The sequence below is a fragment of the Phyllostomus hastatus genome, unplaced genomic scaffold (genome assembly GCF_019186645.2).
Source record: "Phyllostomus hastatus isolate PE091 unplaced genomic scaffold, TTU_PhHast_1.1 phas_contig_36, whole genome shotgun sequence".
In the NCBI taxonomy this organism is placed as follows: domain Eukaryota; kingdom Metazoa; phylum Chordata; class Mammalia; order Chiroptera; family Phyllostomidae; genus Phyllostomus; species Phyllostomus hastatus.
Window position 1 is genome coordinate 2,139,944 of NW_025333862.1, and position 122,507 is coordinate 2,262,450.

The window sequence follows — 122,507 nt, forward strand, 5'->3', positions numbered from 1 at the left end:
GAGACAAATTCATTTTGCTATCCCATACAACTTTCATTTTATTGTTTATGTGTATTATTATTTTTTCATTATTTTTACTTTTTATTTTCTTAGTTTTTTTATTTCTCTTTCTGTTTAGTTTTCTTCATCTTATTTTTCTGTTTAATTGCATTTTTATTGGTTTTCCTTATACTCTATCTTTTTAAAAGATTTTATTATTTATTTTAAGTATATTTATTGATTATGCTATTACAGTTTTTCCAATTTTTCCCCTTTATCCCCCCTTCACCCTGCCCTCCAACCCTCCAGCATTCCCCACCCCTTACTTCATGTCCATGGGTTGTATATATAAGTTCTTTGAGTCCTCTGTTTCCTATACCATTTTTTATCTCTGTCTATTTTATGCCTAACAATTATGCTTCTTCCCTGTATCTTTTCCCTCCTATTCCTCCCTTCCCTCTCCCCACTGAAATCCCTTAATGTGATGTCCATTTCTCTGATTCTGTTCCTGTTCTGGTTGTTTGCTTAGTTTTTGTTTTTCATGTTTTTCCTTTTCTTTTAGGTTCATTTGTTGATAGTTGTGAGTTTGTTGTCATTTTACTATACATGTTTTTTATCTTCTTTTTCTTAGATAAATCCCTTTAACGTTTCATATAATAATGGCTTCATGACGATGAGCTCCTTTAACTTGACCTCATCTGGGAAGCACTTTATCTGCCCTTCCATTCTAAATGACAGTTTTGCTGGAAAGAGTAATCTTGGGTGTAGGTCCTTGCCTTTCATGATTTCAAATACTTGCCAGCCCCTTCTTGCCTAAAAGGTTTCTTTTGAGAAATCAGCTGATAGTCTAATGGGTACCCCTTTGTAGGTAGCTGTCTCCTTTCCTCTTGCTGCTTTTAGGATACTCTCTTTGTCTTTAATCTTGGGTAACTTAATTATGATGTGCCTTGGTGTGTTCCTCTTTGGGACCAACTTCTTTGGGACTCTCTGGGCTTCCTGGACTTCCTGGAAGTCTATTTCCTTTGCAAGATTGGGGAAGTTTTCCTTCATTATTTCTTCAAATAAGTTTTCAATTTTTTGCTGTTGTTCTTCTCCTTCTGGGACCCCTATAATTCAGATACTGGAATGTTTTAAGTTGTCACAGGGGTTCCTAAGTCTCTCTTCATTTTGGGGGAGATTCTTGTTTCTTCCTCTTCTTCTGGATAGATGTTTCTTTCTTTTGCTCCAAAATCATTGCTTTGAGTCCTGGTTTCCTTCCTCTCACCATTGGTTTCCTGAATATTTTGCTTTATTTCACTTTGGGTATCCTTCATTTGTTTTTTTCATTTTTTGACCCAGCTCAATCAGGTCTGTAAGCAGTTTGATTACCAGGGCTTTAAAGTCTCCATCAGATAAGCTGGCAATCTCCTCATCACTTAGTTCTGAGGTTATGCTCTGTTCTGTCATTTGAGACATATTGCTTTGTCTTGTCACAGCTGATAGGTTGTAAGGGGGTGGGGCCTTAGGTGTTCACTGGGCAGGGCAACCCTCCTTGCTGTGCTTTGGCATTACTGGTCTGGTTGTTCTCGTTGATTTTTTCTTTAATTGCTTGGTTGTTGGAGTTTCGTGCAGTTTCATTTTCTGGCAGCCTTGGTTGTTTATTGATTATAGATTTGTTGTTATCCTCCTTTTGGTTGTGTGAGGAAGTAAAGGGTTTCTACCTATGCCTCCATCTTAACCAGAACTCCCCTCTCTTTCATACTGTATTTTAATTTTCCTTCTTTCACTTCCCTTATATCCCAATAACATGACTCTTGATCAGGTACTTTCTATTCTGGTTATCCAAATCATGTATTTCTTGTTTTATTATTGTTGTTCCAATATTATTGTAAATAATTGTTGTTCCATACAATTGTACATACTACACAGCAACTCTCTCTGATCTGAGTCAACTTCACTTTATTCCTGAGCATTATTATTGTTTTGGTTAACTCTATTGTCTCACACACTAAGCCTACTTTCTATCCCTTATTCTCACTATATCTCATCATCTAACCTTGCACAAGCACTCTGTTTTCTGGGTTTAGCTCACAATCTTCCTCCCCTCTAACAATAGTGTATCTCTTTTTTACCTTTTATAAAAAGTAGCTAGTTGGATGAAATATCACAGTTAATGCTATACTTATCTAAAGAATCTCCTATCTCTTCTCTACTTGTTGATATTTTAAATCCTATAGGATGCTCTCCCACTGTCTTAATCCATTTTGCCTACCCCTGGCCACCAATCACACTTAAGAACAGATGGCAGCTGTAAACATCAGTATACCTGCTGGAGGAGAGAACCCACCAACAAAGGAACCACCAAAAGGTAAAAATCCAAACACAACAAGAGAGCCTTCACAAACAGAAGAAAGGGCAAACCTAGAACATCCAAACAAGGGGACCAAAGAGACCACACCACTGAATCCCATAAAATTCCTACCATAGAAGTTCACTCTACAAAGACAGCTGGCAAAGCAAAACATCAGGAAGTACATAAACAAACAAAAACAGTCACTTAAAATGAGGAAACAAAAAAGAGCATGCAATAAAAAATAATGGAAGACTCCCCACTAAAAGAGTTAAATGAAATGGAGGTAAGCAAACTATCAGATATATGATTCAAACTAATGTTTATAAAGATGCTCAAGGAAAACACACACAACTATAAGGAACTGAATAAGAACTACAACGGTATGAAAAAGGAAATACAAACTATAAACAAAAACCTGGAAGAAATAAACAATAAAATTTTGGAAATAAAAAACACACTAGAAGGAATTAAAGGCAGGCTGTATGAAGCAAAGACCAAATTAGTGATCTGGACAACAAGGTGGAAAGAAACACCCAAGTAGAAAAGCTACACAAACGAAGACTAAAAAAATATGAAGATAGCTTAAGGGAAATCCAAGTTAACATGAAATGCAACACCTTTCAAATCACAGGGATTCCAGAAGGAGATAAAATGAATAAGGAATAGAAACCCTGTTTCAAAAAATAATGACAGAAAAACTTTCTGAACCTGGAGAAGGAAAAATCCATGCAAGTTCAGGAAGCAGAGAGAGTCCCAATCAAGATTAACCCAAAAAAGCCAACTCCAAGACATATCAAAATTAAAATGCCAAGTAATAAAGACAAAGAGAGAATCTTAAAAGCACCAAGGGAGAAACAAGAAGTAACATACAAAGGAGCTCCAATAAGGCTAGCAGCTGATTTCTCAACATAAACACTCCAATCCAGGAGAAAATGGAAAGAGATATACCAAGTAATGAAAAAGGCCTGCAACCAAGATTACTCTATCCAGTGAGGCTCTCAATTAAAATGGAAGGTAAAATAAGGATTTTCCCAGATGAAAGAAGTTTTAAAGAATACATTTCCACCAAACCAACCCTACAAGATTTTCTACAAAAAGAGAAAGGAAACGAGTGAAAGAAAAAGGAACACTGGTACAAAGGGGGGGAAATGAATAAATACCTATCAATAATAACCATAAATGTTAATGAATTAAATATTCCAATCAAAAGATATAGAGTAGCTGATTGGATAAGAAAACATGACCCACACATATGCTGCCTACAGGAGACCCACCTCAGAGCAAAAGACTTATACAGACTGACAGTGAAGCACTAGAAAAAAATATTCCAAGAAAATGGACAAGAAAAAAACCCAGGGTAGCAATACTCATATCAGACAAAATAGACTTCAAAACAAGGGTCATAAAAAGAGACCCAGAAGGACACTTCATTATACTCAAGGGAAAATTACATCAAGAAGACGTAAACATTATAAACATATATGTACCCAACATAGGAGCACCTGAATACATGAAGAAAACCTTGGAAGACTTCAAGAAAGATATTGACAGCAACACAACTATAGTAGGGGATTTTAACACCCCATTGTCTAAAATGGATAGATCTTCCAAACAAAATAGCAACAAAGATACTGTGGCATTGAACAATGCCCTAGAAAAAATAGCCTTAGAGCCAGGGAGACTTCCATCCAAGATGGAGGCATAGGTAGACACACTGTGCCTCCTTGCACAACCAAGATAGGGACAACAACAATTTAGAAACAGAATAATAACCAGAACTGACAGAAAATTGAACTGTATGGAAGTCGGACAACTAAGAAGTTAAAATAGACACATTCATCCAGACTGGTAGGACGGACGGAGTCAGGCAGCCAGACAGAGAGCAGTCGTGAGGCACAAAGAGCATGGGGACTAGGCATGTAAGACCACAGCGGGTGGACCCTGGGTGCACAAGTGGTGGCTGGCAAACCCCGGCCAAGGGGTGGCAACTGGCAGACCCAGGGAGGTGGCAATTGTGAAGCAAGGCACTGCTCTCAACCCAGGATCCCAGAGCTGGGAAATAGAGCCTTGGAGCACTGATTGAAAACACCTGTGAAGGGTTGAGGCACAGGGAGAGACTTCCAGCCTCACAGGAGAGGTCATTGGAAAGACCCACAGGGTGCACAAGCCCACCCACACAGGAATCAGCACCAGAAAGGTCCAGTTTGCTCGGGGGAAGCGACAGAAGGGACTGAAGTCCACAGAGAGCAGAGCAAGCACCATTGTTCCCTCTCAGACCCCGCCTCCACATACAGTATCACAACCCAGCCACTGGGGGTTGCCCTGCCATTGTGAACACCTAAGACTCTGCCCCTCATACATAACAGGTATGATCAGATTTTTTAAAAAGGGGGGGCTCAAAAAGAAGAACTGAAAGACCCAGAACCAATCCTTTTAAGCGACTGAGAGATAGCCAACCTATCAGATACACAGTTCAAAACACTGGTGATCAGGATGCTCACAGAATTGGGTGATTTTGGTCACAAATTAGATGAAAAAATGAAGGCTACAATAAGTGAAGCAAAGAAAAACACACAGGGAACCAACAGTGATGGAAAGAAAGCTGAGTCTCACATCAATGGAGTGGACCAGAAGGAAGAAAAAAACATACAATCAGAAAAGAATGAAGAGCAACTAGAAGAGGAACAAGAATTCAAAAAAAAAATGAGGAGAGGCTTAGGAACATCTCCAGGACATCTTTAAACATCCCAACATCTGAATTATAGGGGACCAGAAGGAGAAGAGGAAGAGCAACAAACTGAAAACTTATTTGAACAAATACTAAAGGAGAACTTCCCCAGTCTGGCAAAGGACATAGACTTTCAGGAAGTCCAGGAAGCTCAGAGAGTCCCAAAGAAGTTGGACCCAAGGAGGAACACACCAAGGCACATCATAATTACATTAGCCAAGGGAAAAATGAAGGAGAGAATCCTAAAAGCAGCAAGAGAAAAGAAGACAGTTACCTACAAAGGAGTTCCCAACAGACTGTCAGCTGATTTCTCAAAAGAGACCTTACAGGCAAGAAGGGGATGGAAAGAAATATTCCAAATAAATGAAAGTCAAGGACTTACATCCAAGATTGCTCTATCTGAGAAAGCTTTCATTTGGAATGGAAGGGCAAATAAAGTGCTTCTCAGATAAGGTCAAGTTAAAGGAGTTCATCATCACCAAGCCCTTATTTTATGAAATGTTAAAGGACTTATCTAAGAAAAAGAAGATAAAAAAACATGCATAGTAAAATGACAGCAAACTCACAATTATTAACAACCACACCTAAAACAAAACAAAAAGAAACTAAGCAAGCAACTAGAAGAGGAACAGAACCACAGAAATGGAGATCCCATGGAGGGTTAGCAACAGGGAAGTGGGAGGAGGAAAGAAGGGGAAAAGGTACAGAGAATAAGTAGCATAGATGGTAGGTAGAAAATAGATGGGGAAGGAAGAGTAGTATGGGAAATGTACAAGCTAAAGAACTTATGACACATGTACATGAACTAAAGTGGGGGAATGTGGGTGGGAGAGGGTGTGCAGGGCAGAGGGAAATAAAGTGGGGGAAATGGGACAACTGTAATAGCATAATCAATAAAATATATTTTTTAAAAAGTAGACTTAACATATATATACAGAGCTTTCCATCACAAAGAAGCAAAACACACATTCTTTTCAAATGTACATGGAACATTTTCAAAGATCGACCACATGATAGGACACAAAACAAGCCTCAACAAATTCAAGAACATTGAAATCATAGAAAGCATTTTCTCTGACTACATGGAACTGAAATTAGAAACCAACCTCAAGGAAAAAACTCAAAAGCACTCAAATTCATGGAAATTGAATAGCATGCTATTAAACAATGAATGGATTAATAATGAGATCAAGGAGGAAATAAAAAGTTTCTGGAACAAATTGAAAATGAACTCACAACAGTCCAAAACTTATAGGACACAATGAACACAGTCGTGAGAGGGAAGTGCATAGTGATACAGGCCTACCTAAAAGGATAGAAACATTTCAAATAAACAACCTTACCGTACACCCATAAGAAATGAAGGAAAGACAACAAAGACAGCCCAGAGCAAGGAGAAGGAAGGAAATAACCAAGAACAGAGCAGAATTAAATGGCATAGAGGCTAAAATCACAATTCTAAGGATCAGTGAATCCAGGAGCTGGTTCCTTGAAAAGATAAACAAAATTGACAAGTCTTTAAGCAGACTCATCAAAAAATAAAGAGAGAGGACCCACATAAACACACTCAGGAATGAAAGAGAAGAGATTACAATGGACACCAAAGAAATACAAAAGATTGTAAGAAATTACTGAGAAGAACTATATGGCAAGAAATTTGAAAACCTAGGTAAAATGGAAAAAAAATCTAGAATAATATAATCTTCCAAAACTGAAAGAAGCAGAATGGCTGAAGAGGCCAATAGCAGGTGATGGAACTGAAGCAGTAATCAAAAACTCCTGACACACAAAAGTCCTGGACCAGATGATTTCACAGGAGAATTTTACAAAGTATTTAAGAAGAGATAACTCCTATCCTTCACAGATTATGCCAAAAAGTCCAAGAAGATTGAAGACTACCAAAGTCTTTTTATGGAGCCAGCATCATCCTAATTCCAAAACCAGATAAAGACACAACAAAGAAAGAAAACTTCAGGCCAATATCACTGATGGACATAGACACTAAAATCTTCAACAAAATATTGGCAAATCACATCTGGCAATACATTAAAAAGATCACAGATTATTCTTGACTTCCAGCCAAGATAGAGGCATAAATAGACCCACTGGGCCTCCTGGCACAACCAAAAGGAAAACAACAACAAATTTAAAAATATAAAAACAACCAGAACTGACAGAAAATTGAACTGTATGGAAGTCCAACAACCAAGGAGTTAAAGAATGCTTCATTCATTCAGACCAGTAGGAGGGGCAGAAACAGGCAGCCAGGTGGAGAGGACTCACAGCAAGGTGGCAGCTGGAGCACCAGGGGAGGCAGCAGCTTGCGGACCGGGTGGTCTCACAATTGCATGCAGTTAAACTAGGAGGAATAACTGGGGAGTGAGGCAGACTACACAACCCAGGTTCCAGTGCAGGGAAATAAAGCCTCAAAGCCTCTGACTTAAAACACCTGTGGAGGCTGAGGTGGCAGTGGAAGAAACTGCCAGCTTCACAGGAGAGTTTGTTAGAGAGACCCACAGGGTCCGGCAATGTACACAGACCCACACACCTGGGAATTGGCACAAAAGGGCCCAATTTGATTGTGGATAGTCAGAAAAGTGACTAAAAACTGGCAGAGAGTGGAGCAAGTCACACTGTTCCCTCTTGGACCCCTCCCCCACATACACCATCACAAGGCAGCCACATGGATTGCCCCACCCTGCTGAACACCTAAGGCCCTACCCCTTACTACATACCAGGCACACCAAGACAGGAAAATAATGGCCCAAATGAAAGAACAGTTCAAAGGTCCAGAAAAAATACAACTTAGCAACAAAGAGTTAGCCAACCTATCAAATACACAGTTCAAAACACTGGTTATCAAGATGCTCTGGGAACTCACTGGGTACTTCAACAGCATAAAAAAGACCCAGGCAGCAATGAAGGTTGCATTATGTGAAGTAAAGAAAAAGATACAGGGAACCATCAGTGATGGGAAGGAAACAAGAACCCAAATCCACAGTTCGGAGCAGAAGAAAGAAAGAAACATTGAACCAGAACAGAATAAAGAAACAAGAATTCAAACATATGAGGAGGGGCTTAGGAACCTCCAGGACATCTTTAAACATTCCAACATCCGAAGCATAGGGGTGCCAGGAGAAGAGGAAGAGCAAGAAATTAAAAACTTATTTGAACAAATAATAAAAGAGAACTTCCCCAATCTGGCAAAGGAAATAGACTTTCAGGAAGTCCAGGAATCTCAGAGAGTCCCAAAGAAGTTGGACCCAAGGAGAAAAACACCAAGACACATCATAATCGCATTAGCCAAGATTAAAAATAAGGAATCTTAGAAGCAGCAAGAAATACAGTTGATGGTAGGGAACCTTCCCAACAATTGATGGTAGGGAACCTTGGGAGGCCTGCCAACCAGGCAGGGATTACTGGAAAGAACTGGAGGCTACCTGAGCCATGGGCTTCTATTTCTTTTCCTGAGATATGGTACCCCAGACTGGGCAAAGCGGGGAAGGACTGTGTGTGTTTGTGGGTGTTTTAAGGGACTTTGGGATTTTGTTGAAGACATTAACTGGAATGGGAGTAAAAGAGAGAAAACTGTACTTGAACAATGATTAAAATAAATAAATAAATAAATAAATAATAAATAAATAACATAAATTTAAAAATTTTTTAAAAGACATTAAGTCATTACTCTTAACTCTGTATAACTTTTGAATAAATAATTCCTTTCCTTTTCACCAATCTCTGACACTGAGAGCTATAATTCCCTGGTGGAGGGCAAGGTGAACTTAGTACAGGGGGACCCCTGGGAGAAGGGGGGCCATTCAGCAATAGTATATTGTCCCTCCACAGGTCTGTTCTGTAACAATATGACAAAAGCCACTTTCTCAGGCCCTCTGGACCCCATAAAGCATGACTGACCCTAGTTATTTTATGAGTTTCTATCCTCAGGACTAGAAATTACTGGAAGTGCCCTGAAAGCTCAGAGGCTCCAGGAACTTGCAGAACAGGACATACCAGACCACAACCACCACCGGACCCTGAACCCAAAGATAACATGAAAACAAGATGCAGCCCAGCTGAAACATCCTGCTCTACAACCACCCCATTTCCTGACAAAAACTCAAAGCTTTAATCCCTCAGTGCTGGTACTGATGCATATCTCTGCACTTAACCTTTTCCCTCCCTTAGGCGAGTAAAAATAGAAACCCTTTACTCTCTACACTTTCTTCTCTTTGTGAATGCTATCATAGCCCACATCACTGACCACCCTAATATGTAATGGCATAATCAATAAAATATAGTTTAAAAAAATAAAACAAAATAATCTATTTTCCTTCCTACCCTAAAACTACTATGTAAAAATTTAAGTCATGCGTACTAGTTCTGATGGAATAGGAAACAATAACTTCTATGCTAGGTAACCACTTTTTGTTTGGAAATTTCAACCACACCCTTCTCAGTCTTACTCTTTATAGCCCAGAGAGTCTTGGGTAAACAAATCATTTACCTGGATACTTGTCCTTCCAGAGACTCCCTCTCCTGTTCCATCATGCTAAAGCCTGGGGAAAGGGCTTCTCCCAAAATAAAAAGGAGGAACTGAAACCAGAGCAAGAGTTTCATCATAGCAGCCATTCCCCAAAGTCTGACAGCAGCTGAGATGGTACAGGTGGGAATAAGCCAGAGCCACTGCTTTTCACCTCTTTAGTGTGTGTGTGTGGGGGGAGGGCATTCACATCATACTTTAGTATCAAGCAATACTGTTAAATGCCCATTTTTCCACTTCCTGCTTTTCAGTTGCAGTCTTCCCACCTGAGTTTTTTTTTTCTTCTGGCATTTTTAGGGGGAAAGATGGAAAGCAAGACAAAGAAATTAATGTGGTTTGGAGTGTTCTTTTTTTCCAAAACAGCCTTTTGGGAAGTATAATGTGTGTTTCCTCTAAATTATGAATGAACCACTCTTATCTGTGGCTTCTGTTCTCAAAGTCATCATTTATGAAATGTGACAATCATATCCATTTTGAAAACAGTGGGGAAAGATACAAAGACTAAGGGGAAAAAATTACAACCCAGCATTTTTCCCTTTTAAGGCACCTTTCCAGAAATCCCACCCAACAACTTTTGTTTAAATCTCATTGGCCAGACTTAATTACATAATTAAATGTAACTGCAATAATGAGGGCTGGGACATGTAGTCTCTTATGGGCACATAGCACCACCTTGAATAAGACCAGGGTTTATTTCTTAAAATAATGGGAAAACTGATATTGAGTTGCCAATAACCAAATGCTTTCACAGCAATACATAATCTATGTGAAGTCAGTAAACTGAGTTGTATGACTTCAACTGAGATCAGTGCAAAGTGGATGTGAAGTCCTTGAGATGGTGAAGGGTATGTTCCACCAGTGTGAGTTTAGTAGGGCAGTGAGAAATGTACAGAGTCATTGTGAGATTAACAATGTAGTGAGTGGTATATTATCCGTGTGGGTTCAGTGAGATGGTGATTGCATGAACAGTTCTTGTGGGTTCAGTTAGTGTCTTTCTGGCCTATGCTGATGAACATTCACTAAAGCCTTTATACCCATATTGCAGCTTTTTTAGAGCATCTATCTGTAATAATTACTCAGCAAGATCAGGGAAAGGTGGGAAATACCCTACTGTCCTATATGGAGGCCATTGCTACCCCTTTCTCTATATAGGTGGTCTGTAATCAGGGTCTGCCTTCACTGGGAAAGATGTTAAATTTACAGGTATAGTTTGCCTCTCTTGTCAGTTCCAAGCAGGCTCCAATTTGCTATTATCTTCTATGGCCAAGTTTCCTCAGGTTATGAGGAGTCTTCATACATCACAGCAGGCAGGTTTCTATACCTGAACCCAAAGGCAGAACTGCTAACAAATTACCTTCACATGTTGATTACTTGCCTTATCTCTTATATGAAAGCCTCCAGAGTCCTTCATATGGCCAGAAACACCTTCAGTTACTGCAGTGGTTTATCAGGGACTGTTTTCTTGGTGTTCCTATTCTGCTCTCCATAACCTTGGTTTTCTGAGTGATAGATCCTCCAAGTTGTTGTAGCATCTGTCTCATATTTTCCCTGCTTACCTCTGCCTCTATTTTTATAGGATGGGTTTTATTGTCACAAAGAGTTGGTTTGTGGCCTCTATTGCATCATAAAGAACTGCCACTCAAGCAACTCTAGAACACTTAGAGGTGGCCTCTGTAAGAGAGATTTCCAGAAACAGAATGCCAAACACAACACTTTATCAGGTTTACTGAGTTACACAATGGGCGGAAATCTTTAGTTAGGATTTCAAGGGACAACAGAGAATTTCAGCATAAACCAGGAATATTGCTCTATTGTCAATGCCAAATTTATGATTGAGAAGAACAATGGATGTGTCCTGAGGTCAGCATTTCTAACCCCACCAAATCCTGCAGCTCGAAAAGCAGCTACAAGTGCAGTATAAAATGTGACATTGTGGAAATCAACTACTTTAAGAGCCAGACCTAAAATTCCTTGATTTTGTTTAGAAATGTGGTCAACAACATGTCCTTAAAATATCATAAGCCCTAAGAGATGACATTGACTCATCAACTTATGTCATAATCAGTTATAATTTTAGAAATAAACTCCATATGAATTTTTCAGAACAATAGCCTGAAAGAACTGCTATTTGAGAGCATACCCTATCTTAATCTGCAGATGCTTCAACATATTCCAAAAAAAAATGTGAGAAATTAATCTTGGATTTATGTCCCAAAAAATTACCCATGATTATAAATTCTCAACAAACCTGCAGAACTAAGTGCCAGAGCTTTGCTGGGATCATATATTGAGTTTTGTTTTCCCAACCAAAGATCTTAATTTAAGTTAGTTATCATGGATAGGAAATTCTCCTTCCTTTAATAATATCCTATTGAAATAAGTTGGGATTTCAAACAAGTAAAGTTACTTCAAAAATCTAGGCCCTGTGGGAAACTGACTTTTGTTTCCTTTCAGAAGAAGGGAGAAGCAGTAAAAATCATCACCCATGAACCCTGTCAAATAACCAACATCACAAGAACTTATCTACCTCTGGAGAGGTAGACGGATTCCACTTTCAGGACTGTAGGAATTCAATACAAATTTGGAACACTATGTTACAATTTATAGAGGCAGAGGTAACTCAACAACTTGAAAGGATAACAATTGTTGTCCCTCAATTACAAAATATTTCTTCTGTTAAAGCATTCTTTGAATTTTTTTAGAGAGTAAAGTTTTTATCCACTCTCCAAGAAAGGAGGGGCATGGTATAGAGAGATATACCAGCATCGAGAGGTGGGGGCTTTGAGCTTTTATTAAACTATAATTGGATTTAAAAAGAATGGGGGTTGCTGTTGTGAGTCTCCTGGCCTCTTCAGCTGCAGTTTGTTCCAATGATATCTTTTGCCTGTGGCTGTATGGAACAATTAGTCATGTTCTATTCTTGCTTTCCAGTAATTTCCAGTCTCATTAAGAGTTGCCAAATTCTGGTGGAATTTGGTAGGAAGAGAAATAAAAATGTCTCAATATTAATTATTAGGGTATAATTTATAAATTGTTCTAGGGAAAAAAACAAGGTTTCTTATATTAATCACTGTCTGTGAAGATGGGTGAGGATAAGGCTGTCTGCAGAGTCCAGAAAGATGGAGAAGGATTAGATCCCCCTCTCTGAACTCCACAGAGACAGGGTTAGGGGGTTATCCTGAATCAAGCTTCCACTGCCCAACTGCTCCCCTAGCTGCAAGTCTCAGGGGCCAGAGGAAAGGGAGAAATAGAGAATGTCCTCCTATGGGCCACCAAAATATTAGCGTGGTTGGTGATGCAAACTGTGAGAGAATTCACAAAGAGAATGTGAGAGTAAATTTTTTATTTACTCTCAAAGAAAGAAGTGGGGCATGGTGTAGTGAGATACACCAGCCTCAAGAATTCTTTGGATTTCTATTACACACAAAAGCAACTCCAGTAGGCTTTTTATTGTAGTATTTGACAAGTTCATTGCAATTTTTTTTGATGTGTCAACTTTGCTAGCCTTTAGTCTCCAGCTATATAATAAAACACTAATATGAGTGTTGTTAAGAAGAAAAAAAAAGCAATTCCATGATCAAAAACACCATGAGAATTGTGCCAGATTCTAGATGATGATGTGAGATTGTAAACTCCTTCCACAGTCCTCTTGTTTAATCTGCAGACCACAGTCCTGGTTACTCAATGATATTGAATATTTCTATTGGGTCAGGACCAGTGTTGATAAGACACTCCAGAACCATGCCCTTGCTTGTGTGTCTAAGTGGGTTGAATGTCAGCCTGCAAAATGAAAGGTCGCTGGTTCAATTCCCATCCAGGGCACATGCCTGAGTTGCAGGCCAGGTCCCCAGTTGGAGGCAAGAGATAGGTGTTTCTCTTGCACATTGGTATTTCTCTCCCTCTTTCTCCTATCTCTAAAAAAATATGATAAAATCTTCTTTTAAAAGACATTCTAGAACCAAGATAGGAAGCCAGACAGAAAAATAAATCTAAGAATTACAGGAAGGAACTGGAAATTGGAAAAACCAATATGGCTCAGAAGCTAAATGAGAAGTCAGGAGTCAGATTCATATAAGGAGCCAAGATTAAGTGTGTGAGTTAAAAACCAAGTCAGCCATTAGGGACCAGGAAATCTACAGGCACCAGAGTCAGGTAATGCAAGTCAAAGGGCCAGAAAACAAGTATAAAGTTGTGATAGCAATTAACAGGCATCATTGTAATGGTCTTGATTATGAGGTACTTGCTATTTTAGGGAAGAAGACTCTTACCCCAGTTCTGTGGGAAAAATCCAGGAGGTAACCATTCTGGGTTGTGTAGGTAGAAGCAAAGGATTTCTGTAACATATGATTAAATCAAAAGACAGAGGTATATACTGTTTGGAATTATATTGAAAGGTACATCATGATGCCTTTATGCAGTGCCTCATGATCAGAACTTTAAGCCAGTAATTAGCCATCTATATTGTATAAGGATTTGGGGACACAGTGGCCAACATTATGTATTAGGGGGAAATGGAAATTAAAAAAATTCACTTTGACACTTTCCCAACACATTGTCAGTTCTATTTTTCTACCTTCTGATTCCCTTTCCTGCCAGTTCTCAAAAAACAAGCAATTCCATGTTGCCCATTTGGGGTTCAAATACTTCCTTAGAGGCATGGATCTCAGACTTCTTTATTCCTCAACATTTTCCAAGTTTTTTAAAAGGTGTTTTTTTATTTGAAAGGCATATCACAGATGCTACAAGAAAAGAAAATGTATCAACATAACTCTGAGGTATAAATGAGGAATATGCTTAGTGCTCCAAAGGTATCAGAATTTGAAGGAAAGAACTAGGAATAGAAAAGACCCTCTAGAGCTCTGCCCAACTACTCTAGATTAATAGGACTTAAAAATACTTTCCCACTTCTAAAAACATAACTAAGTGTATATGATTTACAGTTTTTTAAAAAATTGTTGGTTTTCCTTCACAATAAGAAAGTACTTATTAACCAAGACTTCTAATGATTCTGTTTATTTGATAACAGCTTCATCATCCTTATTAATCAGATATATCAATAGTTGTAGGATTAAACACAATTTGAATTTTTATGATTTCTAAAAATGATACTTAACCATATAAAAATTCAGACATTTCTGTTTGGAGGGACAAGAGATAAATTATTGCAGAGGTCAAACTGCACAGTAGAAAGAACATGACTTCAGTACTGTCTTGGCATATCCCTCCCCATCCCTGTCTCACTCTTCTCATAGAGAGAATATATAATTTTTAGAGTTCTTGCATATTGCAGATGTTTGGTGAATAGTAGAAATTGTTAATATTAGCTCACTTATCTAAGCAACACCCAAGCATCTTTCATTGTAAACATGTCTGCCAGTCAAAAGCAGAGAGAGTGTAGTGGAAAGCACATCTAGTATAGCAGTAGAAATTCCTATGTAGGATCCAGAAGACAAGGTAACAATCCCAGCTTTATCACCAGTTTAGCTGTTTAAGTCTTTCAAAGACATTTAACATCTCTGGGCCTCAGATCTCTCATCTGAAAAATGAGGGATTTGAACTTCATAATAATTTTCAGTCACTTCCAAATATGGGACTATCTGCCACTGACTGATTACCCTCCCAGAGAGAAGACTGGTAAAAATTTGTCCCTATCTGGGGACATTATATCCCTAAATGATCAGATGTTGGCCCAATATTTCTCTGCACTAACCTCTACCTACAGTCCCAGCAACATCTTACCTTCAGGCCTTACTCCAGGTAACAGAATTACACTCCTAAGGCCACATGTAAACCATACTGATCCACATTCACCCTGAGGTCTACAATAATTTGTTTAAAGTATCTGGACCTTAGTTTTCTTCTCTGCAAAGGCTGAAGAGTAATATTCACCTCACTGAGTTTTTATGGGGATTAGATGAGATACTGAATATGAAAATGATTTGTATGCTATATGACATTGTGTAAAGTTAACATAGCAACCATGATGACTGGTAGTTTAACACCATGAAAACAGTATAGAAAGCACACCAAAGAGTTGGATTCTGAGTCAGGACACTTATGGGTCATCTATGTGGACTGCTGCCCTTTTGGGGTTTTGTATGCCCAAAATGCTTAGTGCTCCAAATAATTCAACAGAGTGGCATTAAATTTTGCTGTAATCATATATTGACTTTGGTCAAGAAAGGAGGTTTGTTTAAATTTTTACTTATAAGCAAGTGGCATGATCTTGTTTTAATGGTCTGGAAAAGTTTTTACACATGTAGCTATTTCCTACCCATGAGACAATTGTGGAATTTTAGGAGAGCTGTCTATTACTATTTGTAATAAATCAATAAAGCACTGAAAAAAACTGCTGATCTGTCCCTACAGAAACCCATACTTAAGCATTGCCAGGCTTACTGCCACAGAACACCAGGCTCCTATGGTCACAACAGGGCTGCAAGAAATGTTAAGTCTAAGAAGAAGCTGAGTACACCACTGGTTTCCTCAGACATGTCCTGAAACACCACTTTTTCAGGGCTCAATGCTGTAGAATCTTTCAGTATTTTGTTCCCCATACCAAAGTCTAAAAGCTATTTTTTAAATGAAAGGTTTCCAGCAGTTACCTCAGAACATAGTCCCAAGTATTGGATTTTCTTAACAGCTATGTGGAAGCAGAAATCAGTATTTATCTCTGTCTCTGAGTTAATTTCATTCATATGTGCAGGTTGCATGCCCTTGGGCAGTCCTGGTGTCATAAACAGAAGAGCAAACAAGTACTTACATAGTATAATTTGAGATATGTCACAATCTCCAGTGCCCAAAATGTCTTCCCCACCCAATGCCACAGTGCCTAGAATTGCCAGCATTAAACTCACTGTTGCTAATCTAATCCTTCTTCCCATTGTCTCTCCCAGTGTCTACACAGATGAATCATATCCACACTTCCAGGCCTAGCTCAGTATCACTCTTCTGTGAAACCTTCCATAATCCTCCACTTGGCAGTGATCCCTCTTCTTCTGAATGTTCCTCTAAATGCTTAATCTGTACCTCTTTTATAAAATATATCACTTATGTTTAAGCACATGTACTATTCTCCAGCAAGCATAATCTTAAGAATCAATCCCTGAGTAACATCTCATTTATTTTTTTTTACCACTGCTCCATCCCTAGACCTGGCCCTTAGTAAAGAAACAATATCTAACCAATGGAGTCATATGGGTGAATGGATGGTATGACACAGCTTCACCTGGGCTATGTTGCCATTCACTAGCTCTGTGTCCCTCAGCAGTTATTGATACTTTACTTCTCAGGGCCTTACTTTCTTTCTATAAAGTAAGGTCAATTGAAGGTTATAAAATGCCAGAGTTCTTTCAGCCATCATTACTTATCCACTGGATGATCTTCCAGCTCAGATTGGTTCAACAGAGGCACAACCTTCATTTTACATTTTTTAAAGTTGATAATGAATATACTGCAGAAAGGTTTTTTTAAAAGATTTTATTTATTTATTTTTAGAGAGGGAAGGTAGAGAGAAAGAGAGAAACATCAATGTGTGGTTGCTGGGGGCCATGGCCTGCAACCCAGGTGTGTGCCCTGACTGGGAATCAAAACTGCAATGCTTGGTTCACAGCCCGAGCTCAATCCACTGAGCTGCGCCAGCCAGGGCTGCAGAAAGGTTTTGAAAAAGAAAAAAGGTAAGAGGAATAGTAAGATAAGGACAAAGTAAACACACTGAAATAAGTTTTACACAGTCCTATTTGGTTTTAAAGGTGGAGCATGAATTAAGCCTGAGCTTCCTGGCAACAAAAGCTAAAAGGTTTAAGCTTCCAGATAACAAAAGCTAAAAGTTCCAAAGGTTGGGCATGAATTAAGCTCTGAGCTTCCTGGAAACAAAAACTTAAAGTAAAACTATTATTTGGTCAGCCAAAAGCTCTGTTTAATTTTTTCTGTAAAATAAAGACAGATTTTTCACCAATAAGATTATTGATTTGGATATTTTGAGTATATTGGTTATCTCCCACATGATATAACATTGATTGTTCTCAACTAATGTCTCAATTTGATCACTATCAACTTCAATTCATCTACCCAAACATGGAGAATTGTCCAGTGAGAAATCTCCAGGCTGAAACTTTGCAAACCACTTTTGACACCTTCAATTAGTCACAGCAACTTCTCCATACACTGCAAATCATTTCTTGTGTTTCAGTTACATTTTTACCTTTCTTAAAATAATAAAGCAGAGGTAGGAAGACAGAGGTGATGTAGGTGGGAGCTGAGCTCACTTGCTCATGCACCCAACAGGGACACCTAGCCGATCTTCCAAAGAACAAAGTAAACAGCCAACAGAATCCCAGCTGATATGACATTTGGAAGCCAAAGTGTGCAGAGGATGCTTAAAAATGGGTGGTAAGGAGATGTGGTAGGCTGATGGGAAGGTCTCTGGGCCATGTGCCAGGAGACCATGGCTACTGTGGGAGCACTGGAGAGGATCCGGGTCAGTGAAGGCAACCTATTGGCTCCCTCCCCTCCCAGAGCAGGGAAATTCCAGACCCACGCCAGGAAAGACCTGGACTCATAAAGTCACTGGGATGATTAAAAAAAAGCAGCAAGTGACACATAGCTAGTGACATACCTGGCTGGAGCAGCAATGGCCAGCTTGGAGAGTAAGAGAAAAATTGGGAAGCCGGGTGACACCTGGAGCTGGAAGAAGAGATGGACCCAGATAGACTCTGGACTGGTCAGAGAGTTGGACTGTGTGGAAAGCTGGGTGTTTGTTAGGAGCAGCAGGGGGCACCCAAAGTGACTTTTCTCAAATGGGGAACAGATCCACCATTCAGGGACCTCATACATGCAGCAGCCAGGTCACCAAAGAGGGAAGACTGTGGGCACAATTTGCTCCCACTCAGGGTGCTTCATGGATTGATCAAAGTGGGGCAATGGGGGTTCAAAGAGACAACAGCTTTGAGAGAGACATTTTTCAATAGGGGAACTGAGTCACCATGTAGGGACCTTGGGCACACCTGCAACAGCCAGGCCAACAAAGAGGGATCAGGGTGGGCGTGATTTGCTCCCACTCAGTGCACTCAAGGACTGATCAAAGGATCACAAAACAAAGTGAATTATTGGTGGCAGCCTGGCGCAAATGTTCAGAGTGGACAGTGCGGGTCACACAGTGCTCTGAGGGCATGGACTAGAAACTGGGGACCTGTCGTTATTGTAGCTCAGACCAAGCACTCATCCTTGTGGAACCACAAGAAAGGAAAAAAAATTGAGCCCAGCACCCCTCTGCCTACAGGATCTGGGAAGACATGCAAAACCATCATGGCAGGTTTAAAATCAACTGGAGAACTTTTTTAAAGTTTTTCTTTCAAGAGTAAGACAATAAGACCCAGAGCTATGAGAAAACTGGAGACAGATCCAGAAGAAGTCAGAGTGAGAACACCAATAGCTGAGATAAATTTCTCTTTGCTATCCTTTGGAACCTGCATATTTTTTTTACTTCTTTTCTTTCCATTTATTTAGGTTTTTTTTTTTCATTTTTATTGTTTGATTTGGCTTTTTATTCCACTTTTCATATTGCATTTTAATTTTTCTCCTTTCCTTTCACTTGTATTCCAATAACACACTACTTTTGGACTTTTTATTCTTTTTATTCAGATTACACATATCTTATACTATTGTTATTCCAGCTCCCACACATCACCCTTATTTGTTCTTAATCCATTTTGCCATCTTTCTGAGCTTTATTATTGTTGTGGTTAACTTTATTTTCCCTCACACTAAACCAACTTTCTATCTCTTATTCTCACTATTTTTGCTCCTTCTAACCTCTCATTAAGTGCTCTTCTTTCTTAAGTCAGCTCACATTCCTTTTACTTCCTAATAAGAGCCTCATTTCTTTTTTACTTTTTATAAACAGTGGCTAGTTGGATGAAATACCATTGTTATTGCTGTACTTCTCCAAAGGAACTCCTATTTGTTCACTGCTTGTTTGTATTTTAAATCCCATAGAATACTCTCCTGCTGGTTTACTCTATTTCACCTTCACCCTGCCAAATATCAGTTGAATGAGGAATTACATTTCATTGTTTTCTCTCTCTCCTTTTTTTTTCCCTCCTCTCTCAACCTGGTCTTTACTACTTACTCTTATTAGTTTGCTTCCCAAATCCTCTCAAAATCATTTTTCTTTACTGTAGACATCTCATTCACTTTTTACTTTTCTACAATATTCTTATTCCTGTTCCAACTTTATTAAACATCATTCAACTGTTGTTGCTATTGAACCTGTGGTGGTTTTTCTGCAATTTTGCTCCCATTACTCCAGTGCCTTTTCAATATTACTTCAAACCTCATAGTATACTCTGCCCTCTTCTTACACCATTGTTCCCATCACCCTTTTTTGTTTTACTTACATTGTAAATTTTGCTCTTTCCTTTTTCTTCACCTCGGCTCTTATTAAATATCCTTACCCTTACCATACAACATTTTCCCCTCATATTCCCTTTGTCATATCTTATAATATCCACAATCTCTCTTCATTTTTATTAATCTTAGTTAAGTTGACACTGCTGATGTGGTAGGGGAATTCTTTTCACTGGCATAGGTTTGGTGGTCTGGTTATACTGCTTTGTTAACTAGAACCAGTACAACAGCATACAAGACAAGGTGGGACTAGTGAATACCAGTAAACCCTCTAGAGGGGAACAAAGGAGCCACCAACAGGTAAAGCCCAACTACAACAAGAGAGCTCACACAATGGAAAGAAAGGTCAACCCTAGAGCATCCAGATAAGAAGATCAAAGAGACTATACCAATGAGTCCCACAGAACCCCAGCACAGAAGTTCACCCTACAAAAACATCTGTCAAAGCAGAGCATCTAAAATTTCAGGAAAAAAAAGAGTCACCTGAATTGAGGAGACAAAGAAAGAACATGCAGTTGAAAGGAATAGAAGACTCCCCATTAAAAGAACTAAATAAAATGGAGGCAAGCAAACAAAACAATCAGATATAGAATTCAAAAGAATGGTTACATGGATGCTCAAGGAACTCACTGACAACTACAAGGAACAGAGTGGGAACTACAACAGTATGAAAAAGGAAATAGAAACTATAAACAAGAACCAGAAAGAAATGAAGACTACAATAAATGAAATAAAATATACACTAGAAGGAATTACAAGCAAGCTGGATGAAGCAGAGGACCGAATTAGTAAGCTGAGAGACAAGGTAGAAAGAAATACCCAAGTAGAGAAGCTACATGAAAAAAAGACTAAAAAAATATGAAGATAGCTTCAGGGAACTGCAGGACAAGAAGAAACATGAAAACATTTGAATCATAGGAATACCAGAAGGAAAAGGAAAGGAGCAACGGATAGAAAATCTGTTTGAAAAAATAATGACAAAAAACTTCCTGAACCTGGAGAGGGGAAAAGCCACACAAGTTCAGAAAGCACTGAGGGTCTTAATAAAGAGGAACTCAAAGAGGACTACTTGAAGACACATCATAATTACAATGCCAAGTTTTAAAGACAAAGAGAGGATCTTAAAGGCAGCAAGGGAAAAACAGGAAGTAACATACAAAGGAGCTCCCATAAGGCTAGCAGTGGATTCATCAACAGAAACAATGCAAGCCATTAGAGAATGGGAAGAAATATGCCAAGTAATAAAAAGTGAAGGCCTGCAACCAAGCATACTCTACCCAGTAAGGTCCTCAATTAAAATGGAAAGCTAAATGAGGAGTTTCCCAGACATAAAAAGGCTAAAAGAATACATCTCCATCAAATCAAAACTGCAAGATATGCTAAAGGGACTGCTATAAGAAGAGGAAGGAAAAGAATGAGATAGGAACACAGGTATAAGGGGGGCAATGAATAAGTACCTACTAATAATAACCTCAAATGTAAATGGATTAAATGCTCCAATCAAAAGACAAAGCGGGCTTGGCAAGATGGCAGAGGAGTGAGTAGAAGCCACACTAACCTCCTCCCAGGACTAATCTGGGATTACAACTAAATTGTGGAGAAATTACCCAGAACAAACAACTGGACAATAATGATAAACAAACCATATAATCTCAGACAAACAGAAGAAGTAGCTTCAGCACAACCTGTGTGGTAAGGATTGCAGTGGAGACTCAAGAGGACTGGCTGGGTTCCTAGAGACAGCAATGCCAGAGGGATAATTAAGCCAAAGGTTGGATCCTCATGAGAAAAATGGGGTTTAATCCCTAAACTGAAATCCCCAGCCTAGAACACCAGAGCCCACAAAGTACACAGATAACTGTCAAAAAAAGTGGCAGGGTTGCTCTTTGCCCAAGATGGATGGCTGGAGACACAAAGAGCCATTTAAAGGGTCAATGCACAAATTTTCATTTGCTGTCACTTACGTGTGGTTCCAGCAAAGTGGTCCAGGTGGGAGCAAAGTGGGCTAGAGACACCTAAGGAGATACTGGGGACAGAAGATTTGGGGAGAGTGCAGAGAGAGTAGCCGCAGGGAAGCCAGTGCTGAGTCATCCATAAATGGCAGTAGCTCTTGTGCTCCAGCACACTACTTTCTTCTGTACAGCAGTAGCCTGAGGGGAAAGGACAGCCCTACCCCCAAGAGAGACTCTGCTTGGCTCTGTGGTGCTTAAGCCTGACTGCTGAGTGCAGAGTGACCAGATTAATAACTGAAGGAGACAGCCACAGGGGTATATCCCTGGCAAAGGTGGGGCAAAGTAGAATAGAGATGATTGAGGAGAGACTGGGGACAAAGGCTTGGGGGAGAGAACTGGGAGAGCAGCAGCCAGGATCCTGGTGCTGAATCATCACCCATACTGTAATAGCCCTCTTGCTCACGCAGACCACTCCCCTCTGAGTAGCAGTAGCCTGAGGGGAAGCAATAGTTCCAACCCCAGGAGGAATTCTGCCCCACCTTATGGGGCTTAAGCTTGCCTGTGAGTGCAGAGTGACCAGATTAACAACTGAAGGAGACAACTATAGACAGCAGATCTCTGGCAGTTTCAGAGCAGGCTGCGTAAGGTCAGATGGAGTCAACATCTGACACCACCACAGGTGGAACCACAAAGAAAAAAACAGTGGCAAGTAATAAACTCAAGAGAGACAAAATCCACTGCAGTCTTCTCCATGATTAGTGATATTTTCCTTCCTGCATAGCTTTTTAACATTCGTTTCTAGTTCAGCAAGTTTGTGCATATTAAGTCACTAAAATTTATACTATAGTTTATATCTCTCCTTTCTTATAATAGCCTTAATCTCTTTACACCCTTTGTAATACTGGTTCATTTGCGATTCATACTGAGATTGTGCAGGAGGGGAGATATTTTTATGGATGTGGGTTGATTCCCTGGACTCTGTGGTTTTCTTCTGGCAGCACCTGCACAACATCATACAAAATATGGTGGGCAGAGTGACCCTCAGTCAACCAGCTAGAGGGAAGGACCCAGCAAAGAATGACCAAACAATCAAAACCATAATATATCCAGAGAGCCAACACAAACAGCATCCCAGAGGAACAAGTTCAGGAATTCAATGAGACTGCACCACTGAATCTCACAGGTCTCCTACCATAGAAGTTCACACCACAAACACAGGGAGTCAGAACAGATCAATTTAAGAAGCAGAGGCTAACAAGAAGAGTATCACAAACAATGGGACGACAAAAAACTAAACCCCAAATGACAGGAAAGGAGAAAGCCTCGGAAACAATGCTAAATGAAATAGAAGCAAGTAAACTACCAGATATTGAGTTTAAAGCAATGGCTTAAAGGAAGCTCAATGAGCTCAAAGAGAATTACCAAAAACTACAGGAAAACTACAATGAACTCAATGAAAACAACATCAAAATGAAAAAGGAAATAGAAACTGTTAACAAGAGCCAAGAGGAAATGAAAAATACAATTTCTGAATTGAAGAACACAGTATAAGTAATCAAAAGCAGGCTAGATGAAGCAGAGGATCAAATCAGTGAGCTGGAGGACAAGGTAAAAAAATACTTCCAAAAGAGCAAGTAAAGGAAAACTAATTGAAGAGGTGTTAAGGTAATTACAGGACAACAGGAAATGTAATAATATCCATATAATAGGGATACCAGAAGAAGAAGAACAACAACAGATAGAAAACCTGTTTGAAAAGTAATGATGGAAAACTTCCCTAATTGGTTGAGAGAAAAAGTCACACAAATACAGGAAACACAGACAGTCCCAATCAAGGTGAATGCAAAGAGGCCCACTTCAAGGCACATCATACTTAAAATGGCAAAGTTCCTAGACAAAGAGAGAATCTTAAAAGCAGCAAGGGATAAACAGGAAGTAACATACAAAGGAGCCCTAATAAGGCTAGCAGCTAACTTCTCAATGGAAACACTCTGAGCCAGAAGGGATTAGCAAGAAATATTCCAAGTAATGAAAAACAAAGGTTTGCAACCAATTCTACTCTACCCATCAAGGCTCTCAATTAAAATGGAAGGCAAAATAAGGAGTTTCACAGACAAAAGAAGGCTCAAAGAAGAATACACTTCCACCAAACCAGCTCTGCAAGAGATGCTAAAGGGTCTGCTTTAAAAAAAGGAAGGAAAAGGGTGAGAGAGAGGAACACAGATACAAAGGAAGTAAAATAGCAGTGAATAAGTACCTATCAGCAATAATCCTAAATGTAAATAAATTAAATGCTCCAATCAAAAGACATAGAATAGCTGAATGGTTAAGAAATCATGACTCACACACATGCTGCGTACAAGAGACCCACTTCAGAACAAAAGACCCACACAGACTGAAAGTGAAGGGTTGGAAAAAAATATTCCAAGAAAATGGACAGGAAAAAAGTTAGGGTAGCAATACTCACATCAGACAAAATAGACTTAAAAACAAGAGTCATAAAAAGAGACCTAGAAGGTCACTTTGTACTACACAAGGGAAGAATGCATCAAGAACACATAAACATTGTATATATACATGCACCCAACATAGGATCACCCAATAATATAATGACAAGATTGGAGAACTTCAAGAAAGATATTGAGAGCAACAAAATTATAGTAGGAGATTTTAACACCCCACTGTCAAAAATGGACAAATCTTCCAAATAAAATATCAACAAAGATATTGTTGCATTGAACAATGCCCTAGAAAAAGTAGACTTAACATATATATACAGAGCTTTCCATCACAAAGAAGCAAAATACAAATTCTTTTCAAATGTACATGGAACATTTTCAAAGATCGACCACATGATAGGACACAAAACAAGCCTCAACAAATTCAAGAACACTGAAATCATAGAAAGCATTTTTTCTGACCACAAGGGACTGAAACTGAAAACCAACCTCAAGGAAAAAACTCAAAAACACTAAAGCTCATGGAGATTGAATAGCATACTATTAAACAATGAATGGATTAATAATGAGGTCAAGGAGAAAATCAAAAAGTTTCTGGAAAGAATTGAAAATGAACTCATAACAGTCCAAAACTTGCAGGACACAAAGAACACAGTCCTGAGAAGGAAATTCATAGTAACATAGACCTACCTAAAAAGATAGAAACATTTCAAATAAACAACCTAACCCTACACCTACAAGAACTGGAAGAACAACAACAAAGACAGCCCAGAACAAGTAGAAGGAAGGAAATAACCAGAATCAGAGAAGAATTAAATGACATAGAGACTAAAAGCACAATGCTAAGGATCAATGAATCCAAGAGCTGGTTCCTTAAAAAAAAAATTGATAAGCCTTTAAGCAAACTCATTGAGAAATAAAGAGACAGAACCCAAATAAACACAATCAGAAATCAAAGAGGAGAGATTACAACTGATACCACAAGAATATAAAGGATTGTAAGTAATTACTACATAGAACTATATGCCAAGAAATTTGAAAATCTAGATGAAATGGAAAAATTTCTAGAAAAACATAATCATCCAAAACTCAATGAAGAAGAAGCAGAAAGCCAGAACAGACCAATAACAGCAGATGAAATTGAAGCAGTAATCAAAAAACTCCCGACACACAAATGTCCGGGTCCAGATGGTTTCACAGAAGAATTCCACAAAGCATTTAAGGAAGAGCTAATCCCTATCCTTCACAGAATGCTCCAAAAAATCCAGAATGATGGAAGACTCCCAAACTCTATTTATGAAGCCACCATCATCTTAATCCCAAAACCAGATAAAGACACAACAAAGAAAGAAAACTTTAGGCCAATATCTCTGATGAATATAGATGCTAACATCCTCAACAAAATATGGGCAAACCGCATCCAACAATACATTAAAAAGGTCATACACCATTAGCAAGTGGGATTCATCCCAGGGATGCAAGGATGGTTCAATATTCGCAAATCAGTAAATGTAATACATCACATAAACAAAAGCAAGGACAAAAATCGCATGATCATATCAATAGATGCAGAAAAAGCATTTGATAAAGTACAGCACCCATTTATGATAAAAACACTCTGCAAAGTGGGAATAGAGGGAGCATTCCTCAACATAATAAAGGCCATATATGAGAGACCTGCAGCCAACATCATACTCAATGGGCAAAAACTAAAATCTTTTCCACTAAGATCAGGAACAAGACAAGATTGTCCACTTTCACCACTTTTATTCAATATAGTATTGGAAGTTTTAGCCACAGCGATCAGACAAGAAAAGGAAATAAAAGGCATCCAAATCAGAAAGGAGGAAAAAAACTGTCATTGTTTGCAGATGACATGATAGTGTATGTAGAAAATCCTATAGACTCTACCAAAAAACTGCTTGACCTAATAAATGAATTTGGCAAAACAGCGGGATACAAAGTCAATATCCAGAAATCAAAGGCATTTTTGTATACCAACAATAACACAACAGAAGCAGAAATCAAGAAAAAAAATCCCATTTGATACAGCAAAAAGAAAAATAAAATACCTAAGAATAAATCTAACCAAGGAAGTAAAGACCTGTATACAGAAAACTACACAACACTAAAGAAAGAAATTAAGGGAGACACAAACAAATGGAAACATATACCATGCTCAGGCATTGGAAGAATTAACATTATCAAAATATCCTTACTACCCAAAGTAATTTACAGATTCAGTGCAATACCTATTAAAGTACCAATGGCATATTTCACAGACATAGAACAAACATTTCAAAAATTTATATGGAACCATAAATGACCCCAAATAGCTGCTGCAATTTTGAGAAAGAAAAGCAAAGTAGGAGGGATCATAATACCTGATATCAAATTGTATTACAAGGTCACTATAATCAAAACAGCCTGGTACTGTCATAAGAACAGACATATGGACCAATGGAACAGAACAGAGAGCCCAGAAATAAGCCTAAGTCTCTACAGCCAATTAATATTTGACAAAGGGGGAAGCAACATAAAATGGAGTAAAAACAGTCTCTTCAACAAATGGTGTTGGGAGAACTGGACAGCTACATGCAAAAAAAATGAAACTCGAGCACCAACTTACATGATACACAAAAATAAATTCAAGATGGATAAAAGACTTAAATATAAGCCATGCCACCATTAAAGTCCTAGAGGAGAACATAGGCAAGAAAATCTCAGATATTTCATACAGAAACTTTTTTACTGATACAACCCCCAGAGCAAGGGACATAAAGGAAAGAATAAACAAATGGGATCTCATCAAAATAAAAAGCTTCTGCACAGCTGAAGAAAACAGTATCAAAATAAAAAGAGAACCAACTGTATGGGAAAACATATTTGTCAATGATACCTCAGACAAGGGTTTAATCTCCAAAATATATAAAGAACTTATAAAACTCCACTCTAAGAAAACAAGCAACCCAATAAAAAAATGGTCAAAGGACTTGAACACACACTTCTCCAAGGAGGACATACAGAGGATCCAGACGCACATGAAAAGATGCTCAATATCGCTAGCTATCAGAGAGATGCAAATTAAAACCACAATGAGATACCACTTCACACCAGTCAGAATGGCCATCATAAACAAAGTAACAAAGAACAAGTGTTGGAGAGGTTGTGGAGAAAAGGGGACCCTAGTGCACTGTTGTTGGGAATGCAGACTGCTACAACCACTATGGGAAACTATGGAATTTTCTCAGAAAACTAAAAATGGATCTTCCTTTTGACCCAGCAATCCCACTGCTAGGATTATATGCTAAGAACCCTGAGACACCAATCCAAAATAACCTATGCACCCCAATGTTCATAGCAGCACAATTTACAATAGCCAAGTGTTGGAAGCAACCTAGGTGTCCATCAGTAAATGAATGGATCAAAAAACTATGGTACATTTACGAAATGGAATTCTATGCAGCAGAAAGAAAGAAGGAATTCCTACCCTTTGCAATAGCATGGATGGAACTGGAAAGCATTATGCTAAGCGAAATAAGCCTGGTGGTAAAAGACAAATACCAAACGATCTCACCTTTGACAGGAACCTAATCAGCAAAACAAACAAACAAGCAAAATATAATCAAAGACACTGAAATAGACAACAGTCTGACAGTGTTCAGAGGGAAGAGGAGAGGGAATTTCAGGGGAATTTCAGGGGAAAAGGGGAAGGGTTTACAGGAAGAAGTATAAACGGCACATGGATAAAAACTAGGGGTGGGTTGAAATGGGAGGGAGAAGGGGAGAGATGGGTGGGTGGGTTGGGATGGGAGTAAAAGATAGAAAATTGTACTACAACAATTAAAATAAAAAATATTTTTTAAAAAATATTGGCAAACTGCATCCAACAATACATTAACAAGATCATACACCATGACCAAGTGGGATTCATCCCAGGGGTGCAAGGATGGCTCAACATTCACAAATCAATAAATGTAATACACCATATAAACAAAAGCAAAGACAAAAAAACACATGATCATATCAATAGATGCATAAAAAGCATTTGATAAAATACAGCACCCATTTATGATAAAAACACTCAGCAACATGGGAATAGAGGGATTATTCCTCAACATAAGAAAAGCCATACATGAGAGACCTACCACCAACATTATACTCAATGGGCAAAAACTAAAACTTTCCCACTAAGATCAGGAACAAGACAAGGTTGTTCACTGTCACCACTTCTATTCAACATAGTATGGGAAGTCCTAGCCACAGCAATCATACAAGAAAAAGAAATAAAAGGCATCCAAATTGTAAAAGAGGAAACAAAACTGTAATTGTTTGCAGATGACATGATAGTGTACATAGAAAACCCTATATACTCCACCAAAAAACTACTTGACCTAATAAGCGAATTTGGCAAAACAGCAGTATACAAATTCAATATTGAGAAATCAAAAGCATTTTTGTACATCAACAATGAAATATCAGAAATAGAAATCAGGAAAAAATCTCCTTTGATATGGTAACAAGAAAAATAAAGTACCTAGGAATACATCTAACCAAGGAGATAAAAGACCTATCTTCCTAAAACTACACAACACTGAAGGAAGAAGTTAAGGAAGACACAAACAAATGGAAACATATACCGTGCTCATGCATTGGAAGAATTAGCATCATCAAAATGTGCATACTACCCAAAGAAATTTATAGATTCAATGCAATCCCTATTAAAGTACCAATGGCATATTTCACAGATATAGAACAAACACTTCACAAAATTTTTGGAACCATAAACGACCCCAAATAGCTGCAGCAATTTTGAGAAAGAAGAACAAAGTAGGAGGGTCCACAATACCTGATATTAAACTATACTATAAGGCCCTTGTAATGAAAACATCCTGTTATGGGCATAGAAACAGGCATATATAGATCAATGAAACTGAACAGAGAGCCCAGGAATAAACCTATGCCTTTATGATTAATTAATATCTGGCCAAGGAGGCAAGTACATATAATGGAGTAAAGACATTCTTTTTAATAAATGGTGTTGGGAAAATTAAACAGGTACATGTAAAAAAAATAATCTAAACCATTAACTTACACCATACACAAGAATAAACTAAAAATGCATAAAGGACTTAAATGTAAGTTGCAAAATCATAAAATTCCTAGAAGAAAACTTAGGCAGTTAATAGCAGAAATCTCTTGTAGCAATATTTTTGCCCATATATCAACTAGGGCAAGGGAAACAAAAGAAAAAGTAAACAAACTGGACTACATCAAACTAAAAAGCTTTGCACAGCAAAAGAAACCATCAACAAAATGAAAAGGGAGCCCACTGTATGGGAGAAAATATTTGCTGATGATACATCTGATAAAGCATTAATTTCCAAAATATATAAAGAATTTATACAACTAAACACTAAGAAGACAAGCAATCCAATTCAAAAATGGGCAAACAATCTGAATAGATACTTCTTCAAAGGGGACATACAGATGGCCAATAGGCACATGAAAAAATGTTCAATGTCATTAATCATCAAAGGGATACAAATTAAAACCATCGTGAGGTATCACCTTACACCTGCCAGAATGGTTATTGCCAATAAATCAACAAACCACAAGGGCTGGCAAGGGTTTGGGGGAAAAAAAGGGTGGGGGAGAACACTTGCCCACTATTGATGGGAATGTAGACTAGTGCAGCTCCCTTGGAAAACTGTATGGAGTTTCCTCAAATAATTAAAAATGGAACTTCCTTTTGACCCAGCAATCCCGCTTCCAGTAATATATCTTAACACTGAAACACTAATTTGAAAGAATATATGCACCCCTATGTTCATGGCAGCATTATTTACAGTAGTCAAGGTCTGAATACAGCCCAAGCACCCATCAGTAGAGGAGTAGATTAAAAAATAAAAAATGTGGTACATACATACAATAGAATACTCCAAGGCCATAAAATAGAAGAAAAGCTTACCTTTGAGACAGGATGGGTGGACCTGGTGATTATTATGCTAAGTGAAACAAGCCAGTCAGAGAAAGACAAACACCCTGTGATCTCAGTTATATGTGGAATCCAATGATGAACAAAATAAACTGATTAACAAAACAGGAACAGAGGCATGGTTACATGGAACAGACTGACAGCTATTTTAGGGGAAAATAGAAGTAGACCTGGATGAAAGAAGGTGAATGGATTAGCAAAAAAAAAAAATATATATATATATATATATATATATATATATATATATATATATAGCATATATATATATATATATATATAGCACATAGCACATAATACATAGACACAGACAACAGTGTGGTAATAACCAGAGGGTATGAGGGTGAGGACTAGGTGGAGGTGGGCAAAGAGGAGGAAAATAGGATCAGAAAGGTACTTTGCTTGGGGTGATGAGCATACAAAGCATTGTGCAGATGATGTTTGATTGAGTTGTACATTTTAAACCTGTATGGTTTTGTGAACTAATATCACTCTAATAAATTCAGTAATACATACATACATATATACATACATAAATTTTAATAGATATAAGATAAATTGATACGGTAGACTTTGTCCTCAAAACAACCCAAAAATGTATACACCAGGGAGTTTAATAGAACTGTTTTCTGCTGCATCTTTTTGTACAAGAATGTTCATTATGTATTGCTGTGCAGTAACCCCAAAATGTTGGCCTAAAACCAAGATATCAATTATTGTTATCTCACTAGGGAGTGACTGGGCTCAGCTCAGTAGTTCTCACTCAGGGTTTCTTGAAAAGCTAGAGTCAGTAGGTGGCAGGGTCTGGAATTATGTGGAGTCTATGCTGGGGCTAGAACAGCTGGTCTTCTTCAGATATCTATAAGTGGTCTCTCCACAAGACTCTTAAACATGCTAGTTTTAAAGCACCCATGGAAGCTGGGGCTGAGAGGAAGTACGACAGGCAGGCTTTATCACCTTTCATGAACTAGCCTCAAGTCACCTAGCATCACTTCTTCCACATTCTATTTGCCAAAAGCAAATCACTAAAGCTAACCCACAATTAAGGGAAGGTTAATTAGTTTCCATATTTTGATGGAGGAGTGTCCAAGAATACGGGAACGTGTTTTAACACTACTATAAATAACAAAAACAGAAATTTGCAATTTAATAAATGCTACTCTTTTGAAAGCCAAAGAAGGGAAACACTGACTTGATCCAGAAATAAAATATAAGATATCTACAGCTGTTTTGCCAAATATAGTAGCCACTGGTCTAAGTGGCTACTTAAATTTAAAATAATTAAAATTAAATTAAAAAATTTAAATGCCATTCTTCAGCCTAAATAGCCTATATAATAAGCTATATGATAGCATATTTTAAGTGCTCAATAGTCTCACATGACTATTATATTGTGCAGCACAATTATAAAACATTTTCATTATTGCAGAAAATTCTAGTAGACGGTGTTGATCTGGAACAGCAATTTTCAACTGGTGTGCCACAAAAATTTTTAAAACATTCAGTACCTGACTATTTAGTCAGGGGCAATGACTTCTTTCCCCTTAGACTATCAAATTAAAAAATGACAACAGCCAATACAACAATAGCTGTCTGGTGTGAATTAATCAAAATTATACCTATTTTTTGACAGATCAGCAAAAAAATGCATTTTTTGGTGTGCCACAGAATTTTAGTAATTAGTTTATGTGTGCCATGAGGTCAAAAGTGTTGAAAATCTCTGATCTAGAATGATGAAAAACCTATATTTTTTGGCTGTTGATCTGAATTGCTTGCCCTTCTAGTTAAGCTCTTAGTAAACACTGGGAAGCAGAACTGTCCAAATTGTGACATTGACAAGAGTATAAACTACATGAAATCTATATTGCTAATGAAGAAGAGTCCCACATTCCTTAAACATAAACAAAGCAGGAGATAGTTTCGTTTCCTTTAAAGTAAATCAAGTTTCCTGACCAAGACCAAATTAGCTGACCATCTCCATGTGGAAGTTTCAGTGCAGGACCTGCCAACAAAACCAAAGTTTTACTCAAGAGGTTTTCTAAAAACTGCTTCCTAAAAATGATTGGGGGAAAGAAAGATAAAATCAAAACTACAAAGTCAATTTCCTCCCTCATTCATTCAAACATTTACTGAGCAGGCATGGACATTATGCTTTACACCTGAACACATTTTCAAAATAGATTTTACCAATTTTCAAGGCCCCAAATGTAAACAAAAAAGAGTCCATAATGCACCCTAAAATATCTATTTTTAAGTAGCATGATTTTCTAGTAAAACCACCAGGAAAAAATGGTTGGAAAATGTACCCCTAAGTGGCTGAAAGGGTCACCTGGTGATATCTAATAGTTATTCGTTATGCTAATTGAATTGAAAAAACTCTCTGCCAAAAATAGTGACTAGGGATTTAGAAAAGTTGAATCCTAGCCACTGTTTGTTTTCCAGTAAGATAGGAAGACAATTCTGACTAGTGACAATAATTTAAATCACCAGCATAGAGAATAGTTATTTTTATACTTTTTATAATTGGGGTACACACAGCTAGATCATGCATAAATTGTTTCAAATCATTAAGAAACAAATTAAAATGAAGTGTTGGGGGAAGCAGAGGCAGAACGTAATCTTTTTTCCCAAAATAAAGGTTATTCAACTTAATTTTTTTATTCGTTTATTATTTTATTGATGTTCTATTACTGTTGTACCGACTTTTCTCCCATTGCTCTCCCCTGACCCACTCACTCCCTGCTCCCACAGTCAGTCCCCACCCTGTTGTCAACGTCCATGGGTCATTTAAACATGTCCCTGACTAGACCCTTCCCTTTCTTTCCCCCCTTATCCCCTAACTCCCACCCCCCCCACCTCTGGTCACCATCAATCTGTTCCTTGTTTCCATGCCTCTGGTTCTATTTTGTGCATTTGTTTTGTTCATTAGGTTCCTCTTATAGTGAAATTATATAGTATTTCTTTCACTGCCTGGCTTATTTCACTTAGCACAATGCTCTCCAGTTCCATCCATGCTGTTGAGAAAGGTAGGAGTACCTTCTTTTTATAGCAGCATTATTTACAATAGCCAATTGCTGGAAACAGCCTAAGTGCCAGTCAGTAAATGAGGAAATCAAAAAACTGTGGTACATTTACACAATGGAAAACTACACAATAGAATACGGCAACATAGTCTCTTTTTAAGGACTGAATTTATTGTCTGATCTGTTAGAAAGCCATTCCCATCAATTCTTGCCACAGTCTTAAACTCATATTAAACATAAGCCTCAGTTACCAGATCTTGCACCCCAGTTTTGCTAAATGCCTTCCATTTAGCCTTCATCATCCCCTCACCACATTTCTCCCCACTGCTCCATATGCCAGGAGGCTACCTGCAGAGGCTGGATTGTCTTCTGGCCTGTGGAGGAGTTTAGCCAATGGGAGCTACTAGCAGTAGCTTAGAGGATGGGAACATAAAAAGATTAAACTCAGTGTCACTACCACCCCCACCTCCTCTGCAAGCTCACTCCCTGTCAGACCACTGTAGCCTGGCTGCAATCCCTAAACAAAGGCCCGTGTCAGACAGCCATCTTCAGAGTGCTACACTCTTCAAATTCCAGTAACTTCTCATTTCCTTTGATTGTCCAGGCCTGTGAATGACAATGGCTCCCAAGGTACTATACTGATGACACTTGGGTTTTCCTCAACTTTGCCTCTACCTTTGTAATAGTTCCTTTTTTTAACTTCCCTTCAGTTATTCTGTTTGTACAGGCTGTTTCCTGACAAGCCCTGGCTAACACACTAGGTCATTACTAGTTTTTATGTACAAAGCCCAAGGCAAAACTAATTACATTTATGAGCAATTGTTTTTTAAAATATATTTTATTGATTATGCTATCACAGCTGTCCTATTTTACCCCCTTTATTCTACTCTGCCCTGCACACACCCTCCCACTCACATTCCCCACCTTTAATTCATGCCCATGTGTCATATATATAAGTTCTTTGGCTTCTGCATTTCCTATACTATTCTTAACCTCCTCCTATCTATTTTCTACCTACCATCTATGCTACTATTCTCTGTACCTTTTCCCCCTCTTTCCCCCTCCCACTTCCCTGTTGTTAACCCTCCCTGTGATCTCCATTTTTGTGGTTCTGTTCCTGTTCTAGTTGTTTGCTTAGTTTGTTTTTGTTTTTGTTTTAGGTGTGGTAGTTAATAACTGTGAGTTTGCTATTATTTTACCGTTCATATTTTTTATCTTCTTTTTCTTAGACAAACCCCTCTAACACTTCCTACAATAAGGGCTTGGTGATGATGAACTCCTTTAACTTGACCTTATCTGAGAAGCACTTTATCTGCCCTTTCATTCCAAATGAAATCTTTGCTGGATAGAGCAATCTTGGATGAAGGTCCTTGACTTTCATGACTTGGAGTACTTCTTTCTAGCCCCTTCTTGCCTGCAAGGTCTCTTTTGAAAAATCAGCTGACAGTCTGATGGGAACTCCTTTGTAAGTAACTGTCTCCTTATCTCTTGCTGCTTCTAAGATTCCTTATTTTTAATCTTGGCTAATGTAAATATGATGTGCCTTGATGTGTTCCTCCTTGGGTCCAACTTCTTTGGGACTCTGAGCTTCCTGGACTTCTTGGAAGTTTATTTCCTTTGCCAAATTGGGGAAGTTCTCCTTTAGTATTTGTTCAAATAAGTTTTCAGTTTGTTGCTCTTCCTCTTCTCCTTCTGGTTCCCCTATAATTCAGATGTTGGAATGTTTAAAGATGTCCTAGAGGTTCCTAAGCCTCTCCTCATTTTTTTGAATTCTTATTTCTTTATTCTTTTCTGGTTGGATGTTTCTTTCTTCCTTCTGGTCTACATTGTTGTTGTGAGTTCCAGTTTCCATCATTATTGGTTCTCTGTCCATTTTCCTTTATTTCACTTAGCATAGCCTTCTTTTTTTCATCTAATTTGCAACCAAATTCAATCAGTTCTGTGAGCATCCTGATTACCAGTGTTTTGAACTGTGCATAGGTTGGCTATCTCTTCGTTGCTTAGTTGTATTTTTTCTGGATCTTTGATCTGTTCTTTCATTTGGACCATTTTTTTTTCTCAGCATACCTAGTAGTTACATAGTAGTTACGTAGTAAGGAGCAGAGCCTTAGGTGTTCACCAGGGTGGGGTAACACATGTTGCTGCGTTGTGATGCTGTATGTGGGGGAGGGGTCTGAGAGGGAACAATGGTACTTGCTCCGTTCCGTGCCAGATTTCAGTCACTTCCCCCACTATCCACAAGCAAAGTGGGCCCTTCTAGTGCTGATTCCCAGGTGGATGGGCTTGTGTATGTTCTAAGACCCTGTGGGCCTCTCCAACGAACTCTCCTGTGAGGCTGGGAGTTTCTCCTGCTGCTGCCTCAACCCCCACAGGTGTTTTCAATCAGAGATTTGAGGCTTTATTTCCCTGTGCTGGAAACTTAGGTTGCATGGTCTGTCTTGCTCCCCAGTTATTCCTCCCGGTTTATCTGCCCACGAATGTGGGACCACCTGCTCCACCAGCTGCTGCCTTGCCAGGTCTTCCAGCTGCCACCTTGCCAGCCAGCTGCAGCCTTGCCCACAATGCTCCACAATCTGCCACATTGCTGGGTCCACCAGCCGCTGCCTTTCCCACCCTTGTTCTCCAGCCGCCACCTTGCCACGAGTCTTCTCCAACTGGTTTCCCATCTCTGCCCTCCTACCAGTCTGGATGAATATGTCTTCTGTAAATCCTTGGTTGTCAGACTTCCATACAGTTCAATTTTCCATCAGTTCTGGTTGTTTTTTATTTTTAAATTGTTGTTGTTCTTCTTTTGGTTGTGTGAGGAGGCACAGTGTGTCTACCTATGTCTCCATTTTGGCCAGAAATCCAGCATCATATCCCACATTTATGAGCAATCTTAAAGCTATTCCCAACAGATTTTTTCATTACATAATAGTGTAACATGATTAGTGATAAAAATTATAACTGTTCCTCATAGTAAATATGAGTCAGAAAAAAACCCAGAACTATAATTTATGAAAGACAAAACCAATATAACACTTAAATGAAAATTTCACCAAAAGAATGGAAATATAATCTGATAGAGCAATATTGTCCCTTAGAAAAAGGGGAAGGAGGGCTTCGGCCATATAAAATTAATAAAAGAAAACAAATTAGCTCCCAAATACAGCAGAATTTAAACATTTTTGGTGCTGGTAATCTTCAGAAGGCACTTTGTAATTAACTGCCCTGCATAAGAAGGTAAAACCTGAATTCAGTCAGTGGGGAGACATTCTCCCAAAAACTGATGTAGTAGTTCTTAAATTAAACTCCACGAAGCTGCCCTACCTGCCATCATCACAGTGCAGTGAATGAACAGAAACCCCAACATCAAACAGACTAGCTTTCAAATCTTTCCAAGTTAAACAATTCATAAAGTGGGAAAAATAAATCTCCAATATAGGATAGTTGTAAGAATAAAATATAAAAATACATGTAAAATACTTACTACAGTGTCTGATGCATTACAGTTATTCAATAAATGGAAATTCAAAATTAAAATGAACAAAAAGCAACCAAAGATTTATATCCCAAGATCAGCCTGAAAATCATAAAGTAAATCAGGAAAAAAGAATGGGTAGGAATATGTGGATAAGGAGCTCCCACTCTAGTTTCCTGTGGGTCATATACATTTTAAGAACCTTCATAATGAATGAATTCTCAAAGGAATTGTAATGAATAGTCACCTAAGGGAATGTTCTCATTCCCTACCCTGCAGAGCTTCAACTTTTTTCTCCTTCTACCATTTTTTAAAAGTAATTAACACTTTTCCAATGCATCATAGTGATTCTTTCTTACTAGCACAAACTATTCTGGACACCAGCAAAGTCAAATCAGTACTATACTGAAGGAGGCAACTCATTCCAGTTAGCCAGAAGCTCTTCTACCACTTAGTTCCAAAATGTCCTGAATGCAGTGACTTCTCAGTCCTCTGCTTGGTATTTTAAGACCATTCAATCTGTGATGAAACTTTTACTTTTCCTGGGTTGGCCACATCCACAGCTTAGAAGTAAAATCATCAGTTTCTCTTGGATTATGTCCAAGACATGTTATTGACTCTACTTCTGGATGGAATTGATATTTTAACAAAATTTAAAAGACAAGCAGGATGCTATGGAAGTGGGACTGAGGACAGAGTTTTTGATGAGTGAGAGAGGAAGAATATGCCAAAGACTGAGACATTGCACAATGTGTTGAGAAGATCAATTAAACCATATAAAAAGTATACTGAAGACAAACCAATTCAGAAATTCTCCCCTATCTCTTGTGTTGGTTTATAGATCCTTTATCCTGTCATCGTGAACCCAGTTTCCCCAATTTTTATGCTCTTGGAGCTGCTGTTTCATAATTCTCAAGGCCAAGGTCCCAGTGGTCTCTTTAATCAAATGTTGCCTGGTGAACAAAGCAAATTCAAATAGAAAGAGATCAACATATGGTGAATATCTCCATGTACAAGGCATTGCACATGGTATTACATGTTGTAATCTGTGCAATTAATTAGCTGATAGTAATCTCACAAAAAAGTTCGAACTCTATTTAACAGGTATGTAAACAAAGACTCTGCCCCAAAGTTAAGTTGCCTAACTAAAATTGGACCAGGTCTTCCTATTCCATAGCTCATTCTCATTCTATTCTGCCACATGTTCATCAAGGACTCCATCTATTATTCAGGATCTTTACATATATGAGACCTTATAAAACATTATCCTCACTCTTTCATAAATACTTTATTTTATACATAAATCCATCAAGAGAGAATAGAACATATAATAGGCACTCCCATTTTAAGGGGCAGAGGAACAGTGAGCTATATAGCAGTCACTCGTCCATATCAATTCTAAAATCCAATCGGGCAATGTGGCAGGGCCTCCTACTCTGGGTATAGGAAATGGTTCTTGCACAGAGCTTGGAAGCAATTGACCCTTCCCTCTGAGATGGTCTTCTTTTTCAATAAGAAACAGCCCAAGTTTTCAGCCAAGTAATTTTCTCAGCTTGTTTCCTGACTCTTTTATTATATTTTGAACTGCTGTTCATCATTTAATCTAAACTGGTCCAATTTCCTCCTAAACTCTGTAGGCTTTCTACATACCATTTTATTACACAAAAGCTATCCTAACAATTTTTTTTGAGACAGACCTCTATTTGAAGGTGCTCTGGAAAAATGGCATTAAAATTCTTAGAAAGTCTTTTGTCTAGCTGAGAGAGTTCAATTAGTCCATGTTAAATTTCTCTGTGGTTGTAACAGTCTTACATCCACACTCTTGATTTTATCTGTGTCCTGAGGCCATTTGGTACTTTGAGAAACTTTTGCCAGTTGGAGAGATTGAAAATGTGAATTGGCTATATTTCCAAGCCAAATATATCCTGGACCTTCCATATTTACTTGAATATCTGCTTGCAAGCAGATCAGTTCTTTTGTTTGTTTGTTTGTTTGTTTGTTTGTTTGTTTATCTATTTCTTCTCAGGCCCTATTACCTATACCTTTTTTCTTTTTTAAATGTATTTTATTGATTACGCTATTACAGTTGTCCCAATTTTTTTCTCTCTTTTATCCCCCCTCCACCCCGCACTTCCCCACCATCCAGCATCCCCCCCACCTTTAGTTCATGTCCATGGGTTGTACATATAAGTTCTTTGGCTTCTCTATTTCCTATACTATTCTTAACCTACCCCTATCTATTTAATGCCTACCAATTATGCTTCTTATCCCCTGTACGTTTTCCTCCCCCTCTCTCTCCTTCCCCTTCCCCACTGATAACCCTCCATGTGATCTTAATTTCTGTGATTCTGTCACTGTTCTAGTTGTTTGCTTAGTTTTTTAGGTCCAGTCGTTGATACTTGTGAGTCTGTTGTCATTTTATTGTTCATAGTTTTAATCATCTTCTTTTTCTTAGTTAAGTCCCTTTAACATTTTCTATAGTAAGGATTTGGTGATGATGAACTCCTTTAACTTGACCTTATCTGAGAAGCACTTTATCTGCCCTTCCACTCTAAATGATAGCGTTGCTGGATAGAGTAATCTTGGGCGTAGGTCCTTGCCTTTCAGGATTTCGAATACTTCTTTCCAGCCCCTTCTTGCCTTCAGGTTTCTTTTGAGAAATCACCTGATAGTCTGATGGGAATTCCTTTGTAGGTAATTGTCTCCTTTTCTCTTGCTACTTTTAAGATCCTCTCCTTCTTTTTCATCTTGGCTAAAGTAATTATGATGTGCTTTAGTGTGCTCCTCCTTGGGTCCAATTTCTTTGGGACTCTTTGGGCTTCCTGGACTTCCTAGAATTCTATTTCCTTCACTAGATTGGGGAAGTTTTCCTTCATTATTCTTTCAAATAACTTTTCAATTTCTTGCTCTTCATCTTCTCCTTTTAGCACCCCTATGATTCAGACATTGAAGTGCTTAAAATTGTCCCAGACATTCCTAAGCTTCTCATTTTTTTTTTGAACTCTTGCTTCTTTATTCTGTTCCAGTTGGATGTTTATTTCTTCCTTTTGTTCCAAATCATTGATTTGAGTCCTGGTTTCCTTCCCTTCACTGTTGGAACTCTGTATATTTGTTTTTGTTTCACTTTGTATAACCTTCATTTCTTCCTTCATTTTGCAACCATACTCAATCAGATAGGTTATCTATCTCCACGTCACTTAGCTCTTTTTCTGGAGTTTTGATCTGTTCTTTCATTTGGGCCGTATTTCTTTGTCTCAGTGCACTGGTCTGGATAAATATTTCTTTAACTCCTTGGTTGTTGGAGTTCCATGCTATTCTGGCAGTTCTGGTTATTTATTGTTTTTAAATTGGTTGTTATCTTTCTTTTGGTTGTGCAAGGAAGCTAAGCGTTTCTACCTACACCTCCATCTTGGCCAGAACTCCTATTATCTATAACTCTTAAAAAGTTAATTGACCCCTTCATCATTCTAAATGTAAATCTTACTCTAAACCCACAAATTTATTGATTACATTTTCTATCTTTCAAGTTATTGGAAGTAACAGTGTTGCCAGTTGTTCCACTACAGCATAACATAGGTTGTCCTTTAACAGCCTCCAGTAACAGATCCCTCTCAGGTCCTCCTGGCTCCACTAGCACTCTGTGTGCTTCCCCTGTGGTCTCTGAAAGCCACCCAGTCCCACAGCCAATGTCCCATAGTTTAGATTTCTGTTACAGCAACATACCACTTCTGAGCATTTTTTTTAATCCTCACCCAAGGACACTTTTTCATTGCTTTTAGAGAAGGGTGAGGGAGAGAAAGAGACAGAGGGAGAGAAACTTTGATGTGAAAGAGAAATATTGATTGCCTCTCATACACACCCTGACTGGGGGGGTCAAACCCACAACCTGGGTATCTGCCCTTACTGGGAATCGAACCTGCAACCTTTTGGTTTATGAGACAACATTCCAACCAACTGAGCCACACCAGCCAGGGCTCAAGTATCAGTTTTTATATCAGTTTTCCATTTCTGTGTAGCAAATCACCCCAAGACTTACTGATCTAACAGTTTATTACTTTTCACAATTCTGTGTATTTGCTGGATTATTTTTCTACTATTAATGTCTTGGAACACTCATGAAGCTTTATTCAGCCAGGGGACTGAACTAAACTGGCTTCTGCTACATGGCATTTAATTCTGGGCTTCTCCATAGTATGATATTCTCAGGGTTCCAGAAAGACAAGCCCCAGTGTGCAAGTGCTTATCAAATCTTTGCTTCCATCACATTTTTTTATGTCCCATTGCCAAAGCAACTCACACAGCTGAGCCCAGTGTCAATGTGGTGAAGGAATATATCAATGTGTGTGTGGATGTGGTAGATGTGATTCACTAGGGTTGTAACTATAGCAATCTACTACAGAACTAAAATATAAATGTGCTTTTCTCTCTATCTTCATTCAAGTACATAGCCTGATATCTTGTTCATATTTGGTATATATTTGCTTAATTGAAGACTTTTGAAAATGCAAGGGCTAGAAAGGCTCAGACTACTGTAGCCTTGGAGATATGAAATACTATAAAATAAAACTAACCATTACAAAACTTTCTCTCACTATCATCTTATAAATCAAATATCTTTTCTGACCAAAAGTAGTATTTAAGGTATCATGAATTTCAAATAAAGCACTCTAACTCATTAACCAACTCATTAGCTAACTCATTTCTATTATGGTCATAATCAATCTTAGATATAAATTCTGTATAAATTTGAAATTTTTCTGATCCTAAAAACTGTTTGAACATCTGAATAACTATGTAATGTATTTCCCCTAGTATTTCACAAGAAAAAAAAAGAATAGAATTATTGGCATCCATAACCAGTATTCGAATTTTGCTAAGATTAGATGTGAGACTACTTTGTCTTTCTCATATGAGGTTATAGGCACATTTATTTTAGTTTTCACTAAAATAAAGAGAATCAAGATGTGTTTTAATGACCTCAAATGTTCCCTTCTCATCAATCATTTTCTCCAGAAAAGGCTTGGTTTTTCATCAATAGTAGTGGGTAACAATGAACACATCTTGAAACTGTCTCTTGATTAATGTAATGTCTTAACCTTCAAGGATTGATAGACCATAAAACTGCTACAAGAAACATTTTTTCCCTTGCTAACAGTTGTGATTCTAAGAATCCAGGTATGTTTGTAGTCTTTTTTCCCCACAAAGCAGAGTATCCCATCAAAGTGTGACAAGGGATTCACTGAAAACTCAATTTACATGTGGTGTTTTTTTGTTTTGTCTGTTTGCTTGCTTATTATACAATTAACCCTCTGCCTGAGTTTTCAGTCCAGCACTGCAAAGGAGTTCCTACTCAAATCTAGAGGACAACAGGAGGAGTTTCTGAACCTAGTCTTTAGGACCAGACAGGCCACCTAAGTACTCTAAGATGAGGCAGAGGGGATACATATCCCTGTTACTTTCTAATTGAAACACTTACCACTGATTAGCCCTAATATGTATATAGAGGCTATGATGATGATGAAGAAGGCTAGAACCAGTGTTTATTTATCCCTCACTGTGCCAAGCATTATTCAAAGCACTTTACATGGATTAACTCATTTAATCTGACAATTCCATGAAGCAAGTATAATGATTTTCTCCAGTTTATAGAGGAGGGCACTGAGGTATAGAGCAATTTTATCAGGGTTATGTCACTTTAAATAGCAGAGGTAGGATTTGAACCCAACACCTGCTCTATTGCTTCAAATACATGGGTCTCATGCAAAATTCAAATTTCCTTCCTGCATCAATGACTTGGGACTATACCCTCAGCAGCAAATCACTGACATTTACACCCTTATATTGTTAATCAACCCATCTAACTTTCTGATGATTTGCACAAATTGTCAACAGAAAGGCAATTACAGGGACCTCAGGCTAATTACATAAGGTCCTTTTCTCTTTGACAGTCTGGGCATCTACATTCTCCTGGAACTTAAATAGGGTTGCTACCTAGACCACTATCTCTGCAGATATCTCAATGGCCTCCAATCCTACAGAGCTAGAATTCTCCTGTGCCATCCATCCTCCTCAGCCACCACCACTATGCTCCACCCTAACACAGTCAATCAAAATGTGTTTCCCATGTACCTCCTATGTGCCAGACCCTGTGGTAGACACAGAAAATAGACCTGCATACTGGGAGCTTTCAGCCTTCACAGTCCTGGCTCCTAATTTGAGCAACATGATTAATTTGGGGAAACACTAACCTGTAAGTAATTAGAGGGAATATTTTAGATCAGGGATGTCAAAGTCATTTTCACCGGGGCCACATCAGCCTCTCTGTTGCCTTCAAAGGGCCGAATGTAATTTTAGGACTGTATAAATGTAAGTACTCCTTAACTAGGGGCAAGGAGCTCAGCACTACTACCTGTAGAAACAAGGTGCTGGGCTGGACAAAACAAGGTGGAGGGCCAGATCCAGCCCAGGGGCCTTGTGTTTGCCACCTGTGTTTTAGACAGAAAGATTCAAACTACACCACTTTATGGTACCTTCCAACCTCACCACCACCCTCTTGATTCTCTCTAAAGCAAGCATTTATTAGTCTGATTTCAGTACACACTTTTACCTGCAATTACTACATACTGTTTGTTTACCTTTTTAAAATGAAAATGAATTTAACTTAATCTTGTTTTGTGAATTTCAAGATATACCCTGAAATAAATGAAGATACTCCAGGGTGTCATCAAACCAGGGGTGGGAATCCTTGTTCTAAAAAGTAGAAAAGTAAGTTCATTATCCCTTCAAGGATCCAGGGGAGAAAAATATACATGGATATACAGATAGAGAGAACACAGTAAAGAGAGAGTTTTTTTGTATGTGTATTTTTCACTTATATACACATACTCACACACACATGAAAGGTGATACACCAAAATGTGGTTATCTTTAGGTGAATCATCTCTTATAAACTTAGCATCAATACCCTTCATTAAGACCTCTGAGCCACAGATGAGATGCTGACAATAAAATTTCCAAAAAAGAGAAAAGGCCATTATTTTCCAGAGATAGGCAAATGCATAGACAGGTGAGAGGTTCAAAACAGAGTCTAGATGAATCTGTTGAGACTCCCCACATTAGTGCTACAGATTGAGATAATTGATGGGAATTTCCCAGAAGCTGTTGAGCTTCATATTGGAGTATCTTCCAAGCAAGGTTTTTGAGAGCTTCTCACTTAGATGTTACAAGGCTAAGATCACCTGGTACTTTTGCTACCACAGCTCATCCAGCAGGTATGTAACCCTCTAATTCCTTATATTGTTTTCTCCACACCTGGAAAACACCATGGTACCTCTTTAAATACCAAATAGTATAAATAAGCAATAATTTCTTTTCATTTTGAGTGTGTGTGTGTGTGTATAATGCTTTTATAGTAAAAAAAATTTAAAAAAGCAATACATATTTTTTAATGTTTTAAATATATAATGTAATAAATGTCTTGCTAGAGATGCTAAAAAAGCTCTGAAGAGGGATACAATATACAAGTTATAAGGGTACAGGGAAGGCTTTCTAGAGAGAGTGGAGTGTTCCAAATGGACCTTGAGGGAGGTGAGGAGTTGCTACAGATCACAAGTAAAAACAAGACAGGTAAAGTGAGCAGATGCAAATGCATGTGAGAGAGTTCTTCTTTGCTGATGACCAATAAGTTGTTTGATGTTACAGGGACTTTGAGAGGCACTTGCCTAAGGGCAGTCAGAGGGACAGGCAGGAGCTTGGGAGGTGACTAGAGGGAATCAGATATTGACAATTTCTGAGTCCTATTTGAAGAGGAATAAGATAAGATGAGGCTGAAGACAGAAACAAGAGTCCTCATCCTGGAGGGATTTCTCTGCCAGTCTATACATGTTGGGACTTTTTTCTAGTAAACAATAAAAAGCTACTAAAGAAATGGAAATATAAGATTTGTGTTCTATGAAATTCACCATAGCCACACAGAGGGGAATATGAAGAGGCTGGAAGACGGGATGCCAGTTCAGAGAGCCATGGAGGTGAGGGGTTCTAAGAAGATTCCACAAGGATGGGATATGTGGGGTCACATAAATTGAAGGATGATAAGGCAATTTCTGCCTTGCCTAGAATGTGCTTTAATGGTGGAAAGTAAGAAGTGATGTTTCAAGATATGCTCCAGAAAGGAAATCTGAGAACCAAGCCCTTCCTTGGAACAAAAACAGGAAAGTCACAACATACATCTAAGTGTATTTTTCTTGGACATATTCCTAATCTGCAGATAAAAGAATAAATTGTTCTAATTAGGAAGTGTTAGCTGTTTCTAATTGACCTGAGGCTTTCACCCAGGCCAATTAGGCCTCTTTAGACCTCACCCTGTACTGATTGAATTATCTGCCCACATCCTAGCTTAGCCAAAGCTTCTCAGCTCCAAAGAGGAGATGCCTAGAGCTGTCCAAGGCATCTTGTAGCCAGACCATGTTTTAGGTGCTGCCAATGCTTGTCAAGCAGAAAAGATAAGAGAGCTCTAGGACAAGCTGATCTTAACAGGGCTTCTCAGGCATGGGTTTGTGTATGAACTACATGGGGATCCCACAGGTCTGGGGCAGGGCCTGAGATGCCAGTGCTGCTCAACTGTGCATCATACTTTGAAAAGCAAAGTATGAAGATGACTGGAGAAACGGCCAGGAGATGGGATGGCGCCTAGAGGGAATCAGATATTGACAATTCCCGAGCTCCATTGATTTATTGTATTTGTTGCATCCTCACTGAAAAATGGACTTATGTGATCTATAGTTTTGGATACTGGAAGACTTAAAACAAAGGGAAAGAGACAAGAAATAAGATAGTTTAGAAACCTCAAAGGTCTAATATTAAAACCAGGGTATTAAAGATAAAAAAATAAATAGGGCATTTACATTAATTTTCTTTATTTTGTTCAATTACAGTTGATGTTCAATATTAGTTTCAGGTGTACAGCATAGTGAATTGACATTTATATAACAAACTGACACAAACTTAGTGGCTAAAAAGAATATCCATTTATTATCTTACACTTCTGTAGTCCAGTTACTAGTTAGTTGGAAGGATCCTCTGCCGAAGTTCTCCTCAGGCTAAAACAAACAAGCAAGCAAAATATAACCAGAGACATTGAAATAAAGAGCAAACTGACAGTAACCAGAGGGGAGGGAGGAGGGCAATAATGGGGTAAAGAAGGGGAAGGACATCAAGGAGCATGTATAAAGGACCCATGGACAAAGCCAAAGCGGGGAAGGAGTGAAGGTGGGGGGTGGTAGTAGGTGGGGCAGGGGAAAGTGGTGGTGGGAAAATGGAGACAACTGTACTTAAATAACAATAAAAAAAAGATGCTAGGCAGGATGCAACTCTCCTCTGAGGCTCAGGTCCTCTTCCAAACTCATTCAGATTGACAGAATTTACTTCCTTCAGTTGTAGGACTGAAGTCCCTGCTTTCTTAGTAGCTGTCAGCTAGGAACCACTCAGATCATAGAGGCCATCTTGCCACATGGCCTCCTTTTGTAACATAATAATCATGAGAGTGATATCCTCTCCTCAAAGGGTGTGGGTCAGGGAAGCACACATCAAGGCACATCATAATTACATTACCCAAGACTAAAGATAAGGAGAGAATCTTAAAAGCAGCAACAGGAAAGGAGAGAGTTACCTACAAAGGAGTTCCCACTAGACTATCAGCTGATTTCGCCAAAGAAACTGTACAGGCAAGAAGGGGCTGGAAAGAAGTATTCCAAGTCATGAAAGGCAAAGATCTACATCCAAAATTACTCTATCAAGCAAAGCTATTATTTAGAATGGAAGGGCAGATAAAGAAGTGCTTCCCAGATAAGGTCAAGTTAAAGGAGTTCATCGTCACCAAGCCCTTATTATATGAAATGTTGAAGAGACTTATCTTAAAAAAAGATAAAAACTCTGAACAGTAAAATGACAATAGACTCACAACTATTAACAACCAAACCTATTAAACACACACACACACACACACACACACACACACACACACCCCTAAACAACTAGAACAGGAATAGAATCACAGAAATGGAGATCACATGGAGGACTATCAGTGAGGGAGTGGGAGAGAACGGGAAAGGTACAGGGAATAAGCAGCATAAATTGTAGGTAGAAAATAGACAGGGAGGTTATGAATAGTATAGGAAATACAGAAGCCAAAGAACCTATATGTACAACCCATGCACATGAACAAAAGCGGTGGAATGCAGGTGGGAGGGGGTGTGCAGGGCAGAAGGGAATATAAAGGGAGGAAAATGGGACAACTGTAATAGCATAAACAATAAAATATTTTTAAAAGAAGGGTGTGGGTCATTTGGGGCCATTTTAGAATTGTGCCAACCACAGCACCCTACAATTGCACACTTTGTATTAAAGATGTTTCAACACGTGTAATTTCTTCATTCATTCTCATCAGTTCTCCTTATAATGATGGTGGTAGTGGCAGAAGACTCCATCTTTTGAGCACCAATTTTGTGCTGGTACTTTTCTAGGTACTTTACATACTCCTAGTTATTTAACTCTATCAATAATCCGTAATAACCTATGTCATTATAGATATCTGTATTTTCTAGATGAGGAAACTGAGACTTAGAAAGTTTAAGTAACTTGGTCTAGGTTACACAGTTTAGTGACCCAGTGACTTTTGATAGAATGGATTAAGTCCTCATCTAGACAAACTCCATTAGTTTCCTTACCTAGAAGTGGAGAAGTAAAACCAGATCTATTGAGTTTCTTCCAATATTGACATTTCTGCTGTGAAAAAAAAACCTGCAATGCCAAGATTTCCAGTAATTTCTTTTAGGTGCAAGGTAAATCAAGGTTTGTAGCAGAATGAAAAGTAGAAGTGAGAGAGTTCTTCACAATGGTTTGCTTTACAAATATGGTTCTTACCTAACTCAGTGCTCCCTCTTCTCTCATTCTTCTCTCACCTGCCTTTGTTGAATAGCTTTGCAAAAACTAAAGCCTAGCCCCCAGTTGCTTCCCCACCTCAAAATCTCCTAATTACAGCTTCTGGTATAAGGCACCACCACCCAACACCACAGCATAAAGTCTCAATATCCTCCTTGAATGGTCTAAAGAAAAACATAATTTTACACACCATGAGGCAATGGAATTGTCAAAAGTTCAAAAAATCAACTAATAAATTATGAGATTTCAGTCATGGTATGTTCTATAACAGTATACAAATTACAAATTTTTCAAAATGACAGAAAGATAAATAAGAAAAAGCTATTGGTGTCATCTTGTGGAGAGACTTTTATTAAGATACCTTAGGGAATCTAGCCACATACCAGATCATGGCAAAGCCTCTACACTCCACACTTATGTGCATCCAATAGACAACAAAATAACTTCCCTAATTGTTTATAGGTAGTAGTGCTAATTGGTAGAGGGTCCATTTTGATTGTTAGCTTCCTGTGCCTAACTAGTTATGAAACAATTTGTATATCATCCCTAACTATATAAATGCCAGATAAAACACCCAATCTCCAACACATTCACACACAAAACCCACACCAAAACTATTCTGCTTGATTCCTCTACACAGCAAGATTCTCTAAACATTGAAAATTTGCACTGACCTGTCACAACATCCCATCCCCAACAAATATACACATCTATAACACAATTTTTTATAGTATATCTTTTTAAAAATAAACTTAATATTTTGGTTGTTTTAATATATTTATTGATTATGCTGTTGCAGTTAACCCATTTTTATCCCCTTTATTTCTCTCTGTCCTGCACCCCTCTTTCCACCAGCATCCCACCCCCTTATTTCATGTCCACGGGTCATACATGTAAGTTCTTTACCTTCTACATTTTCTATACTATTCTTAGCCTCTCCATCTCTTTTGTACCTACCATTTATGCTTCTCATTCCCTGTACCTTTTCCCCCATTTTCCCCCCTCCTCTCTCCCCCTCCCCGCTGCTATCCCTCCACGTGATCTCCATTTTTGTGATTCTGTTCCTGTTCTAGTTGTTTTAGTTAGTTCATTTTTGTTTGTTTTTGTTTTGTTTTAGGTTCAGTTGTTGATAGTTGTGAGTTTGTTGTCATTTCACTATTCATAGTTTTGATCATTTTCTTTTTCTTAGATAAGTCCCTTTAACATTTCATATAAGGGCTGGGTTATGATGAATTCCTTTAACTTGACCTTATCTGGGAAGCACTTTATCTGCCCTTCCATTCTAAATGATAGCTTTGCTTGATAGAGTAATTTTGGATGTTAGTTCTTGCCTTCTGTGACTTTGAACACTTCTTTCCAGCCCTTTTTTGCCTGTCAGATTTCTTTTGAGAAATCAGCTGATAGGCTAGTGGGAACTCCTTTGTAGGTAACTCTCTCCTTTCCTGTTGCTGCTTTTAAGATTCTCTCTTTATCCTTAATTTTGGGCAATGTAATTATAATGCGCCTTTGTGTGTGCTTCCTTGGGTCCAACTTTTTGGGTACTCTCTGAGCCTCCTGGACTTCCTGGAAGTCTATTTCCTATTCCATATTGGGGCAGTTCTCCTTCATTATTTGTTCAAATAAGTCTTCCATTTCTTGCTCTTCCCCCTCTTCTTCTGGCACCCTTATGGTTTGGATGTTGGAACATTTAAAGTTGTCCTGGAGAATCCTAAGCTTCTCATTTTTTTTTTTGAATTCTTGTTTCTTCATTGTGTTCTAGTTGAATGTTTACTTTTTCCTTCTGCTCCAAATTGTTGATTTAAATCCCAGTTTCCTTCCCTTCACTGTCAGTTCCCTGTATATTTTCCTTTACTTCGCAAAATCTTCATTTCTTCCTCTATTTTGCAATTATACTCAATCATCTCTGTGAGCATCCCGATTACCAATGTTTTAAACTCTGCATCAGATAGGCTGGCTATTTCTTCATCGCTTAGTTCTACTTTTGGAGCTTTGATCTGTTCTTTCATTTGGGCCATTTTTTTTTTTTGTCGCAGCAACCCTGTTATGTAGTAAGGGGCAGAGCCTTGGGTATTTGCCAGGGCGGGGTAACTCACATCACTGTCTTGTGGCACTGCATGTTGGGGCGGAGTCTAAAAGGGAACAATGCCACTTGCTCAGCTCTTGGCCAGCTTTCAGTTACTTCCCCCATTTCCCACAAGCAAATTGGGCCCTTCTGATGGTGATTACTGGGTGGGTGGGCTCATGTGTGTTCTAGGACCCTGTGGATCTCTCCAACAAACTCTCCTGTGAGGCTTGGAGTTTCTCCCACTGCTGAAATTCCCACAGGTTTTTACAGCCAGAGGTTTTGAGGCTTTATCTCCCAATGCTGGAACCCTGGGTTGTGCAGTCTGTCTCAATACCCAATTATTCCTCCTGGTTTATCCTTACATGAATGTGGGACTGCCTGGTTCACCAGCTGCTGCCTGGCCCACCCAGTCCTCCAGCCACCACCTTGCCACACATCTTTTCTGCCACAGCTGCCCATCTCCACCCCTCCTACCAGTGCAGATGAATATTTCTTCTTTAATTCCTTGGTTGTCGGACTTCCACACAGTTCAATTTTCTGGAAGTTTTGGCTGTTTTTGTTTTTAAATTTATTGTTGTCCTTCTTTTGGTTGTGCAAAAAGGCAAAGTGTATCCACCTATGCCTCCATCTTGGCCAGAAGTCCTTCAAAAAATAAACTTACTTTTTTTACTTCTTGAGTTTATTAGAATATTTGTCTTCCTTCTATATGAATATTTCCATCTGTATTAGTTACTTGTGGCTGCATTAAAAATTACCCCAAAGTTTGATGGTTCAAAATAATAAAGATTTATTATCTTACAGTTTTTATGGGTAAGAAATTCAAAAGAGGCTTAGCTGGGCGATTGTGGCCAAGGTAATTCATGAGGTTATTGTCAAGATATTGGACAGGTCATCTAAAGTGTTTTTGGGGCTGAGGAATCTACTTCCAAAATAGCCAGCTCCCCTACATAATATAGTATGAAACCTCAGTTCCTCATCACCTTGATCTTTCCATAAGGCTCCTTGAGTGTTCTCACAAGATTACAGCCAGCTTCTTCCAAGACAGAGCAAGGCAAAAACTATACAGTGTCTTTTATAACAACCTAAGAAGTTACATACCATCATTTCTACAATAGCCCACTGGTTATAAAACCCAGTCCTGTCAATGTAGAAAAGGACTATACAAAGCATGAGATAAATCATTGGGGGCCATCTTAGAGGTTGACTACCACACCATCCATTCTTAATTCCAGTTTCCAGAATATCAGGTCCCATATATGCAATGTTTTTATACAAAAAATCAGAACACTGAAAACACTGAGAATGCTGACTATAGTAAAAGGTCACAAGAACCCAAACTCAAGCAATCTTTTGCCTTAGGGGGACACAGGAACGGGCCTACTTGGAGGAAGGAATTCTCTGACTCTGGCTTCACCTCTAACTGCCACCAGCATCAAGCCCTCAGGGAACTGGGGCCTCAATGTGAAAGAGAACTGGGTCAAAACATTCTTATCAGCTTGAGAAAGGGCAGCTAGAATGCCCTAAAACTATTCTGTTGAGCTTTTCAATGAAAGTTATTTCCAATATTTTACAATGTACAGAAAACAAAATGAAAGGAAGACCCCTGTTTTTATAAGACTACTGGCAGTTTTAACCCAGGCTCATCTTTCCCCACTGACTTCTTTTGCACTTGTTAGTTTTACTGCACAATTAACTTTTTAATATATATTATCTGATTGTCTTTGATGAGTAATTTAGTACTTCATTCTGTGTTATGAGAACAATTACATTTGAACCTAAATTACCGCAAGTATGTTGTAAATTTCTTGAAGTCAGAGAAATTAACCTTATCACTCAGCCTACCATCAGTGACAACAGATTGTTCTCCGGGAATATGTCCTCTCAACACACTCACATGCACGTAGCATACATGCAGACAATGGTAGGTTTATTGATCCCTTTTTAATAAAAATAGTAATTAGACTTAGCCAGGATTACGCTGACACTCATTCTTTCCTTAAAAGCACAGACACACAAAAAGTATACCTCAAGAAGGTGCTACATGGTACTCAACATAGTCCTCTAACTCATGCAATGAAAAAGGGACATACAGACCCATAGAAATATAAAATACGCTGATGGTTCCCAAAGGGAAGGAGGTGGGGAATACAAATAAATAAATAGACATACACACACAAGTACAGGTCATCCACATAGTACCTGAAACTCACATACACTCCCAGAAATGTACATTCACTGTCTTGCCTATACATTCTACTTATTAATTCTTTTTTAGTCATTGGTTCATGTAATATTTTTGAGCACTGCATATCAGGTTCCATATTAGATGTATGGAATTCAAAGATAGAATGATGACATCTTGGCTCCCACACAAATAGGCAACCCCAATCCAATAACATAACTACCATACCAGGAGTACCTATTTATATAAGGTGACATAGAAGTACAGAAAGAGCCTAAATCTTTCTGAGGGTCAGGTAACACCATACAGAGAAGAAAAGAAAAGATGGTCAGTATTGCAAAGGGGGACAGAACATGTGCAGAGTGCTAAAATTATTAAGTTGCAGGGTTCCTAGCCAGGAAATCATCAAAGAAGACTTTTCCTTTTACTTTGAGGCTCCCTGGGTCCAAGACAAAAAACTAAATAGCACCTTTGCCAATGGGACAGAGCCCAAGGCAGAGACCCTGGGCCCTTTCACCCTGGAAAGAAGGGGCAGAGCAGTAGAAAATGGGAAGGAATTCCTACAAAAGGAGTCATTGACATTTCCAGAAGGAGCCCAAAGGTGTGAAAGGATGCATTCCTACCCCTACAGAAACCCACCCCTGGGAGACAATCACTGTTGCAGGGCTCAAAGGCAAAGAGAATCTCTATCCCCCCAAGAAATGTCTTCCTTCTAGAGAAGATGGGGTATGAGCTGGTATGAGCTCCTTTGCCAAGGAGGCAAAGAAGGGGCATAGGGTGGTAGGGAAAGACGTGGGAAGCTTTCTCTTAATAAGTGGAGGGAGAAAAGAAAGGACAGCAAGGCAAAGAGACTAAGCAAAAAATTCAACTTGAAAGGAGCAAGTGCTGGGATTCTTGTCTGCAGAGACAGTGCAACCAGAAACCCCGGAGATGGGGGAATGACTGGTGGCTGAGAAACACAGCAGAAAAGGGGGGAAAGGAATGAATTGGGATAGAGAGTTGTATGGGCCCAAGAGTGAAAATGGGGAAGGGTTTAAGCAGGGCTGTGATTGCACAGAAGGGGAGGAAAGGGTAGATTTGGCAGTTCCTGGAACCTGGGGAGAACAGATGGAGGCAATGTTTCAGCATTGTCTGGGTAAATGAAAGCGCCTTTTCCACAGGGTCAGAGCAGGATTTTAACTTGTAGGGAAGAGAAATTCCTTTTCATTTTGCTGGAACTGGAACTATAAAAGGTCAAATGTGTGAGTCTTGCCTGGTAGTCAGTTGGAGTGCCGTCCTATTACTGAAAGGTTGCAAGTTCGATCCCCGGTCCAGACACTTACAGGGGGCAACCACCTCTCTCTATTGCATCAATGTTTCTTTCTCCCTTCCTGTCTTCATTTCTCTCTCTAAAAGCAATGAAGAAATGTTCTTTGGTAAAGAATAAATAAATAGTCAAATGTGTGAGACAGGGTAGGTGGGAACAGAGGAAGGGAAGTACATTTTCATGGCTAAGCTTGGAATGAGACCTTGGCTCAACCAACACTGCTACTTACTAGTTGTGTGTCATTGGCCAAATTAACCAACTTCTTTAAGCCATTGGCCAAATTAACCAACTTCTTTTGTATACTCATATACAAAAGGGATATAGAAACATTTTCCAAGCCCTGGCTGGCATACCTCAGTGGATTGAGCGTGGGCTGTGAACCAAAGTGTCGCAGGTTCGATTCCCAGTCAGGGCACATGCCTGGGTTGCAGGGCCCCCAGCAACCGCACGTTGATGTTTCTCTCTGTCTCTCTCTCTCTCTCTCTCTCTCTCTCTCTCTCTCTCTCTCTCCCTCCCTTTTCTCTCTAAAAATAAATAAATAAAATCTTTAAAAAAAACATTTTCCACATGTGCTTTTTCCAGAAGACACTTGGCACAGGGCCTGGTACACAAGCAAATTCAATAAGGGTTAACTGTTTTCATAAGTATAATTAGTCTGCATCACTAGAAGCACATTGTTCAAATAAAGATATGGACCAGTCAGATCACAGCTGAGACACTGTGTTCAGAGCTAGGTCCACCTTCTATAAATGACACTGATAAACTCTAGCCTTCCCCAGGGAAGGGTGACTCAGAGACCCTGCAAATCATGAAATATAGAAAGAAATTAGCCTAGATATATTTGGGGGAATGATTATGGTTATGTGAAGAGGCATTAACATTCTGTTTAACTTTAGGAAACAATACTGTGTTGTTAGATTGTGGAGCAAGGATGCTTGGTTTCAAATATGCAGGCCATCAGTGATCTTTGGTCAAGTTCCTGACTCTCTGAAGCCTCAGTTGTTTCATCTGTAAAATAGAGTTAATTAGATTATCTATCTCATAAGATTATTGTGCCAATTACTTAACATATGTCAAGTGCTTAGAATAGCATCTGGCAGATAGTAAATTCTCAATTTGTTAATTTGTTTAGTTCAGAGCACTCGATGGCAGCCCATTTAATTCCAACAATGGAAAAATGAGAATAGTTCCCAATAGTTCCCAATAGATTCCTTCTTGCCGGACTCATTCAGCAAATTCACTGATAGTGACTGCTCACAGTCATTGCAGAGTAGATTCATCCTCCAAAGCGTTAAGTGTAATAGATTTGCCATCCCTTAACCTCTTGGGCCTGAAAGGAGGCCAGGCGCTTATGAGCTGCAGGGGCACTTGGCCGGAGATGCAATAACTCCCACCGACCGCCAGAGCACAGCAGAGTCCGCACCCGGTGGCTTCATCCAAAGAAAATTCTTAATTCGTCCCTGGTTTTGCATTTTAGCTGATCGCTCCAATCTCCGTGCTTACAGCTGCTGTAATCCCGCCCATTATTTGACTACCCAATAATCAACGAGGGTCCAGCTGGGACCTGCGCCGTTGGTGTGTCCCTCTAGGTAGTTCTGAGCCCAACAATCTAGCCCCGCCCACCATGTGGTAGAGGAGTCCCCGTGGCGGAACTGTAAGTGATCCGGGGTGGGGTACGTACGACTGCGCGGTGCCTGAAGGGGCCAGGCCTAGGTCGGTGTGGGTTACCCGGCCCGGGCTGGCGAACAGACAAGTGGGCGAAACGGAACGGGCTGCCTTTCCCTGTGACCCACTATCCTGGGCCCTCACTCAGCCATGGGTGTGCAGCCCCCCAACTTCTCGTGGGTGCTTCCAGGCCGGCTGGCAGGGCTGGCGCTGCCTTCATCCCCTGCCCATTATCAATACCTGCTGGATCAGGGCATACGGCACCTGGTGTCGCTGACGGAGCGCGGGCCCCCTCGCACAGACAGCTGCCCGGGCCTCACCCTCCACCGACTGCGAATCCCGGACTTTTGCCCGCCAGCCCCCGAACAGATAGAGCGCTTCGTGCAAATCGTGGACCAGGCCAACGCCCGGGGAGAGGTCAGTAGGCGGGGTTAGCGCAGGGAAGTAGGGGCCTGGGAGGGCTCCGCGGGAATGCTGGCGGAGGTGAAAGAGTCAGGGCCCGGAGTATAGGGCTGGAAGAGAAGCTGGGGAAAGACCGCAGGGTCTGGACAATACTTGTGAAACCCGGAAGCAAAGCCAAGCGGAGGGGGCGGCGCCGCAAGAGGGAGAGGAAAGGGAAAGAGGGCCCAGCATTGTAAACCGGGCTAGTGGAGAAGAAAGGAAGAACCAGTTGAAGTTGAGAGTTGAGGAGGAGAAATGATTAACAGACTTGAGAGAGGTGGGAGTCGAAATCTGAAACTAATGAACAGTCTTCGCAGAGGTGCTCCATCCAAATATAATGGGGCCAAATGTAAAGTTTCTGGCAGCCACATTTCAAAAGCTAAAAAAGGAGCAGGGGAAATTTGATAATATAATTTAATCAAGTAAGTAAAAAATATCACTGCAACATGTAATCAATATAAAATAAATTTTTAGGGAGATCATTATTTTTTTGTACTAAATCTTCACAACCCGGTTGCATTTTACATCACATCTCCAATTGGACTAGTAGCATGTCAGATCCTCAGTAGCCACATGTGGCCAGTGCCTTCTACACTGGACAGCACAGAGACAGATGGTTGTGGGGAGGCAGGCCAGGAGCCCAGCACTTGAACCAGCCACTTTCTGGTGATTGGTGGCCTCCAAGCCATTTAATGTCACTTCTTGCCCACAAGATGTGTGCAGAGTCCTGGACCTGAGCTGGGGGAAGGGGGTTAGGCTCCACCCAATAAAGCTCCCCTTTCACAGGCTGTGGGAGTGCACTGTGCCTTGGGCTTTGGCCGTACTGGCACCTTGCTTGCCTGTTACCTGGTGAAGGAGCAGGGCCTGGCTGCAGGAGACGCCATCACTGAAATCCGGCGACTTCGACCTGGCTCAATCGAGACGCATGAGCAGGAGAAAGCAGTCTTCCAGTTCTACCAGCGAACTAAATAAGGAGTCTCATCACCCTTCTGTCAGGCCCCCACTGCCCTGACCAGAATGATGGAGCCAGAGATATGGAAGTAGAATAAAACCTTCCAGCTCCCAACTGGCTCAAGAGACTGAAGTTGCCTTCTCTGCTCCTAGGTTCTGATTGAAGGGATGGCTGGAGCTGCATTGATGTGAGGGTTCCTCTGCTGCTTCCTTGAATAAATTATTTATAAGAACCAGCTTATGTTGCATGGCACTTCACAATTTACAAAAGACTCCCACACATCAACTTACTTGAGCCTCATAGTAACCCTGTGATATCAGAAAGGCACTTTGGATGAGGTAGCTAAAGCTCAGAGAGTTTCAAAGTTACATATCTAGAAAATGGAATGATGGACCAGGACTACAACGCACATCTTCAGCCTCTTAAAGATGCTGAAACTCTGTTCTCTGATGGTATTTGATGGGTCTTGTAGAGATCTGGTCAGTGAAAAGGACACAAATCTCTGGAAGCCCAGGATATCTGATGCTCATAGGACACAAGAGTCCACATGAACACAGCCCCTCTGTCTAAGCCCCACATGTGTCATTCTCTTAGGACAGAAAAGGCCTGGTTGTTGTGCTCATCTTCCAAGGGCTGCATGCCTCTCACCAGCCTCAAGGTGCTCAACTCACCCATGACCTTCAGCCCATTATGTTTCCCAACAACCTCAGGCCAAGGAATGCTGGAACTGAGCTAGTCTGGGCAGTTCTGCAGAGATGTTTCATGATTAAATGGGCTACAAATCATGGCCATGTTTCTCAGACATTACCTTTACTTTCTCATTGGATCCCATTCTACCAAGACCACCACCACACTTTTGGCTTTGAGAGACAGGATAAATGGGATGGGCCAGCCAAACAGACTCTTTTTGCTATAACTTCTACCTGAATTCCTGTCCTCTTCTGTTGTGGTTGGCCACACTGGTTAAGATAGAAATTCATCATTAAATAGGTGCTGAATACCTGTGTTTACTGGACTTTGTTAGATGCAAAGGGGACCCATAGCTGAATGAGATGGTTCACAACCTCCTGGATGAGGTGGGCACGGAGTCCAACCACATATAATGGGGACAGTGACAGACATGCTTTCTCCTCCATGCAGTGGAGATATAGAGGAAGGAGACAGATTTCCTCTCTAGTCCTCATACTTTGTAGCCTAGATCAGAGTCAGGCCAAAGCCACCAGCTCCTCATACATCTTTCTCCCTTTCATTGCCACCCACACAAGTCAACCCCCATCCAAGCTTCTTTTGCACAAAAGGTATATTAGCCACTCTTGCAAATCTAGGAGCAAGAGAAAGGCTGTAAAATACACACACCCCTGTTTCCTCTGTATCAAATCTGAGTAATCTCTTGGTCCCCACCCAGCCTTACCCAAATGAGGATATCTCCCAAAGACAAGAACTCAATTCCAGGCATTCAGGCTACAGCAGAGAAGTGAGAAATAGCACATAGGGAAGATGCACTGAAATGAGTGCATGCCTTTCATCAAAATTTCCTCCATCCTGACCACTCTTACCTGCCCCTCCCCCAATAGCATGGTTCATCCTGTTTCTTAATGCAAATCAGAATATCTTCCAAAGGTAAGGTGTGTGTGTGTGTGTGTGTGTGTGTGTGTGTGAAGGCAGGAAGAGTGTGAATGGCCCACTTACTGGATTCCTTCCCTCCATTTACCAGGATGAAGAGACTGGTGGGAGTCTTAAAGCTGCACTCCTGTGTTCATGTCTGCTGTGATCCTGACCTGCTGAGGTCCTACAATGGATGGATCCTCTCATTTTGTGTCCTTTCTTCCTACCTCACTCCATCCTCCCCATATCTTCTGCACTGCAGGAGAGGAATCTTCCCTTCCCTTTGTCCTGAAGCTCCTTCAAAGGAGACAGAAAATTTTTCTAACCACAGTAAAACCCTGTGTGCAGCCCCCATCCCTATAATTTAAGTAGGTCTCCTTAGCCTCAAGAGTCCCTCAGGTAAATAAACATATAATTATGTGCCTAAGGAATCAGTTTTTAAATGAGTTGACTTAGAATGAAAAACTCTGTCCTTATCTGTCCATCTACCTTGGAAGGTTAGTTTAAGGCTCCCTTTGGGATTATTCCCACCCCCAATTTTTTGCCTTCTGCTCACCCCCTCTTCTGTCTATGGCCACCAATGAGAGATTACAGACCAGCTATGACCCTTTCCAATTCTATCTCATTGTTGGATAGAATGACCCTTTCCCATTCTATCCAACACTGAGATGATAGGTATGAGGAACAAGCTCCTGCATAGACAAAGAACCTTCACATTTCATCAGACCAGGGCTTCTCAAGGTCAACACTGCTAGCATTTAAGGCTGGATATTTCTTTATTGTGGGGAGGAGGGGAGAAGGGTGTGTACTGTAAGGCGTTCCAACGTCACTGACCTCTACCCACCAGATGCCAGTGCAATGCCACCCTCAAAAATGGCAATAAATGTCTCCTTACATTGCTAAGTGTCCCCTGGGAAGACAAAATCAGCCCCATTTGAAAACCACTGCATCAGATCAACAAGCACCAAATGCAACCACAGGCTTTTGTTTTCTATGGGAGTAGAGGTGGGAATATAGTTGTGAATTTCTCCTATGGACATACACATCTTGATAGGGGGAAAAGGGCCAAATTAAACACCTTCAAAAACCCTTACTCTTTTGAGCAATATCTGGCACTCATCCCCACTTTACCCCCTTTTCTCAGGCTGGGTTCCCAAGATGGTGATAGACACTATTAACTTCCTACACTTAGGAGTGCTTTATTCTCAATGAGTTGTTGGTGGGCATATCTGCAGTAACACTGACTCCTGCCCCTATGTTTTTAAAGTTTCATTCATCCTTATACTCTGGCACGTTACCTAAGTTCCTTACTGACGGAAGGCTTGTCTATATGAAAACATCCCTCCATATCATTTGGGTTCTGCACCATCAACTCTGAGGTTCCTGTCCCAGAAAATTGTTCTGATGCAGAAGCCACTGGAGTCAGGACAGGAGGAGCAGCTGCCATATTCTTCCTTGAAATCATTCCTCACTGGTCTGACTTTCCCACCTGCACATCACCTGCAGCTATCTTTTTCCTCTGACTGGGATTCTTCTGCTCTGGGTTCTAGGTCCCATGACTGCCTCCCAGGCCATGTGTGCCAGCACACAGCTTCCTTCAGAAACAAACCTGCATCCTGCACACTCACTGTGGCTGCCCATGCCTTGGAGCTGTGCTTCAACATCACCCTTCAGCCATTTATGACATGTAAATGGGACCCCATTTACAGGGACCCCATTTACAAGGACCCCATCTCATAGGGTGGCTCATCATCCTGCCCTTAGCTAAGGGAGTCTATCCCCTAGATCAGGTCTTCCCAGGGCAATGATGAGCATGTCACTTGGGGCAGGGACTTGATTCAAGCCATAAACTATTTCCCAGAATGGACTGCACTCATTTGTCAAGCCCAAATCAAATCTGCTGTCCATATCTTGCCACTCTTTGTAAAAAAGGAAATGAATTTAGTTTCACAAGATTGTCACAAACCAGTATGAGTTACTGCTAATGCATTCCACATTTTGTCATGACTGCACTTTGCTTACTTATATATGATTATAATTGTCATATTTTGAAGCACCTATCATATAACAGGTGTTTACATACATTGCATTATATCATTTTATCCTTTCAACCATTCTGAAAATCAGGTATTTTTCCTTTTTTATAGATGAGAGAACAGATTTAGAGAGCTAATTTGCCCAATGCCTCACACTTGTGTGAAGGAGCTGGCATCAAACCCAACTGATAACTCCATACTCATGCTCCTTCAATCAGTCATCTTGCCTGCCAAGACCTGCCCCTGGTTACAGTTACACAGGAAAGTATGTGTTCATGATTAAAGCTTAGCTTCAAGAGTCATCTCATCAGCACCGCTTCCAATATCCTCTCTCTTCATCCTCTCAGGAGGCCAGAGAACAACCTGCACCTGACTGAAGCCAGATGCAGCCCAAGCATTTAGTCCAAAATAGTAAAACTGACTCATCAGGCCACTTCTGTCATAGCCACTGTTATCTAACTCAGAGCATGTAGGTATCCTCACCTGGCATGACAGTCTTGAGGCATGTATGACTGGCACTGAACCCTCCAAATGTCTTTTCATGCCTCATGATTTACTAAAAGTCCTAATATTCCTTTGGTTTTATTGTTGTTACATGAGTCCTTAATGCATGCCAGGCACTATGCCAAGTAATTTATAAATATTATCTCCCTTAGTCTTCAAACAGACTCTATGAATAAGATCTTAATATAATGACCAGATGAGTGGACTGAGCCCCAGAGAGTTTAAGCAACAAAAACAGTCATATAGCTAGAACAGGATTCAAACTTGTGTTTATCTAACTATAAGCTTCCTTGCCTCTTAGGAGCAGAGAGAAAAGACTTTGTTGTAATTGGAAAATATATAATAGCATCTTATGTTCCCCAGAAATGCAGCACTGGACTCACAAGCTGTCAGTGGAGGTCTGTGATTACATGGTTGCCCCAGGCTTTGGCAGGGATGCTCTAACTTGCCATATTGGGCTGCAGCACAGTCATCAACCCTGTCTTCTGCCTCCTGCCTCTTGCACCATCAAAAAACATAGTCCCCTGTGTGATTTTAAAATGAGTTACATAAGCACTTCTTCCATCACTTTAAAGTTTTTCTCTGGCTATTACAGATCCAAGGCATACTCTTGAGAAGGCAACATATTTACCCAAGTAAGAAAAAATTTGAGAAACACTTTAGTTCATGTCCACGTCTGAAATTGATGACTTATTTTCAACCTTGATAACAGTCTTCTGTGCAAAAAAATCACTTCAACCACTCTCTTGCCTTACTTTTTCTTTCACTTATTCTGTTACCATGGACATATGGAATAATGAAACAAATTGGTGAGGCCACCTCTGAGTTTTCAATATGTGGGATTCAGTATGGCAAACAGTTCTAGTATTGTATAATAAACACAGCACTGTTTCTTTACCAACATATATTGAGTAGTGACTCTGCTTCAAACCTAAGATGGGCCATGGGAGAAGTAATTGATGTAAATGTCACCCCAGGTGACACTGCTAACCTCCTTCTGTAGGTTTTACATGACATTGGGCTTCCCCAACCCTGCACTAGAAAATTCACTGATTTGCATGTTTTCTGTGGGTACCTGTTATAAGATCTACTTGAGGGTGGTGCAGCCTAGAGCCATGGAATAAAATTAATAAAGTAACCACACTTGGATCAAGCCCACAGAACTATGCAGAGCTATGCCATTCTTGACCATGACCTATAAGGCCCTGAAGAATCCAATCCCTTCCTCCATCTTCTTTCTCACATTTTAATCTCCCTTACCCCATAGCTCTTGTTCTCTCTGTTCCTTATGTTGGAGTCCCCAAAATCATCCTCAGGTTTGATGATTTGCTGCTAGACAAACTCACAGCAAAGCTGTTATATTCTTAATTTTAGTTTATTTCAGTGAAAGGATACACACTCAAATCAGCAAAAGAGAAAGGCATATAGGGCAGAGAAAGTCCAGGAGGAACAAGTCATGAGCTTTCAGTTCTGCGCTCCCAGTGGAGTTGTGTGGACAGTGTTTTATTCTTTTAGCAGCAGTGTGTGACAATACTTAAGAAATATTGCTAACCAGGGGAGTTCACCTGGGCCTTGGTGTTCAGGGTTTTTTGGGGGCAGTCACATAGGCATGCAGCACCTGCTTGACTGACCTTAGCTATTCAGTCTCTATGGAGGTCAGACTGATAGAGCAGGGCCCTAAGCAACCTATGCATATAAAAATAGGCATTCACTACAATCACACTACTAGCACAAACTACTGGCCTGGCCCAAGGTCTCAGGTACAAAGACACTCTCATCAGGTAGAATATTCCAAGAGCTCAGGAGTTGGTCAAGAGACAGTCCCAAAGACTTTTAGGATGTGTCAGGTTTGGACAACCTATCTTGCATACTACCAAATGCTTATGCTGTCCCCACCCAACAGTCTTGGCACATGCTGTCCCCTTTGATAGGATGGTTTGTTCCCCAACTCTTTGCCTAGCTCCCAACTCCTAACCCCCATGGGTGTCAGATTAACATCATTTCCTGGGGAGAAGGTCTTCAACCATCTCACATGCACATATGTACATATTCCCATAGCATCTGTCATTCTACTTCCTGGTCCCTTATTCACCTATAATGATTCATTTAGTTGTTTAATATCTCTCTTTTCTGATAGAGTTTAAGTACTGGGCTGATGCATGTGGTACCCAGCACAATGTCTGGCACATGGGTGCCCGATAAATATTTGGCAATTGACACATGCATGCTATAACCTCCTTGGGTATCTGCACATAGATGCAGAAATGGGAAGAAAAAAAAATAAATCTAGTTAGGGAGACAGGACACTCCACTAACTATGCATGTGAAGATGGGTACATGCAATTAGAAAAGATGCAATACATAAATACTTAAACAATGCTAGAGTGATTAAAGACATATGATGCCACAGCTAGTGTGGCCCAGTTGGTTGGAGTGTCATCCTGTAAACTGAAAGGTCACAAGTTAGATTTTAGGTCAGGGCACATACCTAGGTTGTGGGTTCAGTCCCCAGTTGGGGCACATACAAGAAGCAACCAATCAATGTTTCTCTCTCATACTGATGTTTCTCTCCCTCCCTCTCCCTTCCCCTCTTTCTAAAATCAATAAGCACATCCTCAAGAGAGGATTAAAAGAAGAGAGAGAAACAAGAGGAGTGTGTCTGATAAAATTCAAAAAGTTGAACTTTCAATGAGATGTGGGATGTGTGGTTAGATAGGGATACCCAAATGTCAGATGCTATTAAAATTAATAATGTTATGTGTCAGGTGCAAAATCCACATAGAGAGGCTTGGAAAGAGAGATGAGCAAGATAAATGGGAAGAAGAATGGGGAAGGAAAGATATAAAAAGTAGAGTGCATGGATGAGGATGGGGTAAAAATGTCATCCAATGGATAGCAGAAAACACATAGTTAGATTAAGGCAGTGAAAGGTCAGCAGAAATTCTTATCTGATCAATGGTGTGGAGACATCACACTGTTGGAGCTAGACATACAGGAGTCATTGTGACTTTGACAAAAGCAGTTCATTGATGTGGTGGAAGCTGAATTCAAACCAGCCAAGATTAGAGACTGGGTAGGGATTGCAGAAGAAGAAATGGTAAATATGGGTGACTCTTTTGGGAAGCTTGGCAATAAAAGGAGAAACATGGGGTGCAAGCTGAAAGGGATGGGCAAGATAGAGAGAGAAGTTTGTTTTGGATGATATGTGTGCCTGTCTATATGCAGATGAAAATAATCCAGTAAAGAGAGAAATTCGTGGTAGGAAGAATAGAGGGAATGAATGCAGGAAGGAGTACTCTGAGACGAGGAACAAGAATGAAACCCAACCCACACAATGAATGCAGCTGAGTAAGGATTCTCATTCAGGTCTATTTGATTCTAAATGCCATACTCTTTCCAAAATATCTCATTTCTTCTGTAGTTTTTATTTGCTGATGGGCATCCATCTCCCCAGTCCAGTGTGCTAAATCTTTTACACCACCTACTCTAAATACACAAGTTTTATGGTCTTTCCATTTTCATCTGGCTTCCATGTCTACCCAGGGAACTGGAAGAGGAGATTAGCAAACTGAAGAAAAATAAATCTTACCTATTTTATGCATTCAATATAAATGCACAAAATAGTTTATATTAAACAGTGGTAAACAGAGAACAAAAAAAAACACAATTTATTCCTTTAGTAATTTATGCTCTCTTTCTTTCTCAATCTCTTGGTAAGAATACACCTCCATTCATTTTCAGCCTCTTCTATTAAGCCATTTCCTAATACCTAAGGCTCCTTTGGTGACCACTGGCTTCTAGTCAAGGCTGTCCTACCTGAACCACAACTGAAATAATTTTAACATGCTACATAGGGTAACACATGCAAGGAAGAATATAATGGGCATGTATAAAATAAAAAGTAAGGAAACAGAAATAGGGGATAGAGTTGTGATTCAAAGAAATTCCATAGATTAAATGGCAAACCCTCCAATGTATTGTTGAAAGACAATCTTCCAGTGCCACTAAAGAAGGAATAAAGGTGCTGAGTTATTTGGATCCTAGGCTAACTCAGAGTCAACCAAGAACCTTTGGGCTCACCCTAAAATCCATTGATTCATAAATAAAAAAATGGGAGAGTAAGAGGGCCTGAAAGAAGGCAGATGAGAGTACAATTCAGCAGCCATCCCAGTATGAGGGGGGACCTCAGCTTTCTCTTGATCTCCTCCCATATGTATTTTTGAACACATACTCTGCCAGGTACTGGTGATACTGCAAAAACAAGACAAGCATAGCCATACCCTCAGGAAGCTTGAAGTTCTGTGTGGGAATTAATGCCAGATGGATATGTAAAGTGTCACGATAGGATATATGTTCCCTAATCAAGTCAGGTAGAAGAGAGTACTCATGAACAATGGAATATAAAGTGAATATGCACACACATACATGACACCTGTTATCAAAACTGGACTTTATAATGGGAACATTTTGCTTGGATAACTTGCACTTTGGGGCAAATCAGAATCATGAAAGCAAGATTTCTGACTAGCACACCAATGTGGTGAGAGGCACTGCTGACTAACACCGGAAAGACCAGAAGAGGACCAGGTTGGGAGGCAGGCAAACTGGGTTTGGTCTTTACACATTAAGTTTAAGGACCCTCTGAGATTCCCACATGAGCTCTCTCAGGTGAGCAATGTTAAATCTGAAACACCTGGTATGGTCTGTGCTGGAAGGGTAAATTTGGGACTCATTGCATTGGAGGTGACCATTTAAACCATGGGCTTGAAATGTTTTAAACCATTTAAAACAGATGAGAACATTTATCAAGAGACTGTTTCGGGAGCATCCAACCTTTTGGTGTCTCTGGGCCACACTGGAAGAAAAAGAGTTGTCTTGGGTCACATATTAAATACATTGTGACATGTAATTACAAAAAATCTCATAATGTTTTAAACAAATTTATGATTTTGTGTTGAACTGCATTCACAGTCATCCTGGGCTGCATGCAGCCCACAGCCACAGGTTGGACACCCCAGTACACAGTGAGTGAAAAGAGTAAAGGGCCTGGAATCAGGGTCTGAAGAACTTCTTCAAAGCCACTAGAGGAGGGCAGCTGAGTCTCCAGAGAGCAGGAAGGAAAACCAGGAGAGGTGTCCCAATGAGGAGTGTTTAAGGAACCCAGGAGTAGTCAACTGTAACAATATAAGCATCAATCAAACAGAATGAGGGCCAAACCTATCTCTTGGGTAGGTATGCTGGAGACATAAGTGAAGGAGGCTAAAGCCAAAATGGAGTGTGTTGAGGAATGAATGAGAAGGGGAAATGCTGTTATGACCATTTTTGGGTGTCTTTTAGTGCCAATTCATATGCATTTCTGGTCAGCATTAATCTGGGTGTGAAAATGGTAGGTCATCAGATAAAACATGTTTAGTTTTAGTAGCTTCTGCCATTCAGTTTCCCAAAGAGGCTGCACCAATTCATACTCCCACTAGAGATGTGCAAGAGCTCTAGCTATTTTATATCCTCACCCTGGATTTTGGCCATTTTTTTATGGTGGGTGTAGTTGTATCTTATTGTAGTTTAAATTTGCATTTCCACAGTGACTAATGAAGTCAAGTTCCTTTTCTTATGTTTTTTTGGCACTTGGATATCTGCTTTTGTAAAATAGCTAACCAATTATTTTACTGTGTTTTTAGTGGGTTGTCTGTCTTTTTCTTACTGATGTCCAGAAACTCTTCTATTCTGGGTAGGAGTTCTTTGTCAACCATATGTATTGAAAATACCTTGTCACCCTGGGCTTGCCTACTCACTCTCTTGATGGTTTCTTAATGAACAGTTCTTCTCCAAATAATAACCTGACAGTCTTAAAGCCTTAGATTCAGAACCTCCAGTCTCATCTTACTTCAGCTTTATCAATCCCTGATTCTCTCAGGAACTGATGGTCCTGTGGACCATTTTCAGGATTCCACTTCTCTACCCCATTGCAGTGAACAGACACACTTCTCCTTGGAGGGGAGGACAACTTGGAGAACTAGAAGTTACTTAGGGCTGGGGGATAAATGATTTTAGTGTTTCCAGAACTGTGCTAACTTTCAAGCTAAATAATTCTGAGACCAAGCAAATTCTGGCAGTCTCTGGATCTTTCTATAGCCATGTCCCTCCTGGGTTTCTAGCATAGGCTTCTCAAAGCTGCAGAGTGTCCAAAAGTACTAACTGGTGATTTACTTGACTTTCTCATGCTTCATGGTCATGAAAATTCATTTAAATAATATGCCTTCAACTAAAGAGGAAACATCAATTTGAATTTTTAAAGTTTCTTCCCCATTTCCTCTGTTTAGACTCTCAAGCAGTAACACCACCCACTTCAGAAGGGTCACCTACCCATCCCTGGGCCTATGGCCCATCCCCCAACTTCACTTCTGCCTTCAGTCTGACCTGCTTCCTGCTCCATTCCAGGCCAGGTCTCATGCTGCTCTGGATGGATGTGCTGTGTTTCTGAAAGTCACTGAGCATCAGCATCCCCTTCTGTCACCAAAGACTCTAAGTCATCCCTGAGGAACAAAGTTCCTGTTTCACCTTTCCTAGCTCACATGGGTTTATAGCTGGAGCTTCAGACATGGCAAGCTTGAAAGAGACGGAGATGGGTACCTGGGGAGCTCCCAGATATTTCTTGTCTAGTTTCCTGGGTCCTTGAAAGAGCAGCCCTTTTGTGTATTAGAATTAAATTAGGGAGACATGAAATGACATTTTGAAGCCGAACATGTTTAGGCTGTGAAATCAGGTTAAAATACACATCAGGGCTGTCTCAAAAGGAAAGAAAGGAAAACAAAGTTATAGAAGAAAAGGAGGCTGCTGCTGGAGATGGGGAAAGAGATCAGGGAAGTGAGGAGAAGGAGTTCCATTCATTTTGCTCAGCAGATGTAGTTTACAAGGAGATATATTTTTATGAAGCCTCAGCATTTTCTTAGAACCAGTCAATAATGACTGGGCTTCTTAATGGGTCAAGAGGCATATGTTTTGAGTGTCCAAAGCCCTTTTCAAATTGACTATTTCTCTTCTACCTACATCTTCTGTGTATGTGTATATACATGTCTATGTGTGTGGTGGGGGCAGGGGGTATCCTGTTTTTGGTCTGACTGGTCCTTGGGGCTGATCTGAAGGATCAAATCCATTCTCCCTCACCCATATCTCTCTCCTTGATTTACTTACCCTGGGCTGGGACCAGTCACCCAAGCCAGTGACTGAAGGGACTGGTCCTGGGCAGAGGGATCCTGGAGTCCCCAAGACTCAACTAGTCTCAGCCACTATCATTCCGTTCCACTTAAAAGGAACAAGTGTTGGCATACACATCACTTTGCTTTACATTTTCTGAGTTGATTTTTTGTTTTAATCTTGGTCCAATTTGTTTGTTTGTTTCCACTGAGCCAGAAAAACAAAATGATTCTTAAATCATTTTCTGGACAGAGTTTGTGGAAATTTGACCCTTATAAGGAAAATAGCTGTTCCACTGAGTGATTTTCCTTCCCCAACATCTGTGTGTCACCCTGTGTGCTCTATGAATGGCCATTTGTACAAGGGAAGCTTATGCTCACACCAAGGTCAGGGATAGGGTTGTCTAGTGCCTGAATATACTCCAGATGATAGTTTCCCAAAGGCAAACCACTACTTTGTTACAGGAACAAACCCTAGATTTGACTAGATAAAATCCAAGAGCTTTACAGCTTGGACCCCAGGGTCTGGATGGAAGAGAGCAAAGGAAGAGAATAAGAATAGAGTCAGTGACTGGCTGACTAGTGCACCATATAATGGAGAACCCAGGCATGACTAGGTCACATTTCATGCTCAGGACCTCAGAAAACAGCCTAAGATGCAGAGACCCTAACTAGATTTGTAGGAACAGAGTTACCATAAGTTCATAAGTGCAAAGTTAGTATTTTCTCTCAGATGTGGACAGAGAGATGGGGCAAGGGGGAACAAAAATGCCAAAGTCCTACTCTGTAGTGGTACATTACCTCATCTAACCATTCAGAGCCTTACAGAGCAAGTATTTTTTATTCCTTTTTAAACCTCAATGAGGACACTGAGGACACTGAGGTTTAAAAAGGTTAAGAAACTTGCCTAGAATTACCCTGCTAACAAGAGCAAACCAAAGATGCAAACACAAGCCCATTTGATGTCAGGCCCCATGCTTTCTACTTCACTACCTATAGTCTTGATGTAACTGGATTCTAATTAGGTAAAACCAGAAAATAAAATTCATTTAAAATGCCTGGCAGGGCATGGTCACACAATAAATGCTGCCTCTTACAATTACTGGCTATCAGGGATTCAAGAGGCTAGGGGCCCTGACACTGAACATGCTGGTACATGGCTATACACTAAAGATGCATCTAAAGTTTAGAAGATGAACCTTAATTTTGTTCTGAGTGATGCATTAGCTAAGTTCAACCCCAGTACTGGAACCCACTGCCCCCATATAACCACCTGCCCTTCAGCAACATGGCAGCCACAGCTTGGTAAAGCAGCCTGTTCCAATGTGGTAGAGCTCAATGTGAGATAGTTCTTTATGTTGAGCTGAAATCTGCCTTCCTTCTTTTTCTAATTTCCATGAATTGGTCTCACTTCTGCACTATCAAGTAACTCATAATAAGGCTCTCCTTTTCTTTAAGCTTAGCCTATCAGGTATTTGAAAACTACTGTATGTCCCTACTCGCTCTTACCTTTCTCAGATAAATATCTATAAATCCTATAATAAGAAATTGTTTCTAGACCCTGTTCAATGTCCTGGTCTGCTTGATCTTGATGCACTTTGTCAGTGGGCCAGGAGCTGAAACTTTTCCAACCTCCTGCATTTGGGGCTACAGCCTCCATTGTCTGAGACTCCTGTGTAACTTAGTTTAACAATAGCTCTTGGCTACTTCCTCATAGTGTCACCTCATCTTCAGCCTATAGCTAACTGCAACTCCCAGGTTTTCTTTATAGGTACTGCTGTGAGCAGATATCATCTACTCTGTATACTCAGTTGGCTGCAGTCTTGATCATAGACAGTGTTTCTGCAGTCAGAGCTTCAAGGTCTTGCAGTGCCCTGGCCAGCAAGTCACCAGGGTCTGGGGACACAAGTTCATTTGAAGTGTCTGTGCATTCTGGATGCTTTCTCTCTTCTTATAGGCTTCAGTACCCTCAACACTGTTTGTTGAACTCTTTGTAGCTGCAAGATTTTTTCCAGTGGAGAGGGGAAAGGAAGGGAGGTATTACTATACTACTATAAGGAAAGGTCTTAGTCATTTTGAGGACAGGCCTTCTGTCTCCTTTCAGATAATGTAGTAAATACTTCCAGGCAATGGGTTGATACACAACACAACTACGCTGTAAGGAAAAAATGATTACCATCGTTTCCATTGCACAAAGAGAACCAGGAATTGGGGGCTCTTAGAATTCAAACAATTTGTCCAAGTTCACATAGAAAGAGATGGAATGAGTGCAGTCCTGACCATCTGATTCTAAGTCTTGCATGCTCTCCACTACACCAAACTCATAGAAAATAGATGTGTTTAGATGGGAGCTACAGGGAGGTGGAGGAGTGGAAGGATGGTAAGAAAAACATTCATAATTCTGCACACACTGAGGAACTGTGGCTCAGATAACTCTGAGCTGAGTAGACTATAAAGCTTAAAAGCCTTTTTTCCTTGTCCTACACAGTGTGGACAACAAGGATGGCAGCATGAGAATAAACATGCCAAACATCTACTCTGAGAGTGTGTTCATCCATCACTACTATAGCCATTCTTGTGTTCCATGGTGTTCATCAGAGTACCTAGGACATGTCAACAATGAAGGACACAAGTATATGCATAAGGACTGGCTGTATTGGTTGAACTCAACCCTATGCCATTGTTTCACTTCTTGTCCCAAATTCCAGAATACTCTCCACTGCTTCATATCTACTATGCCTATCAATTTAGGGTCCTTGAGCTATTTATATCCATCTCACCTAATCTGTCATCATTTTGTGCCTTGGTTTCTCTTCCCAGGCCACCTGTTCTCCTCAAATAATGTTCACATAAAAAGTATTAGTTCATTGTATACAAAAGGCAAGCACAGTGTGTGATGCACTGGCTTGTTTGTAGTTCTCTCATCAATCCAAGATGCTTGTCCATGTTCCACATCCTTTAATAAGCACTCCTCTAAGGAAACCTTAACTCCTTCATCTGGTCAATTCCATACTGTATTCCCCCGAATTCTTTGGACAGTGAATCACGAGAATTAGGCCCTGCCGTTGCTATCTGAATTCCTCTGTAGGTATAGATAGAACCCTTGGTCACATTAGTGCAAGAGTCTAGTCCTGTGTCTTCTACTTCTTACTCCCTGCCCCACATGACTGGGTACAAGAAAAAACATTTACATATTTATTCAACAGATGCCTATTGAACACAGACTATGCTCTCAGCACAGACCTAGACATAGGTAATATCTGGCCATGAGCAAGACAGGCAGAGTCCCTGCTGTCACTGAGTTTATATTCTAGACTAAGGATACAGGTGATACTAAGTAGAAAATTTAATAAATAATGTAATTTCAAATAGTAATAAGTGCTCTGATATTACAATGAGTATATGATGATAATGACTAAGGAGAATGCTTTTGATTGGGGATCTCATGAAGACACATATGAGGAGGTGACATTTGAACTGAGATACAGCAGAGGATTCCAGGCAGTGGATCCACCATAAAAATTGAGTGGTTAGGTGACTGGGTGAATGAGTGGCTAGGTGGCTGGAATACTGGGTAGTTGGGTATCAGAACAGTTAGGTGGCTGGGCAGTTAGGTGGTTTGGGGACTAAGTGGCTGGGTATCTGGGTGCTTGGGTGGCTGTGTGGCTAGGTGGTTAGGTGGTCAGATGATTACGGCCTGATGTTCTGTCAAGTTGGTTGATTGAATGGATGTTAACACCCATTCCTGAGGTGACAGGCCTCCTTGTCAAAAAGTTCTTTCTGTTAATTAATCTCATTCTATCACTTTGTTCTCTTGCAGTACCCTGTTTTGGGAAAACTGGTGAGTTTTGTCTTTGCCTCTTCTATCTCCAAGTCTGTTTCTAGACCAAAACTTAATGGATGGGAACAAAACAAGGCCACTGGGTCTCCCAGAAATAGCTTTAGAGCACCATCAGACTAGGCTCCTCCCACAGGAGCCTTAGCTAATCCCTAATAAGAGGAGAAACCCAGGACTTCACTGGTCTCAGGCTGAGAATAATTCTAGGGTAACTCAAGTCCCAGTAGAGTAGCTCTAGTCTTCCATTCTATTGCCTTACCAGTAGTACTGACCTCTGTCTTCTCCTCTTTGTGGTTCTGGAGCTCCTGTATTCTCCACTCATCAAGGCAGTGGACTTCCTTCTCTCCTTTTTATGGTCAGAGAAACAGGCATGTTGTCTGCAGATCAACCTACTTTCTCCCTCAGCTCTGTCCCATTGACGTCCATAGAGTTTTCTGTCAAGTAAAAGAAGACTTTGATCTATAATCATTTTGACTTTCAAGAACATTTTCTGTGATGCCAGGGAGAGAGAATATAAACCAACACTTGGTGCTGCTGGAAAGAGCAGCCGTGGGAGCAAGGCTCATCCTTAAGTTACCTTGTGAGCATCACTGCATCACAACTTCCTGGGTGAAGGGAGTGGATCCGAAAGATACAAGGAGATCCAGGCAAAGGCAGAATATGCTGGGGCTTTCCTATGAACCAATATGATAAGATTCTCTACTGATTAATCATCATTATGCTCATTCATCCTGGCTCCTGAGGCCATCTGGGACTGGTAATTATCTGGCTTGTCTATGGCCAGCCTGGAGCTGCCTTGTAGATGATGCAGAGTCCCCAGGAGTGATTGTCTCATCCACTTCATGGCCAAAAATTTCATTTTAGGAAAGAGAACAGAAATTATAGATCCCTTCTTATGACTGCAGTGAAAATGAAATTCCCTGAAGGGGGTGGAAATGGAGGGTAGGCCTGGGGAAGCTTGACAAGGGAAGCAAAAGGGGGTGAGCCCAGTCTGTGGCACTTCCAACAAACACCCCTCCAGCACATCTCTGGAGGCTGTACAAGGAGTTGCACTGTGGTAGTCAGGGCCTAAGAATCCAATCTGGGGGAGTGAGCATTGGGGTCACAAGAAGGCAGAGCAATGAATGGAAAAAAATCCAACTTGATCCAAGCTTTGTTAAATGGTATAGGAAAGTACAATATAAAAGGAGACAAGGAGTATGGGAGGGATGAAGGCCAGAGAGAAGCCTCGGGAAGAAGAGGAAAGGAGAGGGGAGGAAGAGGGCTAAAGAGAAGAAGAAGGAAAGAAGAAAGAGAAAAGAGGAAAAGGAGGGAGAGGGAATGGAAGAAATCAAGGTCCCTCCCTGTTCTAACCTGGAATAAAGGACTAAGGGACAGTGAGAGCCACAGAGTACCATCTGGGGGCCTCCATCCTGGGTAGGGTGCCCTAGGCTTGGAGAAAGAGTGAGAAAATGGGCTCACAAAACCTGCACCTCCAGGGTGACCCTATTCCTGTGTCTCACAATCCAGCTATTCCTTCATGTTTGGCCAAACCCCATGTTTGAAGGAGACACCCTGACTCTGCAATGCCAGGGAAAGAAGAACTCAGCCCTGTCCTGGGTAAAGTTCCACAATAATGGAAACTTTCTCCATTTCTCTAAGGATAACCAGCCTCTGACTATGGGGACAGCGACAGTGAGGAACAGTGGCCACCATGGCTGCACTGGGGAGGTGGCATACATCCTACAGGTGGACAGACAAACTTCATGAATGACTGTGGGTCAAGTTCAAGGTGACTCACCAGCTTGGGGTTGGGGGAGGATTAGAGGAGACTAAGGTGGTGGTCTGAGATCTGGTCTCTAGAGGTCAGTAGTTCTCCAGGCCGCACTCTTCCCCCTGGCTTCCCTTGATGCAGGGCTAATGCACAGGGCCCTGCCATGTCCACATCCCCTGACACTGCCCCCATCCACCCCACACATAGGACACATCTGGAGCCAGGGGTAAGAGGCAAGACATGGCTGAGTGAGGCAGAGGAGGGGAAGAGCCATGAAACAACTCTGCCACTCACCCCGACTTAAGACCTGAGCCAGACCCTTACCTTCTGGGGACTAGATGACCTCTAAGGCATTGTGGCCCTGGGATTCCAGAAGCTTGGGCTGTGTGGGAGTTGTCTCAGAGCCAGTATGCAAAATAAGAGGCCAGGTCCTGGGGGACAATGACAGTGTCTCCCTTGGCCTCCTTGGGAATCACTGTCCAGGACTCCTCTCCTGGGCCCTGGGCCCACCTCTACCCAGAGCTGTTCTTGCCTCCTGTGCTGAGTGCTATCCCCTCTCCCAAGCCCAGTGAGGGAAGCCTCCTGACCTGAGATGCCAGACAAAGCTGCACTCCCAGAGGTCATGCACTTCTCCTAATACAAGGAGGACTGCTCCTTGCAGAACAGGGGTCTCCTCTCTACACTGTGCTTCATACCCCAACATCCAGAGAAGGAGATTGTGGGCTCTACTGGTGCAAGGCAGCCTTTGAGAGTGGCGGAGTCCAGAAACAGAGCCCCCAGATGGAGATCAGGGTGTGGGATAAGTAGGGGCAGGATGGACATATTCCTCAGAGGTCTGGGAATGGGGTAGTAGAGCCCAAGAGACTGTGGAGAGGTATCACTAAAGGAGGAGGAGCCAGGAGCTCTAGGTGTTCCAGCTGACCTCCCTCTCTGGGAGTTTCCCTAGCTCCTGTGTCCTGTCCTCTGCTCACCCTGCACCCTGGGCCCCTGGCCTCACTGTGAGGGATGTAGTGAAGCTTCTCTTAAGGCCCGAAGGAGCTCCCCTCCCAACCTATGCTCATTCTACCTTGATGGGGAGATCCTGGGGAATTGCTCAGCCCCCCCACAGTGGAACTGCCTCCCTCTTTTTTCTGGTGACATCAGAGCAGGATGCTGGTAACTATACCTGTGAGCCTGAGAGCAGGGTCTCCAGAGAGACAAGCCAACCTGAGACACACTCCCTGGATCATACACCTCATCCCATACCAGTCTCTGAGCCCCACGTGCTGCTCAGGGTCAGACCTTACTACTCACAATGTTGGGCCTATAGCAGGCACTGCATGCGTGAGCATGAACCATGCTTGGAATATCTGTCCATTAAACCCAGGGGGGTGGGGATGGAAACAATAAGATTCATGGAGAATGAGGAGCACAATGGGGAAAGGGTGCATGGTCCTCCATGGTATTATCCTTTCGTGTTGGCATCCTCTGTAGATGAGAATCCCTAATTCTCATCTATAAGACTTGTTAAGGGAAGGGCATGTGGATACCCCTAATGCCAGCCATTCTGCCTCATGTGTGCCTGTTCAGAGTGCATTTCTGAATTTCATTCTCAACATTCATGATTACCCCTGCTCATCCCTCAGGACCTCGTGTCTTGTCCTTCCTGACCAGCAGCAACTGGCTGGTTCCTTGGCTGCCTGCAAGTCTGCTTGGTGTGTTAGTTAGTGCTGTTATACTGCTGGGTTATTTCAGATCCTGGAGAAAGACTTGTTAGTAACTCTTTCAGACTTTCTTGGCTGATGAGTCCCTATGACAGGCACTGGCCAGCCTTTGGAAAACCAGAGCCTGACAGAGCCAGTGCTTTTTTCTCCTGGGTGTTTCATAGAAGAGGAACTTCTTGTCACATGTCATACAACAGGGCCCATAGAGGGATGCTTAGCAGCTTCTGAAATACACATGCACACAGTTACCCAGAGATGTACACAGAGTACTACACACTAGGGCATGAATAGAAGCATATACAGGGAAAGATTTCAGACCAGGCCTCCAATTTTCTCTCATTAAACTCAGAGATCTCTGGTCTGCTCCGTAGAGGAGAAGGAAGAAATAAGAACTCCAATGTATGTGTGCATACTCATGGACACACATCTAATGTTGTGCACTAGGTGAGTGTGTGTTCAGTGAACATTGACTCATCAAAAGGAAACATGGTGGAGAGGACTGAGCAGTGTCCCGGTCCCAACACTACCATTTGCTAATTCTGTGACCTTGGGCCTATCTAGTCTAAGCAAATGACAGGTCAGCTTCCTTAGGCAGTCCTTTCTCCTATTACTCATTCTCTAATTCCTCCAATCAGAATCATTGAAAAAAATTGGTTAAAATTCAAATATAGAGGATTCTTTAGAGAAAAAGAGGGTAAACAGATAAATGGCATTTCTGGTAATTCACTGATTTTTATATTCCAGACTTTTTTTTTCTTTCTGTCTTGGGCATGATAATTAAGCATCAAAGTTGGTTTTCAAGGCAATCACCTTGGTGGGCACATATTTATTACAACTGCAACCCTTGTTTGCTTCCAGCCATATTTAAGGAAATAGGTACCAATGCCAAAGCTATTTAGTGCAGTTTATTTATAGGCCTTCAAATCCATCTACCGAGTTTCAAATTTACCCCACTTCCTCCTCACCAGGGGCAACATTCTTATTTTCCACTTGTCAAGGGCAAAAATAATTGCTCTCATAGATCTCAGACCTAGATTTACTTATTCAAAATTGCAGTCCCCTCTATTAAAAAATTTGTGGAGAGTTCTCCAAAAGCTAAGCCAGACTTCTCTTGAGAAAGACCACCCAGTCATGCAGTCAAAGTATTCCTTCCTGACCATTAGCCAGGATACCTGAAACTGTCTCTCCCCAGCCCTAGGCTAGTCCCCCACCTCACCAGGCACTCTAGTAGGACTTGGGCCAGCTTCCAACTTCCTCTCCCCTTTCTAATTTAGACTGTTTATCTATCCAACCTCCCATTTTCACTTCCCTTTCCCCTAGTCCTGAGTCTATATTCCATGCAGGCTAGACTTACTTTAAGGTATATCTATGCAGTAAGAAAAAGGTGAGGCAGGTCCAGACTTAGATGGGAAGGCAGTCAGAGTTGGGACCATGAACTGAAGATCTATGAATTCTACCATTCCTGCATCTATAATAAGACCTCCTTCCAATATCCAGTCTAGTCTGGTATTTCTGTCTACTCACCCCCTGGGTCAGAGCATTAAAAGTAAAGCAACACAGCACAGTCAACTCCTTCCCAACCTCATACAAGATGGTAGAGAAGCAGCTATTGGTGAAAGACCCTCAAGAGGAAGATTCCTTTCATGGGTAGTAAACAACATCCCTCTTCAGGTGGAGATTCTGCCTACTCACCCATCCCTACCCCACCCCACCCTTACATGAAGCACATGGGCTCCATTTTGTGTAGAAATTGGTCTCTCATGAAAATAAGACTCCTGGTGATAGTCCTCTTATCTCAAAATCTCAGGGACACAAAGCCTTCTTTAGGATGTTGTTCAGAAAACCACCCTCAGGCCCAATTCTATAGCTACACAAGAAAAATGGTCAGATCAACAGCTTCATTTTCTACACATAGCTCTGGAAAACCCTTAACCATTTCCAGATGACACATTCATTCCTCAACAAAAGAAACATAACACCACTGAAGAGATTTAACAGACTGTATCTCTGAAGACAATTTTTAAAACATTTTGACCAATGATGATATCACTGGAACTAGAATGTGGTTATGCAAGGGGTCCACTTCAGAGTATCATTTACAGGGGTTATAGCTCAGTGGCAGAACATTTGACTACAGAGTAGCACTTACCTAGGTATAGGAGTTCTGGTTTCTTTGTTTAAAAGGGTTCATTTTACCACCTGTTGTTACACCTCCCATAAAACAGACTCCCATCAAATTCACAGAGCTCTTTATTGAATGAAGACTCAAAAACACAACCCTGACAAGTGATCATTAGGGATCTTTAATAATCAGGGCCTCTCTGAGTCTCCATAAATGTCCTTTTGGTATTTCAGGAGGAACCATTTCCACAAATCCTACACATTTAGAGTTAAGAGATATTTTTTGGGTACTAGGCATTAACCAAGAATTCTAAAATTCACATATGACCCAATTTCTATCTCAGGAGCTAATGTTTAAAGTTCTGGAAGCATCTGCTACCACAGCAGCAGCATGCTAGTGGAGAAAAAGCATATAAACCTGCATTACAATTCTGTCCCCACCATGTACTGTTTGACTTTCGAAAATTCATTTCTACAAGTCTCAGTCACCTCATCTATAAAATGGAAATAATAGTACCAACTTTTGCAAGATGGTTGTGAAGAATAATAGACACTAAAGAAGTAGAAGAAGAGGCTTTTTTAGATAGCCTGCCATGTGCTGGTCGCTGGTTTAGGAACTTTGCATGAATTTGAACATTCCAACCCAGTGTCTAGCACATAATATATAGTCAAAGTTGTTAGCTTTTTCTCCTTCTGAGAAGCAGCCTGACTGGTGGGTCTGGACCCTTTCCATACAAGAGTATACCCCATCATTTCTGACCCTCCTTCTTCCTGTTTGTGATTCCCATAAAGCCATCCTACCTTCTAGGGTATTTTTCAAAGGAAATATCTCTCAAAAATTATACATGTCCAGATCTGTGAATTAACCCTCACAAACAACGCATTCTTAGCTCCCCAGCAGCATCCACTGGCACTTTTTTCTGTTAACCTGTCTGTCTCCACTGTCCAGCCTACTCTCTGAAGGTACTCAGTGAATTATGCCTTTGTATTTCCTAGGGGCCATTTTACCCCTGAATCTTCCCTTAGCCCCAGGTGGGGAGCAGCACCCATTGTATGCCAATGGTAAGGACTTCTAACAGGACCATGACCTGCCCATGAAGGCAGAAAAGGGTCTCTTAAAGGGAGGAAAGTGAAGGAAGCCCTGTAGCCATAGTTTCAGGAATCAGTCATCTGGGGAAGGAAGAGTGTGTCTCTTGAGAAGTGAGTACTGGAGTTGGATTGTGAGAGGAAAGCAGGAAGGGAACTTAGACTAAGGTTTGGCAAACTATGGCCACGGGCCAAACCTGCCAACATGCATTTTTGTAAAGAAAGTTGTTTATGTTTTGTGTCTGGCTGGTTTCACACTACAGAACCTGGTGGTTGCAACAGAGACTATGGCCCACAAAGCCTAAAATATTTACTAGCTCTTTTACAGAAAAAGTCTGCCAACCTCTAGTTTAAACAGTATGGGGCTGGGGTAGCTGCTAGAATCTGCCACAAGAGCCAGGCCCCTTCTACCAAGATGGATATCCCAAATTAATGACCACCTCCCACTGCCATGACTGAGCCCCTGACTGGCTTCCCTCTGTAAGTAGCTCTGGGACATTTACTTATATCTTGAGGCGGGACAGTCAGGAAGGCCTTATTTCAGCCTCATTCCTTCTTTCAGTTCATTACCAGAATGGAAAAGATGAAAGTATCATTTACTCTATGGCATGTAAAACCTCAAAGAAGAATGAAGATGAGTGATTGTGGGCCAACATGAACTTGACATGTACTCACTGTGTGACTGGGCAAGTTATTTAACCTCACTGAACCTAATCCATAAAGTGGAGATAATACTTACTTTGCAAGGCTATTATAAATTAATAGGAATAGAACCTGAGTTCTAGAAACTAAAGATCACTGGTACGTAGGTAGTAAGTGTTCAGAAACAGAGAGATTTTTTATGTCTCACCTGTTCTGAGATTTTCATTCTTAGTCTGAAAATGGGTCTGAACCAGCCTAGGGAATCTGCTCCTTTCCATAAGGGACACTAGAGGAAGCAAACAACCTAGGATCTCTTGACTCGGGGATAGTTCCCCCAGGACACAACTGGCTACTTTCTAGTATATTGCAAGGGAAGATTGGAAAGGACAGATGGACACAGGTCCTTCCTGAGAAGAGTTACAATGAAGAAGGGAAAGAAGAAACCAACCTCAGAATATATGATTTTCATTGGCAAAATAAGGAAATGTGACTGTTTTACTCCCATCAGGGCAGCAAAGGTGAAGGCATGATTTGGAGTGGGGGCAATCTGCTCCCAACTGACACTCTCAGCTGCTTTCTCTGGTGTGTAGATGAAAGGATCTGAAACACAGAGAGTCACTATGTTCCAAGACACATAGGAAAGGGGACACTGGATCTTTTATCACTGAGAGAATTTCCACATTTGCAAGGATTCAGTCAGTACTTACATACAGCCCCATTTCTTACAAAAGTGCTATAGAGTTAATAACCTTGCCAAGCTTCAGTGTTCTCATACCTACATGAGAGGAATTGATAATATCTAGTTTGCAAGACTGATGTGAGGTTAATATGATAAATATAATCCTCACACTTAAAAGATTGTGTGGTACACAGTAAGTATTTAATGCAGTTATTTTTCAAGTGTCTTTGACAAGTTCATCACTCTCAAGTCTCACTATAATCCTTGTGAGGTAGTCACTATTATCACCACCAGCCCTTTTGGGTTAAGGAAGCCGCAATTCAGAGGTCATGTGACTGGCCCCAGGTCACACAACTTCTGTGTGGTTGAACTGGATGTAGACCTGGTTCTTCTGACTCCCAGGCCTGATGCAGATCCTGGCCTGCAGGATCCCTGTATGTTGTGGCTGCTAGTGAACAAATACACACAGGCAACAGAAGTCCTGTGGAGAAGAAGGGATGGCATGGCCACTCTCTGAGAGAGAGAGAGAGAGAGAGAGAGAGAGAGCAAGAGGGCCAAAGGCCCCCAGTCCCTGCCTGGACAAGCTTTTATTGCTTTTCTGGGTACTTTACATGGAGGGTAGTCCTCATTTACTATGCAGAGGTTCACTGCAGGGGACTACCTTTTACAGATAACAAAGGAAAGAATGCTGCTAATTACTTCAAAAAGAAGGATGTTGCAGACCAAGGGGCAAAGTGGTTGAACCAGCCACACGCCATACTTGAGGTTCAGGTCAGATTTTAGGAAGATGCAGTAAGCACTTGCTGCCTCAATTCAGGGTGAAGGCGTTTTAGCAAAAGCAAGTTTCATAGCAGTCTAGGCACAATGTGGGCCTGATTCCCCACGGGAAAACCTCTCCATGGACGTGATCCTTCATGCCACTCACTCCCCACTGGTTTTCCACATGAGTGCTGAGCTACCTTTCCACACCACGCAGAATGGTTCCCTACACAGACCCACTTGTTCACATATTGAGGGTTGGGGTCCTGAGGAGTCAGAGGGGGAACAGTGTTCCCTGGCTGATTCATGCTCTCCACAGAGAGACAGCTACAAGGAGGAGAGAGGAGACATGCTGGCCAGCACAAATGTCCCGACTTAAGTGTGCTTTCCCTCCTTACCACAGCCAGCCCTGTGGAGTCAACCTCAAGGGAAATGGTGAGTTAGACCCCTGCCCTTTTCTCATCCTCTGGTTTACATCTGTTTTTTCATCTCGACTCAATTCTCCCACAGGTCATTTCTGTCACCTGAGCTGAAATGAAATGCTTGCAGCTTAGTAAGGTACCAGCCAAGGGACTGAATATGAGGTTCCACCACAAAGATCCCCTTGGTGACTACAAGGAGGTCCTCTACTAGTGAGGACATCCACCCAGCACATATGTACACCTGCAGCTTCTAGTGGTCCCCAAGAGGCCAGTGGAGCCCCAGCCCATTCAGTGAGTCATTCAGTTCCCAAGCCCAGCAGTCAGGGAGCCCTTGAGCCCTTTGTCCTTGTCAGGATTCTGAGGAAATTCAAGGAACACCTAAATGAACTGAGTTCCCTTCTTAGCAGAAGACTAGGCAAAGGTGTAGGGGAAAGGTCAATCCCAAGCACACATCAGGTTTAAGCAGTGAACTGGACACAGCAGCCTCAAATGTGTTATTGTCACACAAGTGCAAGCTCAGAGTCCCTTCTCTCTCTCTCTCTCTCTCCATATATATATATATATATATATATATATATATATATATATATTTGATAATATTTTGATATATGATATATATATATATATATATATATATATATATATATATATATATATATCATAGGTGGGCACAGGTAACCAGGTTCTTGGTGATTGTAGACAAAGAAGTGAACCAAACACACAGAGTTTATAGCATAAAGAGAGAGAGCAGAGTTATTAAGCAATAGAACATGGGAGCGGGCCAACTCTGAGCAGAGATTGACCTCATGGCTGGAGGAATTCTATTCTTTATTTTTTAAGATTTTATTTATTTATTTTTAGAGAGGGAAGGGAGGGAGAAAGAGAGAGAGAGAGAGAGAAACATCAGTGTGCGGTTGCTGGGGGCCATGGCCTGCAACCCAGGCATGTGCCCTGACTGGGAGAATTCTATTCTTATAGGGTGGATGGAACCTTCTTGGCTAGTTTTCGGCAGACTTTTATTGCGCATGTACAAGTAGTTGCATTTCAAAGCTACTGTGCATGTGGTCTCCCATGATTTTTCTTGACTGGCCACTGGAGAAGGGGGTTGCACAATGTTAATTTATTATAATGCTATTATAATGAAGCAGTGGTCGTGTAGCACCTTCTGCACAGGTGCATTCATGAGTCACCATGATTCAGCACTTTTCCAGAAAGCAGGAACAACTGGTCTTTGTCTTGTACAGATGTCTTTTACCTTAGCCCTGGGACACCTCTGGAATTTCCTCCTTATATATATATATTCTATTATGGTCCTCAGTGCCTTCAAATGTTCTTGGCCTGACCCGGAAAGAAGAGATTATCATGTGAGTATCCCAGAGGGCTGGCCCAGGCACTTCTGTAAAGCAAAGCATTCCAACTTTGACACTGCTCCTGAGGTCAGGCCTGAGGGGACTCTCAGAGGTTCAGTGAGACCAAGGGTTAGCACCAAGAATGCTGTCTTCACATGCAACTCCATTTCTGTTGAGATCCCTTCCAGGTTTCCAAAGTTGATGGAAATGAGACTTGTCCAAAGCCCCCATTTAAGGAGTACATCAGGAAACTCACCCCTTACATATTTCAAATGAGATACATGGCTGTAGAATCTATTTTGTTAATATTGTAGGATCTCTTTGTTTCATATTGTTCACCAATGTCAGTCATTTGCAGAGCATGATAGTTTGGTTTACTTTGTTCAAGGCATCCATATCCCTTGATGCCTGAGTTGTCAATAAATAATTAGTTATACTTGCTTCTATGAGATCCTGGTCCCAGCCCCTCAGGCTCCTGTGAGGTCCTGTCCCCAACATTTCAGAGTCCTGCTTGGAAATCACAAAGTGAATCTTAGTCACAGATGCTGGATTGTGCCATATCCACCCACCTCTCCTAAGAAGAAGTTGGCACTTTCAGAGAACTCCTGGAATGAAAGTGAGGCAGGCCAGTAAACCAGAACAAGTGAAACAGGGAAACAGACAGCTGAACAAAATGGCTGAGCAATTTATAGCAAGATACAGAAGGTCACCTCCCTAGAGATAACATCTAAATTTCAGTTGTATTTCAGCCCCATCCCCAAAAGCAGCAAATCCAGGTAGACGAGGCCAGGACCAGCTGCAATGACTAACAACTCTGAAAAAGCACACCTGGAAAACTGATACTATTCTGCTGAAACGCTCCCCTAAGACCTCCCCTAAGATTCCCATGAGCAAGAGAGATAAAAGTTTCAAGAAAAAGGACCCAGTGGATGCACTTTCCCTCTGGGGAGCCTGTGCCATTTCCTTGCCCCGCAGCATGCATCTCCTAAACTATAAGGGACCTTTGAGACTTGACATCAGGGAAGCAATGGGCAGCAGTGGCTCATCCCAAGCTAATCCTTTGAACCTGTACCCAAGGTCCCCATTTGTCAGATTTTCCAGTGAACTAAGACAACCCAGTGTAGGCTCTCCTGTTGCTTCTTCTATGCTAGGCCCTTCCTTTTTTTACTGTTCCCAGCTTTAATAAATGTACCCTCAGTCACCTGGACTCATTTTGTGATATCTTTTCTACATGAAGTCAAGAATCCTCACCCTGGACTTCTGGCCATGATGGAGGCGTAGGTAGATACACTGTGCCTACTTGCACAAACAAAATAAGATCAACAACAATTTAGAAACAAAAAACAACCAGTACTGACAGAAAACTGAATGTATGGAAGTCCGACAACCAAGGAGTTAAAGTAGACATATTCATTCAGACTGGTAGGAGGGTAAGAGTTGGGCAGCCAGGTGGAGAAGCGTAGTGGCAAAGAGGTGGCTGGCAGACCCCAGGCACACAAGGCAGTAGCTGGCAGATCCAGCGAGGTGGCAGACTGTGGAGGGGCATGGCACACAAGGCGGCTGCCAGACCCGGTGGTCCCACATTCACATGCAGATAAACCAGGCAAAACTGGGGAGTGAGACAGACCATGCAACCCAGGGTCCCAGCGTGGGGAAATAAAGCCTCAAAACACCAATTGAAAACACCTGTGGGGGTTGAGGTACCAGGAGAAACTCCCAGCCTCACAAGAGAGTTTGTTGAAGAGACCCACAGGGTCCTAGAATGTACACAAACCCACCCACACAGGAATCAGCACCAGAAGGGCCCAAGTTGCTTGTGGGTAGCAGGGAAAGTGACTGAAATCTGGCAGAGAGGGGAAAAAAACCCAATTGTTCCCTCTCAGACACCTTCCCCACATACAGCATCACAACCCAGCCACTGGGCTGCCCCGCCCTGGTGAACATTTAAGGCTCTGCCCCTCATTACATAACAGGCATGTCAAGACAAAAAAAAAAAATGGCCCAAATGAAAGAAGAGATCAAAGATCCAGAAAAAATATAACTAAACGATGAAGAGATAGCCAACCTATCAGATGCACAGTTCAAAGCACCGGTGATCAGTATGCTCACAGAATTGGTTGAATTTGGTCACAAATTAGATGAAAAACTGAAGGCTACACTAAGTGAAATAAAGGAAAATGTACAAGGAACCAATAGTGATGGGAAGGAAACTGGGACTCAAATCAATGGAGTGGTCCAAAAGGAGGAAAGAAATATCCAATCAGAAAAGAATGAAGAAATAAGAATTCAAAAAATAAGGAGAGGCTTAGGAACCTCCAGGACATCTTTAAACGTTCCAACATCTGAATTATAGGGGGACCAGAAGGAGAAGAGGAAGAGCAACAAACTGAAAACTTATTTGAACAAATAATAAAAGAGAACTTCCCCAATCTGGCAAAGGAAATAGACTTCCAGGAAGTCCAGGAAGCTCAAAGAACCCCAAAGAAGTTGGACCCAAGGAGGAACACACCAAGGCACATTATAATTATGTTAGCCAAGGTAAAAATGAAGGAGAGAATCCTAGAAGCAGCAACAGGAAAGGGGAGAGTTACCTACAAAGGAGTTCCCACTAGACTATCAGCTGATTTCTCAAAAGAGGCCTTACAGGCAAGAAGGGGCTGGAAAAGAAGTATTCCAAGTCATGAAAGGCAAGGACCTGCATCCAAGATTGCTCTGTCCAGCAAAGCTTTCATTTAGAATGGAAGGGCAGATAAAGTGCTTCTCAGATAAGGTCAAGTTAAAGGAATTCATCATCACCCAGCCCTTATTATAGGAAATGTTAAAGTGACTTATCTAAGAAAAAGAAGATAAAAAACATGTATAGTGAAATGACAGCAAACTCACAATTATTAACAACCACGCCTAAAACAAAAACAAAAACAAACTAATCAAACAACTAGAACAAGAGCAGAACCACAGAAATGGAGATCATGTGGAGGGTTAGCAACAGGGGAATGGGAGGAGGAGAGAGGGGGAAAAGGTATGAAGAATAATTAGCATAGATGGTAGGTAGAAAATAGACAGGGGGAGGGCAAGAATAGTATGGGAAATGTAGAAGCTAAAGAACTTATAAGTATGACACATGGACATGAACTAAAGGGGGGAATGTGGGTGGGAGAGGGTGTGCAGGGTGGAGGGGAGTGGAGAGGGGGAAATGGGACAACTGTAATAGCATAATCAATAAAATATATTAAAAGTAAAGAATCCTCCTGGCTGGTGTAGCTCAGTGGATTGAGCGCGGCCTGCAAACCAAAGCATTGCAGGTTCAATTCCCAGTCAGGGCACACGCCTAGGTTGCAGGCCATGGCCCCCAGCAACCGCACATTGATGTTTCTCTCTCTCTCTCTCTCTCTCTCTCTCTCTCTCTCTCTCTCTCTCTCTCTCTCTCTCTCTCTCTCTCTCTCTCTCTCTCTCTCCCTCCCTCCCTTCCCTCTCTAAAAAATAAAAAATTAAAAAAAAAGAATCCTCACCCTATCAGCTGGCCCTAAGGCAGACCTACTCAGGGCCAGGTCCCCTGTCTGGTAACAAAAGGAGATGCAAACGTCTAGCATTTTCCCTTGAACTTATTAAAAATGCAGACACTCAGATCTAACTCCACACCCACAGATTCAGAATCTGCCTTTCAATAAGATCTCCAGGCAATTTGTATGCACTTTAAAGTTTTAAAAGCTTGGTCTACCTCCAAAATTCATACTTCATTGAAGTATGAACTATATTTATCCACTTGCCTTTGGAAACGTAATAACCTGTGGTTCTGCTCTGAGTAAAGACAGTGGATAAGACACAGAGGCCAGGAGAACTAGTAAGATAACCAATGATAGCATTTTTTCTCACTTCTCTTTTACTTCCTTTTCTTCCTTCCCTTCTTCCACCCTAATCCCTTCCCATCCTCTTCCTCTTCCTCCCCCATCTTTCTCATCCCCTCTGTCAGTTTTACTGTGCTAGGATGACTGAGTTGTACATGCCAAATAATCCAAAAGTACAGGGTTCTCACTGGTCAATCAGAAAACACCAGCAGAGGCCAAGCCTTTACTACACCTTCTATTAAAAAGTTGCCCATTGTAAAGAGTCAAAAGATAAACAGGACAACTCATGAAGGAAACATTGATGATGGGGACCAGGAAGGAATCAGCCCTTCCAGTCATTCCCAAAGACAGCCTCCTGCCTGAGTTTTCATACCTTCCCCCTCCCTGCCTCTACATCAGCTACACTCAATACCTGGTCCAAGGACTGGAGCCAGTCTGTGATTTGTGTTTGCCAGTGCAGGATGAAATAAGTAGTATAACTGAAAAGAAAACAAACTTAGAAACTTTTACAGCAATCCAACAGAACAATTTTGTTTGATATAATCATAAAAAATTAGGACTTGTATTTTGTAAGCTCCTTTTAATTTCATTTTCTTAGGAGTTTGCTTTTATTGTATTCTAAAAAGGTATAGCTTCTCAAAGGATTGGAAACTTAAAAAAGAAAAACAGTCTCTTCAACAGAGAAGTCTGAGAAATAGAGTGAAGGAATAAAATGGAGTCACTACAGTCAGGTTGCTCAATTACTCAAATGAAGTAGGCTGAAACAGGAGGCAATCATTCTATTCCCATTTTAACAACCTTGGAACTTAAACTTTTGAACTCTCCAGTCCTGCATTAATGCCTGGACATACATCAAACCTCCAAATAACTCTAATTACCTCCTAAAGGATTCACATATCCAGACCACCTGACATCCATCATCCAGACCAACTGATCTAGCCAATACCCATCCAGGACCAATCCTACAGCTAAGGATGAAGGACTGACTATTCTCAACAATGCACTTTTTACTATACGAACCCAACTTTTTAAATCTTCTTTGGAACACTTCTGGGTTTTCACATACCTGTGTTCCTATTTGCAAACTCTAAGACTCTTGAATAAATCTGTATCATTTTTTTGTAAAGAAGCTGTCAGACTCCTTTTGAGAGTGTTTGACAGGTCCTATATTAACAAACACACACACACACCACTGGCCTGGCCTCTCAGGCACTTTGCTTTCTCCTAGAGTTTTTCCCCACCATCAGTTCTATCTGCACAGTTGAAAACACCCCTTTGCCTCAGTTTAGAAGAGAATGGGCTGGAATTTTTCAAAATGAACAATTAGTAAGAAAACTGAAATAAAAGACAATCCGCATAAAGAACATGGGGAAAGTAGAGCTTTCAAAGGAGACCCATGCCCTTTAGCCCAGATGCTTTCAGGATAGCAAGCCCAGAAGTTCTCAAAGCAGAAACCAACTTCTGTCCCTAGAGGACAAGGATGGGCAGAGACATAATAAGGGTCATCTCTGAGGGAGAATGGGATTTTCAGAGTTCTGCAGGGACAGACCTTGCAGACACTGAGGAAGGGTGCCACAACGCCCTGCCTAATGCTGTGCCGCTGGCCACAGGACTGCCCATGAGCTCTACACAGTCTCAAAACTTTATGAAAGGCTTTTTTTCTCTCCAAGTTAGAGCTTAATGAAAACTCTTTTTCAGCAGGAGTAACTTGGCTTTGTCTCCTCTAGGAACCTGGGTTCTATAGGGTCACATCACCTACAGGATAAGAAGAGAGGAAAGAACTCCATAACTGGGTTGAGAAATGAGAGGCAGCTTAGGCCTGTGGTTAAGTGAGAAACAGGGCAGCTAGGACTTCTAGCTGGTGGCTGCTCTCTGGTGCCCATTTTGGGTAGTCAAGGGCCTAACATACCAAGCTGCACTGTGGTCCACTCCATTCATTGGAAAACTTCATTCTAAGATATCATTGATACTCATCCTTGTCTTGTATATGGCTATACAATTTAGATGCAAACAATAAAAATGGAACATGTCTCTTTTCCTAACTGGGCAGATTTCACATATTGGATTTCTTTCATTTCCAGATTTTTATTTTAGATTTGGCTAAGAAATAGGACCTTCTACATTTTTATTTAAATGAGCATCTACTAAACAGTTCTGTGTCCTTCATCTTTGTATCTACTATGATGATAGTAACTATAGACAAGATTCACATGATGGGAAAAAAACCCGGATTTTTCTTACAATATTGGAAAACTTTGTGCACACATGTTCCTATCTCCTTCAGCACTGCTGGAAGAAGGTACTGTTTGTCAGCAAGTCTGCTTGTTCAGCAGCCATCACTTGCTGTGCCTTTGCTCAGACGGATCCTTCTCCTAAGCCCTTTGAAAAAACAGTCTTATATTGGTTTCCAGAATTCTTTCCCATGTGAGTTACAGATCAACAGTGACAATTACTTTTATTGTCAGTATCATGATCACTGTCATCACCACTCTGAGCTCCTGCCCTCACAGGGCTTATACATGCAAGATGCTCTATAAATTTTTAAAGCATTAGTGTGCACAAGATGGGAAGCCAGCAAATGTCTGGTGAGTTAGTGATGGAATGAATGAGTGTCCAGCTCTCCCCTCTCTATAAAGCACAATCCTGGCTTTGTTTCTATTTTATGTAGCCTTCCTTCAACTCTCTGGGAAGGTGCCTTTGCCTGAAAACCAGAGTCCTATGGGCTATTTCACTGAGCTCACTGTCTCTTCTCTCCTTAGTTTCTTTCTCCCCAGTTATATGCTTCAAGCCACTGGTACATCAAAGATTTTATCTCCTCTATCTATACCCAACAGGGCCAGGGAGAGAATGAGGCAAGAGAGGCACCTTAGGCACAAAATTTAAGGAGGCATCATCTTCAGGGCCATGTATGTATAAGAGAACAATGTATGTGTAAGAGTGCCAACCCACACAGGCAGACACTGCCTCAAACCCAGTCTTCCTGCCACCTCACAGCACTGCTGCCTATGCTGGCTAGCAAGGGATGGGGGTGCACTTGAGCTCCCCACCAAGGGCAGCAAGCTTTGGGATTGGCCAGTCCCTGGTGGCATGGTAAGAGCTGGCAGATCATGCAAGTAGCTGGCCCACTCTATGGGAACCGTATAGGTGAAGGCGGTCAGTAAAACAGGGCTTAGGTGGGGTCCTTCCTGCGCTCTCAGCGTCCATCATTTAACACTGTCTTGAAGTGGTGCCTAGAGGCTCACTCATTCTGCCCTCTTCCCTCATCCTTGGCTCTTAAAAAGCCTGCTAAGTGACCCTCCTTTCCGCCTAGGGCTCTGCCTCTGCCTCCTTCCCTGCCCACTCTCTTTTTTCCTCAAACATCCCATATTTTTGTCCCTTCATTATCTCTCCCCCTGGGAGAAACCTGGCCCCATTCTGCCATCAGGCCAGTCCAAGGAGAGAGCAAGTGTGAGTGGGCAGAGATAGGGCATCACATGCACATGGCACAATTTTCACACCCACCCAAATTCCGTCCAGCTCTAAATCTCTGCACCAAACAGCTCTAGTGGTTCATATGGGCTCAGGCAGCTCTTTTGCCACAGTTAACACCTGCTCTCCACTCCAGCCCCAAGCAAAAGTGGGCTAATGGTGCTTGGACCTTTTGGTATGGCAGATGGAGCTACTGTACCTGTCCAGACTTCCAAAAGGGCCTCCAGGAACCTGGGAAGCAACCCCACTGCAAGCTGCTCTCTTAATTAAAAATGTGGGAGAGGCTCCTTTGAACTCACCAGCTAATTTACTCAAGTGCAAAACCACCCCCCCACACACACCGCCGCCACCAGCTGGGTAATTACTGTAGTCTGAACCAGTGATTAGCAGTGGGGGGAAATCTACCACCACAGACTTAACCCTTCTTGCACCTTCCTTGGTCCATTTTCTCTGTTGTCCATTGTCATACACTCTGAAGTTTTTCCCTTTGGGAAGGTGGGATATTCTCTAATTCTCCCTGACCTCCTCCTCCCTGTTCCTCAGCTTCCCTGAAATTCCCCTTAAGGAAAAGGGAAGGAAAGATTGAGGTCCATTTCCTGCACCAATGGACCACTCCATACAGTTGTGCAAGGAGGTAGTGTGACTGCCCACTATCGCCCACCAAGCAACGAAACATCTGTATTTCCAGCATTTCCACAGCCTCCTAGTCCAGGGCCTGACACTTCAGATTCATTTGTCCCACTTCAACACACTCTTGGGTAATCCTGTCCCTGGTGATATAAGAGGACAGGAATGGAGGCCTGATCCCTGCCTCACAGAGCTCCAAGCCTGGGAGGAGAGAGTAGGAGCAGGGGCTGCTCACACCTCAAATGGCTTTACCTGCATCTACCCAGCTCCCCTCTCTTCCCTCTCTCTGACCATTTAGTAGCAATAGTTAATATTGTTTGAGTGTGGACTATGCACCAGACCCACTCTGTACCCTCATATGTGCTGCTATTGCCTCGCTGATTATGATTACTGGGTTGCATATCCTGTCTTCTCATCAAAACTGCAGACTCCTTAAGGGCAGAGGTTATGCCTTTTCTGTGTTTCTCCAGCACCTGACTCATAAGTAGATGCTCAATAAATATCTGACATATGAGTGATGGAGTCATCATGGCAACAGAGTTATCATGTTTGCCTTCTGTTTTCCTCTCTGCCCCAGAGCCAGGTGGCTTCTATCAGAACTCCTACTCTGTCCCTTTCTCTCCAGAGATTTCCTTTCTACCTCAGTCAGAACCATCACAACAGCTGCTCCCCAGGCTTCTCTGACTCGTCTCTCTCCCTCAAACAGGTGCAAGCTATCTTCCCACCAGCCAGTGAGCCCCAGCTTAAAATGGGCAACTACCTCCTCCCTCCAAGCAGTGCTGCTCAGAGTTTCCCTTGGCCCCACCAGCTTCAGAATCACCTGGAGTAGAGAGCTTGTTTCTGGGACCCCTCCCAGCCCCACTAAACTAGAATCTCTGAGAATCCAAGTATTCCTCAAGGTTGAGAGCCACTGGTCTCCAGAAAAAAAAAATCCTAATACTTAACCCAGTATTCAAGGCCTCTAGAATCTTGACTCCCAACCACCCTCTCCATTCTTCCACTTCAGACCTAAAGGAGTCCTCCCCAAGGTCTTTAATTGTCCCTGCAGCTCACTTGGGCCTTCCCACTGCCAAGCTTTACACACTCATATCTCCTCTCATCCTCAGAACACAACCCCAACCATTTTCTCAGCCTATCCAAATCATGCCCATCCTCAAAGTGCAGTTCTTTTAAGGAAGTGTCTCCTGCCCACATCCATACAGATCCATTCCTTGCACCCTCCAGCAACACAGACAGCCTGTGTTGCCATCAGCACAGACCCATGACCCTCTGCCATGGGCCTTCACTTCCCAGATGGATCTGGTTCCCACAATGTGAGTGTGAGTCCCTGGAGGGCAGGAACCTCATCCTAGAATCCTCCTGCTCACCCATCACCCATCTGCTTGGTTCCCAGTTGAGTCCAAAATAGAGCATCCAGTTTGAAGGCAGGCCAAAAGCTGTACAGAACTGGACACTGCAAGCCATGTTAGGGACACTCAGGAAATTTTCTCATATTCTTGCAAAGCTTACCTGACTTAAGAAACCAAGTAACTCAAAGTGAAAAGAGAAATACTGTGAATAGATCGTTACCAGCAAAATGGACCAGACTTTGAAGGTTGAAGTTCAAGTCCCAGCTCTGCCACAGTGTGACCTCCATAAAGTGATATCTCTGGTTTTCAAATTTCCCATTTCTAACAGGGCAATAACAAGATCTCCTTGGAGAAGAGTTGTAAAATTCCAGGAAACAAAACGTACAACCATATCTGGAATTTATGCACTCATTTAACAAATGTTTATTAAATATCCATGATGCACCAAGACCAAGGAGAGCACAGAAATGAATTGAAAACCTTGCCAGCAGTCTGTGGAGACAGAAAATTATTACAAAACAATGTGCTGAGAAGAGGAAGTCCCTCACTCTGCCTGTGGTGTGAAGTCTTGAATAGGTGCCTGGTTGGCTGCATGACCACATCAAATCCAGAAGGATAAATGGATCAGCATGCCTGGTGGAGGAACAAGTACATGTTAGAAGTGTGCAATTTGTAGTTGTAAGAAGAAGCTATTCTGGCTTGGTGTGGCTACAGAATAGAATGGACATGGGAGACCAGCCTGAAAAAAGAAGGCTGGAGTGGGACTTAGTAGAGCCTTGTATGCTAAGCCAAGAGTATAGTCTTTGTCTTAAGGGTAACAGAAAGCCATGGAGGAATTTTAAGCAGAGGAGAAGTGACCATGGAAATTGCAGTTTAGAGCTCTCTGAGGCTGCAACCAGAAATTCAGGGCAGGGTAAAATGCAGGGAGTTCTGGAGGGAGGGAAAGAAGGAGAGAGGAAGGAAGAGAAGAGAAAGAAAGAGACAGAAAGAGAGAGAGAGTCTGATGATAGGATGTGGGCTTGTGTGGTGGTGCTTGTGGCTTATAATTGCATGGGCAACCAAAAGCATGTGAGAGGGATGATTTACAAGAAATGCTCTTGAAAGAATCCAACAAGGCCTGAAACCAACTTCCACTTTCTTCTGGATATTTCAGTTTCAGGGCATCTTGTTATGAGTCAAGATTCCTCCTTCTAAACATGGGACTTTCCAGAAGGACTACAGCCCCTTCCGCACATCCCCTTGACTTAGAGTGTTCTGGATTTTGGTTGTTAAGGGAGTTTGTCTGCCTCTCTGGAGAAGGATGGCTGTGTGGTCCCTGTGGAGTCTGCTTCTCTGGGCAGGTAAGCAGGGCAGGTGAGTGGCCTGACCTCAAAGAACTGACCCATCCAGCTAACCCTCACCAGATGTCTGGGTAGGGCCCCCCATCCAAAGTAAGAGCCCAGGAGCAAGCTTTGGGGGAAACTTGAAAACTAGGCAGAGGCAAAGAGATGTGGAGTCCTGGGTGGAAAGAGGCAGCAGCACTGGAAGAATCCATGTGCAGGAGACTCAAGCTGTTTTGTGGCCCAGGGCAGTTAAAACTGAGGCTGGTGGTACCAGTGGTTTGGAAAGAGATGGCTTTAGGAATGGTAAGGGTCTGGCAGTGTTACCACATGAGAATTCTAAACACAGTCTGGGGAGAGCAATGGAAGCCAAGGCAGAGCAGGACTCTTTCTACTCTGAGGATGTTTTTCCAACAGCCTGTGGAAAACCTGAGGCCCTTTCTGAGGTCTGTGTAGAGGAAGGTAGATACTGAGTAGGGATGAGAGGTGAGAGCAAGTTTAATGTAGGATATGTGGACCTGAAATGGCCAATAATGCTGTGATGAAATGCTTACTTATTGGATCTCTTCAGCATGGGGCAATCCCTCCATTCTGTCTGGTGCCTGACTTGCCTTCCTTGGTTAAGAAGTACTCATTGTGACATGGGTCAGCACTGCAAGGCCAGGGGATAGGGGTTTTGGGAAGTGGCAAAGACAAAGACAACTTTGTTTACATCAGACTCAGAGTGACTTTGAGATGACTTTGCCCAGTGTCCCTCCTGAGTGCCTGACCTTGAAGGCTTTAAAGGCTCTGATGATTTCAACATTTCTAAACATTGTGAAGGAAATGCTTCAAAAAACAGAAATCTGTTTGGTTCAAAAATCTTTCAAATTTGTGACCACAAAAGGCAAAAATAATTTTTCCAAAAGGCTCTTAATGGTAAACGAGATGAGTGCAACTGATTTGGTGCACCCTCTTGTTTTACAGGAGGAACAATGGAAGCCCAGAAAGGAGGGTGATAGTTGGTCACAGAGTTCTTGGGCAGAGCAGGATAGGATAGAACTAAAAGTCTTGACTGATACCCAGTGTTATTTCTTCTCTATGTTATGTCTCCACTCTGCCTTTACCCTGAAGTCACCTCCAATCAAGCCTGAAATTATTTGGGCCAGGGAGGGCAGTGAGGTGGGCAAGGGACTAGAGTTACCAGTGGCTGGCTGAGTGACCACCCAGAACATATTTCCATAACCAAACTCCCAGCACTTGGGTATGTCCCATGTCTGCTTGTATTCTGCTCTGTACCTCTGCACCCACCACTGTGCTAGATACAAGATAAATCAGCAAATTTTGCCATTTACTCAGAGAAATTTACTGAGCTTCTATATCCTCCTCCCAAAGAGTGATGGGCACTGGGAGTGCAAAGATGAAAAGAGGAACTCACAGGTCAGTGGGAGACACTGACTCATAAATAGATGATAAGGCCAGTTCATAGCTAGTATCCCAGGCCTCTGAGAGAGCATAGAGAACAAGTGTATAATATGCAGAGATAGAAGGGGGAGATCAGGGAAACTTGATGCTTCAAAAATGAGCAGAAATTAGGACTTCCATCCAAGATGGAGGCATAGGTAGACACACCGTGCCTCCTCGCACAACCAAGATAGGGACAACAACAATTTAAAAACAGAATAACAACCAGAACTGACACAAAATTGAACTGTATGGAAGTCGGACCACCAAGAAGTTAAAATTGACATGTTCATCCAGACCAGTAGGAGGGGCGGAGTCGGGCAGCCAGGCGTGGGTCGCGGCGTGGAGAGAAGAGAGCATTGGGACTGGCCATGTAAGACATCCAGGGCACACAAGGCATCCGGGGCTCGCAAGACCACAGCAGGCGGACCCTGAGCATGCAAGCAGCAGCTGGCAGACCCCAGCCAAGGGGTGGCAACTGGCAGACCCAGTGAGGCACTACTCTCAACCCAGGATCACAGTGCTGGGAAATAGAGCCTTGGGGCACTGATTGAAAACACCTGTGGGGGTTGAGGTGCACGGAGACTCCCAGCCTCACAGGAGAGTTCGTTGGAAATTCCCACAGGGTACACAAGCCCACCCACACAGGAATTGGCACCAGAGGGGCCCAATTTGCTTGGGGGAAACGGTGGAAGGGACTGAGGTCTGAGGGAGAGCGGAACAAGTGCCATTATTCCCTCTCAGACCCTGCCCCCACATACACATCACAACCCAGCGACTGGAGTGCCCTGCCCTAGTAAAGACCTAAGGCTCCACCCCTCATACGTAACAGGTGCGACCAAACCAAAGGGGGGGGGGTGGAGATGGCTCAAACAGAAGTGAAAGCTTAAAGACCAATACTTTTAAGTGACTGAGAGGTAGCCAACCTATCAGATGCACAGTTCAAAGCACTGGTGATCAGTATGCTCACAGAATTGGTTGATTTTGGTCACAAATTAGATGAAAAAAATGAAGGCTACAATAAGTGAAATGAAGAAAAATGCATAGGGAACCAATAGTGATGGAAAGAAAGCTGGGTCTCACATCAATGAAGTGGACCAAATGGAAGAAAAACATACAATCAGAAAAGAATGAAGAAATAAGAATTCAAAAAATAAGGAGAGGCTTAGGAACCTCCAGGACATCTTTAAACGTTCCAACATCTGAATTATAGGGGGACCAGAAGGAGAAGAGGAAGAGCAACAAACTGAAAACTTATTTGAACAAATAATAAAAGAGAACTTCCCCAATCTGGCAAAGGAAATAGACTTCCAGGAAGTCCAGGAAGCTCAAAGAACCCCAAAGAAGTTGGACCCAAGGAGAAACACACCAAGGCACATCATAATTACATTAGCCAAGGTAAAAATGAAGGAGAGAATCCTAGAAGCAGCAACAGGAAAGGAGAGAGTTACCTACCAAGAGTTCCCACTAGACTATCAGCTGATTTCTCAAAAGAGGCTTTACAGGCAAGAAGGGACTGGCAAGAAGTATTCCAAGTCATGAAAGGCAAGGACCTGCATCCAAGATTGCTCTGTCCAGCAAAGCTTTCATTTAGAATGGAAGGGCAGATAAAGTGCTTCTCAGATAAGGTCAAGTTAAAGGAGTTCACCATCACCAAGTCCTTATTATAGGAAATGTTAAAGTGACTTATCTAAGAAAAAGAAGATAAAAAACATGTATAGTGAAATGACAGCAAACTCACAATTATTAACAACCACGCCTAAAACAAAAACAAAAACAAACTAATCAAACAACTAGAACAAGAGCAGAACCACAGAAATGGAGATCATGTGGAGGGTTAGCAATAGGGGAGTGGGATGGGGAAAGAGGGGGAAAAGGTATGGAGAATAAGTAGCATAGATGGTAGGTAGAAAATAGACAGGGGGAGGGCAAGAATAGTATGGGAAATGTAGAAGCTAAGGAACTTATAAGTATGACACATGGACATGAACTGAAGGGGGGAATGTGGGTGGGAGAGGGTGTGCAGGGTGAAGGGGAATGAAGAAGAGAAATGGGACAACTGTAATAGCATAACCAGTAAAATGTATTAAAAAGAAAAAGAATGAACAGAAATTAGCCAGTGAAGGAGGCAGGGGGCACTTTAAGCAGAGGCATCACCCACATACCTCAAACTCAATATGTTCCCAGCAACACTCAGCATCCTGCCACTTCCCTGTCCCCCCATTCTGTCTCTCCTCCTGTTCTGGATCACAGAGAATGACACCTGTGGGCCCCAAGGACCTGGGAGCCATCCTTGACTTCTTTCTCCTTCATTCCTCAGATCCAATCTGTTACCAGATCTCACTGATTATGCATTTTTATCTCTCTCAAGTCCTGCCATCTCTACCCATCTCAGTTGCTCCCCCTCAGTACAAGTTTCCATCACCCACCTTTGGATTAATAAAAGCAGCCTCTGTCTTGCCCCACCTACAGTGCATCCTTTGCCCTTCTGCTGGAGTGATCTTTCTAACATGCATCTAATCCTGTTACTCTCTTACTTAAAACCTAGTCTAGAGCCCTCATTGCTCTAAGGATAAAGCCCAAATGCCAATGTCACTTTCCAGGCCCTCCATGAACTAGCTCCCTCCAATTCTGCAGTGCAATTTCTTACTCCCCCTGCAGAGAACTACTTTCAGTTCCCTGTGCACTATGCTCTCTCACCCTCTAGGCCTTCGTACATACAGTTCCCTTTTCCTGTAACATTTCCCATCCCCACTCCAGGCAGCCCTCTGCTTGGCTTGGCTAGTTCCATTTCTTCTTTGGGTCTCAGCTTAACCGTTTCTTCTCTAAACTCTTCAAGGTCAGGTAAGGTCGCATTATCACGCTGCCTGTGTTCTCCCAGAGCACTCCCTTTTTTTCCATTATGGCACTTAACTTAGTATATTTTAACTGCTTTCTTAAGAATCTGGCTTCCTCTGTGAGTTCCGTGAGCACAGGTACCAAATTCTCTTTTTTATTGTTTTATTCCCAGCCCCTGGCACAGTACATTCTCAATATGGGTGGAAGCAGTATGGGGAGAGGGGCCCTAATTTCCTCCTGGCTACATGCAGGAGAGATATGAGCTTGGGGCAGGCAGTGACATGGCTCTCTTCTTGCAGCAGCATTTCCTGTTGCAGTTACTGGTGCCCAAGTCCAGGGCCAGGTCGGGGGCTCTGTGCTGCTGATGGCAGAGCACCACCCTGGCTTCCAAGTTCGAGAGGCCATCTGGAGATCTCTCTGGCCTTCAGAGGAGCTCCTGGCCACATCTTTCCAAGGTTCCCTAGAGACTCTGTACCACTCCCGCTTCCTGGGTCGAACCCAGATGCACAGCAACCTGAGCCTGGAGCTCCGACCACTGGAGTCTGGAGATAGCGGCAACTTCTCTGTGTTGCTAGTGGACACTGGAGGTCGAACCTGGACCCAGATCCTGCAGCTCAAGGTATATGGTGAGTGTGCTTGACACTGGATCTCTGCCCTGCCTCCCTCCACAAAGACCTGGAAAGGCATCCTGAGTCCTGGGAGCTGGAGGACTGGATTCCGGAAACCTTGGGCCTCTGACTTTGTGGCTGATTCAGAGACCAACTACTCTCCTGCAGCCACATCTAGGAAAATCCTCAAGTTCTTCCAGGTGAGCTCCTATCTGGAGCAACCCAGGCCTGCCCACTACAGTCCTTGTCTGAATTCCAACTTGGTATTTTCTCAGTTAAGTGGCCTTGAACACAATGCTTAGCTCTGATGTCAGCCTTCTCATTAGTAATGTGGGTATCATGATAATATTATCACATAGATGTTCATAACAGTGATATACAATGGTGCTTGAATACCATCTAGGACAGAAGTTGACTTATATTTCATCAGATTGGAGGTATCAGATTATGATGTGCCATTATTTCATATACCACTAAAAAGGAAAAATACTACCAATTAAATTGACACAATATTTTTATTAAAAATTAAATTATAATTCAACAGTAGTTAAAAGTACAGAATTTTTATTTTATATTTTTTAAAAGAGTTCTTTCAGATATACCTAGAGATTTTTAACTATATAACATTCATGGGTTCTTTCAGTTATTCATTGTAGCAAAACAAATGGCTAAAAACAGCTATTTTACTTATAATTCTGTGGGTTAGCCTGGCTCAGACAGGCAGACCTCTGCTCCACATGGTTTTGCCAAGGTCATTCATGCAGGTGCAATCAGCACCTCAGCTCCATGGCTGAATTCACTGGGGGCCTAAGGGTCTTTCTTTCCAGCAACTTTACATCCATCTCCATCACAACTATATCTACCACAACCTCTACTGCCATCACTACCCCCAACTCTACCACCACCACCTCCTTTAACACTATCACTACCACTACCTCCACCTCTACTACCTCCACTCTCACCTCCACCTCTGTCTCCTACTCCCACCATCACCTCCACCTCTACTATATTTCTGCTAGTCAAGAGAAAAAAATTGTCTTCTGGCTTTCATTTATCTATCTAATGGCTTGGAAATTATGTGAGTGACCTCAAAATACAATTTCAGTAAAACCTCCAAAACTTGGTAAAGGGGATGAAAAGGTCCAAATTTAAGAATGGAGAGTAAAGTTGACAGCTAGGATAAGAAAAACAATGAGGGAAAGAAAGGCAGTCGCAAATTAGGAGGAGAGAAATATCCCCTACCCTGAGGGAGCTAACTGGCTTGCATATGCCCTCAGAGTGCTGATATGCAACTAGATGGGTGTCCTTCTGGATGCATGCATCCTTGAACCAGGTGTAAAGCTTGGCAAGCAGAGTGTTGCCTAGATCTCAGAACCACCACCTTCACCTGTTACCCCCTTACCCAATGATCTTGTGCAATGAATAACCTATACAACCATACAGGCAGCCCTGGAGCTCCTTCTTTGTTTGAGTCTCAGCTGCTGCACATGTCAAATGAGGACATATAATGTAATAATACATGCAGTACCCATACCACTAAGCTCTAAAATACTTTGTTCTGGGCATTTGAATTATAAATTTAAGGAAACTGCTATTTTTGGCTTTTTTAACGTATTTTATTATGCTATTACAGTTGTCCCATTACCCCCCCCTTTATTCCCCTCCACCCTGCACACCCCCTCCCACCTGCATCCCCTGCTTTAGTTCATGACCATGGGTCATACATTTAAGTTTTTTTACTTCTACATTTCCTATATTACTCTTAACATCCCCTTGTCTATTTTCTACCTACCATTTATGCTACTTATTCTCGGTACCTTTTCCCCCCTCTCCCCCTCCCACTCCCTCCATGTGATCTCCATTTCTGTGATTCTGTTCCTGTTCTAGTTGTCTTTGTTGTTTTTGTCTTTGCTTAGTTTGTCTTTGTTGTTTTTCATGTTCAGTTGTTGATAGTTGTGAATTTGTTGTCATTTTACTGTTCATAGTTTTGGTCTTCTTTTTCTTAGATAAATACCTTCAACATTCCATATAATAAGGGCTTGGTGATGATGAACTCCTTTAACTTGACCTTATCTGAGAAGCACTTTATCTGCCCTTCCATTCTAAATGAAAGCTTTAGTGGACAGAGTAATCTTGGATGTAGGTCCTTGCCTTTCATGACTTGGAATACTTCTTGCCAGCCCCTTCTTGCCTGTATGGTCTTTTGAGAAATCAGCTGACAGTCTGATGGGAACTCCTTTGTAGGTAACTGTCTCCTTTTCTCTTGCTACTTTTAAGACTCTCTCCTTCTCTTTCATCTTGGCTAATGTAATTATGATGTGCCTTGGTGTGTTCCTCCTTGGGTCCAACTTCTTTGGGGCTCTTTGAGCTTCCTGGACTTCCTGGAAGTCTATTTCCTTTGCCAGATTGGGGAAGTTCTCCTTCATTATTTGTTCAAATAAGTTTTCCATTTCTTGTTCTTCCTCTTCTCCTTCTGGCACCTCTATGATTTGGATGTTGGAACATTTAAAGTTGTCCCAGAGGTCCCTAAGCCTCTCCTCATTTTTTTTATTTGTTTCTTCATTCCGTTCTGGTTGAATGTCTATTTCTTCCTTCTGGTCCACACCATTGATTTGAGTCCCAGTTTCCTTCCTGTCACTGTTGGTCCAGTACATTTTCCTTTATTTCACTTAGCATAGCCTTCATTTTTTCCTCTAACTTGCAACCTATTCAACCAATTCTGTGAGCATCTGATCACCAGTGCTTTGAACTGTGCATCTGATAGGTTGGCTATTTCTTCATCACTTAGTTATATTTTTTCTGGAGCTTTGATCTGCTTTTTCATTTGTCTTGGTGCACCTGTTACATAGTAAGAAGGGAGCCTTAGGTGTTCACCAGGGTGAGGCAACCCAAGTTGCTGATGATGTATGTGGGGGAAGAGTCCCACAAAGAACAATGATGCTTGCTCTGCTCTATGCCAGTTTTCAGTCACTTCCCCCACTACCCACAATCAAATTGGGCCCTTCTGGGGCTCATTCCTGGGCGGGTGGGTTTATGTATGTTCTAAGACCCTGTGGGGTTCTCCATCAAACTCTTCTGTGATGCTGGGAGTTTCTCCCACCACCTCAACCCCCACAGGTATTTTCAGGCAGAGGCTTTGAGGCTTCATTTCCCCATGCTGGGACCCTGGGTCGGGTGGTCTGTCTCACTCCCCAGCTGTTCTTCCTGGTTTATCTGCACGTGAACATGGAACCACCCAGTTCGCCAGCTGCTGCCTTGCCAGATCTGACAGCCACTGCCTTGCCATGAGTCCTCTCTGCTTGCTTGTCTGCCCATCTCTGCCCCTCCTACGGTCTGGATGAATATTTCTTCTTCAACTCCTTGGTTGTCAGACTTCCATACAGTTTGATTATCTGGCAGTTCTGGTTCTTTTTTGTTTTTAAATTTGTTGTCCTTCTTTTGGTTGTGCAAGGAGGCATGGTGTATCTACCTACACCTCCATCTTGGCCAGAAGTCTGAAAATTGCTGTTTTATTGCTTCCAAATACATAGCTTGATTAGAACCAATTGCACAAAGCTGTCAGACATCCTTATGAGCTCTGTTTTGACAATAGACAAAGAATGATTTGAATTAGCAGATTAGTTACTATAAATGTCAATGGTGTTTCTACTGTGTCCTTCAGGTTTGGAATCACTGTATAAATAATTCCCCCTGTGATCTTTGTTTATACTATTAGTGTGCCCAGCAAAATTTTACTTTTTTTTTCATAGCACAAATCCTAACATATTGAGCTGGCATTAGTGAAGTTTTACTCTGCATGACTTTGGAATGTTCTCAGACACTGAGTTCTTTCATTGTTACCAAAATGCTTTCCCCCTGGACCCCACTGCCATGGAGACACATTACTCATCAACCTATATAGAAAATGGGAGCCACTACATAGGATACCAGGACACCAATTTGTTCAATGGCCCAGGTAGCTGAGCACCTAGAGATTGAGGGTTATGGAGGTAACAAGACAGAGCCCCTTCACAGCATTTTTCACCATTGAAATTATTTTCTTAATTATTCATAATCACTTGTCAGTATTTGTCCTTTCCAAATTCTAAAGTCCAGGAGTGTACATGTTATTCTGTCTGACTTAATAAGTGCTTTTTGTCTCTCTGACCACTATATCATGAGAAAAGTGCTCTGATAAGAAACAGACAGAGTGCTTGGAGAGCTCAGTACCATACCTCAAGTGTCAGGGAAGGCTTCACAATCAGGGCAGCAAGCAATGTGTTCAAGCTAGGCCCAGGAGTTTTCTAAGAGGGCAAGAAGAGAAAGGCATACATGCACAGCTGAGACATATGAAAGCAGAAATAGCATGACATGTTTGAGAGAATGGAAATTAATTAGGATTGGTGCCGAGGACCAGTAGAAGGTATAGTTGGAGAGGTTTACATCACCCATTTTATGAATGATTTTTAATTCCAGACTAAGGAATTCAGCTTTTGTCCTGTGGGTGTGGGAAGTCAGACAAGGTTTTGGAGTGAGAGTAGACTAGCCAGAGGTGGCATCTAATCCTGCATGGATCCCAAAGCCAGAGCTGTGGTCCATGCCCAGCATCCCTATAACCCATACCTGCTCTACTGTTCTTGCCTAGATGCAGTACCCAGGCCTGTGGTACAAGTGTTCATTGCTGTATCTGAGGATGCTCGGCCCCCCAAGACCTGCCAAGCATTTCTGTCCTGTTGGGTACCCAATATCAGTGACATAACCTATAGATGGCAACAGGAGGGGACCATTGACTTTGATACCAAGCCACATGGCCTCTTCATGGATGGACAGGTGTTGATGGTTTCACTGGGACCAGGAGACAAGGGTATGCCCTATTCTTGCATTGTCTCCAACCCTGTCAGCTGGAACTCAACTGTAGTCAACCCCTGGGAGAGCTGCAATCATGAGGCAGGTATGCCATGGGCAAAGGGTCAGTGTAGGGTGGTGAAGTATCAAGTCCATCTCTGACCCTGCCCCCTTCATGTCCTGCATCAGGGAAATCCTCCTACAAAGATGTGCTGCTGGTGGCTGTGCCTGTCTCGCTGCTCCTGATCCTGGCTGGTCTCCTCTCTGCTTGGCACTGGGGCCCCTGCTCAGGTGGGAGTCCTGCAGGTACTAGAGGTGGGTGGAGGTGCTGAATCTTCTAGAAAAGAGGGAAAAATTTGGACTTCCTCCTGTTTGTCCTCGAAAGGCCTGTCCTCCTTATCTTTCTCACCTCATCTCTTGCCCTTTCCATCTTGTTATTCTGTCCTCCAATAAGACTTGAAGTTTCTTTGTAGTTCTTCAAATTCTCTTACATATATCTTCAGGCCTTTGTACATTCCATTTCCTTGTCTGAAACACACTTTCCATGATTTCCACTGAACTCCTTTATTGGGTTATCTCCTATATGATCTTCAAAGTGTGCCTGTTCCAGGAAGCCTTCCTGACCTTCTTCCCTACCACCAGAATGGATTAGTATCCTGCCTTTAATGTTCATTGCTTACCCCAATCACAGTTCTTATTGCATTTACTCTACCACTAAGTTCTCAGCCCTTTAAAGGCAAAGGCTGGGTCACCACTGGGCACCTAGCAATGGTTTCCATTACATAGCTGATATTAATAAAAATTTGTTGAGTGCAGGCCTAGTTGAATCCCAACACATTGTTGCCTAGCAATGCTCCCTGAGCAAAGTGCTTCTCTTCCCAGGAGATGATAGGTCCTACTTCTCAAGGAGAAGAGGGAAGGGGAAACACAGAGGTTAGCCAGGTTTTGAGCTTTATACCCATTAGTCCTGCCTTTTCCCCAGAGTCCTCTGCCCCTGAAAGAAACAACTCCATTGGCCTAGGTTTCATGTCTGTGTGTGTCCCAGGATATATGGGCTTGCTGGCCCCAGGGTGGAAAGAGTGGGTAAGCAAGAAGGAGGCATGGGACCTCAGCTACTCAGTGTGGAGCTGGGGTAGACGACCAGCTCTTGTATATTCTTTCCCTGGAGGAGGCAGGAAGAGCAGCTGAGGTCACATGCCATCCGAGGACCCTGTCTACCCCCAGACAGTCCTTAGGATTTGTGGTAAGAAGGTAGAGCCAGGAAAAGAGCAGCTTTTGATTTCAACAGCTTTATTGATATCTAATTCACATACCATACAACTCACCCATTCAAAGTATATACAGATTAGTAGCTTTTATTGTATTTAGATTTATGTATCTACCACCACAATCAATTTTAGAACATTCTCATTACCCCCCAAATAAATCCCCAAACCCCTTAGCCATCACTCCCTAATCCTTCCTTTCCATACAGGCCTAGGCAGCCACTAATCTAATTTCTGTCTATATACTGTCTATTCTGGATAATGCACTATGTGGTTCTTTATGACTGACTTCTTTCACTCAGCCTAGTGTTTCCAAAGCTCAGTAAACAGTGGCTTTGGTCACCAAGAAGGGGCAGAAAGAAGCTAACAGCAAGGCTCTTCAGGGAGAGTCCAGTGGCTAGTCCTGGCTGTGCCATTTGGCTCCTGGCCAGTCATTTAACTGGGTCCATTTCAGCTCTAATTTTCCATACTTTTTACAGCTAAATGTATGGCATAGTTTCAGAGGAAGGCTAGACATTAGGAATAACTTCCTATCCTTGAAGCATCTCCTTTTCCAGGGTCTTGAAAAAACGGGGGGTGGGGGTGGGAGAAATGTGGATTTTTTTGTTGTTTTTGTTTTTTACCCAAGGTGATCTTGGTTCAGGGCAGTTGGGATTCAGAGCTGTTGGCCCAGGTGAAGGATGCTAAGATTCCAAACATTGGAGGGGTAACCTTCTTTCTTATCTCCTTACCAGGAAAAAAGAAGAAGGATGCCTGTGCTAATGGAGTGGCTCTGGAGACAGAAAACCCCCTTGTGCCATGAGGAAGAAGATAGACTGATGCCAAGATCATGAGGAACTCCACTGCCCAGGCACATGATAATCTGGGATATAGTTGGTGTCTTGAAACTACCATGGTTCTTGTACCTCCTGTGAGACTTTGTCTCACTTTCCAGAAGCAGCCTGGGCAGTTGTTACATTGGGAAGACAGAAAACACTGGCATGACCATCTATACCCTCCCCTTTCTCTCTCCCCTTGTTGCACATACTGGCTCTGGTCTGGGAAAGTTGGACCAAAGAGTATATTCCCTAAAGGACACTGGGCAGTCTCCTGGACCCACAGGGATAGTGATTGTTGAGAGCATTCATATCCTACCACTGTTCATGAAGTATTGTCATGGACTATTTGTCCCCTCAAAATTCATATGCTGAAGGGGAGACCCTTCTAATCCCCAATATCCCCAATATGACTATTTGGGTATAGAGACTTTAAATAGATAAGTAAGGTTAAATTAACTCATTGGAATGGGGCTTTAATCCAATATGCCTGGTGTCCTTATAAGAAAAGGACACCAGCCTGGCCTGTGGGCTCAGTTGGTTGGAGCATCATCCCATAAAAACTGAAAGGCTGTGGCTTCAATTCCTGGTCAGAGCATATATCTTGGTTGTGGGTTTGGTCCTGGCAAGAAAAGGACACCAAATGTCCTTGGTGACCAGAAATACACATACACATAGAAAAATATCATGGGAGGACAGAGAGAATGAAGCCATCTGCAAGTCAAAGAGTGAGGCCTCAGAAGAAACCAAACCAGCTGACACACTGATCTTGGACTTGCAGCCTCCAGAACTATGAGAAAATAAATGTCTACTGCTTAAGCCACTCAGTCAGTGATACCTTGCTATGATAGCCCTGAAAGATTACTTAACCAACTAGCACAGAAAGGTTGCCTCCAGCTTGGGTCTCTGGTTTTAAAGACATTAGACCTCTGAACTAACTGTGAATCTCTGAATCATCCACTTCCAGCCCCAGTCCCATCCCCTACATGTAGTTTAAGACTTCGATGCTTCTTGAAGACCAAAGCATTATTATAAGAAAAGATCTAGAAATAGGTGAAGGTGGAAGCCTTTCTATTTTTGGTCTGAAAGACTTTCAGATCATCTGAGTTCATGACCCTCAGAGATAATTTACAGTTAATTATAGACAATCAACGCATGGTTAATATACTGTGGTTGATATGGGTGCCATTTTATACTTAATACCTTTTTATATAGAATGGAGGCCAAGGTGTCTGGGTCAAAACAAGATAGTAAGTTTGTTTTGCTTTGTTTTGTTTTGTTTGATTCTTACTTTTTTGTTTTATATTTTACATATGGGTGACATCATATGGCCTTTGTCCTTTTCTGTCTGACTTATTTCACTCAGTATAATATCCTCAAGATCCATCCATATTGTTGCAAACGGCAATATTTTATCATTTTTATGGCTTAGTATCCCATTATATATGTACCACATCTTTCTCCATTTGTCTTTCAATGGATACTTAAGTTGTTTCCATATCTTGCTGCAATGAACATAGGAATGTAAGTTAGTACTCTCATAGTCTTCAGATAACTACCCAGAAGTGGAATTGCTGCATCATATGGTAGTTCTATTCTTAATTTTTTGAGGAACCTCCAAACTGTGTTCACAGTAGCTGTACCAATTTCCAATCCCACCAACAATGCACAAGTGTTCCCTTTACTCCAAATTATAGACAACAGTTGTTATTTCTTGTCTTATTGACACTAGCCATTCTAAGAGGTATGAGGTAGTATCTCATTGTGATATTGATTTGCATTTTCCTAATAATTTGTATTGTTGAACATCTTTTCACATGCCTGTTGGTCATCTGTATGTCTTCCTTAGAAAAATGTCTATTGAGATTCTCTGCCCATTTCTTAACTGGGTTGTTTGCAGGTGTTTTGTTGTTAAGTTATATGAGTTCTTTATATATTTTGGATATTAACCCTTGATCAGAAATATTTGAAATATTTTCTTCCATTCTGTTGGTTGCCTCTTGTTTAAAACAAAAATGTAACAAACAAAACAACACAAAAACAAACTCAAAGATAAAGACAACAGAATGGTGGTTACCAGAAGGGAAGGGGATGGGGGAAGGATAAAATAGGTAAAGGTAATGAATGGAAACAAGATTTTCAGTGATGAGAATGCAATAGAGTATACAGATATTGAATGATAATATTGTACACCTGAAATTTATATAATGTTATTAACCAATGTTACCTCATTTAAAATAAATAAATTAAAAATTTAAAAAACGAGAGAGCGAGAGTGGAAGTGGGGTCAGAGTGGTAGCCTGGGACCACAACACATGGGACCTTGTGGGGTGAGGGTGGCCAGGACAACCCCTATCTGTTTCAGTATCAGATTCCTCCCATGACAGCCATGTACTATTATTTCCAGTAGGCTCATGGTCAGAACAGAATCCTCTCAAAGTCTGCTTTTGCTTTTCCTTGTTTTTATTATATTTTCCTTAAGAGCCTCTGCACCTGTCCTTTTGTGACAAATACAAGAGCTGCTGGGGCAAAGGCATCAAGTGACATGATGTCAGAAAGAATGGAGAGGAAGCCTAGTAAAAGAAAAAGGTTAGAGAGACATTATTTTCATCAACAGAGACAGGAGCACTCAAAGCCTTGTTTAAAAACAATGGCTGCAAACATTAATGACATCTCTAACAGATCTACTTTCCACATTTATTAAGAAGTAACACTTGTTCAAAGTTCATCAGTACTTGGTTACTTACTGGCCTTTGGGGAAGTACCACCTTCCTCCAGCTCTGACTTGATGTCTCCCTGCATCTGTTCTGCATGCAACCTGACAAAGGCCTTCTAATACAGTACATCCTCAAGTCTCAGTGGGTGCCTCCCCTTGGGTTGTGCACTGCTCACAGGGGGTTTCATCTGCCAGGAGGGCAGGCAAAGCACATAGGTGTGTAGTGGGGACACTGCCACTGCACAACTGGCCAGATTCCAGTTCTAGAAGCCACACTTCCAGGGCGACACTGGAAAACTCCAATATGTAGAAGAGAATGACCAGAATGTTGCAAAGTCTAGAAAAGTTATCATGTAAGAAATGACTAAAGAAACCAGTCATGTTTTACCTCGAACAAACATCTTAGAAGGCTCTAAGTCCTCAAGTACTTGAAGGGCTCTAATGTTAGCCAGGTTGTGTAGCTGAGGCCAGCAGAACATATCACTGAAAGGTAAAATATTGACTCATATGAATAATAGTGTCTTAAAGGTGAAAGGAGACTTGGTGGTTACCCACTTTAAGTTCTGTTATTTCTCAAGTGGAAAACCGAAGCCCAAAGTGATTGTTATTCTCTAGAGTGAGAGTTAGCTTTAGGTTTTCTAAATCAGTCCAGCCCCTTACCAGAGTAAAACTTAATAACAAATAGAGAAATCTAAATATGAAGTGAGCTGTTTCAATAAATATACTTAAGCAGAAATCATCTCAGACCAATATTATATAGACTAAAGACTTTTCAAATATTTGGTGGGAAGTTGTAGTCAATCAGGAATCTGATTTCAAAGGCCATGTTGAACATGGATAATTAATTATGACACATCTTCCCCACTGAGTCCACATGCAGTACAATACTCAATTAAATCCAACAATTAATTGAAATGAGGGGACAAGATGAAACCAATTTCCCATTTCTGCCCTAGAAAACCCATAAGATCCTTTCAACAATTAGAATGAATTATACATTTAAAAAAAAAGAATGAATGAACAGTGGAACAAAAGAGGCCAATGAAAGGACCTGGCCAGAGTATCAGAAATAGTCTGTGCTTCCTATAAATAAGAGTTATTCTAGTTTCCTTTGTTCTACCATTTTTCTCTGTAAATCATTCAGGAAATATATCAGAACTGGAAACAAAGCAGAGCTTGATGGGGAGTAGTAATACTATTGTCATGAAAGTGCAACACAGCATGAAATCCATCAAATAAATTAATAAAATCATATGGCCATTTAAGAAATCATGTTCTTTAGAATATTTGAGAATAATGGGCCAACACTTGTATCAGTTAGAGTTTTCTGGGTGCAAGCAAAGAAGCCAGCTCTGGTTTTAACTAAAGCAAAAGAAGGGATTATTGGAAAGTCATGGGTAGGTCAGTGTCTTAGTTTAGGCTGCTATAAAAGAATACCGTAGTCTAGAAGGCTTATAATCAACAGATATTTATTTCTCACAGTTCTGGAAGCTGGAAGTCCAAGATTAAAGCACCAGCAGATTCAGTCTGGTGAGAGCCCACTTCCTAGTTCACATACAGCCATCTTCTTGCTGTATCCTCACGTAATAGAAAGGGCAAAGGAGCTCTCTTGGGGTCTCTTCTATAAGTGTGCTAATTCCATTCATGAAGGTTTTGCCCTCATGACCTAATCGTCTCCCAAAGAGCTCACCTCCAAATATCATTACACTGGAGAGTGGGTTTCAGCATATAAATTTTGGGAGCACACAGCAATTCAGTCTATAGTACTCAACCAGGCCTCAGAAAGGACAAAGGCAGGTGGCCTCAAGGATGCAGGCTTCAGGACAACCTCCTCAAGGGCCACTGTGGAATAAATCTATTGTATTTTCTGTTCCTATGTTTCTCAGTGAAAACTGAAATTCACAACAAACAGATTGAGCTTGACTGGTCTACTTGACTTCAAGGATCCTCCCTTTGGAGGCATGGGGAGGAAATATAGGACATCTTTAAAAAATATATATATATATATATATATATATATATATATATATATATATATATAGTTTATTGATTATGCTATTACAGTTGTCCTATTTTCCCTCCTTCACTCCCCTCCACCCTGCACACTCCCACCCACATTCCCCACTTTAGTTCATGTCCATGGGTCATACTTATAAGTTCTTTAGCTTCTACATTTCCCATACTATTCTTACCCTCCCTCTGTCTATTTTCTACCTACCACCAGTGCTACTTATTCTCTGCACCTTTTCCCCCCTCTCCTCCTCCCACTCCCCTGTTGCTAACCCTCCATGTGATCTCCACTTCTGCGATTCTGTTAACTGTTCTAGTTGTTTGCTTAGTTTGCTTTTGTTTTAGGTGTGGCTATTAATAATTGTGAGTTTGCTGTCATTTTACTGTACATGTTTTTTATCTTCTTTTTCTTAGATAAGTCCCTTTAACATTGCCTATAATAAGGGCTTGGTGATGATGAACTCCTTTAACTTGACTTTAAAGTCAAGTTAAAGGAGTTCATCTGGGAAGCACTTTATCTTGACTTTATCTGGGAAGCACTTTATCTGCCCTTCCACTCTAAATGGCAGCTTTGCTGGATAGAGTAATCTTGGATGTAGGTTCTTGCCTTTCATGATTTGGAATACTTCTTTCCAGCCGCTTCTTGCCTGCAAGATCTCTTTTGAGAAATCAGCTGACAGTCTTATGGGAACTCCTTGGTAGGTATCTGTCTCCTTTTCTCTTGCTGCTTTTAAGATTCTCTCCTTCTCTTTCATCTTGGCTAAAGTAATTATGATGTGCCTTGGTGTGCTCCTCCTTGGGGCCAATTTCTTTGGGACTCTTTGGGCTTCCTGGACTTCCTAGAATTTTATTTCTTTCACTAGATTGGGGAAGTTTTCCTTCATTATTTTTTTTATTTTATTTTAATCATTGTTCAAGTACAGTTTTCTCCCTTTTACTCCCATTCTAGCCCACCCACCCATCCCTCCCCACTTCCCTCCCATTGCTTCATTATTTTTTCAAATAACTGTTCAATTTCTTGCTCTTCATCTTCTCCTTTTAGCACCCGTATGATTCAGACATTGAAGTGCTTAAAATTGTCCCAGACGTTCCTAAGCTTCTCATTTTTTTGAACTCTTGTTTCTTTATTCTGTTCCAATTGGACATTTATTTCTTCTTTTTGTTCCAAATCATTGATTTGAGTCCTGGTTTCCTTCCCTTCACTGTTGGTTCCCTGTACATTTTCCTTTATTTCACTTAGCATAGCCTTCATTTTTTCATCTAATCTGTGACCAAATTCAACCAGTTCTGTGAGCATCCTGATCACCAGTGCTTTGAACTGTGCATCTGATAGGTTGGCTATCTCTTCATAGCTTAGTTGTATTTTTTCTGGATCTTTGGTCTGTTCTTTCATTTGGGCCATTTTTTTTTGTCTTGACATGCCTGTTACGTAATGAGGGGCAGAGCCTTAAATGTTCACCAGGGCGGGGCAACCCAGTGGCTGGGTTGTGATGCTGTATGTGAAGAAGGGGTCTGAGAGGGAACAACGGCATTTTCTCCCCTCTCTGCTGTATTTCAGTCACCTTCCCTGCTACCCACAAGCAACTTGGGCCCTTCTGGTGCTGATTCCTGTGTGGGTAGGTTTGTGTACATTCTAGGACCCTGTGGGTCTCTCCAACAAACTCTCCTGTGAGGCTGGGAGTCTCTCCCAGCACCTCAACCCCCACAGGTGTTTTCAATTGGTGTTTTGAGGCTTTATTTCCCTGAGCTGGGGCCCTGGGTTGTACAGTCTGTCTCGCTCCTCAGTTTTGCCTGGTTTATCTGCATGTGAATGTGGGACCACCAGGTCTGGCATCCACCTTGTGCACCATGCCCCTCCACAACTACCACTTCATTGGGTCCGCCCACTGCCGCTTTGTTTGCCCAGGGTCCGCCAGCCACCACTTTGCCATGGGCACTCTCCACCCAGCCACCCAACTACACCCCTCCTACCAGTCTAGATGAATATTTCTTTAACAACTTGGTTGTCAGACTTCCATACAGTTCAATATTTCTGTCAGTACTGGTTGTTTTTTTGTTTGTAAATTTTTGTTGTCCTTATTTTGTTTGTGCGAGGAGGCACAGTGTGTCTACCTATGCCTCCATCTTGGCTAGAAGCCCGCTAAAGGACATCTTATCACAAGTGGCAGTTGTCTAAACAAAATAAAATACAAAAAGAAGTTTGAACAGGAATCTGTAAAACAGGAAATGCATTTATCTGTTCATTCAGTGAGCATTTACTAATCACCTACCGGCTATCAGTATCAACTTGGGTCCAGGGATTTCTAAATGGTGGCATCACCATTCCTTCCCTCAAAGAGGTTACCATCTAATGGGGAAGCAACATGTCAATAAGTGATTCCAATGAGTAAACCATAATATAAGCCCCAGCCTGTGCTCAGAGGTATCCCTGACCTATGAGATCTCCATCCCACTCAGTGAGGAGGTGGGGAGTGAGGAGCGCCACTCAGGTCCACAGGAAAGTGATAAATGAAACAGAGGTTCTCACTGTGAGTAAAGCTTAAATTGGCAGGAATTGAAGAAGGTATGGCATGATAATTCCTTGGGGAAGATTTTCCCAGAGTAGCATCAGGGTTTTGTTTGGTTGACTGTGTTCCCAAAATACCAAGACATCCCAAGCTGGTAGGTTTTCTTTAGATTTCCATCTAGGTAGCATTGAAGTGGGACAGCAGTCTGCTCACAAGTTGGGGCTAGTGCCACCCCCCTGGTGTGGTGGGTCCTGGCTTGGATGCCTGGAGCAATACTCTGAAACAGTCAATCCTGCCCTCAGGCCCAGCCTGTTGACCTCAGGTGTGCATCTCCTCACTGTGGCTACTCAGACCCTCAGGAGACTTGTTCAGAAATACACTGGGATCCTTCCTGCCCAAACTTGATAACAACCTTCCAGCACAACATTCCCAGAAAATCCCTAACAATTCGCACACACTGGGGGTTTTGAACTCCTCCTTAACACAGAGCATGGAGCCCAGCTCCCCATTAATGGCGATGGCTTAGCATGAGAATGTGAGAGATGCAGATGACAGCAATACTGACAGCAGGCCTGGCCACTCCAGGAGAAGGGATAAGGAGTGCCAAGCTCCCAGTATGCTAGGTAACCTGAGGCCTGAGCACTCAGGGAAGGTGTGGAACTGTCACCCATGCACTCTTTGAGAGAAGGAGTACACCAAAGCCCAGAGGTACCAGCTAGAGCCTCAGCCATCTTCAGGCAGCAGTTTGTGGAGAGTTTATTCCTCTGGAGGCTGTGTCCAGAAACAATGAGCACAGAAGAATGTCTGTCAGTCTATTCCCTATGCAGTTATTCCCAGGAGGTCAAAGGCAGACAGTACCAGCCTTCCACCAAGGCAAGAGGGCCACTGCCTTGGGCCTGTAATGCAGAGCTACTCTGGCTCTCCTCCACAATAAAGAGACCAGAGAACATTCACCTGGAGCTTATTCTCCCCTTCGAGGACACACTCAGAGGATCCAGAATCATGAAATCCCTTGTTCAAATGGGAATCTGGGACTTGTACAAGCCCCTTTTTTGGATTCATTCCCCCGTGGATGGACCATACTACTTACATGTGCACCCCTAGGTCTGAGGGTAGCTAAGAGGCAGCTGTGGGGGTCAGTGTAAAGCTCAGACATGAAGCCCAGGATGCCCACATATGTGGGCACATGGACCTTCACAGTGTAGGATAGATTTATGGGTGAGAAGGGGCTGGGGGTTAGTTCTTCCTATGCTACCAAGTTCTAGTATGAAACCCAAGGAGTCCAATATCTCTGAATCGAACTCTGGTCTTCCAGGTCATTTTGAAGGTATACTTGTCAAAGTCAGAGGACAAGACATGTTTTATGTAACAGATTATTAGCTTGATTTATCAGTACAAATGTTAAGGGAAGGACTGACTATGGAGACCTCTCCCTTGGACTTGTTTTCTATCATGATTCCCATCTACTTCCTGAACCTGAGACTTCCCCTGAACTCCCACAATAAAGAGCAAGCTCCTGGGAGCAGCCCCTGATTTCCTGAAGGACTGAGCATCTCCAGTGTTCATCACTCAGCACATCTCTCCCAAGCAGCTGATGTGTGCCAGAGACACTGGAGATGTAGCTGTGAACGAGACATCCAGCACCCAGTATGCTTGCAGTCTAGTTTGAAGAGGCTCACATTAAACAATGATACACCCATGATTAATTAAAATAGTGCTAAGCTATATAGAGGGTACAAACTGAAAGTTGTGAGCAAGGATGATGAGGGAGTTAAATACAGCTGGTGCAGGGGCAACACAGAGGGCTTCTCTGAGGAGGGACCAGCAGGAAGAGTAGAATTGCCATGCTGAGGATGAACACACTGGAAAGCCCTTCTGGAAAGATCTTGGCATACATGAACATCTGAAGAAGCTCCCATGCCTGGAGTTTTACGAGCAAGGGAGACTCTGGAAAGAGAGAACAGAGGTCAGATCATGCAGAGTCCAGTAGGATTTAAAATGGTAAGATTTGAAAATTAATTTTAAATTTAAAAGGACACACTCTTCTTAACACTGAAGAGTGTTAAGAAGACAAATGGCATGATCAGACTTGTATTTTTAAAAGCTCACTCTGGTGATTATGTGAAGAATGGATTGAAGGGGAAGCAAGTGAAAGCAGGAAGATGAAGCTATTGCAGTGGTCCTAGCAAGACACAATGATGGCTTGGAATATGGGAAATGGGGTGAGAAGTGGGTACATTCAAGAAATATTTAGGAGCTAAAATAGACAGGAATTGGTTATGAGGTAAGGGGTGACACAAGGGTATCTGACCTAAGTAACTAGGCAAATGGAGATACTGTTCACCAAAACTAGAAACACAGAAGAGCAAGCAAGTTTTAGGATGAAGTCAAGAATTAATTGGCCCTCAATTATCAGGGAACAGGGCTTTAAAAGAACAAAACATGTTGATGCTGAATAATGTATTGGGTTGAATCATATGAAAATGGCCATTTTTATAAATAAAAGAGTGGTCAAAATAAGTAATTTTATATGATCCAACCTAATAATTTAAATGTGAATCAATCTGAGGAAGAAAATCATAGTTTAACCTGCCCCACTCCACTCCGAGGACAGCTGGTCCATGCCTCTAACCAGGTAGGCTTTTACATTTCAGATTCAGAATCACATTCTAGATCCGCCAATACGAACCTGAGGGTGAGAAAAGCTGCAAGATATCTTTGGGCGGAGAGGTCCTCCCATGGCACCCTCAGCCAAAACTGCTGCAGCCCATCCTGGTTTGGTTAGATTCTCCCCCAGCTGGTCTGAATCCTGCCTGCCCAGATCCGGAAAGGACTTGAGTTTAATAATGGTGGGGAGTGCTATAGCTGCCTCAGTGACCATGAGGGGCTGTGCTTGACCCCAATACTCTCTGAATGCAACCCACCTCAAGCCCTACTCCTGCAGCCTACAGAGTCCCACAGAGATTGTCTACTTGGAGCCCTCATTGCTGTCATGAGAGAGCCTTTCCAAGCAAAGGGAGAGTGTCATGACTGGACATAGAAGGGTAGCACATCAACCACTCCAAAGGAGTGATTATCAGAGGTCATGATCATCCCACGTCCCACCTCCAATAGAGGTCACAGGAGCAAGCCACTCTGGGCTGAAAATATCCCATATTCTTCTGAAGGGCTAATGAGTTGCCTAGGGGAGGGAAGGACTGGCAGAGAGTCAGTGGCAGTGTGAGTAGTCAGGGTCTTGCTGTGAGGATGTTCTTGGGCCGGCAGAGGACAATACTGGCAGTTTTCTGTGTCCTATCACTGGAAGCTGTGGCTATCTGGTCATCACTGACCCCAGTGAACATCCTACCCCCTCACACACAGCCACCTGTGAGGTTGTTCAACCACCCTGTTTGAGGGACACACAAACATCCCATCACCAAGTTATGTCTGCCTCAGGGACCAGCACAGCCTCAATGCTGCCATCAGAAAATGGTCTCATTCCTGGAGGGCTAAGTCAGCCTGGTCCTTCTGTCCCTTATGCTAAAGAGAAGAGGAAGTTTTCTTCATTGCCTGGGTCACGGAGTCAGGGGAAGGTGGAGAGAAAGCTGGAGTGCTAGGGGAATGAGGCTTAAATGGGCATTCTTTAAGAGAAGAAATAGGACCCCTCAGTCTAGAACATGGAGGAAGGAACACCCCTTTCACCCTTACCCCCCCCCCTCAGTGGGGACTATTTTAGCTGACACACACACACACCTTAACTCCCCTCTTTCCCAGCCCCACCCTCCAGAGGGATTATGATGGAGATGATTCAGTAATTAGCAGCCACATTCCAGCTCTTGTCTGTCTCCTGAACATGACAAGCTCATGCCCTCTGCCCATTTGTCTCAACTCTTTCCCTACTTCTCAGCCTAGAATATAGGCTTTATGCATCTTTTTCTCCAAGCAAAGCTTCAAAGCCTAGTCTGAGGCACTCCTCCCCCCAGAAACCTTCCCTCAGGTGATCTCATAGCATCAGCTCTCCTAGCCTCGCTTGAAGCTGAATCAACAGCCATGTACATCATTCTTTAATTTTTCTAAATGATGTTAATGGTCCCCTTAGCAAGGCTGGGAGTTCCTGGAAGGGCCGGGCTTAATACCTCAGTCTTACCACTGATATACAGTAAGCACATTGTCAAACCAAGTGGTCAATGCAGTGGGTGAAGGAGTGCAGGTGGACAAGAAGAGACCATTCTTCAGACATTTGCTCCACTGAGAAAACCAAGAGTCTCAGGTTGAGAGATTCTATTATCTGGATGCTCCCCAACACAATCAGTTGGCTGGGCTCAGACAACCTTCTGGGCCTCTGAGGAACTTCTTGGTTACCCACAAGGAAAGAGGCTGCTCCTCACTAACTTCATACTTCTTCAGGGGCTCTAGAGCAGAAGTTAACTCCTCCTGCTACTCTTTGTCTGTCTCTTCCCATCCTCTTTAATTCTTTGAAGCAATATTTGAGTCCCTGCTATATGCCTGGTATATTTTGGAGCTTAGTTATATGAATGAGTAAAACCAAGGTTCCTGTTCTTGAGGATAGGGGGAGTCAATTAATAATTATAACAAATAAATTATATAGCATGTTAAAACAGGATACATGCTATAGGTTAAAGAAAAATAAAGGGAGACGAGCAATAAGGAGTGCAGGCAGAAAGGCAGCAAACTCAAGTAAAGCTGCAATGAGAGGGAGATAATTGAGCAAAGACTTGAAAGAGATAAGGATCCAGTCATTTGGAAATCTGGAAGAAAGCTGTTCTGGACAAAGACAGCAGCCACAGCAAATACCCTATGTCAGTTTAAGAAACAGTTAGGAGCCCTGACTGGTGGGCGTAGGAGAGGCAACTGATCAATGTTTCTCTCTCACATCAATGTTTCTCTCCCCTTTCTCTAAAAATAAATAAATAAAATCTTTAAAAATTAAATTAATTTAAAAGAAAAAAGAAACAGGAGCCAGTGTGGCTTGAGTGGAGAGAGCCAGGTGAAGAAGGACAGTAGCTTAGGTCCCTAAGGTGACATGTAAGGCCTGGGGGACCAGTGTAAGGACCTTGGCCTGGCTCTGAGTAAAATGGGAAATTATTTCTGGGTTTTGAACAGAAGAATAATTTAAGTATCACTCTGGCTTCTACTTTGAGAGTAAGGTATAGGTAGGTAAGGGAAGAAGCAGGGAGATCAGTTGAGACACTGTTGGTGTAACCCAAGCGAGAGGTGGCTGGGGGACAAGAGGAGGATCGAATTTCAGATCTACTCTGATGGTGAAACCAACAGAACTTGCTGGCAAGCTGGGTGGTAAGGCAGGGAGGATGAGTGGTGAAAGTAAGAAAAGAACTCAGGAAGAACAGAGTTGCCATCAATTGAAATGGGGGAAGACAGTGTGTGGAACAGGTTTAGGGAAAATCAGAAGCTTGCTAAGTTTGAGATGTCTGTTAAACATAAGTGACTGAGGAACACAGCAGAGAGGTCTAGCCTGGATACATAAATTTGGGTGTTGTTAACATATCGATTTTAAATTGATAGAGAGGTGGGAGAGGCAGGTAGGAGGTTATCCCCATCCCTGTTCTTCACTTTCTCCAACTGTGTGCTACATTTCTGGAAAGGCTGATGGGTGTGGAAAGGAAGGAATTTGATAGGAACAACGTTATAATAGTAGGTTAGGCTCCTGACCAAGAACCTGTTCCTCAGTTTTTAATGGTGTTGATCACAAAGATGGCATTTCCTCAAGTCCTTAATAAACTGTGAATGAGAAGCCTGAATTCTGCAGAGGGAAGAGTTCCCTAAAGAGCCTGTTGTCAAAGGCACAGGACACTGTGACCTGTTGAGCAGAGCCCTGCCTAATGTGGCTGTCTCCCTGGCCAGGAGTCCCAGAGCAACAGTATGGTCTTTCCTGGGTCCTACCTGACTCTGCTCATCAGCTGCCAGGCCCTCTCAGGGAGGGAAATTTTCACACACACTTTTGAGAAGGATTTTGGGGGATATGTGTGGCTTTTTTCAACATGTGCTTCCGAAATAATTACATGCTTTGGTAATTGTCAGCACCCCAAGTTTGGGGAGGAGTATTTAGTACAATCTTTATCCATCACAATTATTTGCAGGAAAGTCAACTCAGGGAGATTTTCAGAGCTCTTGAAATGAGTAGCTGTTGAGAGAGAAGGTGACACAGCCCTGTTTCAATGGAAGTCTAGTCTGCTGGAGGTAGGAGGATAACAGGACATTCCCAGGACAGGGCAAAGATAACAGAGTAACTACTGTTCCTCATTATCCTGGAGCAGGGTAGAAACTGGGACAGTAGAACAGGATATGGCCAGTCTGCCTTTGTGGATAACCTGTGCAGGCTGAGAAAGAGGATGAGAGAGAGTGAGAGACAGGCAGACAGAGTTAAGGCAAGGCAAACAGCTTTAGCAAAGGGGCTGAGGCAAGTGGGGACTGGGAGTGGAGTCAAGATTGGAATTAATCCCAGCATTTGGAGAGCTATGGAGCCAGTCCAGGAGAAATACTGGTAGGAAGGGGCTGCAAGGCTAGGGTAGCATCCAGACAAGAGTAAGGGGAAGGGCACAGACCTGGGGTTGTATCTGTGGGAGACAGGAAGAAAGTGGGGCCTGTAGTAAGCTGAAGGAGCTCAGTTCCAAGACTGAGATAATTCTCCACAAAATGTATGTGCACCCTGCTAGGAGAGTCCCTCCTTAGCTTTGGAAGAGCTATATGGAGAGCATTCAGGAGGGAGTGTACACCTGGGAGGTATTGTCAAGATCAGTGATGCAGGAGCACCACAGTGGGTACTGGGAGCAGAGGGCAGCAGTGGGTAGCCTTGGTACCAGAAGCTAAGAGCAGGTAGATGAGAAATAAACCAGGCCCTGGTTCAGGGAGTTGGCTCTTAGGATTCTGGCAGCCTGCTCCCAGCCAGGCCTCACTCAGGGATCCTGCTAAACTTGTGTTTCAGGTGAGTCCAGTTCTTACTAATACCACTATTAGTAATGAAGATTGCTGTTAATATTAACATATGCATGTGTATTCCAGTACTCCAAGGCAAGGCCAGGTTCTCCTGCTCCTGTACTTGCTGCTTCCTGGGTTCCTTGTCTCTTTCCCCAGATGGTGGGCCATCTCCAAGTTCAACTCCAAGGTTTTATTCTTCTTTCTCCATCCCCCTCTCTGTGTACCTCAATTGTCTCAGCCTCCACCCCAAACTTTGTATTTTAGATCTTTGCCTCCATGCCTGTCATTTTGTGGCAATCAAACATTTATAGAATCCCTACCATGTACCAGACTCCATAACAAGCACTTCACACAAAACAGTCTTACTATTATTCCATTTTTTAGATGAAGAAACAAGGCTTTGGGAGCTTGTGAAATAACTACAAACTCAAGTCTCTCTTACTCCAAAACTGAGGCTTTTTTCTTTGCGTATGTGATCATGACTAACTTGCAAATATTTATTACAAGTTTTCTCCCTCCCTCCCTTCCTCTTTTCTCCCCAAGACACCTGCATGAGCCCACCATCACCTCAAACTCAGCCTCTGTAAAATGAGCTTGGCAATATCAGCCCATTCTCCTCTGCTCGATTTCCTGCTTTGTCAAGGGTTTCAGTCTCCTCCTATGCTCAGCGTCCATCCTCCTGTCCTTTCAAAACACATCAAAGAAGACCACTAAAGGCAAAGACCACAGAAAGGTGGCAGAAGGTTAGCTTGTCCACCCCCCACTGGCAAGCAGTGACCACACCCAAGATCTTTCAGATTTCCCAAAGCAACCAATCACCTTACCTTGCCTGAATGGGTCCTACATGTCTCAACATTCTCCCTTCAGTATCTTCTTCCTAATCTAATTACAAGGAACTGAATGGAATCAGCTTTGTTTCCATACACAGGAACAAATGAAATGACTACTCCAGATTGGCTTGCTGGATGCAGTGTAAACTCCAGAGTAAGGGTATCACAGGCTCTTACCAGGAGGCTCCTCTGGGGAAGCACAGAGAACAGGTTCTAAAGTTCAGATCCAGTTCCCTGCCTAAGCAGTGACTGGATAATTCTCAAAACTCCTTTGTTTCCAGTGAATCAGGAAAATATATTCATTACTCTGCAGACTCACCCCAGTCTGACTGAGCCTAGAGTAACTGAAATGTAATTGGGAAGCATACATGCTAATAGGAACACATAGAAAAAATTGGTCTTGAAGATTTGGGGCTTAAAAGACAATGACTAGAGGATGACTTCCTAAAACCTGAGGAAGAGATCAGAGATGAACCTGAGTCAGGAAGGACTCAATGTTCCTTGAATAGATTTCCCAGGGCTGGATGCTAAATTATGTTTCTGGTGGTTACCGAGGATAAATAAACTACCTAAATAATTTTTCAGTGACCACAGGAACCAGAATTCAGCTCCAACAAGGCTAGGGAGAGACATAAAAGTCAAACTTGGAAGTAGAATGGAGACAACTAACTGTACTGTTTGTATCTCTATAAAAAAAAACAAAACAGGAAAATCAGAAATGTACTTGAGATCCCCTCTTCTGAGGCAGCACATGTGTGCACAGCCTTCTTCTGGCCTGATGACATGATCTACCTAAGTTTTGCAAGTTAGTTGTTAAATGCAGCCATTATTGAAATTTAAATTATATAAACTTACAATTTAAAAAGTTATATAAAACAAAAGAGATCAGTAATCAAAACTCATCACTTCCTAATTATTTTACTATAGTACACTTTTTCTTACCTCTTGAGGTTATCAATTTCTCTGAGATCTGTACAATGGAAATACTCTACAGTGTGGTAATACTCTACAGTAGAGTAATACTCTACTGCTCATTCTCCCGACTCCATGCCAAGAACATCATGTTGGCAACCTGAAATCAGTCATGGTAGAAAAATCTATATCACAGAAATGGCAAATGGTATAAATTATGGCTTCCCTGCCTCTTACACACTCCCACCCTCCCAAACTCACTGTTAAATATTTATCACTGCAAGAGTTCCCCTCCAACTCTGACAAGATTTCATGCAGCAGAAATGACAAACAACCAAGGGGTCCCTGAAGCAAAATCCTAAGAGCAGAAACTTCCCTCCCTGCTCACCAAGCAGTGGTAATTGCAGTAATGATGACTGCCATCCAGCCTCAGACAGAGGAACTTCCCTGGCTTCCCTGGTGAGTCACCCTAACAGGAAGTTGTTTCTAGAGTCTCTCTAAAATCTCTCTTACTGACCTCTGGCCAAGATGGAGGCATAGGTAGATACACTGTGCCTCCTCACACAACAAAAAGAAGGACAACAACAAACTTAAAAACAAAAACAAGAACTGCCAGAAAATCAAACTTATGGAAGTCCAACCACCAAGGAGTTAAAGAAGAAACATTCATCCAGACCAGTAGGAGGGGCAAAGACAGGCAGCTGGGGAGGAGAGGACCTGCATGGGCAAGGCAACAGCTGGCAGACCAGGTGAGGTAGTGGCTGGTGGACCAGTTGGTCCCACATTTGCATGTGGATAAACCCAGAGGAAAAACTGGGGAGTGAGACAGACCTTGCAACCCCGGGTCCCAGCACAGGGAAAGAAAGCCTCAAAACCTTTGACTGAAAAAACCTGTGGGGGTGGCAGCAGTGGGAGAAACTTCCAGCCTTACAGGAGAATTTGTTGGAGAGCCCACAGGGTCCTAGAATGCACACAAACCCACACACCTGGGAATCAGCATCAAAAGGGCCCAATTTGCTTGTGGGCAGCAGGGGAAGAGACTGAAAGCAGGATGAGAGCTGAACAAGCAGCATTGTTCCCTCTCTGATACCCAACCCACCTCCCATACATACTTAGGAACTTCTGAGACAACTTTAAACATTCCAACATCCAAATCATAAGATGCCAGAAGGAGAAGAGGAAGAACAAGAAATGGGAAACTTATTTGAACAAATAATGAAGGAGAACTTCCCCAATCTGGCAAAGGAAATAGACTTCCAGGAAGTCCAGGAAGCTCAAAGAGCCCCAAAGAAGTTGGACCCAAGGAAGCACACACCAAGGCACAGCATAATCACATTAGCCAAGACAAAAGATAAGGAGAGAATCTTAAAAGCAGCAGGAGAATAAGAAAGAGTTACCTAAAAAGGAGTTCCCATAAGACTATCAGCTGATTTCTCAAAAAGAACCTTACAGGCAAGAAGGGGCTGGAAAAAAGTATTCCAAGTCATGAAAGGCAAGGACCTACATCCAAGATTACTCTATCCAGCAAAGCTTTCATTTAGAATGGAAGGGCAGATAGAGTGCTTCCAGATAAGGTCAAGTTAAAGGAGTTCATCATCACCAAGCCCTTATTATATGAAATGTTAAAGGGACTTATCTAAGAAAAAGAAGAAGATGACAAATATGAACAGTAAAATGACAACAAACTCACAACTATGAACAACCAAACCTAAAAAAAAAAAACAAAAACAAAAACAAACTAAGCAAACAACTAGAACAGTAACAGAATCACAGAAATAGAGATCACATGGAGGGTTATCAGCATGGGGTGGGGGGAATGGCGGAAAAGGTACAGGGAATAAGTAGCATAGATGGTAGGTACAAAATAGACAGGGGGAGGTTAAGAATAGTAGAAGAAATGTAGAAGCCAAAGAACTTATATGTATGACCCATGGACATGAACTGAGGGGGTAATGCAGGTGGGAGGGGGGATGCAGGGCAGAGGGGAATAAAGGGTGGGAAATGGGACAACTGTAATAGCATAATCAATAAAATATATTTTAAGAAAGGAAAAGAAAAAATTAAATAAAATATCTCTTACT

At 41.7% G+C, this 122,507-nt stretch overlaps 3 protein-coding genes across 9 annotated transcripts; all 3 read left to right on the forward strand.

The window, feature by feature from the left end:
- The first annotated feature begins 54,975 nt into the window (after positions 1 to 54,975).
- On the forward strand, positions 54,976 to 56,659 carry DUSP23 (dual specificity phosphatase 23). Its single transcript, XM_045841480.1, has 2 exons — positions 54,976 to 55,448; positions 56,259 to 56,659. The coding sequence occupies exons 1-2, from the start codon at positions 55,182 to 55,184 to the stop codon at positions 56,442 to 56,444; spliced, it is 453 nt and encodes a 150-aa protein (XP_045697436.1). The 5' UTR covers positions 54,976 to 55,181; the 3' UTR covers positions 56,445 to 56,659.
- A 12,296-nt stretch (positions 56,660 to 68,955) lies between these two features.
- FCRL6 (Fc receptor like 6) lies at positions 68,956 to 74,160 on the forward strand. The gene is given in 3 exon segments (XM_045841394.1): positions 68,956 to 69,102; positions 73,110 to 73,371; positions 73,874 to 74,160. Coding segments are annotated over 3 exon segments (696 nt in total).
- Positions 74,161 to 92,646: 18,486 nt separating this feature from the next.
- On the forward strand, positions 92,647 to 105,892 carry SLAMF8 (SLAM family member 8). 7 transcript variants are annotated; one of them, XM_045841463.1, is made up of 5 exons: positions 92,647 to 92,743; positions 97,303 to 97,629; positions 102,236 to 102,541; positions 102,625 to 102,750; positions 104,435 to 105,892. In XM_045841463.1, the coding sequence occupies exons 1-5, from the start codon at positions 92,704 to 92,706 to the stop codon at positions 104,500 to 104,502; spliced, it is 867 nt and encodes a 288-aa protein (XP_045697419.1). In that variant the 5' UTR covers positions 92,647 to 92,703; the 3' UTR covers positions 104,503 to 105,892. The 7 variants fall into 7 exon arrangements, with proteins under 7 accessions (XP_045697419.1, XP_045697421.1, XP_045697423.1 ...); XM_045841465.1 differs by having other exon boundaries at positions 102,625 to 102,741; XM_045841467.1 differs by having other exon boundaries at positions 102,625 to 102,726.
- The last annotated feature ends 16,615 nt before the right edge of the window (positions 105,893 to 122,507 follow it).

Coding starts and splice junctions, on each gene's coding strand:
- DUSP23 (XM_045841480.1), top strand. CDS start 55,182: ATGGGTGTGCAGCCCCCCAACTTCTCGTGGGTGCTTCCAGGCCGGCTG. Junction 55,449..56,258: donor AGGCCAACGCCCGGGGAGAG/GTCAGTAGGCGG, acceptor CCCCTTTCACAG/GCTGTGGGAGTGCACTGTGC.
- SLAMF8 (XM_045841463.1), top strand. CDS start 92,704: ATGGCTGTGTGGTCCCTGTGGAGTCTGCTTCTCTGGGCAG. Junction 97,630..102,235: donor CCTGCAGCTCAAGGTATATG/GTGAGTGTGCTT, acceptor GTTCTTGCCTAG/ATGCAGTACCCAGGCCTGTG. Junction 102,542..102,624: donor GAGCTGCAATCATGAGGCAG/GTATGCCATGGG, acceptor GTCCTGCATCAG/GGAAATCCTCCTACAAAGAT.